Source organism: Gopherus evgoodei, chromosome 2, assembly GCF_007399415.2.
Source record: "Gopherus evgoodei ecotype Sinaloan lineage chromosome 2, rGopEvg1_v1.p, whole genome shotgun sequence".
Classification (NCBI taxonomy): Eukaryota; Metazoa; Chordata; order Testudines; family Testudinidae; genus Gopherus; species Gopherus evgoodei.
Genome location: NC_044323.1, coordinates 40,073,698 through 40,202,116, shown reverse-complemented (window position 1 = coordinate 40,202,116; position 128,419 = coordinate 40,073,698). Strand labels below are relative to the sequence as shown.

At 43.4% G+C, this 128,419-nt stretch overlaps 1 protein-coding gene across 2 annotated transcripts; it reads left to right on the top strand.

Moving 5' to 3' along the window:
• The first annotated feature begins 22,203 nt into the window (after positions 1 to 22,203).
• Positions 22,204 to 98,826, top strand: STAM (signal transducing adaptor molecule). Of its 2 annotated transcripts, none has more exons than XM_030550437.1 (14): positions 22,204 to 22,357; positions 46,509 to 46,593; positions 62,679 to 62,754; positions 62,843 to 62,938; positions 66,563 to 66,709; positions 67,056 to 67,146; positions 71,513 to 71,705; positions 75,019 to 75,113; positions 77,084 to 77,172; positions 78,946 to 79,033; positions 85,052 to 85,106; positions 85,716 to 85,869; positions 95,231 to 95,406; positions 96,786 to 98,826. In XM_030550437.1, the coding sequence occupies exons 1-14, from the start codon at positions 22,318 to 22,320 to the stop codon at positions 97,006 to 97,008; spliced, it is 1,608 nt and encodes a 535-aa protein (XP_030406297.1). In that variant the 5' UTR covers positions 22,204 to 22,317; the 3' UTR covers positions 97,009 to 98,826. The 2 variants fall into 2 exon arrangements, with proteins under 2 accessions (XP_030406297.1, XP_030406298.1); XM_030550438.1 differs by lacking the exon at positions 22,204 to 22,357 and adding an exon at positions 57,995 to 60,648 and having other exon boundaries at positions 46,528 to 46,593.
• The last annotated feature ends 29,593 nt before the right edge of the window (positions 98,827 to 128,419 follow it).

The window sequence follows — 128,419 nt, the reverse complement described above, 5'->3', positions numbered from 1 at the left end:
TAATTCATTCCAAATTGAGAAATCGTTTGGTACCTGAAAAAGCAGGAAAGTTTGTTCATAATCGGGAAAAGAAAAACAAAACAGGAAAATGAAGGCGAAGACAACCGAGTTAGCAGAAGCCAATATTTTAAGTTTCTTGTGTTGACCTGGCTGACATAAATAAAATATTTAAAAAAATAAATTGACTAACTATTTTTGTTAAAAACAATTTTAACAAATCCACCATGGCCAGAATTGAGGTGCACCAACAGCTAGGCTGCCTAGGCATCTGAGTATCCTATCACACAAGCAAAGTGAAATTTGTTTTCAAAAGTTCAATAACTGTGAATATTCAAGTGATCTCCTACCCACATTGCCCCTGAAGCTTAACTGTCTGTCCCAACTTGCATTTAGCTCAGACACTTGGATTTCTTTCCCCAGACCTGAAGAAGAGCTCTGTGTAGTTTGAAAGCTTGTACCTTCCACCAGCAGAAGTTGGTCCAATAAAAGATATTATCTTACCTACCTTGTTTCTTTAATAATATATAGGAATATTTGTCTAATTCTAGTGGTATCATAACCCCAGGGGGGCTCCAGCTACCTCATTCAGATATCTTCATTTGCATACTTAATATAAGACAAAAGGAACACACTTGGAGGAAAAGGCAGCATATTTTAAATTGATAAAAGAAAATTGTCTTAACACAATGAATAATTAACCCAGGGGTTGGCAACCTTTCAGAAGTGGTGGGCCAGGTATTCATTTATTCACTCTAATTTAAGGTTTCACATGCCAGTAATACATTTTAATGTTTTTAGAAGGTCTCTTTCTATAAGTCTATAATATATAACTAAACTATTAGTAACCCTTCTGCCCCTCTGAGTTGGCAGCAACAAGGGCTGGGTTCAGTATCCAAGGGTTCTGTTTCAATAACACAATGCCAAACCAGCTCGAGCCCCCACCCAGTGACCTGGGACAATTACATACCACCCCCCACCCGGGCGCCTCTAGGAGGCAATACTTCCCCTCTTGCAAGCACAGAGTCTGAGTGTAGCAAAATCCTTTTAATAAAGGAGGGAAACAATGTCGCCTCACATTGGGGAAACACCACAAACAGGATTCATAACATAAACCATGAGCAAAAGACCCACCAAATATGTTTTGGCAATGTCATTTTCCCCTTAGGGTCTTAAGTCCAATCACCCCAAAGTCCAACAACCCAAAAGTCTCTGTCCCTGATCAGTGCTGCCCCAGAGTTCAAAAGTTGATCTGCAGAGTTTAACCCCCACCAGCCTGGGTAGAAATAGGGGGGCACACGCAGGGTGTTAAGGGGCACCTTACATGGGCTGGAGCCGACTGCTCTGCCGCTCCATGGAGTTCTGCTGCAGCCTTCACCACGACTGGCTTCGCTCCACCAGCTGTGGCGCTCCGCCCGTCCCCGCAAACCGCTCCACTCTGCTTGCTGTTCTGTGGGCCGCTCCAACTATGCTGCAAACTGCTCCGCTCTGCCAGCCACTTAGCGATAGATCTTCAGGCTCCCCCACTAGTTAATATAGCACTCAGTGATCTCAGCTCAACAAGTTTAGCTCTTTTAGTGATTTCAGCTTGTAGTAGGGGAGCCCCAGTGCTAGTGCACCATTGGCCCAAAAGAATTCAGCTCAGCAGCCTCTACATGAGCTCCTAATGGAATCAGAATTAGCTCTGCTCTGCAACAGTGGAGAGAGGAGATAGTGCAATTGGTGTTCCAGGCCCTCAAAAGGGGCCCATACCATCAGATATACACACTAATCCCCACCCTCTCTCCATTCACTGGGTTTTGGCACCCATGTCCCTTGTCTAGTGAGTGCTACTTAATTGATGCTGAGACTTTCTGTCATAAAGCAGTCACATAGTTCCTCATTCACATAATCAGAGTGACAACACTTTATTCCTCCTGCCCCAATAACAAAGAAATTGAGAATCCCAGAGCTGTCAAAATAACCATCCCAGGCTGCCATGGGCTATGCTAGGCGGGGTGGATGTGCAAATGCAAACACCTGAAATTCCTTTCCACAGTCCCCATAATTCACCACCAGATGTCAGGTTAGAGCTCATCATGACCCTGCTTACATCTGCAAAGTAAATAAGATTTTTTAAATGTTTAAGAAAATTCATTTAAAATTAAATTAAAATGCAGAGCCCCCTGGACCACTGGCAGGACCTGGGCAGTGTGAGTGCTACTGAAAATCAGCTCACGTGCCGCCTTTGGCATGCATGCCATAGGTTGCCTGCCCCTGAATTAACCATATAACTCAGTACTGAGGGAAATAGTTTAACAGAAATAAAAAAGGGAGTAGATGTACTGGGATAAGAGAAAATATCCAGAGTTACTCATTAGATAAAATTTTACATGGTAAATCAATCTTTATACTGCAGGGCAGGATTTACAACACATTGTCACAGGCTGGGACTAAGAAGAAATTTCCTTTTACCCATATTACTGTATAAATATCCATTATGAAGATCTTACATCCTCCTCTAAAGATCTGTTACTGACCACTGTTGAAGACAGGGTATGGGATTAGATATGCTATTGACATTTCCTTTGTTCTGAGAATTTGTTTTCTGCTTCCACTTTCTCTGTCCCCAGTTCCAAGTAAAAAGCAATTTATAACAAAGGATATCCCTGGAAAACTAAAATTAAAAGTACTGAGGGGGTGAGTCCTGTATCTGGCTGATACGTTGGCTGGAAGTTTGGTCTCGGTATCTGTTCCGTTCCTGAGTCTATCTGTATGACTTCTTTTCTGGCTCACACCACTCAAGGACAGCTGCTAAAAACCTCATGCTGCTATGCTGGACGTGTGCTACATTACATATGGATGCCAGGTATGAGTATTCCTCACTGAACATGCTCCCCGGAAGTCCAGTTGACCTTCCTTTGATGGTCATAGTATTTTTGTCTTTACTCTAAAAAAATATGCTTACTGCAATTTGGGCTGACCACCAGACTGACAGTTAGTATAGTCTGTCTGGAAATAGACTATATCCTTACAACTGCCTAACCAGTTCTAATTTAGAAATAACTGTTCAAAAGTGCACCCCTAGAACAAAAGGGGGATGGGGTACACTGTGTCATAACTTAACTTGATACCTAGAGTCAAATGTACATGACAGACACATGTGAACAAAACATGTCTTAAATAGCTAACAAAAAATCCGTACAGATTTGTAGTAAAAAAAAATTTGAAAAGTGTGTGTGTGTGTGTGTGTGTGTGTGTGTATAAAAAAAAAATAGGGGCATCACAGAAACTTGGTGGAATGAGGATAATCAATGGGATACAATAATACCAGGGTAGAAAATATATCTGAAGGACTGAACAGGGTTGTGCTGGTGGGGAAGTGGCACCATATCATATTTATCAAATGAAATAAAAATCTTAAATGAACCAGATTGTAGCATAGAATCTCTATAGTAATTCCATGCTCTAATAATATAGCAGTCGGGATATACTACTGACCACCTGACCCGGCTGATGATAGTGATTGTGAAATGCTCAGGGAGATTAGAGAGGCTATAAAAATAAAAAAACTCAATGATAATTGGGGATTTCAACTATCCCCATATTGACTGGGTACATGTCACCTCAGGACAGGATGCAGAGATAAATTTTCTTGAGACTTTAAATGACTGCTTCTTGGAGCATCTAGTTCTGGAACCCACAAGAGGAGAGACAACTCTTGATTTAGTCCTAAGCGGAGCACAGGATCTGGCCCAAGAAGTGATTATAGCTGGACTGCTTGGTAATAGTGACCATAATATAATTAAATGAAACATCCCTGTGGTGGGGAAAATACCACAGCAGCCCAACACCATAACATCTAATTTTCATAAAGGGAGACGACACAAAAATGAGGAAGTTAGTTAAACAGACATTAAAAGGTACAGTGCGAAAAGTGAAATCCCTGCAAACTGCATGGAAACTTTTAAAAGACACCATAATAGAGGCTCAACTTAAATTAAAAAGCCTAGTAAGAGAACAAAAAAAGTGCCACCATGGCAAAACCACAAGGTAAAAGAAGCAGTGAGAGACAAAAAGGCATCCTTTAAAAAGTGGAAGTTAAATTCTATTGAGGAAAATGGAAAATGGACACTTCTGGCAAGTGAAGTGTAAAAATGTAATTAGAAAGGCCAAAAAAGAATTTGAAGAACAACTAGCCAAAGACTCCAAAAGTAATAGCAATTTTTTTAAAGTACATCAGAAGCAGGAAGCCTGCTAAACAACCAGTGGAGCCACTGGACAATCGAGATGCTAAAGGAGCACGATAAGGCTATTGCGGAGAAACTAAATGAATTCTTTACATCTGTCTTCACTGCTGAGGATAAAAGGGAGATTCCCAAACCCAAACCAGTCTTTTTAGGTGACAAATCTGCAGGACTGTCCCAGATGGAGGTATCATTAGAGGAGGTTTAGGAATAAATTGATAAACTAAAGAGTAATAAGTCACCAGGACCAGATGGTATTCACCCAACAGTTTTGAAGGAAATCAAACGTGAAATTGCAGAACTACTAACTGTAGGTTGTAATCTATCGTTTAAATCGGCTTCTGTAACACATGACTGGAGGATAGCTAATGTGACACCAATTTTTTAAAAGGGCTCCATAGGTGATCCTAACAATTACAGGCTGGTAAACCTGACTTTAGTACCAGCCAAACTGGTTGAAACTATAGTAAAGAATAAAATTGTCAAACACATAGATGAACATAATTTGTTGGGGAAAAGTCAACATGTTTTTTGTAAAAGGAAATCATGCCTCACCAATTTGCTAGAATTCTTTGAGGAGGTCAACAAGCATGTGGACGAGGGGGATCAGCTTTTCTGAAAACGTCCACTCAATGTGCAGCGGCAGTCAAAAAAGCAAACAGAATGTTGGGAATTTATTAAGAAAGGGATAGATAATAAGACAGAAAATATCATGTTGCCTCTATATAAATCCATGGTATGCCCACATCTTGAATACTGCGTGCAGATGTGGTCTCCCCATCTCAGAAAAGATATATTGGAATTGGAAAAGATTCAGAAAAGGGCAACAAAAATTATTAGGGGCATATATTATGAGAGATTAATAAGACTGGGACTTTTCAGCTTTGAAAAGAGGCAACTAAGGGGGGATGTGATAGAGGTCTATTTAACTATGACTGGTGTGGTGAAAGTAGATAAGGAAGTGCTATTTACTCCTTCTCATAACACATGAACTAGGGATCACCAAATGAAATGAATAGATAGCAGGTTTAAAACAAACAAAAGGAAGTATTTTTTCACACAGCACATAGTCAACCTGTGGAACTCCTTACCAGAGGATGTTGTGACGGCCAAGACTATAACAGGGTTAAAAAAAGAACTAGATACATTCATGGAGGATAGATTCATCAATGGCTATTAGCCAGGATGGGTTGGGATGGTGTCCCTAGCCTCTGTTTGCCAGAAGCTGGGAATGGGAGACAAGGAATGGATCACTTGATGATTACCTGTTCTGTTCATTCCCTCTGAGGCATCTGGCATTGGCCACTGTTGGAAGACAGGATACCAGGCTAGATGGACCTTTGATCTGACTCAATATGGCCGCTCTTACGTTATTTTCCTGCACGCCAATGGGTAGTGAACGTTTTGTTTCAATGTAAGGCTTTAACCTACAGGAGTGGAATGTTGATGTACTTAAAATTCCATTCCATTTTAAATGACTCAGAAGTAAGCAGCTAGAGGATACAGTGCAGATATTATGAAAATATAACAGTGCAGAGAAAATTATTATCCCTTAAGCTGTATCTATTTTTCTGTTTATTCCAGAGGCAAATCATATTTCAACATGTGCACATTTCATTGCTGTCAAATCAAATTTGGTCTGGATTGTAAAATTCAGTAAGGGTGGGGAACATGGCTTTAATAACTATTAATTTCAGTCATGAGTAACTTGAGAATGTAATTAAAATGTGATACAACACAGTCTTCTTTTTCTATTCATTCTGTAAAATCACTAAGATGGAGGATTTCATTTGGCTGTATTTTTCTATTCTCAGGTAAGTTTTGTCTGACTAAGGTAATATAAAACAGACTAGTGTGTGTATCTGTACCACAGTGGATTCAGAACTGTTTAGCTGGATGTCATAGCCTTGACAGTGCTACCAGTTAATGGAAATTTTTCTTTCACTATAGGACCTGAATGCTCAAAAGGAGTTAAGTATTGTGACATTGAGCATCATAGCATCTAAATTTTAGGTGCCTAGAAAATCACTGATTCACAAAGTCTGAGTTCAGTGTCTAAACTCCTATATAATTGTTACCGAAATGTCAGGTCCGCCTAGCTGAGAGCCAATGACAGCCAGACAGGGATAAGAAAAAGTTGCTTTATTCTGCAGAAGAAAGGAGAGTTTTGTACCTTGGTACAAAGACTCTACTCCATACAAAATCCAGAGATCTTTTATACACCTCTACACACAGGCTCCGGTCGTGTTAACATTTCATTGGTGGTTAACAAACTCTGCACTTCTGCTATATGGTCAGCAAAAACTGGCTTGGGACCAGCTTCAGCTGTCTCAAGGCTGAAAAGGGAAGACAGTTCAAAAGTTCAGGCAACTGTGTACATGAGGTGTCTGATTTCCCCTAATGGCTACTAACTGCTATCTATCATAAAGGCTACCAGCAGTTAAGGGGGTTGCTGCTAACTGTCACAGTCCCCCCTTCGGGCCTGACAATCCCAAATTGTCAGGCCCGTTATGCAATTTGCGATCAAGCTGGAGGGAGAGATATTGTGTTCTCCTATGGACAGCAGAACCTTTTGTAACAGCATTACGTTTCTGGCAATCCCAGATAGGACCCTCCTAACTTGGACATTGGACTCCAGACGGCTGCGGCGAACAAGGAGTGGCACCACCGGGGTGCTTAGCCCCTCATCCTCACTTCACCGAGGCCCCTAGGGTTCATGCTCCGATAAGGTGAGCCCTAATAGGATAAGGAAACACTATTTGGCTCTGGTTCTGGTTCTGGTACTATTCTGGTTAACTGATTTAATGCACTTCTGTCTCATACACTTGGGTGTTGGGAGTGGGCAAAACAGAGCTTCTCGTTTGTAATTTCTCGGGGTGGAAACCATAGTGCGCGAGGAAGCCCTGAGGTCGAATTGAGATCCCTCTGTCCCGTCCCCTGCAGCAGTCAGTTGTGAACAGAGATCGCTGGGTTGGACTTTCTGGATTAGACCATTATTCCCTCCGTCTTTCTGTTTAATTCTCTATTTGAGTGTCAGAAGGGGGATGGGTGGGTCTCAGCGGAAACCCTCTAGGGATAGCCCTTTGGATTACATGTTAAATAAATGGCCTTTATCTGGTGTTCAGAAAGGAATGTTGAAGAGACATCTGTTGCGGCTTTGTACCCGGGATTGGCCAGCCCTGGATACCGACTGGCCCAAGTTCGGATCTTTTGACATTCCGATCCACTTAACTCCCCTGCGCCCGGTGCTGGAACACCAGGCACCGGGACAAATGGATTATTGGTTCTTGTGGGACGATGAAGCTCATCATCGTTTAAAGAAAATACAGATTCAAGCCCCTCTATACCCAAAACCTTTTGCCCCTAAAGAGGCCCATTTTGGGGAGGATAATCCCCCCATATATTGTCCTCAACCTCAGCCACTGGTAGCAACAGCACTACCAAGTGAGACGGGCCCAGTACCTTCCTCAGCAGCCGTAGGTTCAGAGACAGCAGCCCTACCACAGAAACCCCCGCCCGAGAAAATTGAGGACGCTACAGTTCAAGTAGACGATTCGGCTACTGGTGGGATGACGAATAGTGGGTTAGATGCTCCCCTGTCTTTTAGCCCCTTGGGTAGTCCATCCCACACTAGACCGGGGTCAATTTATGGGAAGAAAACCATGGGCAACATAATTCAAGTACCCATCAGGGTCATCCCAGTTCCAACAACAGAAGGGAATGTTGTGGACCATCACGTTCATGTTCCGTTTACCACAGCGGATCTTATGAATTGGCAAACCACTACGCCTCGCTTCAGGGACGACCTGGATGTCATCCCTAGGCAATTCCATACCATTTTTCAGTCTCATAATCCTGATTAGCAAGATGTGGGCCAATTTTTGGATTGTTTGTTATGCACAGAGGAGAAGGAACGGGTCCTCCGGGGTGCCCGGGCTGCTGCAGAAGCCAGCAGCCATTGCCGTAACCTTATAACCCTTGCTAACCCAGCCCAATGGAACCCGAATGACTCGGCCCACCAGACAAATTTAAAGGCATTTCGAGACTGCATTTTAACGGGTATCAAACAGGCAGGCGAGAGAATTCTGGATTGGTCAAAGGTTCACAATACTTTTCAAGGAAAGGAGAAGCACCCTTCCGACTTTTATGAGACTTTGTAAAGCATTCTGTACCTATACTAACCTAGACCCCAAGACCGTGGAGGCACAGTCCACAGTCCGGCTTATCTTTATTTCCCAGTCAGCCCCAGACATCAAAAAATGGTTGCAGCAACTCGAGGGCTCTGAAGGGAAATCCCTGGAAGAACTAGTAAGCGTGGCTGCCTGTGTATATAACACAAGAGAGAAGGTCCAAGAGACAAAGCAGGTGAGAATGCTGGCGGCTCTTGTAAATGCTGGGAATGAAAAACAAGAAGGGTGGAGGGGACCCCCCAAGAGACAACCTAAAATGGACAAAGGGGGGGTCCCGGGACATGCCAAAGATATGTGTAATTATTGTAAGCAGCTTGGTCATTGGAAGAGGGAGTGCCCATACCGACCTACTGGGTGGCAGCCCCGCTGCCCAGACCCACTTCGACACTTGATGGCTGTGGAGAAAACGGACATTAACGATAGTGAGGAATGATGACGACCAGGGGGTCCTTCTGTCACCTAGTCAAATGAGTTTACCACTTATGTTTGTTCCTCCAACGACCCACAGGTCCGTATAACTTTGGGATGAACCATCTATTCTTGTCTTCTGGACTCTGGAGCAGCCCTTTCTACTGTCACTGCCAAGCCACAGAAGGGGAGCCTCACAGATAAAAGTATTCTGGTAATGGGTATAGGTGGAAAGCCATTTGACTGTTCTGTGTTGCAGGAAGCTACCGTGGAAATTTCTGGTGTCTCCGCTTCTCATGTCTTTTTTGCTAGCTTTGGATTCCCCAGTTAACCTCTTGGGCAGAGACCTGTTGTGTAAGTTGCATGCTCAGATTTTCTTTTAATATAATAATATAAAATGTGATACAACACAGTCTTTTTTTCCTGTTCATTCTGTAAAATCACTAAGATGGAGGATTTAATTTGGCTGTATTTTTCTATTCTCAGGTAAGTTTTATCTGACTAAGGTAATATAAAACAGACTAGTGTGTGTATCTGTACCACAGTGGATTCAGAACTGTTTAGCTGGATGTCATAGCCTTGACAGTGCTACTAGTTAATGGAAATTTTTCTTTCGCTATAGGACCTGAATGCTCAAAAGGAGTTAGGTATTGTGACATTGAGCATCATAACATCTAAATTTTAGGTGCCTAGAGAATCACTGATTCACAAAGCCTGAGTTCAGTGTCTAAACTCCTATATAATGAATGGGAAGAGACTGGCACCATAGGGTATGTCTACATTTTCAGACTCGTACTGCAGCCTGGGTTTCAAGGCCCTCCCACCTTGCTGCGTTTCAGAGCTTGGACTCCAGCCTGAACCTGAATGTCTGCACTACTATTTTTAGTGCGAGCCCTGCAAGCCTGAGTCATTTCACTAGGGGGGCTCTGAGCAGTACCGGCTTTATAATACCATCATCGTGGCCTACACTCAGAATTTGCTGTGTACCTGTACGGTTAGTCTGCAATTCACAAAAGCCAGCATTCTAGAAAGGGAGCTGCCTAAGCTATCCAATGGAAGATGGTGACAAGAGGGCTATGTGCTAAGCCCTGCCCCTGTCTCAGCTGCAGGGAGGCATCGATATGTGCTTGGGATTCTGAGCTATAAACCCTCTATTGGCATTAAGTGCTTATGCTGTTTGAACAAGAAGCGGAGATGAGGAGGAAGAGAAGTTATCTGAGAGAGACCTAGGATCTGGTCCCCCTGCACCAAACCTCTTTAATTATTTATCCAGAGTGCAACAGCTTCAACAGGAGATTGAGGAAACCCCACAGCAGAATATCCCATAGCTCAAGTTAAAGCAGGCATGTAAGTGGTGATATACATCTTAGGTGGAGGGGGTGACTTGACCTAGGTGTCTCCCACATCCCAGGTGAGAAACCTACCTAGTGTGCTAAAAGTTATGAGGGAGATCCACCTCTGGCTGTTTTGTGAACTCACCTGAAGGGCCTGATCAGCTAGATGGCCTCTAAGCACACCTCTTGAATTTGGCCATGCATTCTGCTTAGGTGACAGAACACCTATCTTCCTCTGGTTTGTGAATCACTCTGAGGCTTAGATGGGAGATAGGAACCTAGAGGGAGGCAGAAGTATGTGTGCTCAGGAGCCAAAACAAAGGCACCTAGGGAATTTTTACTGCAAAAACCTAGGTGTGTACAAGTTCAGAGGGAGTTTGTGCATGAGTGGTTCCAAAACTGGGACTTGGGGACTTAGGTGCCTAACCCCTTTTGTGTATATGGGCCTAAGTGCTTATGATTCTGAAGCTAGATAATTTGAGTTCTGTCCCTGGTGCTCCTATGATGCTCCAGACTGCTGTGATCTGCAACACAGATATAATCAAGAAGTCACTTGTGGCTATGGATTTGCCTGCCTCTGAGCCATGAGGAAAAGCACATTTTATAAGTTAATAAATAAACAAATTATAAATACTTATTTGTACTGTCTGTGTAATGTTTTTATATTAATTATGCTTTATAAGACTAACTTGTTTGATAGCACCGACTGAAAGTCGTAACTATTGGAAGACTACTCCTTGGCCTTTGTGAAGTGAGTTGGGTATCTCAGTCAATTTCATAATGGACAGGTGGCCACATTTAAAAAAAATCTTTCATAACTGACATTTGTTGTCAATCTTGTCAAGAAAGCCAAGCAGACTGAACTTCTCTCATGCCCACCGATAGTCCTTCAAAACAGGGTTGAGATATATTGCCCAATGTTTTAATGATCCCAGTAGAAATTTTACAATGGAGAACTTTGAAACTTAATATATTTCACAATATATTACACCCTCTTTTATCCCAAACCTCTTCACAAACCATATATATAAAATGTCACTGAGTGCAGCCATCTCTGAAGTGGAGAATAGCAACCAGCCAACACACAGAATGCTGTAATATTAAGAGGAAGGGACAATTTTGGCCTAGAACAGACAAACAAACCTTTATCCATAAACTGCCATGTTGGTTTATATTTATGCAGATCAGCCACAGCTTTGTTTTTTAAAGTCTTATCTGAAAGATCATCACACAGTAAACTGCAAATTATCCACCTTGGAAAAATGATCTACATCATACAAGTTGGACTGCACCCTGTGGTTCCATGGAGTCTAGGTATATAAAAAATGATGCTTAGAGCAACAACATGTCCCCTCTGGTTTTAAAGCATTTCAATGAGGTGAAACAGGATTTCAGTCCCCTAGTATATTAACCTATATTAAATTTCATGAAGCCTACATTTATAGTGGTCACCTTTAAAAACTTTCTGATTTTGCTCTATTTAATAGTATTTGAAATATTCTCTAAATACACTCTACAGTAAGTGCAGGGAATACTGTAAATATTGAGGTCTAATCTAAGAAAAACTGGAAAGTTTTTTAGGGAGATCACTTAATTATTTTAAAAAGTTTAATTCTTACAAAAAATTACATATATTTACGTTTCCTCTAGAAATGCCTTTACAAATTGCAAAACAGAAAAATCTGTTTTTAAAATATTTTATAACGGTGCTAGTACTGTAAATAAAGCTGGGACTGAAACTAGCTTGTAATGTGAAATCAACAACTATAGAGGGACATAGTCTCTGATGGCTAACTCTACTGAAGTTCAAAGAGTTGCACCAGCAGAGAATTTGATACAGGGTATTTTCTGTCTGTTACTAAAGCTACCCTTCATTTTTTGCTGTATATAATATGCAAAAGACATTAAAAGTAGACAGCTCTAGTTGATGCTAAAGAATCCTTTAAGAGGTCAAAACACAGTAGTATGTGCATTTGAGACAAGTTTCTGTAAACCTTCTTGTTTTCTAAACCAGTGAGACTACATCAACCTTCATCCAAGTTATTTAAAAAGAAATATCCAGATATGTGCATGACTTAATAACAGTGACACTAGATGAGGGAAAAAACGGGAAATTTAAGTATTGCCTTGAAATATATTGCAAAATCAATTTTTCAGAGACATAATTGCCCTTTCTCCCTTAAATGTGGAATTTCCTCTAGTTCTAGAACAGGAGCTTTATTAGGGGAGATTCCCTGCATCAATGGGATCCAATAGTCTGTTCTAAACCTGTACAGGCCTGAGATAATATGACTTTAAAAGCAGAGCATTTTTATAAGCATGAACTATTTTTGCTTATTTTTTAAAACTTTTTTTTAAATTACTTTCTCTTAGTCCTGTACAATTGAACTCATGACCTAGCTTTACAAGCAGAGATACAAAAATGGTTCCTATAATAATTTGAAAAACTAGATTTTTTTCCTGTAACACATGTAGGCAATCTTTCTCTGGTAGGTTGTTTTTATAAAAAATAGTGTCTACATGAAGCTGCTCAAGAGTTTGGAATATCAAAGTAAGTCCTAGGGAGATGGATTAAGGGGTGGAAAGCAGATGAGGCAGTCAGAAACATGAAAAATACATGTAGCACATGGTTCTGCAATTTGTCACATGGATATCACTGTCCAGTAGGAGGCATGCGTAAACACAGAGCAATTAAGAAACAGGAACTGATTAAGCTGCATTGATAATTAACTGAGCATTATTACTAATATAATAGTGGCATATTTATGAATAGTTCTATATAAAAGGTGAAGTATGTCAAATATATAATAGGTACCTGTTTCAAGGGCTTGTAGACCTTCCTACGCAGAGGAAAGGTGATTTTTTTTTTAGCAGTTTTTCTGAAGGATTTTGTGAAAGCCTGTTGCATAGTAGACAACATCTGTTAAGTCATGAATATACTGACCAAATGGGGAGGGATTTTCCCCATTTGGTCAGTATATTTAACCATTTTATTTCTGTATTGCATAAGTTAATATAAATCTTACTTCCATCCTTCCTGAGCAGATACTTCTGACTGTCATCACTATTTACTCTCTTTCGAGCTCACTAATTATGCCACCCTAATAATCTATAAAGAAAATGACTGAGCTTTGAATGGCAGGGATAGGCAGGAAATGTGTCATATGCTGTGACCCAAATCCTGCTCATGGAATAAATTCCATTGATGTGATGGGGTCACTCCTATGAAGTTAAGAAAACAAGATTTAGCCTTAGGGTTACACATCTGTTAAGATAAGTTCCTGTCTGCATCCTAAAAACTTGCCCATACCGGTATTGCCTTGGCTTCTTCCTTTGTCATTCAGTGTTAAACGCATTCTGAACTATATGCATTTCCTTACCTTTTGGGGGCAAAGCCAGACTTTCAGGCACCTGCTCCCCTACTTGGTGTAAACTTTGCTTGTACCAATCAGAAACGAACACACACAGTTTTTGGGCCCCGTCCCCTATGACACTTCTATGATGTCATAGTGGGTATTTTAGGCTGGTCTGCCATGTGCAGGCAGAAGAGGAGAAAGAAAAACGAATCCTGTGTACCTTGTGCACACCCATAACCGAGCCTGATCACCTCAAAGTCTCTCTCAGCTCACGTGTTTTAAGCAGAGTTTCTACGTTTGCCGGTCGTTATGAGTTGGTATTCGTAAGTATTGGTTATTACTAAATGCTGCATCTTTGTTTATAAATATTGTTTAATAGTAAATACTTTAGCCATTGTGTTTTAAGTTCCATTAACCCTATTAGCTAATCATACGCTGCTCCCTTGCCCCTTGTAACTATCCCCAATAAAACTTTAAATTAATTAATTTTAGCTGTGTGCGTGCCTGCAGTTTGCATCGTGACCCATATCCTCCTTGCATCCCTTACCTATACAGTCTATTGCCACGTGCAGCCTGGTAAATAACAGGTCTGCATTTTTCTTTCGTCGCTAAAGTACATGGCAATCTACATGGCGTCACGAACAGGATGCACGGAGGTTGGGCCATGCCCGTAGCACACTGCAGATCGCGCAGATAATGAAACTGAACAGTTCCAACATTTGCAGTTTCACTTTCTTACTAGCCAAAATTCGACTAATCCAAAAATAGAATGGATCTGTTCTCTTGGCTCGGGCAAAACTCTAAAAGGCTATACTGTACCATTGACCCTGGCAGATATGGGATGCCTCTTTCGGTACCACCCGAGCTTTAGGTGTCAGCCAGCCGATTGTTCCCTGCAGCCTCAGTGCATGGAGACTGTGGAAAACCTCGGTGCTGCAGATCCCTCTCAACTTTGGAGAGAATGTAGCCGCATTGTTAGAAAATCTGGAGGCACCGTTTCCAAATTAATTCCCCCACCTCGGGTAATACCTGCTGATCCAGCACATAAATTATTATGCCAAATGATAAAAGAATTAAATTTGATTAAGAAAACCAAAAAATTGCGACCCGATGAATATAAATCTGAGGATGTTTCCACCGTCCTGTTTAGCATGATATGCAAGCCCTCGATCTGTGTTCTGTCCTCCATGGAGGCACAATGTTTGCAGCTAAACAGGCAGCCCCAGGCTCTCCTAAAGGTAATAATGAGAAGAAGACAGAAAAGGTAGAGCCCATCACTACCCCCGCCCCAAGTCTCTCTCGGAAAATTTTGCCACCCCCATATGAAGCTCCTAAAACTCCTCTGTATCCAGTTCTGCCAACAGCCCCAGAATTTGCAGAATCTGAAACCGTAGCAGAAGCTTTGCCTATTGCAATAACTAAAACTAAAATAGACGCACAAACATGCAACACCACGCAGGTTACTGAACTGCGAACACGTACTAAGGCCGAACTTAAAGAGTTTTTAAAGGAAACGCAACGAAAAGCCAACGAGGCACCTATGGTTTGGGTCGGGCGGCTAGCCTTAGAACATGGAGCAGAATTAGTGGACTGCGAGGAGGCCGGCACCTTAGCCAAAACGGCCAATTGGGCACAAGGCTTCCTGGGTCACGCTTTATTAAATAATCGCATTTGGCCACTTACCACCCCGGCAGCTGCCATTTTAGCAATGAAAGGCAGTTTTAAAGGATTATATATCCCTCCGGGATCCTTAGTTACTCCACATGATCTAATATGGGCAATCGCAGGAGCTTCCATAGCCCTGTGGGATCCACTACAAAATCCACTTAATTTAACTGTTCAACAGCTATTGGTGGCCACACCCTTTATACACGTTACTGATCCCACCCAAATTCCTGTCTCAGCAGAGGCGGTTAATTTGGCATTAGAAGCTGCCCCTGGAGCGGATACCAGTGCCATGCTGCACTTGCATGCGGCTGTTCGCGGACCCATCTTAACGTTATTTGAAGTGGTTAGTAAAATTAAGTTGTTACTGCCACCCCCGCCTGTTGTTCTCCCAGTTGATTCGCCACCAAAAAACCCTCCAAAATGTCAGTTTAATCCCCAAAAATATCCTGAGCGAACTAAAGCTGAACGGGCACTATTCGACTTCCTTCTTAACAAAGGGATCCCCAAAGAAGCCCTGCGTAAAATGTCAAACCAAGAGCAGCAAAATGTAGCTGAACAGCTCGGCTGGAAAAATTGGGAGGACTATGTTAGGACAAAAAACGAATAGGGGCCGGATGCTGCGCAGCCCAAATTAAAGATCCCACCGATGAACGCCCATACGCCATGCTGTTAGTTAACGGTGACACTCCCACTTCCTTTTTATTAGATACTGGAGCTCAAGTTAGCGTTATTGAGCCCAACGTTCCCCACTGTCCTACTGGCTCCTTTATGTTTGTTCAAGGTCTCAATGCAGTACAAGAAAAACCTGTGGTTTGGGTTAAAATTGCCCATGGAAAATACCTAAGAAAAATAAAAGCCTTGTTGGGATCAAAAAATCTGCTGGGTGTCTCAGATATTAAAAAATTTAAACGGCATGATCAAATTCTGCAAGCCCTCCCTATAACCGTAGGCGATCATTCCCCCTATACTCCCGAAGTAGTTAACTCCCAGCCATGGAAATTTTCCCCTATTCCCACAAAATCCGAAGGGCTTCCCCTTATTGAAGCTTTGCTCACTCAGCTTCTAGAAGAAAAAAAATAGAAAGGGTCACTGCATCCACCTTTCTGTCCGCAGGTTGGGGTATTCCCAAGCCCGGCGATCCCTCTAAATATCGCCTTGTCATTGATTACAGACAAGCTAACAGCCGTGTAAAGCCTATCGCATTTTCCAGCTCTGCCACCATTCCCGAAATACAGCGGCAACTAAGCGATGCAAGTAATCAGTGGGCATGTACTCTTGATTTTAAAGATATGTTTTACCAAATCCCACTCCAGGACACACAAGGAATCTTAAACTTTGCTTTTAAGGGCGTCCAATATAAATGGAAAGTTTGCCCACAGGGGGTTCTGTAATTCTCCTGCACTTGCATCGTCCCATCTCAATATCACATTACAAAAGGTAAAACCCCTACAGGATGTGTACGTGCTAACCTATGTAGATGACATTGTCATTTGTGGGCCCAATCCACAAGCAGTTCAAAGTACAACCCAAATGATAATTGATGCATTAGAAGCAGATGGGTGGCAAATTAACAAAACAAAGAGCCACCTGCAGGCCAGCCAGCAATTCTCATTCTTGGGACTCCATTTCACTCCCACCGCTCACACCCAAGCCCCAGCCAGTGTATTAGACCCTTGGACAGAAGCCGCTCCACAAAATAAACGAGAGCTTCAGCAGCTAATAGGTCTCCTTAATTATCACCGCCAATATATCCCGGCACAGCTAATTTTTAACCTAGAAATCCTACAAAGCTCTCTCTCTTCTAAATGCTCCCGAGAAGTATGGAACGCATCAGCACAACAAAGCTTAGAGAAACTAGCTTGCTGGTTCGCCTCTAACCCCCACCTCGCCCGTTTTAATTCCCAAGAACCCCTCAACATTAATTTGTTTATTACAAAACACCATGTAGGGTTCACTGTACTGCAACATGGTAATGCTATTTACAATTGGGCCCATCGCCTGTCTGGACCCCAGTACAACTATGGTCTAGTAGGAAAAATGCTACTGGCTGCGTCCAGTGTGCGTCACTGGTCCCAACTCCCTATCCCAGGCACCCTGTCTGGACCACGTGTTCATTTAATCCCGTGGCTTACAAGTACCCCTCCACCCGAGTTTCATGGCACTACTCGCACCTGGCAGCTTCTATGTTTCCAGGTTGAGGTAGCTTGGCAGGCATGGACCCTAACTCCGATAACATCTTAGCCCCCCCCCCCAACCGTTATGCACTGAAGTAAAATATGATCCCTGGGTTGTGTCTGACGGGGGCACCTCACCATCCCCTAGGGCAGGAGTTCTTTGTTCCACATGTAATCACTTTAATGTGCAGTTGCTGCCCCCCTCCTGCTCCGCACAAGAATGTGAGGTGCAGGGCATTCTTTTAGCTGCCCAACATGTTGCTAATGCCCACTCTGCCAACAAGCAAGTTGTTTTAGGTATCGATTCTCAATTTTGTTTAGACATTTTAATTGAGCAAGCCTCTCCCTCAGCTTTTGTTAAATTGTGGGACCAAATTTTTGCCCTAATTCATAAATTCTCTCACCCTTGGTTCATTACGCACTGTCCCTCCCATCAACCAGCCTCTAACCCCCTGCATTCCAGTCTTGATCAAAGAATGAGGTCTCGCAAGTTCATATGGCAAATCCCGCCGTACAGGCAGACCCACTGTTGCGCTGGCTCCACGAAGAATGGGGACACTTACCACCCACAAAATTGTACGGCCTGTTATCTAGCTTTTCTAACCAAAAGCCTGACGTTAGCCGCAGTCAGTGCGAGCTCATTGTTCAGTCCTGCTTGCAGTGTGTGCAGGTAAAAACTATGAATTGTTCCCGATATGAGCGCTCTGCATACGCTGCAGAACATTTTGCCCCAGGTAGTACATGGCAAATTGACTTAATAGGACCCTTGCCAGGTGCTCGTCGTTTTCCAAAAGCCTTAGTTACTGTCGATCTGGGGTCTCGACAAACCTTTTGTGTTCCTCTTAATAAAACCAATGCTGCTTCTGTCGCTGTGGCTCTTAAGCAAACAGCAGCTGCCTGGGGCACTCCCACTGAAGTCCAAGCAGATGGTGGACCACCCTTTACCAGCAAAAGCACTGAACCGCTCATTTTCGGATGGGGGGCTTCCCTTCACATCCATACTAAATATCATCCTCAAAGCAATGGTGTGGTAGAGCGAAAAATCGCAGTCCTTAAAACTATGTTGCGAACAGCAAACCTCAACCCTGATTTTAAAAACTGGAGCTCATTTTTGCCCCAGGTACTTATCGCACTCAACAAAAGTTACTCTCGCTGGCCTCACATTTCACCTACACCTAAGCCGCCTTGGACCCCCATGTTTAACACCGGCCAACTGGTTTGGCTTACAGAACCCCAAGCCTCTGGCCATCGAAAACCTATAAAAACCACCATTCTCCGGGCCGGCAAGTACCCTAACACCTACTTAGTGGCTAAAAGTACTCCCGGTAACAAGCTAGTTCATCATAACTGGCTCAGCAAATGTAGTTCTTAATAAACAAACTAATGCCCCTGAGCAGGGCTCCTATTATTGTTTTACAGGTTATACTGCCCTTCCTCACAACATCTTTGCCCACGGAACTCTTAGGAGAAGGTGGACTACAAACATGGTTCGCTGCCTACTGGGTGCACGAGGTCAGCGGAAACCAGTCCCTGTCAGCACTCAATCCAGAAGATTGTCTTGTTTGCTCTACTCAGTTCTCACCTAAATATCCATTACCCTTTCAATTTGTACCAATAGTTTATAATTTTTCTTAATTTAATTTGTCTAATGTAAATTGTTCTTCCCCCTATGTGCAGTGGGCTGCTTCTAGTGTTTGGAATAATTGTTCTTCACAATTTAATTCTTATGTGTTTCCAGTTCTTAATGCTTCAGGTCGAAGTGATCATAGCTTTCCTTTAATTGATAGTATTAGAGTTCCAGCATCTCATTGTTGGGTTTTTGTTGGTAATAGTTTAACCCCAGCCCCTACTTGGGTGGGTACTTATTCTTATTGTTCTATGTGGAGTTTCTCTTATGCTAATACCTCCCTAACTAAACCCACTCTTACTTACACCTACCCCCCCTCCCCTTAATTGTTCTTACCGTCTTAATTATAACATTCTTTTTTGGAACCTTTTATACCTCCATAACACATACGTCTCTGTTCCATGCCCAGCATATGCATCATGCTGAGGCTGCATGTATCAATCGAGCATCCAACTTTTCCCCCGTGAACAATAAGAAGTGGAGTCATACCAGAATTTCTTCCTTAAGACCTGGTCATTTTTGGATTTGCGGTAATGTCGCATTTGCTGTGCTTCCTCCCAACCCCTGGGGTATATGCACCATTGGCACCCTGTGTCTACAGGGGGGAAGTATTTATACCTTGCCATCTAGCCACCGACACCGTCGTAGTACCTGCTCGTTTTGGACTCGTTTGCAAACAGCAGCTTCCTCTCTCGCCTCCTCTGTTGTTAGTTTTAACCCTGTCGGTTATATGATGTTACGTGATCAAGTGCTGTTTCAATCCCTTGCTATTGAAATACTTACTAATACTACGGCCAAAGGCCTCTCCTTAGTTAATCAGCAGTTAAATTCCCTTGTTCAGTATAGTATTCAAAATAGATTAATGATTCAATATTTGTTACAATCTCCCTCATTTTGTACTAAATTTGCTGAAGTATATCCCGAGTTTGCTGATAAATGTTGCATTTCGTTGCCTTCTATTTCTCCTAATTTGTCCTCAATTGTTAAAGACCTGCAAATGTTGAGCTCTACTCATCTGCATATTAAGTATCATAAAAACTATAATACCTTTATCAATAATGTATCTATATATAAATACACATTGATAACAGGCCAGTCTACATTTATTTATAAATACATACTGTATTGAGGAATAATCTCAGGCCATGTCTACATCTAAAATTTTGCAGCGCTGGTTGTTACAGCTGTATTAGTACAGCTGTATAGGGCCAGCGCTGCAGAGTGGCCACACTTACAGCAACCAGCGCTGCAAGTGGTGTTAGATGTGGCCACACTGCAGCGCTGTTGGGCGGCTTCAAGGGGGGTTCGGGGAACGCGAGAGCAAACCGGGAAAGGAGACCAGCTTCGCTGCGGTTTGCTCTCGCGTTCCCCGAACCACCCTGCAAACCGCAGGGAAGGAGACCTGCTTGTTCAGGGAACGCGAGAGCAAACCGGGAAAGGAGACCAGCTTCGCCGCGGTTTGCTCTCGCGTTCCCCGAACCACCCTGCAAACCGCAGGGAAGGAGACCTGCTTGTTCGGGGAACGAGAGAGCAAACCGGGAAAGGAGACCAGCTTCGCCGCGGTTTGCTCTCGCGTTCCCCGAACCACCCTGCAAACCGCGGGAAGGAGACCTGCTTGTTCGGGGAACGAGAGAGCAAACCGGGAAAGGAGACCAGCTTCGCCGCGGTTTGCTCTCGCGTTCCCCGAACCACCCTGCAAACCGCAGGGAAGGAGACCTGCTTGCTCGGGGAACGAGAGAGCAAACCGGGAAAGGAGACCAGCTTCGCCGCGGTTTGCTCTCGCGTTCCCGGAACCACCCAGCAAACCTCAGGGAAGGAGACCAGCTTGCTCGGGGTTCGGGGAACGCGAGAGCAAGCCGGGGAAGGAGACCAGCTTGATTACCAGAGGCTTCCTCAGGTATGCTGCGAACCTGCTTATTCCACGGAGGTCAAGAAAAGCGCTGGTAAGTGTCTATACTTGATTACCAGCACTGGATCACCAGCGCTGGATCCTCTACACCCGAGACAAAACGGGAGTACAGCCAGCGCTGCAAACAGGGAGTTGCAGCGCTGGTGGTGCCCTGCAGATGTGTACACCTCCTAAGTTGCAGCGCTGTAACTCCCTCACCAGCGCCCTGATGTAGACAAGCCCTCAGTGTCATCATCCTGAAACCCATCCTTAATCTCCTAATTTATTTCAAGGGTTTGAGAAAGTTAACAGGAATAGTGTTAGATCAGCCCAATCCACAGGGAATCCTTGAACATTAGAAACAGAAATCATAGCAGTGCAGGCACGAAACTGACTCACAATTTGGGACAGCAACAAAAGGGAGGAGGGAACAAAGAGGTCCCTTTTAATGACATTTTACTTGCTCCTTGCCCCTACAACACTGAATTGCTTGCCCCGGGGCAGCTAGAATTGGACAAAGCTAGGGCCTGGGGGCGTGTGGAGGGAATTAGTCACAACTACTAAGTTTGGGGAAGGGACGGTAGAGCAGCGGGGATCCGAAGCCAGGCAGTGGGGGACCGGAGCTCGGAGGTCCCTCATCTGCCAGGCCCTGGACTCTGGAGCTGCTGCTCCCTCCACCCACAGCATGCGGCTGTAACCACGCAGCAGTGTGGTACAAAGGACAGAGCCCGGTCCAGCCTCGGGACCCCATCCCTCGTGCAAATCACGTCAACATCAGCAGTCACTGGGCCACCGCCGTTGTGGCTAAGATGCGCGAGCTGCCCCCTGAAACGCGGGGCCTGGGAGCAGGTGCCGCGGGGGGGAGGGGCGTAAGGCCCAGGAGCCGCCAGTGGGTGGGGGACAAGTCCTCCTCCCTCACGACTCCTTAAAGGGACAGCACCCGCCGCGTGGGACTGTCCCGCTGCAAGGCGCCCTTGCCTGGGCCACTTGCCAGCAGGTGTAACATCCCGGCTGCCACTCGCTTCAGTCTGACGGGAGGAGGGTGTGTACGTCAGTCACCGACTGTCAGGGGCATAGCTGGCCTGAGAACGCCTGAGGGGCCTCCTCTGCTGGCTGACCCAGTGCCCTATCCAACAACCCATCCTGGGGCGGCAAGGGCAATGAAAGCACCGGGATGAACATACAGCCAGGGGGAAGAGCCCCTCCCAGCCCTTTGTGCCTGTGCTGAGAGGAGTCTTCGGGTCAGGCACTGGAGTGGGGAACCCTATTTTTCCCAGGATGCTCTGCGAGCACGGAGAGGAGGCTCCTAAGCTGTTCCCTGACAGGGAGGCGGAGCTAAGGCCGCCGCCGAGCCCCCGCCCCCCCACCGCGTTCAGACGCTGTACACCGTACCCCGCGACCGGGAGGGGAGGGTGAGGCTGTTCCGTACCCGCAGCGCGCGGATCCGAGATGCCGCTCTTCGCCACCAACCCCTTTGACCAGGATGTGGGTAAGTGGCACCGACACAAGCGGGCCCGGCCCCTGCTGTCTGGCACCAAACGCTCTGCCCGCCAGCCCCCTGGTGTCTGCCCCCCCGCCACCCGGGTCTGTCACTATCAGCTCTGGTCCGCCCCTTCCCCACGCTCTGAGTTGGCCCCAGCTCCTCACCTCAAACTTGTTTTGCCTGCCCTCCCCTCCCCCGCGAGCCCCCGTTGTTCATGGCTTTGTTGTCTGGGGGAGGGGCAGAGACAGCTGAGACCCGGGGTAGGCATGCGGGTGGGCTGTGCTGAGCCTTGCGTACAGTGCCACTGCGCTCTCAGGGGCCGCACTCCGTCACGAGGGACAGGGACACCGTCACGCACACAAAGGGGATGGAAATGCTCGCTGGTGAGAGCGCCGTGGACAACGAGGAGTTGGTGTCTGCCTGACGTGATTCAGACAGCTCCTTCGGTTGGTTATTATGGGTGCCATCCGTGCATATGCTGCTGTACAGAGGCACCAAGGCCTCTGGCCTGACTAATAAAACACTTGTCACAGGGTCTGCATCAGAAAGAAACTGCAAAAAAACCTGTGGTTCTGAATGTCTTATTGAAACATACACAAAATAAAATTCCCACCTAGAGACATAAGCACATACAGCACAATTACGTCTCCCCAGAAAGAGAGCGTAAGCAATGCTTTTAGAGTTAATCACTAAAGAGAAACTTTACTCTTCGGAGATGATCTATTTTCCTCCTTTTTCCATGCCTGACCAGTACTAAACTGAAAGGAGAGGAAATGTGTGCCTTTTATACTTGATCTAATTTATTCTTAGTGTCTTGATTCTGCCAAAATGTAAAGCTACCTGTTAATAAGCTGAAGTTATTTTCTGCCTGCCCATTTGATTTTTGTGTGTAGTTGGTTTCTTATCAGTGATTAGCTTCAAATTTTTCAGTGCTGTGTTACATAGAGAAGTTAACATGAAGGCAATTACACTTTTAAAGACAATTACGCTGTCAGTGACCTAACTGCTTTAAAGGTAGAGATCTCTGGTTCATCTTATTTTGATAAGCAACTAAAGCCACTCATGATCTAAAAACTCTGCTATTAAAATATGAAATATGTTTCTGGGATCAGGTTTCTTCAGTGCTCATCACTTTTTGTGTTTAGGACTTATAAACTACACATTGATGATTCATTTTGCATATATTAGTATGACTTTAAAATTCAGTGTTCCTATTAACTGTCCCACTTACCCAGACGCCTGCACCATATAATTGGTCAGCTTTCTGGGAATCACAAGCAAATGTTTCACAGGCTATGGTTTAAGAATCTCTGCACTGGAGAACTGAATTGTTGATAACTGAATCTGTGTAATAGTACCAATATAGGTCCCAACGGTGCATTGTGACCACAGTAGTCACATTATTTCAGGTGTGATTTTTGCCCCACATCCACAGAGGCACTATTCTCCACCATTATAGTTCACTTCCTTTCTACCTGCTGGCACAGCATTGTCTTGTGAGAAGGTTTGAAAGGCCTTCTGCAATCAAGCGGGGAATTATAGGAGAAGTGGTCAAAGTCACGTAATTTTTTGGAAGGCAGTAGCGTGAGACCAATTACTGTGTTTAGAAAATGAGCTTGACGGGGCACTACATACTCTCTGCAGATTTATATAGCCAATAGCCTGAGAGACCTGTTAAAAGTTCTCCCCAAGAAACCCTGGATTTTTCTGTCATGGCACATCCAAATTACCAATTTGATACTGTCCTGACAAAGGGTTCTTGTCCATAACTTCATTAAGATTTGCTCTTTAAAGGCCCAAATTGGCTGAAAATGATTGAAATATATATGAAAGTGGTATTAAAGGCAGAACTGAATGGACTGAAAAACTTAGAAGTCATGCACAAGAAAAAAATATTGCAAATAGCCAATTTGAGTGAAAATTATTTATTTGTGGGCAATAAAATATATGAAAGAACTAAAAATTCTTGCCCTCCTGGGATGTTTTATGCATCAATATTTTCTGCAATCATCAGTCTAACAGATAATGTGCAGTAAATTACCATGTCTGTCTTTTGATAGCAAGTATTACCCAACTTCCATAATTTGTTTTTCATGGCAATACTAACTTTTTACTGTAGGCTGGACTGTTTTGCTATTTTCACTTAAGAGGAGTGTATGTACACCAGCCTCACTGTTACATTTAATGATGATAAATTTTAATAAATTTGATGCATTTTTCTATGCAAATTCCTAAAATATTACTATTTTATTTGTCAGCTAGTATATTTTTCTCAGCAACAGCATTGAGAAAAGAAAAACACAAACCTTTTTACTGGGATCCTCTTGTAATAGTCTTAAAAATATTTAAGAAATAAATGTCATATACAACTTATCTATGAATCGATATGATTATCTATATAAATCAACGTATTTTCTTATTCAAATCTAGTGTTCATTTTGAACTACGTATTCTTGTTGGCACTGTAGGCTTATTCCCTGAGTAAAATACATTTTTATTTCCCACTCTGACAGTCTGCTTTCAAAATCTCTCTTGTTGGACACATTGTCTTTGTGAATGACAGGTTCAGAAGCTTTTTTTGTCAATGTTCTCACACTTCTGACACTTACACAAGCCTGTGCGGGAAAACCCAACAGCAAAACAGGAATACCTCTCTGTTTGACTTTTCACATGCCTGCAGCATATTATCTGGTGCTGGATTTTTGTCATCCAGGTGCTTGCTGGCAAGCCCCTTGATTTCTAAATGCCATCCATGATCAACGGGAAGGGGCATACATCCTGTTAACAAGAGAGTGCCTCATTATAGCAGCCTTATTATTTGCCCACTTGCTCTGTTGGTGTAGAGCAAGGGTTCTCAAACTTCATTTCATTGCGATCCCTTTCTGGCAACAAAAATTACTACATGACCCGAGGAAAGGGGACCAAAGCCTGACTCCACCCGAGTCCCACTGCTCCAGGTTGGGGTTCCAAAGCCTGAGCTCCACAGGCTGGGGTGATGGGGCTGGGCTTCAGCCCTGGGGCCGTAGGTCTCGGGCTTTGGCCCTGGGCAGTGGGGTTTGGGCTTTGGCTTCAGCCCCAAGCCCCAGCAAGTCTAAGGCCAGCCCTGGTGACCCCATTAAAATGGGTTAACGACCCACTTTGGGGTCCTGACCCACAGTTTGAGAACTGCTGGTGCAGAGCATCACATGTTTGTGGAATGCTCTATTCAGGCAGTGAAGATGATGATAGGGAGCACATATCCTGTGATGAAGTTTGGCCTTATACAGGTGACTCTCAAATTTACCTAAGCACAGGGAATCTCCAAAGCACAGGTCTTGGTGATGATGGGGGACTTCAACTACCAAGACTACTTATAAACTTTAAGGCCAGAAGAGACCATCATAATCATCTAGCCGGGCCTCCTATGCATTGCAGGCCATAGAACCGCATCCACCCACTCCTGTAATAGACCCATAACCTATGGCTGAGTTACTGAAGTGTTCAAATCATGATTTAAACACTTTAAGTTACAGAGAATCCACTTTTTACGCTAGTTTAACCTGTAAGTGACCTGTACCCCATGCTACAGAGAAGGGCAAAGGCCCCCCTCCCCACGTTTCTGTCAATCTGACCTGGGAGGAAATTCCTTTCCAACCCCAAATACGTCGATCAGTTAGACCCTGAGTACGTGGGCAAGACCCAGCAGCCAGGCACCTGGGAAAGAATTCTCAGAGCCCTCCCCAGCTAGTGTCCCATCATCGACCATTGGAGATATTGCTACTAGCAGATGCAGATTGCCTGCATGCTGTTTATAAGCAGTCTCATCATACCTTTCTCTCCATAAACGTATCAAGCTCAGTCTTGAAGCCAGTTAGGTTTTTTGCCTCTACTACTCCCCTTGGAAGGCTGTTCCGGAATTTCACTCCTCTGATGGTCAGAAACCATCTAATTTCAAGCCTAATGTTATTGATGGTCAGGTTTTAGCCATTTGTTTTTGTGTCAACATTGGTGATTAACTTAAATGACTACTTTCCCCTCCTGACATTTATCCCTCTCATGTATGTATACAGAGCAATCCTATCTCTCCTCAGTGTTCTTTTGGTCAGGCTAAACAAGCCAAGGTCTTTGAGTTTCCTCTCAAAGGTAGGTTTTCCATTCCTCTGATCATTGTAGTAGCTCATTCTCTGCACCTCTTCCTAATTTAGATTAATCTTTCTTAAACACGGGAGACCAGAATTGCACATAGTATTCCGGATGAGGTCTCACCAATGCCTTGAACAATGGAACTAACACTTCCTTGTCTTTTTACTGGAAATACCTCCCATAATGTATCCTAGGATTGCATTAGCTTTTTTTCACAGTTGCATCAAATTGGCAGCTCATAGTCATCCTGTCATCATCCAGTCCACCCTAGTCTTTCTCCTTCTTTGTCACTTCCAATTGATAAATCCCCATTTTATAGCAAACATTCTTGATGTTAATCCCAAAGTGCGTGACCTTGCATTTTGCACTATTAAATTTCATCCCATCTCTATTACTCTAGTTTTCAAAGTCATCCAGATCTTCTTGTATGATATTCCAGTCCTCCTTCATGTTTGTAATACCTCTCAGCTTTGTGTAATCCACAAATTTTATCCACCTTTCAGTTTTCATGTTATCTTCTCCAACTTAACTAATTAATTTCCCATGTGGAAATGTATCAAATGCCTTGCTGAAATCCCAGCAGATGTCTGTTGGGAAATAATACAGCAGGGCACAAGCTATTCAGTAAGTTCTTGGAATGCACTAGAGACAGGTTTTTATTACAGAAGATGAGAATGCAATGGGGAGAGACTGTTCTAGTTTTGATTCTGACAAAGAGGGAGGAACTGGTTGAAAATTTGAAGGTGGAAGGCAGCTTGGATGAAAATGATCATGAAATGATAGAGTTCATGATTATAAGAAATGGTAGGAGGGAAGACAGCAGAATAAGAACAAAAGACTTCACAAAGGCTGACATTAGCAAATTCAGGGAACTGGGAGGTAAGATCCCATGGGAAGCAAGTCTAAGGGAAAAAAGTGAGCAGGAGAGCTGGCAGTTTTTTTTTTTAAAGATATATTAAGGGCACAAGAATCAACTATCCCAATGCGAAGAAAAGATAGAAAGTATGGTAAGAGACCGCCCTGATTAATGAATAAATCTTCAGTGTCTGGAAACTCAAAGAAGAGTCATACAAAAAGGGAAACTAGGTCAAATTACAAAGGATTAATATAAAAACTGTAACACGTGCGTATAGGAAAGAAATTAGAAAGGCTAAGGACAAAAACAGAACCCCTCCCACTCCCAGAAGCAACCCCCCCAAATTAAATTAGCTAGGGACTTAAAGGGTAGCAAGAAAATGTTTTACAAATATATTAGAAGCAAGAGGAAGACCAAGGGCAGAGTAGGCCCATTACTTAATGAGGAGAGAGAGGCTATAAGAGAAAACACGGCAGTGGCCAGTGTATTAAATGCCCTTTTTTGTTTCAGTGTTCACCCAAAAAGATTAGTAGTGATCGAATGATTAACATAGCGAACAAATGAGATTTGGTCTGAACCTAATTAGGGAAAGAACAGGTTAAGAATTTTTTAGATAAGTTAGATGTCTGCAAATCAGCAGGGCCTGATGAAATACATTCTAGAATACTTAAGGAGCTGGCTGAAGAGATCTTTGAGCCATTAGCAGTTATCTTTGAGAATTCATGGAGGATGGGAGACATACATGAGGCCTGGAAAGGGTCAAATATAGTACCTCGCTATAAATAGCAGAATAAGGACAACTCAGGGAATTAGAGCCCAGTCAGCTTAATTTTGGTATCTGGAAAGATAATGGAGCAAATAATAGGTCAATTTGTAAACACCTAGAAGAAAATAAGGTGATAAGTAACAGTCAACATGGATTTCTCAAGAACTAGTCGTCATGTCATATCCTTCTTTGACAGGGTAATGGGCCTTGTGGATATAAGGGGAAGCAGCAGATATTAGATATCTTGATTTTAGTAAAACTTCTGATGCTTTCTCACATGACCTTCTCACAAGCAAACGAGGGAAATATAGCTTAGGCATACCTACTGGAAGTGGGGCAGGGGAGGCGGGGAGACCAGACCCCTGGTTGTAAAGCTGTACTCCAAGAGTATCAATGGTTCACAGTCAAGTTGAAAGGGCATATCGAGGGGGGTCCCTCAGGGAGCTGTCCTGGGTCTGATTCTGTTCAGTATCTTTGTAAATGATTTGAGTAATGGCATAGAGCAGTGTTTCCCAAACTTGTTCCACCGCTTGTGCAGGGAAAGCCCCTGGCGGGCCGGGCCAGTTTGTTTACCTGCTGCATCTGCAGGTTCGGCCTATCATGGCTCCCAGTGGCTGCGGTTCACTGCTCCAGGCCAATATGGGCTGCAAGAAGCGGCGCGGGCTGAGGGACGTACTGGCTGCCGCTTCCAGCAGCTCCCATTGACCTGGAGCAGCGAACTGCGGCCAGTGGGAGCTGCAATCGACCAAACCTGCGGACGCGGCAGGTAAACAAACCGGCCCGGGCCGGCCTGCCAGGGGCTTTCCCTGCGCACGCGACAGAACAAATTTGGGAATCGCTGGCATAGAGGGTACACTGATAAAGTCTGCAGACAATACCAAGCCAAGAGAGATTGCAAGCACTTAAGAAGACAGCATTAGAATTCAAAATGATCTTGACAAACTGGAGAAATGGTGTGAAATAAATAGGATAAAATTCAATAAAGTTAAAAGCAAAAGACTATGCTTAGGAAGAAATAATCAATTGCATAAATACCAAATGGGAAATGGCTACTGAGGAAGGAGTACTGCAGAAAAAGGATCTAGAGGTTATAGTGAATCATAAACTAAATGTGAATCAACAGTGTACTGCTGTTGCAAAAATAGCAAACATCATTCTGGTTATATTAGCAGGAGTGTTGTAAGCAAGACCTGAGAAGTAATTCTTCCACTCTACTCAGCACTGATAAGGTTTCAGCTGGAATACTACATTCAGTTCTGAGTATCACGTTTTGGGAAGGATCTGGACAAACTGGAGAAAGTTCAGAGGAGAGAAAAAAATTAAAGGTCTAGAAAACATGGTTTATGAGGAAAGATTGAAACACCTGGGTTTGTTTAGTCTGTAAAAGGGACAGCTGAGAGGGGACATAAGACTTCAAGTACATAAAAGGTTGTTATAAAGAGAGGATGATATACTGTTCTCCTTACCCACCGAGGACAGGACAAGTAAGTAATGAGCTTAAATTCCAGCAAGGGAGATTTAGGTTAGACATTAGGAAAAACCTCCTAACTGTGAGGCTAGTTAACCATCACTGGAGGTTTTTAAGAACAAGTTAGATAAACACTGGTGAGGGATGGTCTAGAGATAATCCTTAGCCCTGCTTCAGTGTAGAGGACTGGACAAGATGACCTAATGAGGTCCCTTACAGTCCTACATTTTTATAATTCTATGATTTAAACTGTTCTGATTCCCAAAGTGTGCCATATCTCTTGATAGAATCTAAATGCTCATTTTTGGATCTGCCTAAACCTCAACCACCAACAAATTCAGGAATACTTTAACAGAAAAGAGTACTACTCAGTCCAGACGCAAGCCTCAGTAAATCGCTGTGGGAAATTCCTGTATGCGTACACAGGGTGGCCAGGCAAAGTGCATGATGCCAGAATTAAAGGAAACAAAATTCTGGACTTGTACAGCAGGGAACTCTATTCCAATGTAAAACATTGACATTTATGTCTTTATCCTTATTAATTTTCTGAAGGATCTTGTTGGTGTCACTAAGCATAACCCTACGTAACTCGGGAGGGTGGAAGGCCACAAGAGTATGGAGCCTTCCTGGTTTTAGGCATCAGCAGACAAGAGTCCCTCCATGTTTGAACTTTAATCGACCTAAAAGGCCAGGTGTAACAGCCGTTATCAGTTGCAACAGTTCTAACTGGTCTAAAGCAGAAATAATGAGGCCTGTGCACCTTTAGCAGAAGGACAAGATAACTTGCAGAAGGAAAACTTACTAACGAACTGCCGCGGCCAAGATTACTTAATGCACCTGCACTTACGTAATTGCTACAGGGGGAGGAAGGAGGAGGAGGGAGGGAAAACGAGGGATTGCTAGTCAGTAAGAAAAGTTCTCATGGATATAAAGGAACAGACTGCTTGTTTTAGGTGTGCTTGATCTGAGTCAATCTCCCTGCACTGCTTTGAGATCTCAAATAAACTTGGTTTGCTTCTCCACCCTGGTGTGTTTATTGGCGCGGCACATCAGGCGACGGACCCCCCCCGCTGTTGCTTGGCCTCAGGCAGTTATCTGCTGGCAACAATCTTAATATCAAATTTTGCTCCATTCCTGAGATATGCAGATTCAACTCTACATTTGGTAGCTGCAAGACGGTAGTGGACTGTGGTTTTTGGGAGATTGAAAGCAAGATGGTGATATCTGACTTACCATGACAGTTTGGTTACTAGTGCAGCAACTATATTGATGTGCTGCATTTTGCATAATAGATGGATGCAAAAGCGAGGTCCTTAGTGAACAATAGAGTGAGGAGCCAGGAGTTTCGACACGGTTGCACTTGAGGCTGATAACTTAGATTAGCATAGCCTACTAATGTGCTTCCTGCCCAAAGTACAACTGCTCTTTGCTCTAATGTATATTGCTAGAGAAATTTCATGTTGTTTTGGTGGTTTTATGGCAAGGAGTTCTTAGAGGCTTTTTTGTACTTGTCATGGCGGATTTTACTATTGATGATCTCAGGCATTTATTTTTATCATGATTAAGTAATGACTTGTATTACTTATGGGGAGTAAGTTTATGGATGAGTGAATTGATGATTTATTGACATTAAACAGCATGCTTGAAGTGTTAATTGTCCTTTTTCCAGAGTCTGATTTATAAACAAACATTCAGACCAGCTGCAGTTGCAGAGATCTAGGTAAAATATTCTCAGTAAAATGGCCAACAGAGTGTTGTACTCTTTTTACAAAGTACATTTATTGGGAAGTCATCCAGAAGTGGGTGTCTGTCTAGTTTTAGCTGGTAACTTTTTGAATCTCCATTCAGGAATTGTTGCATTTCAACCTCCCCAGCTGCTTTCCCTTACTTTCATTGTGGGAACAAGAAAGAGCACTATAAAGATTCATCTTCATTCCTCTACCAAAGATTAATAATGGTAGGGAATGTGAACAGCGTCAGACTGTAAGCTTGATCACACTGAAAGATTTGTTGAAAATCATTGGCACATGGATGCATCAACAACTTGAGACAAGAATTAGCAGAAGTTGGTTTGGTTTCCACGCAAGAATAGGCAGAAGGAAGGCAGTTTTTGCCCTGAGGATCATATATGAGCGTGTGATAGAAGTGTAAAGGGAAATGTATATGTGTGATATAGATTTTGAGTAGGCATTTGATAAAATGCTGCTTGACAAGATGATACATATTCTTGAAGAATGTAATATTGATTTCCAAGATCTACAGTTACTAAAAAGCACGACAGAAAGCAGCAGTCTGAACAAACTGAAATATCCAAGTATTGCAGCATCAATAAATCTGTACACCAGCATTGCATTCAGTCTTTGTAACTATTCAACGTATGTGTGTATGGTAGGTATAATCAGGGAAAGTTTAGAAGTTGCCAAGGGGCAAACAGGTCAGTGGCATATACACCAACAACATGAGATACACCAATGACCTAGTTTGCAAAACTTTGAGTAGGGAAGAACTTCAGAAAATGCTTATTGCTGTGAATAATGCCAGCAAGAAATGTGAAAAGACGATCGATGTTAGGAAGATAAGAAGTATGACAATAAGTAAACACAGCAGTGTACAAGGTAGGTAGCACCTAGATTTCATGGTCAGGTGGTGAAACAACAGTATAGTTCTTCCTATTTAGGGAGTTTAAATAACTGACAAAAGATACGTGAAGAAATCAAGAGAAGGATATAGCTTGTAGAAAATACATTCAGCACTTTCAAAGGCTTCTGTGAAGTTGAAAGAAGGTGTTCAAATTAGCTGGATAACCAAAAGTATGAATGATGAGGTGATGAGAAGGATGAATTTAAAAAAGAGCACAATTACTTGAGACCCTAAGAAAGAGAATAACATCCTTCTGTGGACACATTGCTCACCAATCACAGAGTGTCTCGATTCTACCACTCATACTATCAGGCATGTTCACAGGCAAAGCAGGAAGAGGAAGAAGTAGAGCCGCTACATCGGACACATCACCAGATGGATTGGTATCCACAGGAGACTGGAAATTTTACACCTCTGTTGCAACTGCAAAAGATGATGTGGTTGACAACCTCCATATCTGAGATGTCATTTGAAGGTATATTGGGAGGGATGGAATGCATGGGACATGGATGAGGGAGCTGGAGAGTAGAGTCCAGTAAGTAGTAGTGTATTATGAATACCGGTATATGCAGGCATAGGAACGTGCTCTCAACTTGAGTCTTCTGTCTGTTGAAATTTTAAAATTATAACGTTTTTTCGTTTCCTTCTTGTTCAAAAGTAGTGCTGCATTGGCTCTCTGTTTTTCTGCCTGAACCAGTCCAGTGTTTGAATCTTGCCCCTTAATTTGTGCTTCTTATACTCAGTGTTCCCTCTAATTTTCCCCACCCATATGTGGAATACATTTTATGTGCACCAAGCTGCGGATGTGTGCCACCAGTAGAAACAAAAAACCTAGATATAATATATATTTTTAAAAAGTTACGAATAGGGATAATTACTCCAGCGAGGGCAAGTTAGGCATTTTAGAATTCACTACTCAAATAATTAAATTTTAAAGGTAAGAGAGAGTAAAAATTATGAAATGCATAGACCAGTAAAAAGCTAACATAAAACACTTTGAAAGAATAAAATTGCATAGAATATGTGTGCATTGCAGGAAGTGCCAAGAAATAACAACAGCAGCATGTGCATGTGTGAAACCTTGACAGTGTGTGTGCTGGCTGCTGGGGAAGTTTCTGAGAGATGCCTGTCCGCTGTCTCTTTAAGGCACTCATTGAAAGCTCTCCTCCTCCTGCACCATGTCCCCGTTCCTCCGCTCTGTGGAGATGGGGTACATGGGCAGGAGGGAGGGAAAGAGACTGTGTGTGTATGTGTGTGCGCGCGAGAGAGACAGAGAATGTATGTGCTGGCTGCTGGGGAAGTTTCAGAGAGATTGTGTGCTATCTCTTTAAGGCACTCACTCACCGGAAGGCTCGTTCAGACCTCAGAGCTGCTGTGAGTCCTGAGCTCTGTTCCCTCTACCCTGCTCTGTGGAGATGAGGTACAGGGGCTGGGGAAGAGGGACACCCTGACATCAGCACCCTCCCCCCAGCCACGCTCTGCAGTGCTTTCTTGGACTAGAGTTGGTAAAGACGTCTCATTAGAACTAGCACACAATATGGTGAATGGGTGTGCTAGATTATTGTGAAAATGGAGTAAAAAAGGGTAAAGGATCTGTTGGTGGTCAGTGTAATTAGGTTAAATAAGGTTGTTTATTGAGACAAACAGGACCCTTGAAATCATTTAGTTATGGAGGGAAGGAGAAACTTTATTCAAAAGGTAGGAGAGAGGCTCATACTAGAGTATTTCATGTAGATACCACCAAAGGTAAACTGCATGAGTCTGTGGAGATTGTTGGAAATATGTAGTGACCTATACTTTGATACCACAGCTCCCACTTGGTTTACTGAAAGGTTTTTGGACATTATTATGATAGTGCCCAGTGGCCATCTGAGAATGGGACTCCATTGTGGTAGGCACTGTACAAATACAGTGTAATACAGTCCTTGTCCCAAAATGCTTATACTTAATAAACAAGATAAAGGGAAGGGAGTGTACCATATAAGTATGGTGATGGTTTTCAAACACTTGGTTCCAAAATGTTGTCCGATCTTGTCTTGGTAGCCAATAGCTTGATGATGATTTCATAATAATGGCAGTATAGGGGATATGAGTAGCAGTGAAGAGGTGACATTGCTGTGAAGATAATGATTTGTAATCACAGAAGAAGACAAACAGCTTGAATTTAAAAATGACTTTGGATACTTTCTCTTTACTCCCCTACTTTCCACCCAAGACTTAAAAATTGAGATTTATATTTACAATATCAGAGGCCTTTTTTGTGTCAAGATATCACAGTGGTTTATAGCAATGAGATATTCCCGAGTTGTCTGAGTGTCAGCTGCTGTTAAACTGAGACTAATTTAGATTAATCTAATGACAGAACTTGAGTTGTCTTGGCAGTAAATGTTATAACTTTTTTGAAACATGGTAGAATAAGTGAAGACATTGTTTTAAGTGAGTTTAGTACAAATCATGTCTTCTGCACACAGAACTGATGCAGCATTAGCAGCTGCCCTCCAAGCTTCTTTATGTTGCCAGTGTCTCTAAATTGCATTGGAGATACCACCCCCAGAGTTATGGAGGTAATTCAGTCATTGGTGCTGTGTTGACTGAGATACCATCCTAATTTTAAAATGACCTGTATCAGAGAGTCTACTCTGAACAGCCCCAGTGTGGTGTTGGCCTGTAGTTTCTACTCATCAGAACAATTTAACTAACGATGATTTTGTATTCCATTGCCAATCCCTTGCTGTAAATATTTTTCAGGTTGATTAGTGCTAGGAAAAAGAACTAGTGTGACTTTTATTCTTAATAACGGGTCATCTAGAAATATTGGAGTCAAATCTGCAAGTAAGTTTGTTCTGTGCTATATTTTGTTTAGCACTTGGCCAATCTGAAATTGTTTGTGCTTCATAAATTAAAATTAATTATGGCCTCACAACTTTGTAGTTACCCCTTTGACTTACTAATAAATGGCATTGCTGGATTCTGGAATGAGCTGGTGAGAAAAATAAGTACTAATTATGTAACATGCTGAAGAATTTTTAGTGGTCTCAGACTATTGGGTGTAAGGGCTGGTATATTGTTTCACTTACTAAAACAACTGGCAGAGCAAATATGTTGCCATAAACTTTATAAGCCCAAACACCCAGTTTATATTTTAGTATTATCAAATATGTTAATCTTGTGTTATTCCAAAGTGTATATATTTCAAAAGTGTGTGTGTGTATGTGTATATATATATTTATAATACATATATAATGAAAGCTATATATATATAATGAAAGCTCTCTCTCTCTCTCTCTAAAATAGCTTTCATTTTATATATAAGCTTTCATAAGATCTAATTTTTCTCTTATGTATACAGAGAGAGTGAGGTAGCACTATCTGTTCAGAAAAATAATAGCATCGGGAAATGATGGACATCATCTTCTTTGCATTAATCACATCAAATGCGATCTGCTCTGAGTCCTCTCCCTCCGAAGTGCTCTGTTCAGTGCCATATCCTCTGTACCGCCACGTGCTAACACATATTCCTGTATAATATCCCACTGCTGCTTCTGGGTTGGACTCCGCCTTTTTCCTTCCATCTTGAGGTGTTGTACTTTTACCCACATGGTTGTCAACTCTGCACTTTGTCTGTCCAAACTGTCTGAGCCTACATACCCCAATTTTTTTCATTTATAGGTATTACTTGGAGCATGTCTCTAACATAATATGTTCCTCATGTGGTCTTTCTTGCTTACTCATTCATCTTAGCGTTTGCATGTCTATGGAACAGATCACTTGTTCATGTTTGAATGTTGGGCAACAAGGAACAGTGCCTTACATTAAAACTGGACAGGCCACCATTACATAGACTTTCTCTTTTTTAATCTTACTGATATCTTCCTGTCACATACCTCTCACTTAATTCTCTTCATCTGAGCCAGGCATTTATAATCTAAACTCATATTTTATCCTCCAGTTTTCCAGGATTCTGGAATCCAGGTACTTAAAACTTTGCATTTTTATTATTGTCTGCCCATGTAGTTTGAAAGATCATTCTTCAGTGTTCACATTATTGATCTTACATACCAAATGCTCTGTTTTTCCTCTGCTTGTTTTGAACCTATGTCTCTCCAAGACATCTCTCCATTTATCAAGATCCTTTTCTAGACTGTCTTTCTCCTACTGCATATAATGATATCACCTGCAAACAACATGCACCAAGATGCCTTCTTCTGTATATTCCTTGTGGAGGTAACCAGGATGAGGATAAATTAGAAAGACCTCATTGCTGATCTTTGATGCACTCTTTTACTGATAGTTCATTTGTTTCACCACTAGATGTTCTGACTGTTGACATTGTACCTACGTAGTTGGCTTGAACAAGCCACACATAAAGTTCTGGTACCATTTTTTCCCTCATCGACCACCAGATGACTGCCCTTGGAACTGGATCAAAGATCTTACCCAGATGAATCAGCGCCAAGTGAATGTTTTTTCCGTTTCTCTCTAAATCTTTGCATTAGCTGCCTCAGTGCAAAATCAGCATCTATTGTTGACCTTCCTAGCATGAATCCATATTGTTTTACGGTAATATGTACTTCACATCTTAATGTCTTATCAATGACTCTGTTCCCCAGCTCCATGGTATAAATCACCAGATTTATACCTCTATAATTTGTACAGTTTCCAGCACTACCTTTTCTCTTACATATTGCCATAAAGATACTTTTCTTCCATGTGTTTGGTATCTTTTTCCCATCTCATGGGTTGAAGAGGGATTTCGGCAGATGGATGCCTTCTTTTCCAAAGTTTCTCCATGCATCAGTAGGGGTTCCCCACTGGGCCTAGGTCCTTTATTATTTTTCATTTCTTTTACAGCATTTGCCACTTCCATCTGGTGTAATAGGCTCTACTACACCAACGTTAATTTTGAAGTCATAGATTCCAAGTCCAGAAGGTGGTATTGTGATAATCATTGTACAGTCTGACCTCCTGTATAACACAGGCCACTAGAAGTTCCCTCAAATACTTTCTGGGGCATATTTTTTAGAAAAAAAAATCTATTTTGATTTAAAAATGGCCAGTGATGGTTGATCCATCACAACATTTGGTCAATTGTTCTAATGTTAAAATGTATATTTTATTTCCCATCTGAATTTCTCATTTCAGCTTCCCGCCAAAGGATTGTGTTTATACCTTTCTCTTCTAGACTGATGAGCCCATTATTAAATATTTGTTCCCCATCTAAAGATACTTATAGACTGTAATCAAGTCACCAGTTCTTTTTAAGCTGAATAGATTGAGCTCTTTGAGTTTATTGCTGTAAGACATATTTTCTAATCCTTTAATCATTCTTGTGGCTCTTCTCTGAGCCCTCTCCAGTTTATCAACAGCTTTCTTGAATTGTGAACACCAGAAGTAAACATAGTATTCCAGTGGTGGTTGCACCAGTGCCAAATAGAGAGGTAAAATAACCTCTCTACTCCTAATGAATTCCCCTGTTTATGCATCCCAGGGTTGTATTAGCTCTTTTGGCCACAGTGTCACGCTGGAGCTCATGTTCAGCTGATTATCCACCACGGCCCCCAAATCTCTTTGAGAGTTTCTGCTTTCCGGGATGGAGTCCCCCATTCTGTAAACATAACCTGTGTTCTTTGCTCCTAGATGTATACGTTGAATTTAAGCCATATTAAAACACATATTGTTCGTGTGTGTGAAGTTTACCAAGCAATCCAGATTGTTCTCAATCTGTGACCAGTCCTCTTCATTATTTACCAATCCCCAGATTTTTCTGTCATCTGCAGCCTTTATGACTGATGATATTGTTTTCTTTCAAGTCATTATCAATGTTAAATAGCATAGGACAAGAATAGATCCATGTGGGACCCCACTGGAAATATATGAGTTTGTTGACTTTTGCATTTGGAGACCTACCAGTTAGCTTGTTCTTAATCCATCTAATGTGTGTCACATTAATTTTTTTGTCTTTTAATCAAAATGTTGTGTGGTACCAAGTCAAATGCCTTACAGAAGTATAAGTATATTACTATGGTGGGATTCCCGGGGTGCAGCCTGGAACTGGGATACTGCTGTGTCCCATTAACTCTCCAGCCTGGGCTGTCTCTCACAATGCTTTGCTAGTGACAAGCAGTAAACCCCTCCAGGCTCTGTTGTCACTCAGCACAACAGCATGTGGGACCCACACTCAGCTAGATTGCATGAATGCGCCCAAAGCCACTTATGAATCACACAGAGAAAGACATTAGCCAATTCCTCTGAGCCCCCCAACCTTACACCTCAGAGCTATGAGCAGTGTAAGTGTATTACCCAGTCCGCCCCTCCCTCAATGTGGAGAGGACATGCACTAGCCTTTGTAAACTGAGCTGAGATTTTCCAAGCACTTCAAGCAAAATACACTGTTTTAGGAAAAGTATAAAACAGATTTATTAACTACAGAAAGATAGATTTTTAATTGATTGTAAGTGGTTGTCATAAAAGGACAATAATAGTTATCAAAGAAAATAAAAAATAAACACACCATCTAAATCTTAAACTTTTTCTTATATTAGACAGTATTTAGATCAAGCAATCTTTCTTAATACACAGGCCTCTCCCTTAAGCCTGGAGCAGTCTCCTCAGTTGAAGTCAATCTTCTCAGCATTCTTGTTGCTTCCAATGTAGGCGGGGGAGGAGAAAGGCAAAAGCATGATGCTATGATACCCTATTTTATGTCCTCATTCTATGTGCCTAGAAGGCACTTGCCCGGACATGTCCTGGTGGGCTTTGCTGAATCATTAGCTTGAGTAATCCCCCTGGCATGGTCTTGTGTAACTGAGTCACTGAGTTGAGCATTCTCCATTGTGTGGTACTTTTGCAACTGTCATTGAATTGTAACTCCCTTGATTACAAGTCTCCTGCTGATTAATGGTTGTTTAACATCCTCCTGGGAGTGTTTCATCACCTAGCAGTAGAGACTTTCAAACTTCTAACATATTTCAATAACAAACATATTGCAAAATCTCATAACTTTGTACACACTAATGTTGTATATATTTGGACAGAACAACAGGTTTCAACAGATTCATGACCTTTCATTAGGTATCTTAGATATCATGCTTTGTATGAAATATCACAGCCATATATGAATGATAAATATGGGGATTATAGAGTGCTATTTTGAGGTACAATATGTCACAATTACATTAACAGTATTACCTTTAGGAACCAAACTTTTAATCTCATCAAAAAAAGTATCAAATTATTTTGGCAGGATTTATTTTCCATAAATTTGTATTGAGTTGCATTGCTGTCTTGGTTTTTCTTAATTTAAAAGCTGTTCAGAATATTTTTTCCATTGATCTATCATGCAACTATGATCAGTCGACCCCATACCAGTTTAGTCTTTGGTGGACCTCCCTTCCTTTTTATCTTTGGTGAAACCTCAGGAGAGAGTACCAATCTGTACATTTTCCCTCCATCCTTTGCTCCAAGTCTTGCATAAAGTTCTTCAAAGATCTTTGTGTTTGCTTTGGCAACTAAATTCCTGGCCATTTTCTTTACATCCTTGTGTTCCTCCAGGTCTCATTTGCTCCTACTTCTTTGCCAGAGTTTAAACTTCTTTCTCTTATCTTTTATAACTTGTTTTTCTTTGCTCCACCCATCAAGTTTATTTTCTGAAGGAAAGGCTTTTCCTTTTTGATTCATCCATAACTTGTTTAGCACTCTCCAATATATATTTATGATCATAAAATCCCCAAATTTATGTACTCCTCCTGCATGTGGTGCTGACCTCAGCTTCTCTTTAGCCAACTTCCTAACATGTCCATTTAAATTGGCACCATTAATGTTTTCTGAAGATATTTCCCAGAAACTTGTCTTCTCATCTGCACCACAGCCAGACTGGGAAATATGTGCTAATTATATTTAGTCAGCCACATGCAAATGACAACTGGCTCCTCATGAGCCAGTTGTTGATTCTACTTACTGTCATCGTTCTTTCCTTTATTTTACTATCAAGAGCTCTGCCTGTTCTGTTTCTTGAGTTGGAGGCCTCATAGTACTTTTAATTAGTTTGTATCTTTCTCCAGTGTCTTTGCTCTTCTCTGCTTTCCATTTTGTTTCATGGATGCATGCTATCTGTACTTTCATCCTCTTTAGCCTCTCTGCCAGCTCCATTCTAAGGCCAGTTAGTGTGCCAGCATTTCTGAAGTCTGCTCTTTTATTTAAATGGCATGGAGATAGGTGGGATGTAAGGAATCAAATTTTGCCACACACAAAAAAGAAAAAATGCAATTGTTTTGTGAAGAGATGTTTGTTGAAGATTCTGAGTATTAAAAACAATAGCAAACAAGAGGCAACTACTCATTCCCATTTTTATTAGACATGTTTACTTCTAATTTCTCTCCCTATTTATCTGTTTTCTTCACCCTCCCCGCCCCAATGTGTTTGTATGTAGTCTTCCACCATGGTATTTGAATGCTGTACAACAATTAAACAGTGTTTTATCTCCCTGCAAACAGGCTACACTCAGTGCCCTTCCACTTGCCCCATTTTTTGGATTTCCAGCTTGGATGCTGATGTGTTTATGTGACTGTGTTAACACTAATAACAGTTCACTTCACAGTGGCCATGTGGGGAGTGAACTGCATGCTTATGATATCCAAACAGGATCAGTGGTAGGTGGGGAAAAGAGCAGCACATCTGAATTTGAATAAATGGGGCAGGTGCCTGAATGGAAAAAGAAAAATCTCATAAAAATCAAATTAAATATCTGTTACCTCAAGGGGAATAAGGCAATGCTTCAAAAGGAAATACTCGAGAAATGAGAGGGGGAAGATAGAAAAGGAAAGCCCCTTTTCTCAGAAGCGCGGACTCAGCTCCATTCCTTGTCTGTCACCAGTGGATTTAGCTTCCCAAATAAAATATCCCTCCCTCCCTGTATAATGTAATAAAAATAAAGAGAAGACAATGTAATGTGGTGCAAACAAAGGTGAGTGTGTTAAGGGTAATGGTACAGAAAGTGGGATAAGTGGGGGGGAGAGGAAAAGTGCTAATATTAATACAAACAGTGATACAGTGACTGCCGTTAGGAGCTTGAAGCTCAGGCCCGTAAAACCTCACTTGGTATTCAGAAAACAATAAAGGAAACCCCCAACACAGAAGCCTTTCCTACGGTTAAGGGCAATGGACACAGAGTACAGGTGCAAAGCCCAGGACCTTCCACTCTCTTGCTAATTGGAAGCCTTTGGGGAGGAACACTGGGGAGTCCAGAGGACAACTGAATATTGTCGCTGTCGGGGAGACCCTCTAGGATGATGGACACCAGGAAAGCAGTATTCTCTTCTCTACAGACAAGATAAGATGGGTTTGATTTGTTGTAGTGGGGATGGCGATGACAGGGCCTCTCCTTCCTCAACCTCGCTGCGGGATAGATGTTACTCTTCTCCTTGGCTCTGGAGCACTGGGAAGATCTGACTGTGTACATGCTGCCGCTGGAATGCACAGCAGTGCCCAGGCGCTGAGCAAGTCCTTATAAGCTTTTGTGGTTGGAAAAGTTCTGAGGAGATAGAATGTTGGGGCTGGCTTTGGCGGGAAAAACTGGTTTTGACCAGTCTGAGCCAAGAACTCGTAGTGTTCTTAGTGGTAAACAAGTCCGCTCTTAAAGATGGAGTCCTAGGGTCAATAGTTCATATACTCCATCTTGGATTTTATTTAAAGCCAGTACTTTACTTAACATTACCTTATAAACGTATTATTAAACAACCGACTAAACACACCAAACAGATTTATTTATACGTAACATATAACTTGATTATGGCATCACTAAATAATTTGTTACCTTACCATCTTTAATATATAGTTACTGCACTGTTGACAACTGATTGATCACTTCTTATAATTACTAGAATATAACTGTTGTTGGTCTGCATCTGTGTGTCATGTCTGTACAGATCCACTCACTGACATATCACTAGTATGTATTTTTTCTCTCATAAATGCTCTTAATCCATTTACTCATTCCAGGATATGCTATGTATCTATAAGGATTGGCTTTTTAATACTGTGGTATGAACTTAATTATCCAAAATAAAATTATTGATCTCATTATCTGGTAATTACATTGAAGATTTTCTAGATTATCAGAAACCTGTCTCCGATGACATTTGGGTAGTCAGGTTTGTACTCTGTGTTTTAGAAGTATTGTAACAGGTGTTTATTTGCCTTTATGTGCATGTTGAACTTGGAGGCATCTGGTAATTATTAAATCATACTTCTGAGTGAGGTGTTTTGGTGCTGCACATTTGAGTGGTTTTGGTTTTACATGTTTGGGATTTATTTTCCATATATGTTGGCCCTCATAAGGTTTGAAAACACTTGTCCAGTGTATAGGACATTGGTGCCTCTACTTTCTTCAGGATGTAATTGTATGCGTAAGATCCTCGATGGAGGTGTTTTTTTGATCTTGGATATGTTTAGCCATGTGTTTGGGGAAGCTGGTGGTGATGTAAAGAGTAGGTTTAAATTGTCTATCCCTTTGCTTTTCTGAAATTTTCCATGGTTTGCTTAGCCTTAATATTGAGGATTATGGAGTATATAGTGTGTGTGTGTATATATATAATTGCTTTTCAGAAGGATAAAAATACTAAACAAATATCTTGAAAAGTTGGCAGTCCAAAGACTCAATGATTTCTTTGACTGTGTGCGGATTTTTTTCATTAATAAGCTTAAGGGTGCCGAGTAGTATAGGAAAATGACTTTAAGGAGATGAGGAAGAATGTTTGGCACATGTTAATTAAGAGACTTCTAAAGAAGCAACAAAGTTGGGAATGGTAAAATCAGAACAAGAAGGAGAGAAGTTTGGGAAGACCATAGGGCTTTGGCTGGGGGTGCAGACTCTGGGGTGTGGCTGGGTATGAGGGGTTTGAGGTGCAGGAGGTTACTCTGGGGTGGGATCTAAGGGTTTGGAGGGCAGTCAGGGCTAGGGCAGGTGGTTGGTGCGTGGGGTGGGTCAGGGGTGCAGGATCTGGGTGGCCCTTACTTAAGCGGCTCCTGGAAACTGCAGCCCATCCCCTGTCTGGCTCCTACGTGGGGGCGGGGTCACACTGCTATGCATGCTGCCCCGTTTGCAGGCACTGCCCCCTCAGCTTCCATTGGCCACAGTTCCCGGCCAATGGGAGCTGCAGAGCTGGTGCTTGGGGTGGGGGCAGCGTGTGGATCACCCTGCCTGCCCCTGCTTCTGGGAGCCACGCGGAGCTGTTGCATGCGCAGAGCGGAGCAAGGCAAGCCCACGACTCTGCTCTCCGGCTGGAGTACCGGAGTGGGGAAATCTTCCAACCCCGCTCACTGACGGAAGCTTGAGGGCCAGATTGAAAGATCTGATGGGCCGGATATGGCCCGTGGGCCGTAGTTTGCCCACCCCTGTAATAACTGGTTGAATTAGTGATGGCGGCATGTTTATGGTACAGTCTTTATAATCCTTTGAATTAGTTCCTGTAGACGGGTTCCGCCGGGGCTCGACCCTCCCTGAGGGGGAGGGGAGCCACACTGGCCTCAGTGTCTTCCCTGCAATTACAGTCTGCTCTGGCCTGTTCAGCAGGTCAGAACAGTGACAAAGTCAAAGGGGCCCCAGCCCTTGGTTCGGGCGGGGCACCAAACACAGTTTAAACAGCCCTGGTCCTTTGGAGCAGGCCAGAGCAGTGGCAAAGTCAAAGGGGGCCCAGCCCTTGGTTCGGGCGAGGCACCAAACACAGTTTAAACAGTTACAGGCCTCTCCGACTGGGGAGAGGGGGAACCTGCCACCTGGTTACGGGTGGCAGGGGGAACGCAGGCCCACCCACTCCTCTGCATTCCAGCCCGGGGCCCTGGTAGCGGTTGTTACCGCTACTGGTGGTCAGTGGGGTCCTGACCGCAACACACTGACATGGGCAACGGTAGCTCTGCAGCCTGACTGGAGTCAGCTGCCCCCGGGCTACTTCCTAATTCCCCCTCTATTCCTACCTGGTCCAGGACCATCGGTTCCTCCCAATCTGGGCTGGGTGGCAGGTCCGGTAGGGTTTCGGGGAATTCGGGCCACGCCTGGTCTGGGGGCTCCTCGGGGCCGTAGTTGGGGTGAGGCAGTTCTGGCGGCCCCTCGTCGTAGTTGGGGCGAGGCAGCTCTGGCGGCTCCTCGTCATAGTAGGGGCGAGGCAGCTCTGGCGGCTCCTGGTCTTGACCTCTGGCTTTGGCAGCCTCCCAGTCACGAGCGGCGGCGGGCACGTCTGCTCCTGCCGGCGGCCAAGCCGCAACTGAAGGCTGGGGCCCGGCTTTTATTCTTCCGGGTCACCACCTGACCCTTTGAGGGGCGGGACTTCCGCCCAGCGGCTCCGCCCCCGTGGATGACTGACGGTGCTCGACCCTCCCTGAGGGGGAGGGGAGCCACACCGCCTCGCTACAGTTCCAAATTTGAGAGAGAGACTGGCAGGCCAGGATTCATTTATATCAGTTATCTTGTGTTAGAATGCCACATTTTATATTTGTAACATTGGCATCCAGATTACCGTGCATTTGTGTTTTTGATTGATCTTTGTCTTAAGTTTATAAAGGCATTTTTATAACTATGCATTAGGTATTGAAGGAGATGGTATGTTTTTCTTATTTTTGTTGTTGTTGTTGTTGGCAGGAATAATGGAAATCTGCAGGAAATGTCTGGAGTGAGTTTGACTTGTATATTCCTGACAGGAATCAAATCTTTTCTCTGAGGACATAGAATAGATTACTTTTCCTAAAAGCATATATAAAGGAAGATGGTCAACTTGAAATCTCAGTGATAAAAATTAGATACTAAACTTGTCCTTGTATGTTCCTGCCAGTTCCTTGTGTTACATTTCTCTCCCCTTTTGCTAAAATAAACAAGATTAAAAAAACTGGAGAAATATTTTCTCTTATTTTCCAACTGTAATAATTTTGGGCAATGTCTGTAATAGGAGCAGGTTTCCCCTCTCCCTGCCCCTCCCCCCCAGAAGACTGATTTTTAGGTGGCTGGTATAGTTTAATGGTCTGCCAGCATTTCTTAGTTCTGGAACTTTAAAAGATTTTGGATATCAGTATGGCACTGGCAGCCACAACTTATTAATTTTTTCCATAATTTCGTTGAATGTGTACTTCATAAGTTTGTCAGCAGGCCTGCAAGACATGTACAATAAGCTCTTTGAGTCTCCTTTCATAAGAGAGGTTTTCCATTCCTCGGATCATCCCAGTAGCCCTTCTCTGTACCTGTTCCAGTTTGAATTCATCCTTCTTAAACATGGGAGACCGGAACTGCACACAGTATTCCAGATGAGGTCTGACCAGTGCCTTGTATAAAGGTACTAACACCTCCTTATCTTTGCTGGAAATACCTCGCCTGATGCATCCTAAAACTGCATTAGCTCTTTTAACGGCCATATCATATTGGCGGTTCATAGTCATCCTGTGATCAACCAATACTCCTGGCAGACTAAGTATTATCTAGACCAGTGGTTCTCAAAGCCAGTCCATTGCTTGTTCAGGGAAACCCCTGGCAGGTTGGGCCAGTTTGTTTCCCTGTTGTGTCTGCAGGTTCCGGCCAATCGTGGGTTCCACTGGCCGTGGTTCACCGCTCCAGGCCAATGAGGGCTCGGGGAAGGGCGGCCAGCACATCCCTCGGCCTGCACCACTTCCCACAGCCCCCATTGGCCTGGAGTGGTGGAACGCGGCCAGTGGGACCCACGATTAGCCGAACCTGTGGACACAACAGGGAAACAAACTGGCTTGGCCCACCAGGGGCTTTCCCTGAACAAGCAGCGGACCGGCTTTGGGAACCACTGATCTAGACCATTCCTGACAGCTCTTTGTCTAACTTTGTCTTCCTGAATATGTTGTGGGTGGAATTGCTGAGGCACAAGAGTGTATTGATGTGGCAAGACAGTATACTAATGTCCTGGGAAGTGGTAGCCTTTGGAATTAATTTGTAGACCCATAACTAAGAGTACACAGAATTTTCTTGAAAGCTGATATATTTCTTGGAATATAAAAATAATTCTGAAATACAAACAGAAAAAGTAAAATGCTCATTTGCTTATTAATTCAAATATTAGGGCACCAAGTGAATGTTTGGATATTTTAATGTTTTATACAACAGTAAAAAACACGTGTGTAAAATGCAAATTTGTAAGAACTACTTCAATAAATTAATTAAAAGCAAGGTGACATAAAACATTGGCATTTAACAGAAATCTTACAGCATTAAATCTTGGCAGGTCTATGTTAAATTTTCATTATATATATGAACAAGTAGTTTATTCTGGTCTATTGACTCTTTTTTTTTTTAAACTAGAGAAAGCAACCAGTGAGATGAATACTGCAGAGGACTGGGGCCTCATCTTAGATATCTGTGATAAAGTTGGACAGTCGCGCACAGGGTAAGTGTTATGAACTGTGAGGTTTTGCATTTAAACTATGAATCTTTCCTTTATATCCTTTTAGATCACTGTTCATTATACCGATGGTGAGGGGGAGAGATGATGACAATTTTGAGTTCAGACATTGACTTGTCCTCAGTGGTTTAATTAACTTGGCTTAGAATGTACTTGCTATAGGAAGCAAAGGAGGGATATTTATTTTCACACACTATTTAAAAATCTGGACCCTTGATTTTAAGATTTGCATTTGTGCATACAGCTGTTACTTTAAGTGTGAGAGAACAGGAGATTTGATCTCTTGTTTTAAACACTGTCATTACAAATCCAGAGTGATAGTATATATCATTTTAAGTGTGATAAATGGTCATCTTGAATAGGAGATTAATAATTAAATTATACACTTGTTAACATAGGCTGTTCAATCTACTTTCCCAATACACAGTAGCTGAATTTCCTCTCAGATATGTTTTATTGAGGGATCTACTCTCAAGATGAAAAGCCAGATCCTAATCTGAGTTGGTTTTTGTGAAGAGAAATCATGCCTCACCAATCTACTAGAATTCATTGAGGAGGTCAACAGGCATGTGGCCAAGGATGATCCAGTGGATATAGTGTACTTAGATTTTCAGAAAGCCTTTGACAAGGTCTCTCACCAAAGGCTCTTAACCAAAGTAAGCTGTCATGGGATAAGATGGAAGATCCTCACATGGATTTGTAATTGGTTAAAATATAGGAAACAAAGGGTAGGAATAAATAGTTTTCAGAGTGGAGAGAGGTAAATAGTGGTGTCATCCAGGAGTCTATATTATGACCAGTCCTATTTAACATATTCATAAATGATCTGGAAAAGGGGGTAAACAGTGAGGTGGCAAAATTTGCAGATGATACAAAACTACTCAAGATAGTTAAGTCCCAGGCAGACTGCGAAGAGCTACAAAAGGATCTCACAAAACTGGGTGACTGGGCAACACAATGGCAGATGAAATTCAGTATTGATAAATGCACAGTAATGCACATTTGAGAACAAAATCCCAACTATACGTATAAAATGATGGGGTTTAAATTAGCTGTTACCACTCAGGAACGAGATCTTGGAGTCACTGTGGATAGTTCTCTGAAAACAACCACTCAATGTACAGCGGCAGTCAAAAAAGCAAACATAATGTTGGGAATCATTAGGAAGGGGATAGATAATAAGACAGAAAATATCATACTACCTCTATATAAATCCATGGTCTGCCCATATCTTGAATACTGCGTGCGGGTGTAGTTGCCCTATCTCAGAAAGATATATTGGAATTGGAAAAGGTTCAGAAAAGGGTAACAAAAATAATTAAGGGTATGGAACAGCTTCCGCATAAGGAGAAATTAATAAGTCTAGGACTTTTCAGCTTGGAAAAGAGATGACTAAGCTGGTGCTATCATAGAGGTCTATAAAATCATGACTGGTGTGGAAAAAGTAAATAAGGAAGTTATTTACTCTTCATAAAACACAAACTAGGGGTCACCAAATGAAATGAATAGGAAGCAGGTTTAAAACAAACAAATGGTAGTATTTATTCACACAAAGCACAGCCAACCTGTAGAACTCTTTGCCAGAAGATGTTGTGAAGGCCAAGACTCAGGGTGGATTTGATTTAAATCAGTTTGATTCAAATCACTAGTCAGGAAGACTCGATTTAATCATGGTTTTCTACATAAAAATGCATTCTTGTTGGTTGTTGTAACCTTAATACATATTCTTCACAACTCAGAGATAGATGTAGGCTTCATTTTTAGAAGGTACACACTATACATTTTTAAAGTGATTTTATTTTGAAATCTTTTCAGATTAGGTTTACAGCTATATCAGAAAATGAGTAATTGTTTGGTTATTTCATTTACCAAAGGGAATTGAAGCAGATATTTATGAAGTAATTGGGAGGTGAACTATCTCCAATTCAACAAGTTAATCATTAATATTTGGAGGATTTTTTTGCCATGCTGTATTAGGAGGAGAACATCATCAGACAGATATTTAAATTGTTTTATTTAACTAAAGCAACAACATTTAGTATTCTGGATATTTTTCTTCAACAGCAAACATATATTTTAACTAAACAAGCATATGTCCCTTGCTTCTCACATTTATCTCCAGGCTTCTTGTCCAGATCTATTCCACCCCCCATAATCTTCTATTCATTGAACTTTTTTGAAACTTTGCACTTTTAGAGAGAGGTAAGGGATTGACTCTGTACACAAATTTGCAGAGGGACAATAGAGTTGAGGTCTATTATTTCTCACCTAGTCTATACTATTCATTTATTTAAAACATAGTTGATGACAAAAAGCATGTTACCTCTGGAGACACAAATGCACAGTTTGAGAATGGAAAAACTAAGCATCTCTGATGGTATCTTCTAGACTGAGCACTGAGTCTCATTGGGTTGGTAGAAAGATTAACCTAAATAATCTATACAGAAGCCTGTGGAACCCGGAAAGATTGGGTCCCCAATCCATGAACTATTGGCACTCATTTACAAAACTTTTCTTAAACATTACATGAAGTATTGTCTCATACTATAGAATTAGAATTTATAATCCCTATTCCGTGATGAGAAATCTTTGAGCTATAACGTATCTTAATTAAAACTATCTTTAGATAGGTTTTTTCCTCAAAAAGCATGTTAACAAAAAAATCGATGTAAATAAAAAAAAATCCTTTTAAAATCAGTTAAAAAAAATCATTGATTTTTATCCACCCTGCCAAGACTATAACAAAGTTCAAAAAAGAACTAGATAAATTCATGGAGGATAGGTCTATCAATGGCTATTAGCCAGAAGGGGCAGAGATGATGTTCCTAGCCTCTGTTTGTCAGAATCTGGGAATGGGCAACAGGGCATGGATCATTTGATGGATACCTCTTCTGTTCACTCCTTTTGGGACACCTGGCATTGGCCACTATTGGAAGACAGGATACTGGGCTAGATGGACCTTTGCTCTGACCCAATATGGCCTCCTTTATGTTCTTATGATATGGGATTTCACATAACTGAATATTCTGGAGAAGTAGTAGTTAATGTGATGGAGCGTGGAGTCGTGTGCTATGAAAAATGTAATGTGGTGACATAGCAATGTTATTTGAGAAGCTGGAAATGCATGGTCTGAATGTATCTTTTTACAAGCCCACTTAGCTGACCATTCAGTTAGAATCTAGCCTCAAGCAGAGAGTATGCTCCAACTGTCTCATAACAGTGGAAGGGACAGTATGGGAAGAATAGGGACTGTCCTGTAAGCCTCTAGGAGACAAGCTATTGAATCCCAGAAAGCACAAAGCCTTCCCAGCAAGGAATTTATCCCAAGGTGCTGGCCATCACATACAACAAGCCTGCCTCACTGAACAGTTGTTGGAGTTTAGAGGTAATCTGTGTAGGAACACTTCAGAATGGAGTGACAAAATTGAGATTCCTCATGCTGTCGTGTACAGTTCTGTTATAGATTGTGGTCGGTAAGCAGGTATTAACCTTTTATATATTTTTTTCTATATGTAAAACTGTATTCCTTCTAAAATAAGTGTAGTGCTGCTGCTCTTGGTTCACAACTACTGTTAATTTGGAGAGTTAAATGGTATCTCTTCTTTTCCCATAACTTGTGACATGAATAGTGTCACTATAAGGAATTATCTGGGAAGGTTTAGCCTAACAATTCACCATCAACAGAAAATGCTATTTAGCAAAAAGGGATAAGGGAGACAACCCTTAGTCCTGAGTAATTACACAGCCAAAGTTAGTGATATGCTGGCAATATAATCTTAAATTTCTCTCAGGAGAACCTTGTATTCTTTTACAATAGGAGCCAGCTAGAACAGTGGATTTGTTCTGTCTGTAGTGTAGACATGCCCGTAAACTTAAGTCAACCTATGTTGGATGTTAGCCACCACAGTAATTTAGTGCAGTTTTTCATGGCCACACTATGCTCCTTTGTCAGTGGTGTGCATCCTCGCTAGGAATGCTTCCACTGACTCAAGAGGAGCAGTGTGGGAACTGAGAGCCCCTCCTCTGGGAGCCCAGCTGCTGCCCCCTGCTAGCAGCCTAGCTTGGACTCTCAGCTCTGTACAGAGTTCCCTGCCAGTTGCATGGCTACACTCTGGCTCCCCACTGAGAGCTTGGCTGTCCCCTGGGCTCTTGGCTCTAGTGTGGAACTCCCCACTCGGAGCCGGGCTCCCAGCCAGGAACCCCGGGGGGTAGCCAGGCTCAGAGTGGGGGGCGCCCAGCCTGCCCCGGGGCGATGGCCCAAGCTGTCAGCCGGGCATGGAGTTCACAGTTGAGAGCCTACCAGCCTTTCTTGTCAATTTCACGGTTCCAGCTGGGAGCTGTGAAATTGACAAGAATTACAGCCAGCAGCTGATGTAAGTAATGCAGCATCTACACCAGGGGTGGGAAAACTGTGGCCCCTGGGATTACCCCCCGTGGCGCCATTGGCCTGGCGCCGCTCTCAGAAGCGGCCCTGGGGCAGAGGGCACCAAGTGCGTTGCCCTTGCCTCCAGGCACTGCCCCCCGCAGCTTCCATTGACTGGGAATGGGGAACTGTGGCCAATGGTAGCTTTCTGGGAGGTACCTGGAGGCACGGCAAGGGCAGTGCACACAGAGCCCTCCGCCCCTCCTCCCCCAGGGGCTGCAGCGCTTCCTGGTCCGGTGCGGGGCTGGGGTCCTGGTGCACGCCGCTGCCACCCCAGAGCCGCTTTAGGTAAACGGCTCCGGGCCGGAGCCCAAACTCTTCCTGCCCCCCAACTCCCTGCCCTAAGCCGCCGCCTGCACCTCGCACCTCTCTTGCACCCCAACTCCCTGCCCTGAGCCCCATTGTACACCCCGCACCCTTTCTGCACCTGAACCCCCTGTCCTGAGCTCCCTGCTGCACCGTGCCCCCCTGTGCACCTCAACCCCTGCCCTGAGCCTCTTCCTGCAGTCCGCACCCCTGCCCTGAGCCCCTTCCTGCATGCTGCACCTTTCCTGCACCCCAACCCCCTTCCCTGAGCTCCCTCATACACCCCAGACCCCTCCTCTGCCTGCACACTGCACCCCCTCCCACACCCCGCACTCATTCCCATACTCCAACCCCGTGCCCCGCCCCTGCATACAATTTCCCCACCCAGATGTGGCCCTCGGCCCAGAAAGTTTGCCTACCCCTGATCTGCACAGATGCTGCTTCACCCTAACTACACTGACATAAGCCCTATGCCTCTTGTGGAGGTAGAGTTACTATGTTGGTGTAGTAGGGCATTTTCGTCGATGGGCATAAGGCTATAGTGTAGAGTAGACACAGACACAAGGTCAGCGTAAGCTGCCTTATATCGACCTAACTCTGTAGTGTAAACCAGGCCTATGACTTCAACCTTTGTAACATTGAAGTGAGCTTATATCTGGCTTTCAGGCTTGTTTAAAATAGGGGTTTGCTTAGGCTTACTAGTAGTCTTACTTTTTTATTTGAGAGAATATAAAGTATAATATAGGAGTGATAATATAAACCGAAGTTCTCTATAAGAATTGCAGTCTAACGTACTGTACTATGGTACTACCCTTTGATCCTTGCTCAAAGCTCAGTGTCCTGTCAACTCCACTAGACACAAGTCCTGTGGCAAGGATTCCAGAATTTGTCAGGGCCTCCTTGAGCCTTTTTACTGCTTTCCAAGTCCAGTGCAATGAGTAAATGTTGCACATTCCTCCTATTACATTATAAGGTCTCTGGAGTAGAGATTTTCTCATCTTGTGTATGTCTGTACAAAACTATACACGTAGTGCCATATATAGATATTCATACTATTTCCAAACCTACAGTAGACTTAGAGGGGCTATCTTCTTTGTCCTGGGAGAAAATTTGCATTAGAATGGCACATAGCTCTTTTTGGGAACATTAGTCCTCTAGATCTACAACACGCTATTCTTATTTGTTGTCTTTCTGTCTAGGAGACCAGTCATTCAAGTGTCAATATGTTCACCTCTGTTGGGAAGATAGGCAGAGCTGAGTTTGGGGTATTGTGCTGGAAGATAGTAACAGGTGCCATCAACTGTTTTTTGAATCTATAGACAATTTCAGAAATGCTTGAAGCTGTGACTCTGCTAAACAAAAGAAATGGGCACTGTGTCCCTCATTTTTCCCCCTTTTGGTTTTCTGATTTTCCTGAAAATCAATAGGGTTTTGCTCACTGGTGCCTAGAACATTCCCTGACATTTTGGAAATGATTTGGTGTGGCATACAAAAATTATCACATTACATACTGATTGAGAAATACCATAAAGTTGCATGTGTAGCCGAGCTTACCAGAGGAGCTTTACTAAATATTTGAACCAGTTAATGCTTAAACAATGAAGTGGGGAATATGACTGTCAATTTACACTTTCATGTGTATTTAGAAGATTGTATGAAGAACTGGATTATTTATTTCTTTTCTTATCTGTCTTACAAAATTTTACTTGACTGTTTGCCCAGGGCAAGAGCTTTTTGTTGCTTTGACTTTTTACAAGAGAATAAAAAAATCTTGTTTTTATCATCCATCATAATTAGGGACCAGTTTAATTCATGATTTTATTTATTTATTTGAAAATTTGCAACAATATAAATGTTAAAGTATTGAATTTAATGGAATTTGATTGCATGGATTGAATTTAACCAGTAAAGTTAGTCAATTTCAAGGAGGATGCACAGAATATATTTTACAACTAAATGTAATCAGTTTCAAGGACAGAATTAATTTAACCAGTAAAGTTAATCAATTTTATAATTAAAATAAGCAGCAAGTACAAACATATGCAGTCTTTTAAATGTTCACTTATTTCTATTTTGTATTTTTGAATTATAGTTAAGTATCACTAGTCAATTCACTTGTTCCTCTTTCATAAATTATCTGCACAAGAACCCGCCAATATGCTGCTTCACTCAGCATCCATAGTGTTAGGGATAACAGAAAAATATAACTTGGCCAGTTTTGCAATGTTGGGGAAGTATGGTTCTGCAGCCCTCTACAAAGCAGTCAGTGAAAGGGTACTGCTGCATTTCTTTGCATAAAACCAGTAGCCTTGTAATTCATTTTTGCAAGCTCCTATTAAAGCCAGGTATTGAATCCAGTGGAAGAGCATCCAGCCTTAATGTACATACTTGCATCAGATCAAACACCCTTACACTTTTAAGGAACTGGTATGCCCTCTGGGTGAAACAGTTTTTTCTTTCATTGATATTGTGGTAATTTGAAAGCTTATCTGAAAGTTTCAATATATGGGTTTTGAATCCATGTGTCACTGCTTTGTTGCTCACATTTAAGTGCTCAATATGTGTTAATTAAGTCAACTTTTATTGTTCATTTGATGAACACGGATTTCACAGGATTACAGTCAGTCTAACCCCTGATGTAGACATCACCGAGTCGATGGAAGAATTCTTCTGTTGACTTAGCTACCTCCTCTTGGGGAGGTGGATTAACTACAGTCACAGGAGAACCTCTTCCATCGCTGTATTGAGTGTCTATACTAACATGCTACAGCAGTGCAGCTGCAGCATTTCAGGTGTAGGCAAGCGCTCAGTTAATCTTATCTGCAATGCTCACATAATATACCTTGCTAATAACATTGGGATGACCAATTTCCCACACGCTGATACGCTAGCAGCAATAGTCAGAAAGGTTTTTAAACATTGAGGGTAAAAATTGCATTTTAAATCAACAAGCTCTTTGCCATGTCTTGTGATGAAGTCAAGTTTTATCTGTAAAATTTCTGATTTTTCTAGCATATGTTTCAGCTCTTCAGCACTTCCATATCTGGTGTAATTTTCTTTCCTCCTCCACAAAACTGGAGTAGACTGCATGATATTCATAGCAACATACCAGTTTCCCCATTTCATCTTAACTGATTCAGGGGGCAGTTTTACAGGAAAACTGGGACCCAAAGCTTGGACTACATTTTGCAGATACTGTTTAAAATGCAGTTTTCTGCTCAGACAATGTTGACTATTATTGTTAGCTTGTCAGCATGTAGGAAATTGGTCATTCTAATGTCTTGAGAAAGGTCTGTTGTGTGAGCATTGCAGGTAAGATGAACTGTGCACTTGTCTACACTTGAAATTCTGCAGTGCACTGCTGTGTATACACTCAATACAGTGATGAAAGAAGTTCTCCCGTCAGTTAATCCACCTTCCCAAGGTAGGTAGCTAAGTCGACAGAAGAATTCTTCCATCAACCCTGTGCTGTCTACTCCAGGAGTTAGGACAGCTTAACTATGTTGCTCAGGTGTGTCTTAAATTTTGAGTGTAGACCTGGCCTGAGTTAGGCTGTAAGCTCTGAAGCACTTGCTTGTAAGATTTTGACATGCAGGATACGTTTTCAGATACAAATGTACTGATATAATCAAAATCCATTCCAAAGGTATTCAAATACTTAACTACAATACCACTGCACAAGCTATTGCAGATAAATTGTATCAGCAAGGACAGCGTACTGATCCGAGTCAGGTGTGTCTTCAAAGCAAATATTATGTGACACATACTCATCTTGGCCACCAGTTGATTCATCTGTGACCACAGACAACCAGACTTCTTCATGAGTTCCATAATCCTGCTTGTGACACTCATCAGCTTCAAGTAAATATTCATCAATCCAGCTAAGATGTGAAGAAATCTCTCCACCTTTATCTGTATTCCATCCAAAGAATTCCCTTGGCCTCGGGTTGTCCAGGTTTTCAAGAGGGATATTTGCGTAAACGTATACCTCTAGTGGATCAGTATTTATAGTTAGATTCACGTTTTTTGGTGCAATTTTGAAACAAGGAAGTCACAAGTTTTGTTTCTTAGCAAGTAAAGCAGCTGCCCATATTGCTTTGTATTCCTGACTTTCTCTTTTGGTAACTACGTGATTCAAGATGCGTATTAGACTCTTTTTTTTTTTTTTTGAATGAGAAGAATAATATTGCAGGAGGTACATCGCTATGTAAACACCCTGATAAATACTGCTTTTGTGTGATCATCTGCAGACCCATTTTAGCTTTTTTAGATGCATCATTCTGCTGTTGTCAGTGAGCAATGTTTCCCACCTAGATTGCATTTTTAGATTTCTGTCTTGCATCTCTGCTGTGCATGTGCATAACACTTTTCTTCCGCACATGGTGCAGCACTGTAAGCTAAAGGTCATTTTTTATATTAAATACTTTATTACAGACATTTTACCTTTCTTAAAAAAAATTGAAAATAGTCATGGTTTTGGGGTATCTTCATGATTTCTGTGCCCTGCATGAAATCATGATTTACACAGGGACCTAATTGTAATAAATTTCGGATAAATAGATTTTGTACCTGGGCTGGCAAACTTATGACAATTTTTCAGTGCTGGCCAAACTCTTAATTGCGATCCCTCTAAATGTTTGTCCTTGTAATGTTACTTTCTTAGGTCTACATACATCTTAACTTTAGTGTTAATAACAGTTGTTCCTAAAAGGTACCTATACCTTTTCTCAGCTATATTGAAGCTTATCAAATTAATGTGTAATGATTGTATGGACAACAGCTATTCCAAAGTGTGTGTATGTTTGTATTGCAATAACTGTGGAGAGAAAAGTTTTACTTTATCTTATCCTGATATATTCTCAATCTGTTTTATGAAGACATGTACTGAGTAATAGCCATAGCATGTAGGAGCCTTTTCTATAATTAGTAGTACTGCATATGAGAGGGAAGTTTATGTAAAACGTAGACACAGCCAAATATAGTTTAGCCAAGCAGTAGTGTAACTTATACCAGAGTTTCATTTTAGTTGTCAGATATCAATGCACACTTTTAGGTGTTAGAGGAAAAAAAGCCTACTGTAAATTCATTTGAGAAGAAAGAAAAGAACAATTTGTTAAGGGAACACAGCTCAGATTTGTTCAATGGAATATTCAAAAAAATTGTTGCTTGTGTGGGGGTGATACTTTTTCCAACCCCCATTCTTTCAGATAAAACCCCATATAGTTATATAACAGGCCCATAGCATATGTTTGAAAATTCCAATGGAGCTGCAGCATTTTTTCTTCATTTTACTTTATATGTTATTGATACCTGTTATGATACAAGTAAAACCTTTACAATGGGTAGCTGGAGAGTGGTGGCTGCTGAAGAAGACAGAGCTGCCACCAGTAGCAGCGCAAAAGTAAGAGTTGCAGTACTGTGACCACCTAAAATAACCGTGCAACTTCCTTTTGGATCAGGACCTCCAATTTGAGAAAAGCTGGTCTCCCTCATAAAATCTGTGTAGTATAGGGTAAAAGCACACACAAGACCAGATTTCATGGTGGGAGACCAGAATTCACAGTCTGTGATACATTTTTCATGGCCGGGAATTTGGTGGGGCCCTATTTATGATACAGGCACGGTGCTTAAAGTGGTCTGAAAAGTGTGTGTGTGAGTGTGTGTGCGCCTGGCATTACCCGCATATCAGCCCAACAATTCTGGCCAAGTCAATGCTGTCCACAATCCCCCATCCAAGCCCTGGGGTGGTGCAGTGGAGTCCACTTCTCTTCCGTGCTGCCCTGATGCCTTACTAAGGCTATTTAAAATCAAGCAAATAAACAGCCAATATTCATAACTTCGAATACAAAAATGATACATGCATACAAATAGGATGAATAGATTATAACCTTTACAGAGAGATGTTACATGGCATATGTAGAGTAAATGTCATATATACATTCCTAAGCATATTTCCATAAAGCCTTATGGGGTGCACCATCACAGCATTATAAACCTCAACTGGCCTCTCGATTCTTCCTGCTGCCTGCCAGGCAGGAGGACTCTCACAGAAAGAGGAGCAAGGGCTTTAGGAGAAGACCTCCAGAATCCTCTTCCACATCTGTCTATTCCCCCAAGACACTGATGGGGTGGGGTGGGGGTCCAAGCAAGCCTTTTGATGGGATGCTTGGGGATGATGTAGTAGAACAGGACTCTGATCCAACCTACTCTGTATTTGCGAACCTTTTATCCCATTTCGGTCAGGCTTGGGCCCATATTATGACAAACGGCTGGGTGTTAAGCTCAATAGCAGTAGGACATACCCTTCAATTCAGTTCTCCCCCCTTATCCCCCCACTCCCGCTCTGTCCCTCTTCAGGAACCCTTCTCACGAGAAAATTCTAGCCCAAGAGATGTAGTAGCTCCTAAGGTTGGGAGCTGTGGAAGAGTTCCACCAGAGTCAAGGGGCCAGGGATTCTACTCCTGAAATTTCCTAATCCCGAAAGCCAGCAGTGGTCTCACACTGATTCTGAATCTCCCAAAGCTCAACAGATACATGAAGAAGCTAAAGTTCTGCGTGATCTCCTTGGCTTCCATCATCCCTTCCCTCCAGGGGACTGTTACAGTGACCTCAGTTTGAAGGATGCTTGCTTCCATTTTTCATTTTTTTTTTTCACAGATGATGCCTCAGATTTGTGGTGATCAACATGCACTACCGATTTGCAGTTCTCCCATTTGGCCTGTCAGCGGCCCCTCGGGTATTTATGAAGTACCTGGTGGTCGTTGCAGTGTTCATGAGGAGGCAGGGGATTCAGCTTTACCCTTACCTTGATAACTGGCCAGAGCCTTCCTCCAAGCAGGGCATTCCAGGCAGTAGTGATGCTTATAGAGAGCCTCAGATATCATCCCATCGCAACTGCAAGAAACTGCTTGAAACTCCTAGGCCACATAGCCTCATCCACTTGTGTGGTGCTGCATGCAAGACTTGAACTCCAGCCTCTCCAGTCATAGCTGGCAATGGTATACTTGCTAAGCCAACACGATTTGGACATAGTGATTACAGTTCCCCTGTCAGTGCTTGCCTCTCTCAAGTGGTGGCTAGACCCCCTGATGGTGTATGCAGGAGTCCTGTTCTCAAGGGTCCAACCATCAGTATCTCTCATTACAGAAGCTTCAGTGAGGAGCTGGTGTGCTTACTTGGGTTCCCTCAGAACTCCGGGCCTCTGGTCTCAGGAAGAGTGTTCCCTGCATCATCAACGTCAGGGAGCTCAGTGCAGTGGGCCTGGCTTTCCAGGCATCCCAGCCTCAGGTAGCAGGCAAGAATGTGTCAATTCTCACAGACAACACAACGGTGATGTTTTTTATCAACAGGCAGGGAGAAGTGCGTTCCTTTCCCTGTGTCAAGAAGTGCTTCGCTTGTGAGAATTTTGCATAGCCGACTCGATCCACCTCGAGGCCTCCTCGCTGCCGGAACGCAGAACAGTCTAGCGGATCACCTCAGCAGATCCTTCTCCAGCCATCATGAGTGATCCATTCACCCAGATGTCATGAAAACCATTTTCCGGAGGTGGGGAATGCACCAGATATACCTGTTCGCGACAAAGCATGACAAGAAGTGTCTGCATTTCTTCTCCCTCCTGGGCCACAGCCCCAGATCTCTCATAGACGCCTTCCTCCTCCCTTGGATGGGTCATCTCTTCTATGTGTTTCCTCCTATTCCTCTCATACCCAGGGTCTTGCTGAGAATCAGAAGAGACAGAGTGTGAGTCATCCTGATAGCCCCTGCATTGCCCCACCAATGTTGGTTTACCACACTTCTGGCCTCTCGGTGGACACCAATCCTTCTGCCTCTGTATCCAGACCTGATCTCGCAGGACCACAGCTACCTGCATCACCTGATCCTCGAGTCCCTCCATCTGACAGCCTGGAAGCTCTGTGGCTGAACCCCGCAGAGATAGCATGCTTGGAGCAGGTCCATGAGGTCCTACTAGGGAGCAGGAAGCCCTCCACCAGACCTATTTACCTGGCAAAGTGGAAGAGGTTCTCTGTCTGGTCCATGGAGAAGAGAGTATTGCCTACAGAATCATCGATACTATTCATTTTGGTCTACTTACCACACCTGAAGCAACAAGGTCTAACTGTGGCATCTATTAGAGTCCATCTGGCCACAATCTCAGCTTTTCACTCATGGGTGAATGGCTTATGTGTGTTCTTGAACAACATTTCTAATTGGTTTCTTAAGGTTTGAGAGAGTGTACGACAACCAATCTCTCCCTTGAACCTCAAGCTGGTATTATCAAACCTGACAGAATCCCCATTTGAGCCGCTGGCGACACACTCTCTCTTCTGTGTCCTAGAGGTGACCACCAGGCCATTACTTTTGCCAGAAATGTCTCAGAGATCCATGCCCTAACATCAGAACCACCATACACAGTAGTCTTCAAGGACAAGGTCCAATTGCGTCCTCATCCAACCTTCCTTCCGAAAGTGGTTTTGCAGTTCCATAGTAAACAGGCTATCTTCCTGCCGGTCTTTTATCTGAAACCACATATGCATAGGAAAGAACAAAGCCTCCATTTGCTAGATATTAGACATGCACTGGCCTTCTACATAAAAAGGACTAAACCATTTTGGAAAACTACTCAACTATTCGTAGCCATTGCAGCCAGGATGAAATGTGTCTTCCTGTTTCAGCCCAGAGAATTTCATCATGGATGACATCCTGCATCCACACATGCTATGACCTGGCAAAGGTTCCTGCTTCACCTGCCCTGACAGTACATTCCACAAAGGCCCAAGCATCTTAGGTAGCATTCATAGCACAAGTTCCTATCCAGGAAGTTTGTAGATTGGTGATGTGGTCGTTAGTGCACACTTTTGTTTCTCATTACACCATCGCCAACCAGGCTAGGGACAATGCTGGATTTGGCCAAGTGGTGTTGCAAGTCAGTGTGTCAATAGACTCCAAACTCTTCTCCTGGACAGCTGCTTGGGAATCACCTACACTGGAGTGAACACGTGCAAGCACTCAAAGGAAAAATGGTTACTAACCTTTCCATAACTGTTGGTCTTCAAAGTGTGTTGAACATGTCCTTCCAAGACCCGCCCTCCAACCCCACTTCACAGTGGGCCTGAAAGAAGGAACTGAGGGGCCATGGGTCAGCAGGACCCTTTTATACTGGTGCTATGAGCGTGCAACTCCTGGGGGGACTAGAGCTGACACAACAGATACCACTGAGGGGAAAACTTCCGGCATCTGTGCTCAGACCGAGCACACACCTACATAGGAATGGACACGTGCAACACATCTTGAACAACAGCCGTTACGGAAAGGTTAGTAATAGTTTTTTCCTTCTCCCTCTTTGGTGAAAATAGTATCAGCTCTTCAGGGGAGAGGGAGAGAACTCTACCTGTCTCTTGCAGCAGCCTGGATTGCTGTTGCCCCAGGAGGTGGTAAAAGCAGCCAGTTTGCCCCAGGTGCTTCTAAAAATGTGCACCCCTCAGCAACCCAGTTCCCTTCTTGGAAATTTGATTTTACTGGTCTGTGACCTGTATCTTTTATATACTTTTTAGAGTTCCCCAGAAAAAAGATGATTTAAAGTGACTATAGATTTACTGAAAGGCTTATTCGTGTCAGTAGTTAATGAATTCACTATTGCTTAAAAAGTATAGAGAGCTGTCTTCTTTGCTTTGTTGTAGGTACTAGTGATAGGTGTAAAAAAAGCTAAAGATTCAAATCTTGTTTTCACTTTTTTGGGGAATACGGAGGTGTGTTTATTATGGAGTACTATTACCTTTACCGCAACCAGTTTCGTATACCAATTATAAAATACAGTATATATTCCAAACCACTGCTCCTCTTTCCCCAGTTCCAGAAAAATCAAGGCAATCCATCTCAAAATTCATATCAGATGTCATGCCAGGGTAGAATTTTTCTAGGAAGTATAGGGCAAATGGAAGGGATATGGGTGTTACATATTATATTCTTTACTTTTAAATAACATTTTCTAAATCTCTTTTGGCTTGGAAATCTCCCACAGAGATGTGAATTGAAATTTCATCTTCATTTCTCCAAAATCCCTAACAAGTAGACTATCCTTTCATATGTTTTGAATGGTTGCATATAAGAATTACAAAGACATTGTGTGAGAATCCAAAACCAGACATATATATTCACTTATAAATCATGTATTGCACATTATTTTTCTTTAGAAGTATATACAAGGTGTTTCTTTTAAGATGTTTACAACACAACACAAAACACAGCATTATGCACACGAAGCCCCTGGGTACTGTGCAAATGTTACATTGTCCAGATATGGATCGCTGTGGTAGGAAGAGTGGCCAGATTGGGACCTCTGGGGTGCAGATGACTCTAGTCTGCCAAGAGTGGGAGGAAGAGTATTTGCCTTTTGGTAAGAGGTGGTAGAGAGTCTAGTACATGAAATGGGTGGAGAGGAGGCAAGCACAAATGAATGTATGATCTTGTATGGGAAAGAATTAGGGTCCGTTCCTGCAATGTGTAACTCTGCAGGACTCCTGTCTGCAGGAAACTCTATCACTGAGCAATTCTCTTAATTTTTAAAAAAAAACAGACAAAACACTCGTAAGGGTTTTTACGTTGGCTAATAAGATTTTTTTCTTCTGAAATATAGCTGTTAGCCTATAGTTCTAATTGTAGTTTCTATCTGAGACAAAAACCATAAATGAACCAAATGAAAGATTTCATTTGACCTACAATATTCCATTCATATTACAACATGGAATACCGAGGTATAGAATATGTAGCCAGCTATATATTACCGTCAGATTATAACAACAGTTTTTGTTCACCTTTCTATTTTGTGTAGATGTACACAAAGGAAGCTATTCCAAACTAAAATTGGATATTGATGTGTTTCCTGCTCATACAGAAAATCTGAATATGCAGAGACAAACTAGATCTAGCTAGAAATTGGTCTTCACAGAAATTATACTGTATTTTACACAGTATATGTAACATACAATGTTTGCTACTTTATGAATGTTTTTTTAAAAAAACAAGTTTTTTTCATAAAGGTAGATGGACTATACAGAACTATAATTCAAAAGATAAAATAAATTTAGCCTAATGGGGACCTCCTCCTAATTCAGAAATCTAGCGATCTTGCACATAGAAATGTTTGGGAAAGTAGAACTGATAAAGGTATAGTTCTTAAAATTGCAACGTGGACAAAAATGTTTTTTGTCCTTGAAGCTAACAAAGAATTATTTTCCTGATATTTATGTAAAGCTTGCTTTTCTTCGGCCTTTTCCCTCATAATTAGATGTGGTTCATGGACTGTAATATTTCAAAGTTGTAATTTTTCCTCCTTAATTGTTAGGCCTAAGGATTGCCTTCGGTCTGTTATGAAGAGAATGAACCATAAAGATCCTCATGTTGCTATGCAAGCACTGACAGTAGGTGGCCTTTTCCTACTTCCTTTTTCCTCCTGCAAAACTATGTTGTACAATGCATGGCTGGTTTTTAATTTCTTTTTCTCTTCAGCTTCTAGGAGCATGCGTATCAAACTGTGGTAAAATCTTTCATTTAGAAGTATGTTCGAGAGATTTTGCTAGTGAAGTAAGCAACGTATTGAATAAGGTAATGTATTGTGTTCCTTTACAGTATTTCATGATAGAATCTGAATTAGATGGGGGAAATACCATTCTGAGAGGTGGGATGGAATCTGTGCTATTGAGGATTGGAAATTGTGTGGGGTTGTGAATTTTAACAGAGATGTGAGGGATGGATGAGACTGTAGTGAGTGAAGGTTGGGGAGGAAATGATTGCTTGTCAGGTTGTGGTGGGAACAGAGTGTATGCATTAGAACACCTTTTTAAAAAAAAAAGATTAAATGGACTTTTTGCATTTAGACTTCTGTAGTAGCTACGAGCATGATTCACTCTTTCTCTAGATACTTTAGATGACGCATCTCATAGTAATACATGTTTTTCTTGTATATGTGAAACAGCAAATAGTAGGTTTCAGAGTAGCAGCCGTGTTAGTCTGTATCCGCAAAAAGAACAGAAGTACTTATGGCACCTTAGAGACTAACAAATTTATTTCAGCATGAGCTTTCGTGACCTACAGCTCACTTCTTTGGATGCATAGAATGGAACACACAGACAGGAGAAATTTATACATACAGAGAACATGAAAAGGTGGAAGTATGCATACCAACAGGAAGAGTCTAATCAATTGAGATGAGCTATCAGCAGCAGGAGGAAAAAAAACCTTTTGAAGTGCTAATTAAGATGACCCATAGAAGGTGTGAGGAGAACTTAACATGGGGAAATAGATTCAATTAGTGTAATGACCCAACCATTCCCCGTCTCTGTTTAAGCCTGAGTTAATTGTATCTAATTTGCATATTAATTCAAGTTCAGCAGTCTCTCTTTGAGTCTATTTCTGAAGTTTTTTTGTAGCAAAATTGCCACCTTCAAGTCTGTCACTGAGTGGTTAGAGGGGTTGAAGTGTTCTCCCACTGATTTTTGAATGTTATGATTCCTGATGTCAGATTTGTGTTCATTTATTCTTTTGCGCAGAGACTGTCCTGTTTGGCCAATGTACATGGCAGAGGGGCATTGCTGGCACATGATGGCATGTATCACGTTGGTAGATGTGCAGGTGAACGAGCCCCTGATGGCATGGCTTATGTGATTAGGTCCTATGATGGTGTCACTTGAATAGATATGTGGACAGAGCTGGCATCAGGCTTTGTTGCAAGGATAGGTTCCTGGGTTAGTGTTTATGTTGTATGGTGTGCAGTTGCTGGTGAGTATTTGCTTCAAGTTGGGAGGCTGTCTATAAGCGAGGACTGGCCTGTCTCCCAAGATCTGTGAGAGTGAGGGATCATCTTTAAGGATAGGTTGTAGATCTTTGATGATGCGCTGGAGAGGTTTTAGTTGGGGGCTGTAGGTGATGGCTAGTGGCATTCTGTTATTTTCTTTGTTGGGCCTGTCCTGTAGTAGGTGGCTTCTGGGTACTCTCCTGGCTCTGGCAATCTGTTTTTTCACTTCAGCAGTTGGGTATTGTAGTTTTAAGAATGCTTGATAGAGCTCTTGTAGGTGTTTATCTCTGTCTGAGGAATTGGAGCAAATACGGTTGTATCTTAGAGCTTGGTTGTAGACAGTGGATCGTATGGTGTGTCCTGGATGGAAGCTGGAAGCATGTAGGTCAGTATGGCGGTCAGTGGTTTTCCGGTATAGGGTGGTGTTTATGTGACCATCGCTTATTAGCACAGTAGTGTCTAGGAAATGAACCGCTTGTGTGGATTGGTCTAGGCTGAGGTTGATGGTGGGATGGAAATGGTTGAAATCACGGTGGAATTCCTCCAGGGCTTCTTGTCGAGTCCAGATGATGATGTCATCAATGTAGCACAAGTAGAGTAGGGACATTAGGGAACAAGAGCTAAGGAAGCTTTGTTCTAAGTCAGCCATAAAGATGTTGGAATACTGTGGGGCCATGCGGTTACCCATAGCTGTGCTGCTGACTTGAAGGTATATATTGTCCCCAAATGTGAAATAGTTGTGGGTGAGGACAAAGTCACAAAGTTCAGCCACCAGGTTAGCCGTGATATTATCGGGGATACTATTCCTGATGGCTTGTAGTCCATGTTTGTATGGAATGTTGGTGTAGAGGGCTTCCACATCCATAGTGGCCGGGATGGTGTTTTCTGGAAGACCACCTATGGATTGTAATTTCCTCAGGAAGTCAGTGGTGTCTCGAAGATAGTTGGGAGTGCTTGTAGCATAGGGGCTGAGGAGAGAGTCCACATAGCCAGACAATCCTGCTGTTTAGGTACCAATGCTTGAGATGATGGGACATCCAAGATTTCCAGGTTTATGGATCTTGGGTAGCAAATAGAATACACCTGGTCAGGGTTATAGGCATGTGTCTGTACAGATCTGTTCCTGTGCTTTCTCAGGGAGTTTTTAGAGCAGATGGTGTAGTTTCTTTTGGTAATCATTAGTGGGATCAGAGAATAATGGCCTGTAGAATGTGGAGTTAGAGAGCTGCTTAGCAGCCTCTTGTTCATATTCCAACTTATTAATGATGACAGCACCTCCTTTGTCAGCCTTTTTATTATGATGTCAGAGTTGTTCTTGAAGCTGTTGATGGCATTGTGTTCCGCATGGCTTAGGTTTTGGGGCCAGTGATGCTGCTTTTCCACAATTTCAGCTCGTGTACGTTGATGGAAGCAATCTATGTAGAAGTCCAGTCTGTTGTTTCAACTCTCAGGAGGAGTCCATGCAGAATCCTTTTTATTACAGCGTTGGTAGGAAGGATTCTGTGGGTTAGTATGTTGTTCAGAGGTGTGTTGGAAGTATTCTTTGAGTCAGAGACGGCGAATGTAGGATTCTAGGTCACTGCAGAACTGTATCATGTTCGTGGGTCTGGAAGGACAAAAGGAGAGGCCCCAAGATAGGACAGATTCTTCTGCTGGGCTAAGAGAATAGCTGGAAAGATTAACAATATTGTTGGGTGGGTTAAGGGAGCTACTGTTGTGGCTCCTTCTGGCATGTAGCAGTTTAGACAGTTTAGTGTCCTTTTTCTTTTGTAGAGAAGCAAAGTTTGTGTTGTAAATGGCTTGTCTAGTTTTTGTAAAGTCTATCCTTGTGCAAATAGTAGGACTCCATTGCCTAGATCTCCTAAAATTTTGACAGAGAACTGAAAAATTGGTGAAAGATCAGTTAGATTTGAATAAGTTCCTAAGGCTATGGCAGTCGTCGTCGTCGTCTTCTTCAATACTTAGCCAAATGGTCAGCCATAGCAATCGTTTACCATTTGGTCCGTTCTTGTGCAGCCGCAGAGGGCTTGATGGGCTGAAAGTCTAACACTGAAACAGGCTTGATGCATCCATGTACTAGCGGGTCTGCCTCTGGGCTGTCTCCACCCCTCAGTTGGTGGAATTTTATCTTGGATGTGGGATATGGCAGTAAAAAAATTTAAATGTTCTTAAAATACAATATTAATGCCGATAGTCCTTACCAATTGTGATTATGTCACGGTTCTTCAGTCTGTTCTTGTTATCAGACAACTTGTTATCAGACAATACTAATGGTTAAACATTTGAAGAAACTCTCCACCACAGGAAATGAAGAGAATTAAGAGTGCATCAGTTTGATTATTTTGTGATCTTCTTGAGATACTAAATTTAATTTAATAAGAAATTATTAGGAACAGATTCCTAAATTTATATAACTTAACTTCTGCCATTTCCAGGGTCATCCAAAAGTCTGTGAAAAGCTAAAAGCCCTCATGGTGGAATGGACAGATGAATTCAAGAACGACCCACAGCTTAGTCTAATATCTGCCATGATAAAAAATCTTAAGGAACAAGGAGTTACATTTCCAGCTGTTGGTTCACAGGTATAATAATATGCAAAAGCTTGTGAATTGAAGTGATGAGTGAATTCTTGGAATTTCTTACAAATTCTGTTTATCTTCAAGGTCTGCAGTTTTGTAGGTTTACTTTTAAAAGTTATATAATGCATTTTAGAAACAAAATGCCAACTTATAGAAACATTAAGAATTCCTCTGTTTTAGACAAAAATTGAATGCTCCTTTAAGGAGTGCATGCTGTGATTTACATTGGATTTTAAAATAAATGGCCTCAAGAAATTTGGTTGAGACAATGACAGAACAAGATAGTGTGTTTAATGCACTGCCATCAAGTCCATTGTAATTAACTTTCACTCGTTTGGCGTTTGGCTAGGCTGCAGAACAAGCAAAAGCAAGCCCAGCTCTAGTAGCCAAAGATCCTGGTACGGCAGCTGACAAAAAGGAAGAGGAAGATTTAGCAAAAGGTGAGTGTATTTATTTTCTGATCTATATACTTTATGATATAGTTGTTAATATCTACTAAATACATATTGCGTAAGGGACTGTTTTGTTTTACCTCCTTTCTTGTGTGTAATAGTATATTTATGGACTGATTATGATTATGTAAACATAGTTATGATTATTTCCATTTTAAATGTTTAAAAAATATGGAAAAGATTTAAAAAACGCTGTATTTTACTTATAGGTATTAAAAATCATTTTCTCCTTTTAACTTATAGGTGTTAAAAAAAATCATTCTCTGCTTTTTGAATTAGTGAAATGAAAAAGTGAAGTGACATTGTAATAGCCTGCCAGTTAAATGTGATCTCAAGGAGAGCTTCACTTTGAAAGACTTAGTGGAAATCCTTTACTTGTTTTTTTCCCTCATTTGAGGGTAGATGGGGCACCTTAGTTGTCTGGAGTATCAAAACTTGATAGGATCAGCAGTCCACACAGTGCAAGTGGTGTGCAAAGCTGGCTTAAATTTTTTGCTTGCACTACCCCAATCATAGTGCTATTTTGTGCACTTCTTCCACCATGCATTTAGAGTAGTCTAGAAGCTGCTCTAAGTTACACTGGATGATAATTGCCATGATGGGCCCAAAAAACTAGTCCAGAATTGTGATAGTGTAGTGGAGTCCTGACCAGCACCTCCTTTTCAGTAGCCTTGCATCTTTCCTCTCTCCTTACTCAGGCAGCAAGGAGCTTGTGTTATTCATGAGCTCCTATGCCAGTTGTACACCTCAGCAGGATCATTCTTGTGCTGGGTTGATCCTACCTGGGCCAATTATCAGTTTTTTAAACCAAAACATGCTTGCAGTGACAAGACTCTCAAAGGTCTGGCCCTATATATTTTTAGCAAGAAGAACGACATTTTGATTTAAGTCTGTAGCACGGGGATGGGCAAACATTTTGGCCCGAGGTCCACATCTGGGTATGGAAATTGCATGGTAGACCATGAATGCTCACAAAATTGGGAGTTGGGGTGCGGGAGGTGGTGAGGGCTCTGGCCGCGAGTGTGGATTCTTGGGATGGGGTTAGAAATGAGGAGTTTGGGATGCAGGAGGGGGCTCCAGGCTGGGGTGGGGGTGAGAGGCTCCGGCTGGGGGTGTGCGCTCTGGGTTGGGGCTGGGTATGAGAAGTTGGGCGTGGAGGAGGGTGTTCTGGGCTGGGAAGAAGGGGTTTGGAGGGTGGGGGGGGGTCAGGCCTGGTGCAGGGAATTGGGGCACAGGAGCTGTGCAGGCTCCGGGTGGTGCTTACCTCAAACAGCTCCTGAAAGCAGCGGCATGTTCCCCCTCTGGTTTCTACGCAGAGGCATTGCCAGTTGGCTCTTTGCGCTGCCCCATCTGCAAGCACGACCCCCTCACCTCCCATTGGCCTCAGTTCCTAGCTAATGGGAGCTGTGGGGGCAGCACTTGGGGCAGGGGAAGCGTGCGGAGCCCCCTGGCTGTCCCTGTGTGTAGGAGTTGGTGGGGGGACATGCCGTTGTTTCCGGTAGCCACGTGGAGACATGGAACACGCAGAGCGGAACAAGCTCCGGACCCTGCTACCAGGCGGGAGCTCGAAGACCGGATTAAAACAACTGAAGGGCCGGATGCAAGGTAGCAGGGTCTAATTCTTGTGAAATCTCCATGAGATAAAATGTTATTTAAAAACCGAACCAATATATTTCATGATCGGGATGCTTCAGTCTACATTCTCTGGATACAGCCTGGTTAATCGCAGTTACAAAGTGCAGAGACAATGGCAAGTGTAAAATTACAATCTTTTTCTGTTTTATTAGAATTGCATAACTGCTTGGCTAGAGAGGGGGTGGAGTGGTGGCAGATAGTGCCCTTGGATGCAAAAGACTTTAAAAACGATTTCAGGCCTTTCACATTTTGAAGGACATAACATTTCTTATGGTGGTGCCCTATTGCTAAAGGAAGATATTATTCCAAGGAGTTAGTGGGAAACCTGCAGTGTATTAAAACATATAGTGACTGAACAGCACATCTGTGAGTGGAGTGGGCTAGTCAGCTACTGAGGTGGCCCTTGGAAATATGCCCTTTCCTGCAATGTGACTGCATATCGAGAGTTTCTGCTTCAGGAAAAGTTTGCAACTATCAATAATCAGGATTGAGTCAGAGTCCATGAGAGAATTAACAGGATGCAGCATTAGTTCACACAGAGCTTACCCTGATGTTGCTGCATGCAGACTTCTACAGCCTTCCTCTTCCCCATCCCTGGCACAGTTCTGGACAAAAAATATCATCCTACTTGTACTTGGGAGAAATAATTTTGTGACTCACAGACAGCATGGACGATCTCTAACTGAAATGGACTAGATTTGGAAATAGAAGACAGTTTCCGAAAAACACACACAAGCAGTTCACTTTTTCCAGGTGGCTCCACAGATGGTTCAGCGATTACAGTGTGGCAAATTTCAAGCTCTTACTACTGAAAGGAAAACATGACTGACCCTGGCAAACATCTGTGACTTTACAGTTTAAAAAAAAGTTTAAAGCAGGTTTTTTACTGTTTTCAATTCCCGATTTCCATCTTGAACTCCGTGTGGTGGTGGGTGGGGGAGTGGAGGGAGGGAAGGAGATTTCAAAGTGCTCTGAAACAATCTGCCATTAGTAGGTACATGGTGCCAGCCAGGGCTTCTCATAACTTGTGCATTGGTTCACAGAGCAGAAATCCCTTCCATTATTGTAGTAATAAACTTCTACTTGGAGTCAGAAACTTAAGACGTTCTGGGGAGGCTTTGGTCTCCACCACCTTTTCTGCAGGCTCGCAGTGGGATGTTCCTCGGGGTGGGGGAGGATGAAAAAGCTGTTTGGAGTAGGAACCTAGAATTCGCTGTTAATTCTGTTCCACAGCCTTCTTTGTGATTGGTTTCATAAACAGAGTCACCTGCTGCTGGCTCCCATCAGTCCCCATGCTGGATTCAGGGACAAGCAGGGCACCATTCTGGCTGACCAGATCGTCATGCACCATGGTTGACTCTTTGCTGGATGCAGTGCCCAGCACTCAGTCAAACTCCTGATAAAACAGCCATGACATTGGTGAATTGCCCAAGATGTGGTTCTTGTCTCTCGTCTTCTGGTACTCACTCTTCAATCTCTTAATACGCTCCCTGCACTGATCACATCTGGAAAATCTGCAAAGCTAGCCAGCCTTTTAGCTCTTTGCTGGGACACATGGTCATTACTGGTACTTTTGCTGAAGTCCACAGTTTTAGTGGCCTTGCACTAGAGTCTCACCAAAATCAGGCTGTGCTCCCATGGTCGTGAAGCAGCACAATTTACAAAGGGCTTGTTCTGTTTGGTATCCACTGCAAACTCAGAAGTCTGTCCGATAGTGTGCTTGCAGCTCAGTGATCAGAAGAGAATAGGTAATGTTGACTCACAAAGCTGGTGCTGTATGCTAAAAGAGAGGGGGTGGGGTGGCTTCTGTTTTCATTTGAGTTGATTGGAGATTGTTGAGATAGAGAGACAGAGGAAGTCGGCCCTTGGAATTGTGGGATACTTCTGGAGGACTCCCAGGACACTAGTCAAGCAAGGCTGCGTCTACACTGCAAAGCAATAGGGTTCAAACTCTGAGTGTCCTGTCTTGACTTGGGCTGGGACCCTGAGTCCGAGCCCTGGGTTGTCATAATTTCAGTGAAGATAGAAGGGGGGTTAGGCTTGAACTTTGATTTAAGCCTTGGCTTATGTTGCAGTGTAGACATGCTATATGACTAAGCAGGTTAGCAAAGGATATATAGATTATTTGTATTTATTGTATGTATAAAGTTTTTGCACTAGTAGTTGGTGGACATTTCTGACCTTTAACAGATGACAGCTTCAAGGATTTTTGTATTACCAAATGTAACTTGTAATCATAAACTGTTAAAAGTGGATTTTTTAAAATAGCAATATATTTATTTTCTTTTTTAACACTCCAAGCAGCTTGTATTAAGAATTTTAAATTAAATTTACATGTGTCCAAAGAAAAATATTCATTGAGTTGCAAATGTTTGGATCAAACCCACAGGTACATAAACCTATGGGAAAAACTCCCCCTGACTCCTTTGGACTGGGGCCTTTATGTTTAGTATTAAGTACTGATCCTGTTCCCATTGAATGCTATAGTAAAGCTCTCATTGACTTCACCTCGAGCAAGATTTTGCCCACTAGCTTTAAGATGATGAAAGTTAGTATCTTTGCTCAGTGTAGTTAATTCTGAACAAAGGGAAAAAATTGTGTATTGTGCGACAAATGCAGAGTTACACTACAAAACTAGCATAGAGTAAAATATACAAATTGTTACACCTGCCCCTTTTTGTATCTGTGACTTTTAAAGGAAATTATTTACTTTTTGTAGCCATTGAATTGTCTTTAAAAGAACAAAGACCACAGCAAACAACACTTTCCAGTTTGTATCCAAGCACGTCAAGCCTCTTAACGAACCACAAACATGAGGGCCGAAAGGTTCGCGCAATCTATGATTTTGAAGCTGCTGAAGATAATGAATTAACATTTAAGGCTGGAGAACTTATAACTGTACTTGATGACAGGTAACTTACATAAAAGTTCACAAGTAATGCATGCTAGAAGTACATTTCTCAGACAAATGTTGAATATTAAAATAAATTCTAAATCCTCAAACTCTATAGTTACTATATTTTTGACAACGCTAGTTAGTATAATCTACATTACAATCATGTATAATGTTGTGATCATATATTGCACTACTCCAATGCTGGTATGCTTTTATTCCTCTATTGGAGGTTTATTGTTTCTCAGGATTGGATTTTATTTTCCTCAATCAGTTTGCTTTAATTATAATGTTTGTAGACCTGCTTCTGAGGAAGAAATAGATCCAGGATGTAGCTATTTCGAAGTTCTTGGATATCTTCCAGTTTGTTTAGCGAAAAAGTTTTTATTCTACCCAAATTTAAATTTTCCAAGAGCAATGTCAGTGCTAATGAATAGTAATTATTAGAATTGTTTGACTATTTCATATTTATACTATGGTAGCATCTAGAGGCCCCAAGCAGGTTCAGTGCTCCATTGTGCTGTGTGCAGTATAAACATAACAAGTCCCTGTTCTAAACACCTTATTCTCTTGTTGTTAAAATTTAAATGTCCAAAATTAAGTAGTACTATCAATGAGCAGCATTTATCTTTAATTCTTATTTTAATTCATAGGGCAACAAGTAACTTTTCTTCTCTAGGGAACATTTGCTTTCTAATCAGAGTGGCTGGTTTTCCTTTTTTTATCCAAACACAAACACATACACTTATCCTCAAAACTCTTTGGGTTACTGTCTTTCTGCTTCCCTGCTGTTTGTTTGGCATTTGTACTACTGATCTAACTAGTAGGTTTTTCACTGTTTTCAGTTGTACTACTATTTCTTGCTTTCTAGGTTCACAAATTGTGCAGTTTGCATAATTCGCAAATTATGGTCACATTCCATTCTCTCTTAGACATCCTATCTGTTTTATATGGTCTGTTGTATACCATCACTGAAAAGTGCAGGAGCATACAGGATTCCTAGGGAGAAGTAAATCTGTTTTTGTTAAATATTGAGCTGTGTTCTAAGATTTTTCATTTATTCTTGACATAGTTAGGCCTTACCTACACTTAAAAGTTTTGTTGCTGTTGCTACACCTGCAAAGCCCTTTTAGTGTTGAGTAGCAAAAAAGTGCGTTTGCAGGTAGAGCTTATTTTGCTCGCCAATCCAGAATAAGATATACCAGCAAAAGTACTTTTTTGCTGATATAACTGCCTGTATAGTCGGGCTTTTGCTGGTCTAGATATGTTGTGTGTGTTTAGGATTGTTTGGGGTTTTTTTGGTTCATTTATTTATTTATTTTATGAACAACACTAATTCACATAGCTATGCTGCTAAATCTTTTAAGTATAGACTTGGCCTAAATTGAATGGGATGATGAGATTTTAAAATCTTACTAGTATATAGGGCACTGATTTTCTAAAAATGCCATATATATATCACTGAAATGGTAATTTAAAAAAAAAACCATACACTTCACTCTCTAGACATTTGTTATAACAATAAATGAGACACTAATCACTGGTTGTCTAATTCGTATTTTAAAAAATTGTCTCATCTACATTCTCTAAGCACGTGTACAGGTTTTAAACTAGTAACTAAACAAAAACATTTTACAGATTGGTTTAGTGCCAACAGAGAACTCTGCCTCAAACTATCAAGTTTTTCTAATCGGTTATTAATCACAGGAAATCCCCTGTGCCTCTGGTATTATGTAAGTAGTAAAACTTAACTAACAGCTCAATATTGAATAAAAACAGACACAACTTTCTTTCTCCAGTGACTGTGCTGGAATCTCTCAGCAATGCAGGAAGTCTGTCGTGAGGATGCAATATGGAGAGTAGAAAAAACCTAAACAGGAGGTTGGGATTCCCTCTGACACCTTTTACACTCGGTTTATCCAGAACACCTTGTCCAGTTCAGAGAGAACACTCCATCCAGTTCTCTGGGACCCAAAACCCCCAGTTTGACTTTGGATTTCATCATTCAGGTTCCTTTATTTGTCATACAGCAAAGCTATGTTGAGTTGATCATACTCAAGCCTAGGGCTAGGTATAGGGCATACCATACATCCAAAGTTACACAGGCAACTTCTTCCTATACATACATTTACACATTACATTGTATTTGCTATACATTAAATCACACTTTTTTTTGGATTGGCTTTGTTACTTTGCAGGAACCAACCCCTGTACAGCATGCTCTGTCCATGTGCTGTTCACATGGAACCTGATCTTTACATTCCAGGTTTATCTTGGCTAACGTCAGGATGTTGCTGCTTATTCTAGCTATTACAGACATCCTGATTCCAGCATACTTTGTGTCAAGTCCCTATTTACAACTTAATCTTCCATTCACCTTCCCTATTATGCCCACTAAGAAATGAGGCAAATTACTTATGTCAAGCCAAGCCTATCCAGTAATACCATCTGAAAACTCCCTGTATTTATTTTACAATTTGGCTATTTATATGAAGGTTGGAAAGTTCTGTTTTCTTTAAAATGTTGTTGATCAACTATATAAACATAGCCTTTCGAGAAAGAAGAAATAGTGGAATACACAAAGATTTAGTTAATTAACTAATATGAATATACAATGCGGACCAAAGACTACCTTTCTGGCTTCTGCAGTACTCAGCAAAATATCTGGCTTCCTGCCCCTATATATAGGGTTTGATCCTTCAAGATGCCAATTACTTTCCACTCCCATTGGTATTGTCTAGCACTTTGCAGGATCGAAGCCCTTAATGCAGAAGCTTAAAATCAGTACAGAAACAAAAATGTTAGAATTGTCATACCAAGTTAGATCAGTGGCCCTTTCAGTCTAATATCCTGTCTCTGGCATTGTCCATTACCAGCTGATTCAGAAGGTGCAAGAAATCCTGCATCAAGTAGTTAAGGAATAACCTGCCCATCAGAAAAAGTTTCTTACTAATCCATGTCAGTTGGGGGTTGACTTCCATCTTTTAGAGGAAGAGAAACTTTCATGTTCTTAAACTCTTCTAACCCTTTAATCCTTACTATAATTATGGATGTATCTATATAAATATTCAGTCCTTTGGGGATTCTTGCTAAGTTCTTATCTTAACGTTTCTGACAGGATATTGTGAAAAAAGAGAGGCATGTGACATCCATAAAAAGCTTTTGGAACTATCAGGTTGCTCATACTCAATATTTGGACACATACGTTAGAACCCCATGTTTAAATTAACTTATTTTCATGTTGAATGTTTTTGTTTAAATATCTTACATTTTTTCTTGAATTATGCTGTAATGTAGAGCATTTTATATAAAAACTATTTTTTAATCTTCAGCGATCCAAACTGGTGGAAAGGTGAAACTCACCAAGGAATAGGATTATTTCCCTCTAATTTTGTAACAGCTGACCTTACTGCTGAACCAGAAATGAGTGAGTAACACTATGTTCATGCTGAAGAATATTTATACAACACAATGCACCCAATATTTGTTTTGGTATTTTTAGTCTGCGCATACAGTGGTATTAGCACCATTAAAAATGAGAAATAAACCATTCTGAATCTATTCCAAGCAAAATAATAATAATCTCAATAAAGTTCAGCATAGAGCCTCCAAACCTAATGTTCTTGTCTACATCTAGGTCAATGTAGATATGACTTTTTATAATCTGTCACTTCAGTAAGAGACTTGTAAGTTCTTGTCCACCGAGGACCCTGCCACCAGAGCGTTCTGCTCTGAGACACAAGTAGGCAATTCTCACTATTAGCGTGGAATGCCCAGCTGTTAAAGAGGGACTACTAAGCTATAAGATGCAGATACTAGCATCGAGGACCCTACAGATAGATGAAGATAGGACTCAGAATCCTACAGCCAATAATGTGGGCAACCCTTCCTTCCTAGATACTCTGCAGAGACAGGTACAGCTATACCCGGGCTTGAGGTTTATTCTTGTAAAAGGGATCTCCCATTCAAAGGACTTTGTCTGCCCGATCTGCTTATGAGCATGTGTGTCCACGCTTTGGACTTCAGAGTCACTCATGCTTTCATAGAGGGCATGAAAACATCATAGTCGAACCAACGGACTATGTGAAGAAGAAGAGTTCTCCCAGGAAGTCTGTTTCCCTTCAGACATTTTCATTAACGTATACCCACATTATTCTACTTTGTAGTTCATTTATAAGGTTAGAGATACAGCAATGGTTTATGCGGAACCAAGGATCCTCTGCTGCATCCTTACAAACAGTAGTGGTATCTACCTGTCTTAGAGAACTATTCTGTAAATGATCCTTGATCCTACGAAAAAAATAAAAATTACAATTAAAGCTTACTGGGGCAGTGACTGGGATGAAAGTAGAAAAGGCTAGAGCTCCAGCAGAAGAAATCTGCGAATTGACCATTGCTTCTACCTTTCATAATTTCAAACACTTTCCCTCCAAGAATTCTAAGGTGCAACTTTCAGTTGGAAACCATTCAATGCTGTGGCTGAAGTTAAAGTAAAAACAAATCAGCTGTAACACTCTTGTTTGTGAAGGTCCTTTTTTCATTTTTTTGCCCTATTGGGTCTGCTCTGACACCTTCACAAAAGTATAGGATTGGTGGACATGTACTGGATGAAAGGAACAATTTGCTGTTTTAGTTCTTTTAGCAGAAATAACATCCTTCAGTCTGACCCTCTTTGAGCACTTAAGTAAAAAGAATAAATGTTTAATATTTAATAAGACTTTCAGGGTGACAAACTATAAATTTAAATCTGATTTAATTTTTCATTAGACTTATCGGTGGGTTTGTTAGGTTGGGTACTTTTGTTACCTTTGACAAATTCATGTTGAGATGGGAGTGGATGCAACCAAGCAATGTTTTTTTTGTTTTTTTTTAAGTATGCATGTTGGTGCACTTGTTCATGCTCAGACACACACATCAGCAACCTTAATAGATGGTGCCACCATCCTATTTTATATATCTGTAGATCAATCTATATATAAAATTATAAAATATGGCTTACTTCTAAGGAGTTATTGATAAAGCAAGAATTTTCCTCTGCACTTTCACATCAGGGTATCTGTTTACTTACATTCACTTGGAGGACATTCCAGCTCTTAAAAAAGGCCTTGGGTAGAATTTTCAGAAGCGCCGAAGTCCTATCTTCAAAAGTGATCGACCCTTGTCTGTAAATGCTTAGTAATAAGATTACAAATATAAATATGTGCCGGGAGGTTCAGTTTTGTTTTTCAGAAAACAAATCTTTCAATTGCTTAAACTTTGTTTCTTTTTTCAGTTTCAAGTTTACAATGTGTTTCAACCGCCAAATAATTTAAATGGCAGACAAAATGTTTTCAGCGTAACATTTTATTTTTGCAGTTGGGATTTACTTTTTTTTTAAAAAGTCCATGTGTTTTACAGTGAAAACGGAGAAGAAAACAGTACAGTTCAGTGATGAAGTTCAAGTAGAGACAATAGAACCTGAGCCTGAACCAGTTTATATTGATGAAGTACGTACAGTAAAAATATTGATTTCAGCATTTAATACATCTAAACCAATGGTGTCCAAGCTCCTCAGTCCAAGGGCCAAAAATATTCTGAAATATCAAGGGGACCACAATCTAGAAGGGGAGAGGCACTTCAGACTTGCCATTTTTATTTAATATTATTATTTTTTTTTACACTTCTGCAGGCCTTTTTCCCCCACTCACTTCTCTCATATGTTCTTATTAAATTGAATTAGGAGCAGCTTCCAACTTGGGTTCCTAGCACCAAACTGTAGGTTCAGACTGCAGATTTCACTTTCAAATTGGGCTTCCTTTTCTCAATTCTACTTTTATTGTCCCATCTCTCAGAAATACCATATCCTGGCCCCCTTCTCCAGCATGTCCCCTGTGTAAACACTGTCTTCTGCCCCAGTCTCTGAAGGAACTTTTTCTTTCATTACCCAGGAATCTTAGCCTTGCCTCATCATAAACAGCCTCAAGGATTCAGGCCATCTTTCCTTCAGCACCAAGAACACACACTGGCCCCAGATCTTTCCTTCCTTCTCTCTGTTCTTCAGGAATACCCTTGCTCTCCAAAATCCCTCCAAAATCTCTCTCATCCTTCTGACCCTTCCCCAAATTTAAGTTACTGAGGCCCTACAACTCTCCTAATATCAATTGCACCTCTCCCTAATTCTGGGAGCCCCCGCTGCTATTGCATTTGTGCTGTGCTGCTGTTGAGCTGCTTGCTTGTTCCCTTTCCATTCTGCTCTTGGGAAGACTGTGTGGTTCCAGCCTTCTGCTTTCTCACTATATGTTGCTTTCCTCTTAGAACGTGCCTTATGGGCAAAAGAGGTGTGTGTTTAAATTGAGTTAGCTTAACACAGTTAACATGGCTTCTGGCATGTTAAACTACATCTTAGTGTGGCTTTTCAACTGTACTGAGCTAACATGATTGAAAAGCACACCTTTTTGCCCATCAAGATGAGACTGTAAAGGCCAGGCAGCTCAGCACCTGCTTTGCTCTTAGCTTTCTCCTTCCCTTCCTTTATTTAGGTACTTATGGACTACTAGTTATACTTTCAAAATATGGCGTATAGCTCCAGCTATATATGTATTAAATATTTATGCATTTCTTTTAGCGTTCTTACTATGTGCACTTTGTAGATACTTATGTATCCCACTAGGTGGTAGCATTGCTTATGTAATTGAAGTAGAATGAAAAGTAGAAGCTGCTTATAAAATAAAATTCTGAGGAATGACTTTTATATATGATGGACATTCTACATTTCATATTATTAAACCATTTTTGTCATATTCTTTGCTTCTCCTTTTTAATTCTCTATGACTTTCTTTAAAGTTACATTTACTTTGTGTGCAGTTGAAACTTTCAGATGGATAACCATCTCCTGGGAAATAAGAAACTCAATGGAAACTTCTTAAAATAACACTCTTTCAGGAGAGTAAATGGAGCATTCTTGCTCCTTTTGTGCTGTTAGGGGCTTTTTTTTTATTATTATTTTTATTTTTTTTGGAGGGGATGTGTTTGGCCCTTTGGTAATTACCATTATTAGCAATGAAAATCTTACATAAAGGCTCATACTGTTGTTCATATCTGCTGAAACGAAGGGTGTTGTTAATGCTGGTAGAGTCCTTATCTTAGAGGATCAGAAAGAACATTGTGGGGGGGGGGGGCAGGGGTCGAGACATAAAGGAATATTGCATTACAGTAATCTTATACCATCCAGTGTAAAACCCAGCTATTTTCCCATACTAATTCTCTCATTTTCATTATAGGATAAAATGGACCAACTGTTACAGATGTTACAAAGTGCAGATCCAACTGATGATCAGCCGGACCTCCCAGAGCTGCTTCATCTTGAAGGTAAGGTAACTTTGTTCTCTTTTTTTGAATGATTGTCCACATGAATTTCACTGTGATGAACTTTAGACTCAGCCTCTTAAGGGCCAGAAGCCTGAAAAGGCCAGGCCACCGGAGGTTCCCTGATTGCTACTAATTGCCAAGACCGCTCCTCTATATTCTCAGATTGCATTTCTGTTGGTACCTGCACTGCTGGGTGCCCCAACACCCAAAGCAAACACTGCACTAAGTGACTTAACTGTGGGCCCGGTTCTGGAGTCACCTCTTCTTTGCAGGATTCAATGTGGTGATATCCATTCAACCAGCTTCTGAGATATCGGTACATCAAGTTAAGGAGGTATCCCCAGTACTACCATCTCCTCTCCAAATACAGGGCACTCCCAATAGAATGGCTTTTCTGATACACTTCCTCCTTTTCTTTCTCATCTCCCACTCATCCATTTTCCCCTTCTTGGGTAGCACAATTGGAGTCAGAAAGGGATTCTAGAGAAGATTTCATGAGGTAGCAGGAAGAGGCTTGGGACCCATAGGCTTACAGCCCTGTTGGTAGTCCCCCCTCCTCCATCCCTCACTGTTCCCAACTAGCGCAGCCTTAGGTCCTAGCAGGAGGAAAACGAGGAGAAGAACACCTACTCCCCTATGTGACTTTCCTTCCCAGGTAAGGCAATAAACTCCTACATCTGCCTCAGTGGATGACTTCACAGTGTTCCAGGACCTTGTTAGGCACATAACAGAGACCCAGGATATTTTCTAGATAGATAGATATGTAGGTCAGGCAAAACCACAAACTTTTGTACGTCTTACACCCTTCCACACACTGCAGGGTCCCCATGCCAAAAAACTTGTGCCATGCAACAGCATCTATCCCAACCACAAAGCAAGGTGACGGGGCTATTGGGTCCCTCGTAAGGGATCAGAATATTTTTACTCCCATCCAGTTCTGAGTTCTCTTGTAGTGGTTGCTGTTCAAGGAGGGTAAAAAGAGGGACCTTCCAAATCCGTGTTGAGGGAGAAGAACCTAAATAAATTAGACTTATGTGGGCATAAGGTATTTTTTGTAAGCCAGTTTCCAGATGCAGATGTCTAACTGTCAGGCCGTTCTTTCTGAGTATTGCTTCTTAAACTGGGATACTTCATCTCAGTTAGTACACTATCTTCCAAAGAAATATCAAAAGAAGATGAAAACCATCAGACAGAGGGACAGTTGATTGCCTGCATTTCCTTACAATCTTATGAATCTGACATCACAGCTTGTAATATGGCCATGGTGGGTGGGGAGGCAGGGGGCTTCCTGATTCCAGTACTCAGGTATCCCCAGGGAGGTCCAAACAGCGATTAAGGATCTTCCCTTTGAAGGCAATGAACTTTTTATTCTAGGTCTGATGTGGCCCTCCAAGAGTGGCTTTTTTTTGTTTGGGCCTTTATGTGAAAGGAACAAGCACATCAATAATCCTCCTTCACACAGTCTTCTTTTTCTGCCTGATACTATCGTCAGTCCCCAGAGGACCTTGTAGCTGCCAAGGAGAAGACACAGAGACTCAACCAGACATGATCCTCTGCCTCATCCTCTTCTGCCCCATAATCTGTGGCTTCCGCCAGACAGCAGGTTTGATGCCAATGTCAAGAGCCTGACAACCATTCAAGGATCTTTTTCTTCCTTCTCCTCTTGGTAGCTGTCTCTTATTTCAATCAGCCTGGACTGGGATCACCTCAAACCAGTGGGCCCTGGAGATTGTAAAGGAGTATTCTGTCCAGTTCCAGTCCTTTTCTACCTTTTTCTCACTACTTTCCTGTCTCTTTTCAGGACCTCTTCTCAAAAGATAGTATTAAAGCTAGCAGTAGATTCCCTTCTACAACCAGGAGCAGTGGAGGAGGTCACCTTAAAATTTTCTCATCCCAGAGAAGAAAGGGAGATGACATTCCTTCACAGACCTTTAATGTCTCAGATTCATCCACTGTTTTAAGTTTAGGATGTTGACTAGCCTCCATAATTCCATTTTAAGGTTCTCAAGACTGTTCGTGGCTCTTGACCTGCAAGATGCTTATCTCCACATTCATTCATCCAGCCTGCAGAAAATACCTCCGATTACACGTAAGAACATCTTCCCTACAGTGGGTCCTGCCCAAAGATCTTCCACTGCACCAAGATTATACACCAAGTGTTTGGCCATTGTGGCAGCTAATTTAAGGAGACCAGAGATCCAGGTCTAATAATACTTCAACTGGCTGATGTCATGAGGAAGATCACACCAACATGTGACCAACTTGATTTGAAAACCTTAAAGCTCTTCCCTCAGTACCCTACATACTTACTCCAACTAGAAGCATAGAGTTCATAGGAGCAGTGTTAGATTCTAGGTCAGGAAGAGTTTGGCTTTCACAGGAAAGATTCCAAACTATAGTGAACCTCATCAACTAACTTGAAGCTCATCCAAGAACATCAGTGAAATCAGGCCTTAAACTGCTGAGACTCATGGCCTCATGCACTTACATGATGCACTTCACCTACATTGCATGCAAGGGTGGTTGAAACTGATATATATATACACACACACACCAAGCAGGTGACACATGGATCTGATCACAGTTCCACAAGAAGTCCTCTCTTTGTTCTGCTGGTGGCAAAAAAGTTTCTCTACACCTCTACCTACTAAGAGTGGTGATGGGGTTCATGTAGATCACCTTCATATTCAGCATCTCTTCAATATACTTGACTCCGCATAAATGCCCTAGAGTTCAGAGCCATCTGCCTGAGCAAAGCTTTCCTCTCTCTTTTCCAGGGATCCACAATCCAATTACTGACAGACAACACCACAACTATGCTTTATCATTAGAAAAGGTGGAGTGAGATCATCCCCACTCTGTCAGGAACTTATGCAACTCTGGAGTTGGTGCATTCCAAATCAGATCACACCAGTGGCTCTACACCTTCCTAGCCTTCCCAACACCTTTCAAAATCAACTCAGTGACAGTTTTCAGACAGCCACAAGGGGTCTCAGAAAGGCTCAGTCCTGTAGAAAATTTTCACATGTGGGGATACAAAGAAATAGGTTTGTTTTCCTCCACACCAGTAAAACAAGTAAGGCATGACCCAGCACTGATGATTGATAGTCCCAGCATGGACTAAGCGGTTCTGGCACTTGAATCTGATGACTCTTTCAGGCCAGTCACCTTGCCTGCTCACAGAACAATGGCTGTATCCAGATGCAAAATCTGACTCTCTTAGCTTAGATGCTGGCTAGATGACATTCATTGAAGGAAGCTGTTCAGCTGAAATTCAGAACGTTGTGCTCCAAAGCAAGAAAGCATCACTCCAACCGATTTATAAAGCTAAATAGAAGAGATTTCCTATTTGTACATCTCCGCACCAGCTGTCTCCCTTGACAGCACCCATTTCAGTAATATTGGAATGCTTATTGGCCCTGAAACTATACAGGTCCATCTAGCAGAAATGTCTGCACATCACCCTTCCATCCAAGGGTTATACTGTGTTTTTTCCCTCCCTTCACTGGTAAGGACCCCATTCATGTTTTTTCTCCCTGTTTGGGAGATCCCTCACTCTAGGGACTTCCGCTTTACTCTGCGCTGGTTAGGCCTCAACTGGAGTATTGTGTCCAGTTCTGGGCACCGCATTTCAAGAAAGATGTGGAGAAATTGGAGAGGGTCCAGAGAAGAGCAACAAGAATGATTAAAGGTCTTGAGAACATGACCTATGAAGGAAGGTTGAAGGAATTGGGTTTGTTTAGTTTGGAAAAGAGAAGACTGAGAGGGGACCTGATATCAGTTTTCAGGTATCTAAAAGGGTGTCATCAGGAGGAGGGAGAAAACTTGTTCACCTTAGCCTCCAATGATAGAACAAGAAGCAATGGGCTTAAACTGCAGCAAGGGAGATTTAGGTTGGACATTAGGAAAAAGTTCCTAACTGTCAGGGTAGTCAAACACTGGAATAAATTGCCTAGGGAAGTTGTGGAATCTCCATCGCTGGAGATATTTAAGAGTAGGTTAGATAAATGTCTATTAGGGATGGTCTAGACAGTATTTGGTCCTGCCATGAGGGCAGGGGACTGGACTCGATGACCTCTCGAGGTCCCTTCCAGTCCTAGAGTCTATGAGTCTATGAGTCTATAATATAGTTGATGGAAGTGTCCTGTCCCCCCTGCGCACGCGCGCACACACACACACTTCGAACTCTTAGTACTATGTGTCTGTTTCACTTCTCTATGAGGACAGACTTTTAGTAACCATTACATCAGGTTAGAGGGTAGGTGAAATTCAGGCCCTCGTTGTAGGTATGCCTTACAATATTTCATAAGAACAAGGTTTCTCTCCATCCTCATCCCAAGTTCCTGCCCAAGAGTATTTCAGATTTCTATGTGAACCCACATACTTGTCTCCCAGCTTTCTTCTCCAAGTCTCATTCACTGTTAGGGAAAACTACACTTCAGGCACTTGGTATACTAAGGTCACTGTCTTTTTACAGTGACAGGAAAAAATTATTCAGGAATGCACCTAGACTGTTTATGGCCTTTGTAGAGAGACTTGTGAGTCAAACCAGCGGTGAGCAATCTGCGGGAAGTGGCAGCCAGCACGTCCCTGCAGCTTGTGACGCTTCCCGCAGCTCCCGTTGGCAGGGAACGGAGAACCGCAGCCACTGGAAGCTGCAGGCAGCTGTGCCTATGGATGGTCAATGTAAACAAGCTGTCTTGCAGCCCGCGAGCAGATTACCCTGATAGGCCGCAGGTTGCCCACCGCTGAGTCAGACAGTATCCTCTGAGATTATTAGCCAGGTTAGATCCATCTAGCCAAGCAGTCTCTGCTGCCTTTTTGAAGAATGTCCCTGTTTCTGAAATCTTTAGCCCAGCAACATGGAGCATAGTCCACACTTTTACAAGACATTGTTCTTTAATAGAGGTTTCCAGATCAAATGCCCACTTTGGTTGGACTGTCCTGCAGTCACGGTTGAAGCAGGACTCCTATTACCTACCTCCAAGCAAACAGATACCTGGTTGTTAGTCACCAAGAATGGACAATCACTTGAAGAAAGAACAATTACTTTCCTGACAGTGACTGTGATTCTTTGAGACATGTTGTCCACTTAAATTCCATGACTCACCCTCCTTCCCCACTACTTATGGATTTGTACTCCTCTGGGATTCTGTATGGGTGGAGAACCTCAGGGACTGGGCCTGCTCTGCTTTATGTCCTCAGTTGTGGGGGAGGCATACAGGATGCAGGCCTGGCCCCAGTGGATGCTGCTAGCCATGATCCCAATCTTGTGCATATAGGGCTCATTTGCACCAAGAGTGAAATCCGTGTGTACAACACACCTTGAAGAAGCACAGTTACTGTAGGTAACCATTCTTTTTTAAACTTGCAAAAATAACTTGGTATATTTATAGAAAGTCAGAGGCTAGAGGCTAACGACTAATTTTTTTCTTTCACTGGTCTGCTGGGTTACCCTGGGCAAGTGACTTCACCTCTGTTCTCAATTTTCTTCATCTGTAAAATGGTGATAATATTTACCTCCTGTGTAAAGTGCTTTTGAGATCTAGTGAAAAACAAGAGCTAGGTGGTATTATATATATGCATAATATTTTTGCAACAGTCTATTAATATCTATTGATCATCATCAGAATTGCCTTCTTTATACAAATTCCAGGGTTGTAGTGCTATGAAGAAACAGTGAGAACTGCAAAACCTTCTTGAGTTATTCCACTTCCTTAAAAATGTAAGGGGGAGAGGGGGATTTATGCTGCGTTTTGTTGCTTCCCAGTTTCCAAAATCTAACTTGGAGAAGCTAAGCCTCAACCTTTAATAAAAAAAGGTACATAACCAACTTTTACTCTAGCTTTTATGAATCACAAGTTAAATTGTATTTATGATCTTAGAAATTTATTTTGACATCTAAATATTTCAAGTAGCAATTTTTTTAAAAAAGCACTTAATGTTTACTTTCTGATTTTCAGTATAAACAACTGAAATCTTTGTGATTCTGATTATATATATGTAATTCTCTCCTAGCAATATGCCACCAAATGGGACCTCTCATTGATGAAAAGCTGGAAGATATTGATAGGTAAGAAAGTACATATATATGCTGATACTGATTATTAAGGCTCAGACACTCTCTTTTGAAATAATAGCAAAAGTACCAGTTGTTCACATTATGGCTTGCTATAAGTACTTTCAGTATAATATGTGCCAGAGAAAGTATATATAGTTAATACGGTCCTGCTCCATGATTATGGCGCCTTGGCAGTATGGTAATATAAATCATAACTGTCCCCCATGGGAAGATGACTTAGGGGATTTTCTCTCAAAGGAGTGCTAGTACTTTTAGTGTGAATGATTTCTTTTGCTAACTTTAGAATGCTGAAATATTGTATCTCCTGCCTGTACTCAGGAGTAACTAATTAAAATTTCTTGCTTGTCTACTTGATGAAGAATTAATATTTCTGACTACTAGTCGGAGTTATAACACTTGATCAGTGTGTCTAGGCATCATTTCCCATGCAGTAAAAATAGTTTGCTCTGGTACCTCATCATGTACAGATCCACCGTATTACTCAGTTCAATATAAATAGCTAAAATGTACAGTAAGCCATATGATATAATAGATGATATATGCAGGTATTTCTATAAAAGGGAACTTCAATTTACATTAAAATATTATTAATTATTCCAGGAAACATTCAGAACTTTCAGAGCTCAATGTTAAGGTCATGGAGGCTCTTTCATTATATACCAAGTTGATGAATGAAGATCCAGTGTATTCCATGTATGCAAAACTACCAAACCAACATTATTATATGCAGTCTTCTGGTGTTTCTGGCTCTCAGGTACATATTTGATTTTAAAGACCTGGAATATCTCAGTGGTTTGAGCATTGGCCTGCTAAACCGAGAGTTGTCAGTTCAATCCTTGAGGGTGCCATTTGAGGATTGATCGTGTTTTGAGAAGGGGGGTTGGACTAGATGATCTGTTGAAGTCCCTTCCAACCCTAATGATCTATCTAATATATTGAATATTTATTGAGCTGATTATGGCCAAGTTGCCTTGTAAGTTATCAGTGATGCACTACGACTAATCATTGTACAAAGTTAGCCACTATAAGAAAAAATTGTCTTACAGCAGTAAAATGAATATACAGTAAGTTTTTAAAGCAGCAGATCACAGAAACTTGGAAGCCCTATTGTCTGAGTGTATACTCTATGCAAGCAAGTGACCCTTATCTATTTTCTTTGGTACCCACTATGAACAGAATCTACAGCCTCTCCCTTATTTCCCTAGTTACCTTTAGACCAGTTAATCTTTTTTCCTGAGGTAAGGATGTTTTATTGTCTCCAGAACTAAACTACTACGTTCCCATCATTAGCAGTCAAATACAAATTATAGTTGTATTTAAACAGAACACTGTTTATGTAAGAGACAACACAAAAATAAAGAAAACCTTTAAACTTGTTCATGTTCAGTTGCAGGCTTTGAAAAGATTTTCTATGACAGATTCTGACTTAATTTAGCTCTGTTTTGTTTATTTCAGTTTATAAAATTTACCACAAAAGTGCTTATCCTGTGCCCTTGGTACCAGTGTGAAAATAAAATGAACAAAAGGAAAGCCAGCAGTTCCTTCACACCAAGCCAAAAAATAACCAGCCACAGTAAAGTTTAAGTTAAACCATATGTTCTTTCCATCACAGACAACCTCTTCTATTGTCTTCCTTGCCCAAAACCCTGTGTAGGATTTGCTCCTAAATTACAGAATTACATGGGTAGCACTACACTTAAGGTACATCTGCATGCTTTTTGGCAGTAGCATGCAGAGGCCGTAGCCCCCCAGCATGGCGATAAATAGCAGTGTAGATGGTGAGGTACGGCTTAGGTGAGTAGAGTAAAGACACACCTGAAGGGCATCTGTATGTGTGCAAGGACATACCCCATGTGCTCTTGACATGCTTCAGCTGTGCTTCCTTCTCTACACCACTAAAAATAGCGGTTTATAGTGTTCTGCTACTGTAGTAGGAAAAGTCTTTGGCAGCAAGGGAAGTCTCAGGTGAGGGGAGCCAGCGGGGAAGCAGAGGGGAATGCTCTGCCAGCACCGTAGTGCTGGAGCCCTTCCTCGCCTCAAGGGAAAGATTCTGGCAGCGCAAAAAGACTGTGGCAGCTCCCAACTGCTGAAGCCTTTCCTCATTGCAGTGAAAGGATCTGATAGCAGGAAGCTAGTGAAGCTTTTCCCCGCTGTCTCCCTCCGACCAGAGCTTTTCACCCACACATAAAACTACACGCTGCAGTTTGGACACAGCCCACTTTTTGCTGTAGCCTGTAGCTATGTGTACGCTACTTGCCATTTTCTATGTAAACAGCAGTTCATCACTCAGTTTTTTGGTTCTCAGATGTAGAAGGCTCTATTCAGTCTCCTAACTCAACAGTCTTGTAGCTCTTTTAGTTCATACTTCCATTCAGTTGATGCACTATGGAGATTTCTAAAGTCCTTATAAACATGTTAGCCATGTGTCCCGTGAAGTGGGTATTCACCCATGAAAGCTTATGCTCCAATACATTTGTTAGTCTATAAGGTGGCACAGAACTCTTGCTTTTTACAGGTCCAGACTAACACAGCCACCTCTCTGATACACGTTAGCCATTGTAATTCTTCTAATACACAATTACCATTTTATTTTCCAGTTTATGAAAATATTAGAGGTGTCAAGTATTTCAAGCTGTGCAATGTCTTAATTGCCTTTTATGTATTTGGTCACTTCTAAAGACTTTCCTAAACATCAGAGAGAAGGGTTGGTTCATTTTTTTAATGAAGTCTAAAAATATGAGCCAGCTAATGAACTTCTGTGTTTCCCACCACTGTGGTTCTGGGAAAACGTTACCAGCAGAATTGGTTCTTTTACTTTCATAATGAAACCCATCCATTTATCTGTGGTGTCTTCCGACAACTGCCTTTTCTTTACATAGTGACATTAGAACAAATCATTAGAAATCCTGAGTCTCTGCACCTGCACGTAATCAAGTTCAGCAGACACCCATAGCAAATGATTTAGCTGCCTTACAAACAGGCATATATCTAACCTCAGAAGAAATACAAGACTTTTGGGATGGAGAGGAGTCACTATAAAGGCCTAAAGAAGCTAGGAAAACACCTTCATTCCTGGAATGGAGAGTTCTTACACTCTTTCATTGTGTCGTCTGTGTCAATAGAGTGAGTGCCTCAGATTCATAGATCTTAAGACCATTATAGTCAACTACCCTGATCTTGTACATAACACAGACTATAGAGTTCTTCTTCGAGTGATTGCTCACATCCATTCCAGTTAGGTGTGCGCGCCGCGCGTGCACGTTCGTCGGAAACTTTTTACCCTAGCAACTCCAGTGGGCCGGCAGGTCGCCCCCTGGAGTGGCGCCGCCATGGCGCCCAATATATATCCCTGCCGGCCCGCCCGCTCCTCAGTTCCTTCTTACCGCCGTGTCGGTCGTTGGAACTGTGGAGCGCGGCATAGCTGTCCTCCACGTCCCTAGCTCTCCTAGTTCTCTATCGTTTATCTATCGTTCATCTCTAGTCCATTATAGTTGTTAATTAGTTGGTTAAGTAGATAGTTAAGTTAGATAGTTGTTAAGTAGTTCTTCGCCGGGGGCTTAGCCCTTCCCGGCGCCAGGCTCATGCCTGTTTCGCCGGGCTTTAAGCAGTGTGCGGCCTGCAAGAAGCCCATGCCTACCAGCGATCCCCACGAAGCGTGCCTGAAGTGCCTCGGGGAATCGCACAGATCTGACAAGTGCCGCATCTGTAAGGCTTTTAAGCCGAGGACAAAGAAGGAGAGGGATCAAAGGCTCCGGACTCTCCTCATGGAGGCGGCACTTGACCCGACGGCTTCGCAGGCCGTGATCTCGGCGCCGGCACCGGATCGCACCGGCACTGAGAAGACTCCCCGGCACCGGCCCTCTCCGGCACCGGAGTCAGAACCAAGGCCGTCGAAGTCCAATACTCCGGCCAGGCAGACCCGGCTAGAGCGCCCGGCCTCGACATCGGCCGCGGCGCCGCCGGCACCGTCGACTCCGGGCCCAGCGGGTCCGTCGAGTCCGGTACCGCCGAGCTCCCCCATGAGATCTGGGGTTGAGATACTGGTCCCATCCACACCGGAGACCTTCGCCTCGGCTCGGGACCTCATAGCCCTGACTGAGCCCACTCGGCTGCCACCCCCGGTACCTCTGGTGCGGGTTGTGTCCAGAGGCAAGCCCATGATGTCGGCACCGCCCAGAAGATCTCGTTCACGATCCAGGTCCCGACGTCTTGGGCGCTCCAGATCCCGCCGCCGCTCACAGTCCCGGCACCGCTCCCCTCAGCGGTACCGGTCGCACTCGCGGCACCGGTCGACATCGAGACGATCGCGGTCAGGTTCCAGTCGCCGAGACCGGCACCGCGATTCTAGGAGCAGGTCCCGACGCTACTCGCCGCACCGGTCGACCTCCCGGCACCGAGCCGGTGGCAGGTCCCAGTCCCGATCGACCTCCCGGCACCGAGCCGGTGTCAGGTCTCGGTTGACCTCCCGGCACCGAGCCGGTGGCAGGTCCCGGCACCGAAGCGGCGCCCGGTACCGATCAGGATCCCGGCACCGCGACAGAACTCGGTCCCGATCCCGATCCCGGCACCGTTATGACTCCCGGCACCGGTCCCCGGCACCGAGACGATCCTCCGTGCCGGCCCGCGCAGACCCTTACCATCCAGGGTCGGCCCCTCCATGGCCCTCTAGACAGCCGTCCGTATCCTCCCAGACGGACAGCGGGTATGCGCTGGGCACCGACCGGCAGACGGCGCTGTTCGGTGATCCGCCGCTGCAGGACCAAGGCCCACAACAGTGGGGATTCTGGACACCCTGGGCATACCATCAGGCCCAGGGCCCCCAGCAGCTCCCTGCTAGGCCGGCGACTGCGGAGCGTAGGGCTCCTGAAGCCTCGTTGTCTCGCCCCCCTCCCTCCCCGGAAGGGAAGGAAGGGTCCAAGCAGCAAGACTCCGCTGTGGCTCCTGAGGCAGAGGCGAGGGCTGAGGAAGACCCTCAGTTAGACACTCTCGTGCCTGGGGTCTCCTCATCCTCCTCCCCGGATGAGGCGGTGGCGGGTACCTCCTCCAACAGTCCCCCCCCGCTGGATCTCAGGGCGCACCAAGACCTCCTCAGGCGATTGGCTCAAAATCTGAGTCTGCAGGCAGAGGAGGTCTCGGAGATAGAGGATCCAATTGTAACCATCCTCTCTTCTGATGCTCCCACCAGGGTCGCCCTGCCCTTCATACGGACCATCCAGGCCAACGCCAACACCATCTGGCAGTCCCCGGCCTCCATCCCTCCGACAGCGAAAGGCGTCGAGAGGAAGTATATGGCCTCTTCTAGGGGATACGAATATCTCCATGTACACCCGACTCCGGGTTCACTGGTGGTGCAATCAGTGAACGATAGGGAGCGTCACGGCCAGGAGGCTCCAGCCCCCAAATCCAGAGAAGCCAGGCGGATGGACCTCCTTGGCCGTAAGGTGTATTCGGCTGGGGCGCTGCAGCTCAGGGTCTCCAACCAGCAGGCCCTGCTGAGCAGATATGCCTTTAATTCCTGGGTGGCAGTGGACAAATTTAAGGAGCTGCTGCCACAGGATGCTCGCCAAGAGTTTACGGCCATCTTGGACGAAGGCAAGAAGGTCGCACGCACGGCCTTACAAGCCTCCTTGGACGCTGCGGACTCGGCTGCCCGTACCCTCGCGTCAGGAGTTACGATGCGTCGCATCTCCTGGCTGCAGGTTTCCGGCCTTCCGCCGGAGCTCCAACATACTATACAGGACCTTCCTTTCGAAGGCCAGGGCCTGTTTTCTGACAAGACAGACCCCAGACTCAAGAGTCTGAAAGACAACCGGGTCATTATGCGGTCCCTCGGGATGCACACCCCCGTGACGCAGCGTAGACCCTTTAGGTCGCAGCAACAACAACAACGCAGGCCGTTTTCCCAGTTCCGCCAGCGGCAGGACCTTTACAGGCGCCGCGGCAGGAACGGAAGGCGCAGGCAGTCGGGGAACCAAGGGGGGCAGAACCAAGGCTCCTCAAAACCCCCGCCTGGACCTAAGCCTTCATTTTGAAGGTGCGCCCGAGGGCGCAGTAACAGTTTCCCCTATGGATCCTTCCCCCCCCGTTTTCCAACCGCCTTTCGTTTTTCCTCCCGGCGTGGTCCCAAATAACATCGGACCGCTGGGTCTTAAGCATGGTGCAGACGGGATACCGCCTGCAGTTTGTTTCATTTCCTCCTTCCCGCCCTCCTTCCTCGTCCCTCTTCAGGGACCCCTCTCACGAGCAATTCCTTCGGCAGGAGGTGCAGACGCTCCTCAGCAAAGGAGCTATAGAGGCGGTTCCGGAAAACGAGAAAGGCAAGGGGTTTTATTCCCGCTACTTTCTGATCCCCAAGGCCAAGGGGGGCCTCAGGCCTATCCTCGACCTGCGAGAGCTCAACAAATACCTTGTGAAGTTGAAGTTCCGCATGGTATCCCTGGGGACCATTATTCCATCCCTGGATCCGGGAGACTGGTACGCCGCCCTCGACATGCAGGACGCGTATTTCCACATTGCCATTTGGCCGTGCCACAGACGCTTTCTCCGCTTCATTGTGGGGGCTCTTCATTATCAATTTGCAGTCCTCCCATTTGGCCTGTCCACGGCCCCGAGGGTGTTTACAAAATGCATGGCAGTTGTCGTGGCGCATCTTCGGCGCAACCGTGTCCACGTGTTCCCTTATCTGGACGACTGGTTGATTCGGGGCACGTCGGAACAACAAGTCAACAGCCATGTCCGCGTGATCACCGGCATGTTTGCAAGTCTGGGCCTCTTGATAAACACAGACAAGTCCACCCTGAGGCCCACTCAGAAGGTGGAATTTATCGGGGCCGTCCTGGACGCCACTGTGGGCAGGGCCTCGCTGCCTCTGCAACGGTTCCAGACCATGGTGGCGATCGTTCAACGTTTGCGGTCAGCCCCATTGACGTCAGTGAGGACATGTCTAACCCTGCTAGGCCACATGGCGGCTTGCACCTTTGTGACCGACTACGCTCGGCTCCGCATGAGGCCTCTCCAGCTGTGGCTTATCAGTCATTACAGGCCGGCAAGGCAACCGTTAGACATGTTAGTCACAATCCCCCAGAAGGTCTTAGATTCTCTCGGCTGATGGCTAGACCAGTCCGTATTATGTGCGGGTCTTCCCTTCCACCCCTCTCAGCCCTCGGTATCCCTGACAACGGATGCCTCAGATCTAGGCTGGGGGGCCCACCTAGGGACCCTGCGGACACAGGGCCTGTGGTCCCAGGAGGAGGTGGGGCTACACATCAACATGCGGGAGTTGAGAGCGGTCCGCCTTGCTTGTCAAGCGTTCTGTCATCAGCTTCAGGGTCGTTGTGTCGCCGTGTTCACGGACAACACGACGACCATGTACTATATCAACAAGCAGGGCGGCACCAGGTCCTCCTCCCTGTGCCTCGAGGCGATACGACTCTGGGACTTTTGCGTAGCCCACTCCATTCACCTCAGAGCTTCTTTCCTCCCTGGAGTACGGAACACGCTGGCGGATCGATTGAGTAGATCCTTCCTGTCACACGAGTGGTCCCTTCGCCCGGACGTCGCTCTCTCCATTTTCCGGAGGTGGGGTTATCCCCGGGTGGACCTCTTCGCGTCCAAGGGGAACAGGAAGTGCCAAGCGTTCTGCTCCTTTCAGGGCAGGGAGCCGGGGTTGATAGCGGATGCCTTCCTCATCCAGTGGTCGACCCACCTGTACTATGCGTTTCCCCCGTTCCCTCTGGTCCACAAGGTCCTCCTGAAGGTGCGCAGAGACAGGGCTCTCGTGATCATGGTGGCCCCGGCATGGCCCAGGCAACACTGGTACACGATGCTGCTGGACTTGGCCGTAGCCGGCCCAGTTCCCCTGCCCCTTCATCCGGACCTGATTACCCAGGACCACGGGACCCTCTGTCACCCAGACCTGAAGTCGCTGCACCTGGCGGCGTGGCTCCTGCGTGGCTGACTGGTTCCGAGCTGCGCTGCTCCACGCCTGTGAGAGAGGTGCTCTTGAGCAGCAGGAAACCGTCCACAAGAGCCACATATTCGGCGAAATGGAAACGCTTCTCCTCTTGGTGCGTAGAGAGAAATCTCCGCCCTATGGAAGTTTCGGTAACCGAAATCTTAGACTATGTTTGGTCCCTCAAAGGGCAAGGTCTGGCCTTATCGTCGTTGCGAGTCCACCTAGCAGCTATCTCCACCTTTCACCCGGGTGCGGACGGTCGCTCCGTTTTTTCTCACCCGACGGTGTCGAGATTCCTTAAAGGGCTGGAACGTTTATTCCCTAACGTCCGTCCCCCTGCTCCGACCTGGGATCTTAACCTGGTGTTGTCCCGGCTCATGGGGCCCCCCTTTGAGCCGTTAGCTACTTGCTCCCTGCTCTACCTCTCTTGGAAGACTGCCTTTCTAGTGGCTATCACCTCAGCTAGACGGGTGTCGGAACTCCGAGCTCTTGTGGTAGACCCCCCATATACGGTCTTCCACAAAGACAAGGTGCAGCTGAGACCACACCCTGCTTTTCTGCCCAAGGTGGTCTCAGCTTTCCACGTCAACCAAGAGATTTTCCTTCCGGTTTTTTTCCCAAAACCTCACTCCTCAGGCAGGGAGCAGCAGCTCCACTCGCTGGATGTCCGTAGGGCTCTCGCGTTCTACATAGAGAGGACTAAACCCTTCCGAAAATCCCCCCAGCTTTTCGTGGCGGTAGCAGATCGTATGAAAGGGCCTCCTATCTCCTCCCAGAGGGTATCCTCTTGGGTTACGTCCTGTATCAGGACCTGTTATGACTTGGCCCATGTCCCTACGGGCCGTGTGACTGCGCATTCTACCAGGGCGCAGGCGTCGTCGCTGGCTTTCCTCGCCCGTGTGCCCATCCAGGAAATCTGTCGGGCAGCGACCTGGTCATCGGTCCACACCTTTGCTTCCCACTACGCCCTGGTCCAGCAGTCGAGGGAGGATGCGGCCTTCGGAACTGCAGTGCTCCGTGCCGCGACTTCTCACTCCGACCCCACCGCCTAGGTATGGCTTGGGAGTCACCTAACTGGAATGGATGTGAGCAATCACTCGAAGAAGAAAAGACGGTTACTCACCTTTGTACCTGTTGTTCTTCGAGATGTGTTGCTCACATCCATTCCACACCCGCCCTCCTTCCCCACTGTCGGAGTAGCCGGCAAGAAGGAACTGAGGAGCGGGCGGGCTGGCAGGGATATATATTGGGCGCCATGGCGGCGCCACTCCAGGGGGCGACCTGCCGGCCCACTGGAGTTGCTAGGGTAAAAAGTTTCCGACGAACGTGCATGCGCGGCGCGCACACCTAACTGGAATGGATGTGAGCAACACATCTCGAAGAACAACAGTTACAAAGGTGAGTAACCGTCTTTTTCACCTAGTTATCCCTCCAGTAGGCCCAATAATTTGTTTGAACTAAAACATGTTTTTTTAGAAACTCATCTAGTCTTGATATAAGAACATCAAGAGATGGAGAACCTAATATTTGGTAAACTGGTCTGTTGGCTAATTATACTAAGTAAAGCTATGCCTTATTTCCAGATAGAATTTTGTCTAGCAGACCACCTCCCCTCCCATTCACATAACATCCCAATGACAGCCTCAGCAATTACTTACATGAAAATGTTAGCTAAAAATAAGAAAATATTACCTTTGAATTTTCAGTTAGCAGCTGCATACAAAGGAAAGCCAGCGCCAAATTGCTAGACCACAGTTGCCCTACACTGACAGTTCTTTGATAAACAGTTGAAATTTTTAACTTTTATTCAGAAGGAAAAAACTACAGTAATATTTTTAATTATCACCATTACAAAATATATTTTTCAAATTTAATGACTGACTCCTATTGATAGATAGTGTCTCAAATAATTTCCTAGAGTACTGGAGTCTTATTTTCCTTTTGAGAAAGAGCAGATTTATGGTGCAATCATAATATTCTCCACCGTTTGTTAGAACATTATCGCACAGTGCAAATTAGTCAAGTTGCTTTTAAATACACAGCTTTTTGTGGGCAGAGGCTTGAGAGCCTTTTCTTTAGATTCTGAACTTAGCAATTAACTAAGTAGCAATAATATGTTCTTGTATTTTATCTATGACCATCTTTTGTTTATTTTTTTAAGGTTTACCCAGGGCAGCCTCAAAGTAGTACATATCTGGTGGCAGGAAGTGCGCAAATGGGCCATATTCAAGGCTATAATCTTCCCCAAGAACAACTTCCTTCTCTCAACCAAGGCACAGTTCCTCAATCGGGAAGCTCAGGACTGCCTAGTCAGCCAGCTCAGACATCTTATGCTAAGTAATTCTAATATTTGCCTATTCTAAATAAACTTAAATTTCATTCTAAATAACTAGGACTGACTTTTAAGGGGAAATTTTGTTTTTGGACAACCATTATTTTAGTCATAATTGACTGAACTCCACAGTGCAGTCACTTCCAGTGTGTACTTACTGATGTTTAGATAACAAAAGTATTTTTAGCAATTGTATGAACTTTGTACACAAAACAACGTTACTGATTGTGAAACACTTGTTGTGTCTTGTGCTCTTTACACAAGAACAATGTGAAGAAACCATGGGCATGGCTGAGTTCCAAATAACCATGTTCACTGAATATATACAACATGCAAGGCAGCTTCATGCAAATATACTGCTGCTCTGACTGGTTTCTAGTACGTTCTAAAACACAAAGTATGATGAGTGCCATTAGGGATGATTGCCCTTCCTTTGCTTCAGACACCTCGGCGTGTTGGCAGGTACTGATCATATTGGAAAAGGGTTAAGTAGATTTTGCAGACTCAGGGCTGGTCTACACTACAGGGGAAAATCGATCTCAGATACGCAACTTCAGCTACGTGAATAACGTAGCTGAAGTCGAAGTATCTAAGATCGAATTACCATCCTCACGGCGCGGGATCGATGTCCACGGCTCCCCATGTTGACTCCGCAACTCCGTTCGGGTTGGTGGAGTTCCAGAATCGATATAAGTGCTTTCGGGGATCGATATATCGCGTCTAGATGAGACATGATATATGGACCCCCGAGCAATCGATTGCTACCCGCCGATACGGCTGGTAGTGAAGACGTAGCCTCAGCGAGGCGTGTACATTTACCCAGATACAAGGGGATTGGAAGTGGGTCTCTGTAGAGGAAGTATCTAGGGAGCAGCCTATACAGGGTCAAAAGTTTGAGCTGAGCTTAAATTCATCCTTGAGGTTAATTTTTGGCTTTCTACAGTAATGTTGTTTTAAAGTAGGTTGGGAAAGATGTCTGCCATAAATTATTTTTAAAGTATTCATTTTTCCTTACTTAAATTACTTATTATTAGAAGATGTGATGTGACAAATATACGTGTTAAAGCTTGTGCATTCTTTGCATAATGTGTATTACCAGTTACAATATGTAACTTTTTGTTAACAGAATAGAAATAGGACTTGAGTCATGTGTTTATATACAATAGAAAATAAAAGCATAGATTTATAATCCAGAGTTAAATGTATTAATATGAAGCTTGGGAGGGAGCGGGAACATTGTCAAGATTTTCTTTGAAATGGAGCCCAGGAGAGGTGCTATTCATGCATATGTAATACACATAAAAAACTTGCATTAATTTTGCTGTCCTATTGACTTGTTTCCTACCTTTTTTCTTATACAATGTTTCATTTCCCTTTCTCTCAGTGCAATGGTCAGCTCTCTTCCTGGAAGCACATATTCCAATCAGGCTTCAATGTACAGTCCACCTCCTGCTGCTGTTGATGTTACTGCTTACCAGAATGCTGGAACTAATGTGTCCCAGGTGCCAAACTATAACTTAGCATCTTCGTCTCTGCCTCCACCAGCAGGCAGTCAACAACCGCCGCCACCACAACCACATACTTACTCCCAGAAGGCACTACTATAAGACCCAGGACTTCTGATTCCTAATCTTCTCTAACCTCTGCTAAATGCAGTTGACAATGTTATAAGCTCCTTCCTTTAATCTCTTAAACATTGTTTATCCTCAGTTTAATAGGAATCTACCCTGGTGAACAGGTTCAATGATTCAATTTGCACTGACTTTTTAGGATTTTTTTTAATTTTGCAGCGGAACAAAAATATTTAGGACACTTAATTCCGTTTAAAAGGCCTAAGATTGGTACAATATTTATGTCTGGTAAAATTGGCTAATCTGTGAAAACTCAACTTGCAAACTTTTGTGGCATAAATGTTATGTATATAATAGTGTGTGTTTGCAATAGTGGCCATTTGAAATAGCTATGGTGATCATGTGAATATATTTAACACACTGTTAAAATATTTTACATTACTGTTTTATTTTAATCATGAACAGATGACCGTGTTTCACAGTTGTACCCAGTTTTGTGAAGGATGTGATATCCTTTTGCAATGCAGGAAAATGCTTAAATCTGCATATCATGGTTAATATTTACATGCTAAGGTCTATATTAATTTCCAAACTTAACTACATGTAGGTTTCATTCATTGTGAATTGAATTTAAGTATATCATGACTTCCTGTAGTCTGCAGTACTATTAGCTGGCATTATCTACCAAAGTAAACTAGTTAACATTTTAAATGGTCTGGTGAGGTCACAGCAAATGATGATTCTGTTTTAGAATAATAATTATTTAAAACACCTATTTACAGGCTGCTAAACATATCATGGGACCATGAAACTGACTAGAATCTTACAACTTATTGTTTAAAGCATATAATGATGTACTTTTCCATACTAGCCTTGTATAACTAGCGTTCTGGATTGTATTGTGTGTATTGGTGAAGATTACACCAAAGACAGAGAAACTGAGTTTGAATGGGAATGAATGGAATTTTTAAACTGGAACAAAAACGTGAATACACTACATTATTCATGACTCTTATAATTATTTAGATCACACACAAAGAATTGTGGACAGATATAGTCACTTGGCTGAGCAAACCTTTACATTTTTATTTTAACTCTTGTGGCCCTGCTTAGCAAAATTGTTCTGTGTAGTGTTATTACACAAAACACTTCAGCCTTAATCCAACATCTCTTCTTAATTTCCTAATTTTTAGTTGTCTGAAGCCTTGTTGTTTGTTTAATTCCTTCTCTAGTATGAATAGTTTCTCATTTCACTTTCTCAAAACTCTTCATAATTTGGTTAAAATTTTAGATCATTTTACATTCTGTTCTGCAGTGATGTAAATTTACACAGGTTGTCCTGTCTCTCACTCTTTGGGGCATGAAACTCTCTGTATGCCACTTATAAACTCAGTGAAAGGGTAACAGTAACTGAATAAATCATTTTAGAGGGGTCTAATCAATGTATCTTCTACAAAAGAATGTTTGTTTTGATTTGTATTCTATTTCTGTTGATGCATCTTAGCATCCTGTTTGCTTTTTTTTTAATGCAGCCCATTTTGAGTAGGCAACTTTATAGATCTCTCAATATAAAACGCACATTCTGGTTTTGGTTAGCATACATGCCATAACTGGTTAATTTAATATTTATTTTCCATTTTAATGTATTCCTTCTTAAGTTTAATTCTTGTACACATGTTATTGCTCAGTTATTTTGACTATCCAGTATTTTCTGAATCTGTTTGCAGTGTTCATACTTATTTGCCATGTCTTTAGGTTTGCTATCATTAGCAAACATTGGTCTATATCTTGCCTGTGAATTCTGTCAGCCAAATAGATTGCATAAATACTAAACAAGATGGTTGCAAACCTCAACCTACTTCATTGCAGCTTAACGGTATTCTTTTCAGCTAGTGAAACTACTGCAGTTAGCTATTTTTTATATTTTCTCTCCAACAGTCTAATTATCCCCATAAGTCATGCCTACTTAGTATAGCCAGGTATGTTTGTGGGATTTAAGGTGGAACATAAAACAATATCTTGGAATCTTTTCTACCTTACAGATGAAGGCATACAACTAGGATTATGGGCTATCCTCTGTGTGTACTGGACAATTTATTCCAAAAGGAGAGAAATGACTTGGATGGAGAGGAGAAGAATTTCTACACAAAAAAACCCTTCTAATTCATGTTTCCTTAGGTCCTGATTCAAGAACATATTTAAGTAAGCCTATGCCTAATTTTAACCATGAAGATAGTTCCACTGACTTTAGCGGAACTGCTCAAATGCTTAAAGTTACGCAAATGCTTAAGTAGATTCCTAAATAAAGGCCTAAGGCTTTTGTAACTACTAAGCACCAGTGGAATTCTGTACAGCCCAGCAAAACTAGATTTTTATTGTGGCTCTTGCTGATAACTGATACTATTCTTTTTTCATAAAATCTGTAGCACATCTGGCATCTTTTCTTTTTTTTCTCTTCTCAATTTAAATTTGTCCATTTTTCTCTAAGATTATCTATTTTGCATTATAATTTTCATACACTGGAAAATCTAGACAGATCTATTCTGAAAACTTTTAATGCAAGTCTGTGTTTGTGTGTGTTCTTAGTATTTACTGAGCATTTAAAATCTATTATATGCATCTTAGGTGCTCCCATCTTCCACTTTATGTATCATGCATATTTATTCACTTTTAAGGTTTAAATCTAAAATAGCTTCTGGCCAAGTATGCACTTTGTCCCCTGTATAGTTTTGCAAAACTGTTTTCCAAAATGGGATCTGTCACTCTAAACTCTACCAGTGTCTCCTCCTTGCCTCCTAAGTTCTTATCTTTCTCCATTTCTTTTACTGTTAACATCATTGTCCTTATCTAAGTTTTGTAATAACAAGTTTTGTGAACAACTCAGAATCATATATTTTGTCCTAAATTGCTGCACAGATTGTAGTGTAAAACTGCAGCACATTAGATCGGTGGTTCTCAAACTTGGGCTGCCGCTTGCTCAGGGAAAGCCTCTGGTGGGCCGGGCCGGTTTCTTTACCTGCCGTGTCCACAAGTGACATGAAAGGGGAGATGAGGCAATAGGAATGTTGGTAAAGAATGAAATGATCCTGCTGAATCAATCATCTAATGCAGTGGTTCTGCTGATTGCGGCTCCCACTGGCCGCGGTTTGCCACTCCAGGGCAATGAGGGCTGCAGGAAGGGCGGCCAGCACGTCTCTTGTCCCGCACCGCTTCCTGCATCCCCCATTGGCCTGGAGCAGCGAACCTCAGCCAGTGGGAGCCGTGATCGGCCGAACTGCAGATGCGGCAGGTAAACAAACTAGCCCAGCCCACCAGAGTCTTTCCCTGAACAAGCGGCTGCCCAAGTTTGAGAACCACTGCATTAGATGACTGATTCAGCAGAATCATGTCATTCTTGATCGACGTTCCTATTGCCTCATCTCCCTTTTCATGTCACTTGCAATATTCTTAAGTAGAATTCTAAGCTTTTCACTTTGCCTGTCAAACTTAGTAATAGCTTTAAACATTTCCTATAAGAATAACTGGTACGCTTCCAGCTCAAACCTCTTTGCAAACATGATTGTCTGTTAAGCTCACATCACACTTCTTATGTTTACCATTACTTCTTGCTTCTCTCCACAGTGTCCTAAATTGGTTATATTTTCTCTTCCTCAGGATAGACTTTTCAGTGATAGGTAATATCTGTAACATGCTGGACACCTTTATTACAATAACTCTCTTATTCAACCTCCTTTCCTTTCCTACAAATTACTTGGCCACTGCCCTTCAGTTCAAACTAGTTCCCGCTAGTTATTTTTAATATATTCCACCTGTGAATCCCACTGTGGATACTTTGTTGCTGTCACCCCTTCAGAGTCCTAAATCTGCCATGTAGTATATGCAGAGCAGTTTCACATTTCTTGGTTTGTCTTCCTGTGTGAAATGTGAATGAAAAGAATGTGTCTCTACAGTTTCTCTAGTGAAAAGTTAAAGCTGAGATTTTAAATGTCAACAAGTCAGGCTGTTCAAAAGTTTATTTTCCTCAAAAATATTATCTACCGTATTACACATTACACTATAGAAAACTGATTTCTTTGAACATCTTGATTTCTTTGCATATAAATTCTGGATGTAATACTAAAGTGTTTTTAAAAAATCCGTGTCCATGAAGGACTAGAAAAACTGTTCTCTGACTTGAGATAGCGTGTTGTAGTGCTTTGCTTTCTGTGACCAACAGGAGCAAGTTCTCTTAAATGATTCTATTCACTTCATTTTATAGACATTTTGTTCGTGTCTATCAGTTCAGTGCACATAGGCACAACAAAAATACATCCCAAGGAAATTGGTTTTTCCAGAGAAGAAAACTGTAAGGCGTAGTCTAAACTGAAAAGATTGCTACATTGATGTTATGGGGGAGACTACTACCAGAGTTTGCCACCGTCTAGCTTCAGGACTGGATCAATGTATACCCCGGCCATACTAGCTATTGGTGCCTCTGTATATAAGTGTTTAGTGTTACCAGTTGGAATACACCTACTGTAGTAATATACAGTATTAGTATAGTGTAATTAAGCCCAAGTAAAGTAGAAAGGAGGCTTAAAAGACAATAATATAAGGATCATTGAATCCTTTTTGAAAGTCTTACAGCAGTGCACTGTCCTCCACAATATAGTGTCTTTGTGGATGTTACCTTTGATTTCTGAAACGAAAATGAGCTTGGGTCACCAGAACTTCAGAGAATTCTACCTGTAATTACAAATATTTCAAGTTATGTGCAAAATAGAGAACTCTGCTTATAATGAGAGCTATCTTTGATTATTTGACTGAGATTGACCTATGGTTCTCAAGTGGTAGGAATGTTGATTTTAGGCTGGAGAGCTAATATCTTATAAGAAATCAGCTCTCCAGCCTAAAATCAACGTCCCTACCACAACATTTAAAGAAAAACTGTGTTTCTTGAAGTTCATTCACTTGACTCTCTTAACTATTTTCACTTGGCTTTCAAAAATTTCTGTCTAATCTTCACTTGTATCAGTTTTAACCTCCTTCCCCAGTCTGCTGGGTTTTACAGGCAGATGGGCAATAACCATACATGTTACAGCAGCTACCTGGCTTCAGTGTGGTACTTACTTCCAGAGAAAGCAGCATGTATCCATTTTTAGGAGCAGAGAAGGAAAATGTCTCCTTTAAGTTTTTCTTGAGTTTTATTTCACTCTTAGTTTCTTTTTTCCATCTCATGCTAATTTTGCAATGAATAGCAGTAGGCAGACTCATTTTTACTGTTGTTCAGTCTTAATGCAACTGACCAGCTTCACAACAGAGTTGTCCCTATTGCCCCTGTTGCAACTATTAAAAATACTGATCACTTCAATGTGTATATTATAAAGTACAATGTCCAAGACATGAAAAAAGGCCTTGATATTTGAGCTTTTCACTTTAATATATGAAAAACACAAGGAAGTTGTTTTAAAAAGTTCATTGATAATATATTAGGCTCTCTTTGTGTCTGAGAAACGTTCAACTGGCTGGATTAGGAATATATATATAGCTGCAGGCCCAAAGCTCATTTTCTTCCTGCTGTCTCAGCCTGAAAATGGCAGGAGATTTCTTTTCTATTCCTCTCTCCTGCATGTACTTCTGGAAAGCTGAATAACTTGTCTCTCATAGAAAAGAGTATGTTAAAGTCTGTCTTGGTTTTATTAGAGTATATGCAGTAGTCAAGTACTCTTTTATTTTTTTCAATTCCATTTAATGTTGGCATATGTACATGGATTGCACTCTTGTAGAAGAGTGTAATTTAATAAATAACACTATTTGTAAAAACTGTTAATTGTTTTTGGTATGAATGTAGAATATTAAATTCAAAGCATTTAGTACATTATGTTGCAAAGTTATTTTATGCATTTCATAGTTTAAAATGATCAAGAAAGGAAATACTTTGAAATGAACTAGAGAGATCTCATGGACACACACACTAACTAAAATGTCCAAACTCAGTTTTTTGCATATTGCATATAGGGAAAAATAGTATTGTTATACTACGTTTTTCAGCTGTGATCAAATTCCCTAAGTTAAAATCCAGGTAACTCATTGTATGTTACCATATTTCAAGTATGTTGCATACCTTTTGTTTTCTGTAAGGCGTACAATATAAATATTTAATGGTGATAAAGTGCAAATGAAAGCGACAGTATTTCTGGACATTCTGTTCATACACTGCACATCAGTTTACAAGTCAATAACCAATACTACTTGCAGCTTAACAACCATAAATGTTTTCTTGCCTTTATTCATGTGAAACTATTTTTTAAAAGGAAGAAAATGTCTGGGAATACAGGAGTGATTGTTTGGTAACAATGTTCATAGCAAACAAAATGTGATAGGAGTATGATTTTCTGCTTTTTGCCTCTAGGTCACTGGAGGGTGTGTGTCCTATGCTTCCTTGTCAAACGTATCTCACCATTAGTATTTTCAAGTCAGCTTCACCTGTGGTAGCAGTGGTCAGAGCTTGTATAGATATGGTTTCAGGCACTACTGGTGTTTTCTAAGCATAATCTAATGCTGCTCAAAGCAGGTCCACATAATGCAATACTTAAAATGCTTCAGGAGGGCAGTGCATTATCTATACTAGCACTCCCATCGCTGTTGCCAAAGTAGTAAATTATTATTAGAGAAATGCCTATTGTAGAAAAGGCTATTTTGAATCCAGCCTAGGATGGCAGTGACCCACAGTAATTCCCAATTTAGAGGCTGTGTGTTCTATGTTAAATGAGTTTGTCAGTCTAATACCTAGTGGATAAGTGTCTACATTGTCACATAAAACACAGTTACAGTTTATGTTAATTGGGACCCCTCTTGGAAGTCTCAGCAGAGAGACTAAATTTTGGAAGGGATACTAAACTTCATGCTTTCAGGACGTAAGCCAATCTAACTGTTGGAGATCAGGGTGAGACCTAATGTGGGCAACATCCTGCATTTGCCTACTCCAAGTCTCCTACACCTTTCCTCTGAAACATCTGTACGTAGTCGTTCTTGGAGACGGGATGGGCTAGATGGACCTCGGGTCTGATCCAGTCTAGTGATTCCTTTGTTCCTATGAATTTAATTGACATGGAGAGTGAATACAAGACCACTCAATTTAGGGATGTAACATGTTGGAGAAGGAGGAGGAGGTTAATTATACAGCACAACATGTGGTAGCATGTATATTTTGTTTGTTTTTATATTCAAAATATATGAGAGAACATTTCAACTAAGTTCTATGTAGGAAGCGTGATTTGAATAGTATTACATGAAAATGTATTCCACATCTTTTAGGGTCTAGAGAAGATCTGCCAGTGAGAGTCTGCACGTTTTGGGTAACATCAACATCAATCTCTGCTTAAAGAAAAAAAGCATCAAAGTATAAAATAACAAAAATCATAGTAAAGTCAGTTGCTTTCTCATTTGAAAGGGGTAATGTATGGTCTAAAAGAATGAGTGAAGTGTGGTGTGTCAGGAACTCTAGTTCTAATTGTGATTGTGCTACTGACATACTTATTGGCCTTATGCAAGTAATTTAATCTCTCTGAGCTCTGGATGGAGGATATTGTTCCTCCAACTACTTTTATCTTCAGTGATTGATTAACTGGATTGTAGGCAACTCCTCCCTCAACTGCATCTTCACTGATCACTTTTGTATCTTCTTCAAGTGATATACCTCTGGGAGCTCTACTTGTAGGTGCAGCAGCGCCCTCTGCACGTGGGATCACAGATCTTCATCTGCGGTGCCCGTTGGACTGCACATGTACACTTCCCCCATCCCATGCTGTGAGCAGGACATATATATATGTATATAGTGCTGTGCAGGCCGACTGCCCCCAGTTCCTTCTCTACCACCTTTGGTCTGGGACAGAATCTGCAGCAGAGTATGCTTCTCCTGTTCCCTCAGTAGATAGTGCCTTACCTGTTAGTTGTAGTATAGTTAGTATTTTCTTCTTCTTTCTTCTAGTTAAAAACAATTTTTTTGTTTTTAACTTTACCTTTAAAGTTATTCATAGCTTAGGTTTCGGTTCTTCTGTTTCCTGCCATTCCTAACTGCAAAACTTTTTCCCTTCACCCTTATGCAGGGATCCCCTGGGTTTAAGAGGTGCATCTCTTGCAGGGCTGCCTTCCCAATAACTGCCATCCAGCTGCAGTGTATTCACTTTCTAGGAGAGGGACACATCCCATAAATGTTCCCACTTCCACAGCCTGATGGACAGAGTCAAAAAGGATTGGGACATTTGATTAAAACTTCTCATGGAGAAATGACTGTAACCTGCATCGGACCCAGGCTCAGACTTTCCCCGTGAGGCTCTCAACTGCTGATCCTCACTCTCCATGTCCCTCAAAGAGAAACTAGTCTCTCTTTCACTCGGATGAAAAGAAATCGGCTCCCTCCTCATACTTTGAGGCACAGCCCACCAGAATGCCATCCCCTGTGAGGTCAGTTGCCTCGACATCATCTGATGGGACATAGCTCCAGGGCCCATCCAAGTACTTCCAATACCAAGATGAAGAAACAGTCTAAAGACCCTATCCAGGCAGACCCACACCCTTGGCACCATCTCTCAGCTCTGGAGTTTGATACAGGCTGACTTCAGGAGCTACAGCACCAGCAAAACTGCCAGCACCATTGTCCTTTTTGACACCAAGCAAGCCCTTGGCACCACTGAAAGTGTTGGCACTGGCCAGGTCATCGGCACCAGCCAAGTCTCTGGCTCCATCTACTGACTCTGCAGAGAAAACACATCCCTTCTTTGGCACCGAGTTGTGCGCTGGCACTGATGATGTGTTTTTCCCCCTCTGCAAGGCTTCGGATACCCTAAAGACCTGCTGGTATCTGATGCTACTGAGTCACCTCTACTTCAACGTGATCTCTTCCCCTCTCCTCCCCCCCCCCAATTCCACCACCTTCTCCAAACTCATGACACTCTTCTCTTTGTCTCCTGAAGATGGCACCTCCCTTCCCCAGCGATGAGGAGGAGGGTTTCATCACACCCTCGTGTTCCAGACAACTTTCACTTACTGATCCTCACTATGCACAATCTATATCTGGTCAAGAGTCTTGATACAGACCACCACAGATGCAACCACATGTTCTGCTCCTTCCTTACTGGCCATATTGGGACCCTTGGGTCAGGTACAGGGCACAATTTGGGAAACCTTCCATGGAGCAAAGCCAGAGACCTACACTTCTCCTTTCTCCATCGGTCTCTCATCCTCTGGGCTGAACCTCCACTGGTATCAACTGAGGATGAGGAAGCTGCACCAGCATTACATTTTTCCTCCTACTACCCTGACGAGGCTATCATGCCTCCACCCCCTGCAACTTTCGACTTCAGATGCTTTCAAGATTTATTCTGCAGGATGTCAGACTCCCTGCAGATTCCTTTGGAGGAAATCAAGGACCAGAAGCATAAGATGCTTGATATCCTCCATACATCCTCTTCTTCCAAGATGGCACTACCGATCAATGAAGCTCTTAATTCTGCAAAAATGCTCTGGCAGACTCCAGCACCCATTCCTCGGACTTGAAAATGTGCCAACAAAAAATATTTTGGTCCAGTGAAGGATGCAGAATTTCTATTCTTGCACCTCAAATTCTCTGGTGATCAGTGCAGTGCAAGAGAGAGGCTATCAATGCAATCCCATTCTAGTCATCCAGACAGATTGGAAACACCTGGATTTATATGGACACACACATTCATCAGCCATGCTCCAATTTCAAATTTCTAACTGCGATGCTTTACAACTCTGCAAGCCTCATTAGACTTGGCACATACCGCCACTTAATGCATTGCAACTCCTGTAGTCATGAGATGGACATCATGTCTCCACCTCTCGGGTTTTCCTAAGGAGGTTTGAACCATGGTGGAAGACTTACCTTTTGAGGGTCAAAAATATTCTTGTAGCACACAGATGATTCCCTGAATTCCTTTAAAGACTCCTGAACCCACCCTCTGATCTCTCTGCATCTACATAACAGCGCCAAAGAGATGTCCTGAAAAGTATCATCTCCCCCCTGCAATCCTGACCACTGCAGTATACTCCTCAATGGCACTATGACATCCAGCACTGAAAACAAAGGCTTCCCTCCAAACATAGACAACCAACTTCTCAGGGGCTACCTCTCAGGCACCCCGACCAAAACAATTTTGAAGGTGTGATCGAGGCCCTGAGAAGCCTCCCCACTCTTTTTCAGTCATCTCCACCAACTTTGACGTCCCAACAATTTGGCGGCCAGCTAGCTTCATTTTTCCCAGCATGCAGACTAATCACCTTGTACAAGTGGGTTCTAGAGTTTATCAAAGGATGCTCCATCCCCTTCCTATCCATCCCACTCCACCAGTCTCCAGCCCCATCCCTCTTTAGAGACCCCTCACACAAACCTACGGGGAGAAATAAATCATCTTCTGCAACTGGAAGCCATAGAACCAATCCCTTTCCAACACAGGCTTTTTACTCCCATTATTTCCTGATCCAGAAAAAACCCAGCGGCTGGCAACCTATCTTGGACCTTCACAGTCTAAACAAGTTTGTCAACTTATAACACTTCAAGATGGTTACCCTCTCCACTATTATCCCAGTACTGGTATAGAGGGACTAGTTCTCAGCGCTTGACGTTGGAGATGCATATCACAGTACACTCTGCCCACAGGTGATTTCTTTGACTCAACATGGGCGATGAGCACTACCAGTACAAGGTACTGCCTTTTGGACTGTCGATGGCCCATTGACTGTTCTCCAAGGTCCTTTGTGGTAGTCACTGCCTACCTAATGAAATAAGGTGTTGTCATCTTTCCATACTTGGATACCTGTCTCCTCAAGGCCCCATCTGAGATCAACACTCTCTGAGCTGTCCACATAACAATGGAATTGTTTATGAAGGTAGGCCTTCTCGTGAACCTAGAAAAGTCCCCTTTAACACTGGTACACCTGGAAATCATCAGTGTGCATTTGGATACCATACAAGCCAGAATCTTCCTACCACCTCACAGATTCTTGGCTATACTAGATCTGGTATCCAGCATAGGGATCTGCCCCCAGATTTCTGCCAGAACATGACTCCAATTTCTAGGCCACAAGGCAGCAACCACTTTCATGGCCAGACACGCTGGGCTACATACGCAACGTCTTCAGACATGGCTTCATACTGTATGTCTCCCCCACAAACTCAACCTCCACAAACTCGTATCCGTGCCAACAAGAGTCGAAGGATTCACTGCTTTGAAAGACGCAGCCCAACAATGTCAGTGTTGGAGTTCCTTTCCTCTCACCACCACCGACCATGATTAAATCTAAGATTTTGTCATGGTTATTTTTTGTAAAAGTCATGGACAGGTCATGGGCAATAAACAGGTCACGGCTTCCATTTTTATCTGTGACATTTGCTGCTATGGCTCCATGGTTTCCCCCACCACTGTGGTGGCTGGGAGCTGCAGGGTGACCATATTTCCCAAAGAGAAAACAGGACACCCCAGCTGCTCTCCTGAGGTCTCCCCCTCTTTCTGCGTTAGGCTGTTGCTGGAACCCTGAGGAGGGCCCCCTCCGGAGTCTGTCACCTGTCCCTGGAACTTTACAGGGGGCCCCATGTTGCTGCTGTCGCCTATTGCAGGAACCCTGCCAGGGGCCCACTGGCTGTCAGCTCCAGAGTCTTGCAGCTCTGGGGCTGAAGCAAAGACTGTCATAGAAGTCTCTGGAAGTCACAGATTCCATGACCTCGGTGACATAAATGTACCCTTAACCTTGATCCTAACAACTGATGCCTCCCTAATTGGTTGGGGAGTGCATCTTCATGATCACACAGTGTAGGGTAATTGTCATTAACCAAATCCACCCGACACATCAGGCTCCTAAAACAATGGGCAGTCTGCAGTGCCTGCTGATATTTCTTCCCTCTACTTGAACATCATACTATCAGAGTCATGACGGACAATCTTTTCTGCATGTTTTACATCAATAGGCAAAGCAGAGCGAGGTACCACTCTTTATGCTCTGAAGCCCTCAAACTGTGGGACTGTTGTATCTAACATATTCAGCCACATACCTCCCTGGACGTTGGAACACCACTGCAAATGCATTGAGCAGCAGACTCTCCCATAATCACAAGTGGGAACTGGATATGCGAGTTCTTCTCAATCCATCTTCAAATGATGGGGATGCCCCACCATATATCTTTTTGCCACACCACAAAATGTCTGCTGCCCTCAATTCTGCTCCAGAATGGGAGTGGGACACAGATCTCTGGGATACGCATTTCTCATCACATGTGATGCACCACTTCTATGCCTTCCCTCCCTTTCCCCTCCTATTCTGAGTACTTCACAAGACACAGGAGGACCGAGCTCATGTCATACTTATAGCTCCAACATGGCCACAACAGGTCTGGTATACTTACCTCTGTCACAGAATGGTATGCTAACCGATCTCTCTCCGTCCAACAGTGTCTTCTTTCACAAGACACATCCTCCATCTCAATCCCAGATGTTCCACCTCAAAGCCTGGCTCTTTGTGGTTCCGGGATCTGGAAATAACCTGTTCGGAATCAGTCAAACAGATATGTTAGAATAGCAGGCATGACACAACTAGATGCACTTTTATGTTCACAAATGGACTAGATTTCAGTGCTGGTGTGCCTGCCACCAAGTCAATGCAACACGTGCTCTACTACCACTTATCCTGGACTACTTGTTACACCTTAAACAACCAGCTCCATTTGGGTACATTTGGTGGCAATCGCTACTTTTCATTGTCACATAGACAGCAGTTTTGTTTTCACACACCCACTCATGAAACGTTTTCTAAAGGATCTCCAAAATCTTTATCCTCACATATGAGACATGACCCAGGCCTGAGACCTTGGCCTCATCCTATGTTCTCTGACTTAAACTCCCTTTTGAACCAATGGCAACCTGCTCTTACCTACATTTATCAAGGAAAATGGCATTTCATGTTGCTATCACTTCTGCCCGATGAGTCAGCAAAATTGTGGCCCTTATGGCATATCCTCTGTACATTCTTTTTCCCAAAGACAGAGTTACTCTATGCCCACATCCAAAGTTCCATCATCTTTCCATCTCAATCAACTGATACACCTTGTTTGCTTCTTCCCAGAGCATCACAGTTACCAATAGGAGGTGGCTTTACACACCCTAAACATGAGAAAAGTATTATCTTTTTACTTGTACAGGGCTAAAGCTTTCTGAAAATCACCACAATTATTTCTCTCAACCACCGAAAGATCCATAGTCACAACCACCTCTAAACAACGCCTTTCAAAGTGGATCGTCTAGTGTTTACATTTATCTTATGAACTCCACAATAGACAACCTCCTATTACAATTAAAGCACATTCCACACATTCGTTATCCACCTCGATAGCTTTTTTCAATAACGTCCCCATAGCTGACATTTACAAAGCTGCCATCACATCAACAGACACCTTTGCACATCACTATGCTATTACACATGATAACACAGCAGATGCTCTTCTAGGACATACTGTCCTATCGTTGGCAGTAAATGTCACTCCAGAGCCCCAGCCTTCCAATTAGGGCCGCTGCTTTGTAGTCATCTACAAGTTAAGCACCCAAACAGACATCACTGGAAGAAGAGAAGATTACTCACCTTGTGCAGTAACTGAGGTTCTTCATGATGTGTCCCCCTATGGGTGCTCCACTACCCACCATCATCCTCTCTGTTTCGGAGCCGAAAACATATGCTTTGTGACAGAGAAGGAATTGGGGGAGGGGTTTGATCTGCACAATGCTATATGTGTTCCACTCACTGCACAGTTTGGCGAAGGTGTGCATGTGTAGTCCGATGGGCGCTGCTGATGATTTCCGATCCCAAGCAGGGGGGTGCTGCTACATCTACAAGTGGAACACCTATAGGGGAACATATCTTGAAGAACCTCAGTTACTGCACAGGGTGAGTAACCTCTTACAGACTGACAACTGAAACGGAAGGGACAACTACAGCAACGGTGGCTGAAGTCTTGTCCCAAATCTGACATACAATGACTTTTAAAAAAAATCTTACACCATCGATTTGCATGAGAAAAATGTTTCTTTGCCTTCACCAGAGCATTCTTTAAATTTCAGTCAACAGAGTTATTCCGAGTCAGTGCCCATTATGGTGAATCCCAATTATCTGTGATTTGTAGTTGATGTGGATCCCCTCCTCGTGTGAGAAAAATGTATTACTTTATGGAGATTCAGGTTGAAATATCTGCTTCTGTTGATACAGAGCAATTTCTAGGTGGTACAAATGCTAAGTTTTGCATTGGCCAATGATATACTGCCTGAGATATTCGAGGTAAATGGAATAAGACTGAGACTGTTAATTTAAAATAAATAAATTGGAATAAGACTTAAAAATTTGTTAAGCAGGTTTAAATACATTGTTAGATATGGGGTCAAAAATGACACCTTTTAGAGTAAAAATACTATACTTTGAATTGCTTTAAAACCTGTAGGCAAACTTTTTGGCCTGAGGGCCACATCAGGGAATAGAAATTGTATGGCAGGCCACGAATGCTCACAAAATTGGGGTTGGGGTGTGGGAGGAGGTGCAGGCTCTGGGCTGGGGCTGGAGATGAGACGTTTGGGGTGGAGGATGCTTTGGGCTGGGACTGAGGAGGTCAGAGGGTGGGAGGGAGATCAGGGCTGGGGCAGGCGTGCAGTTTCTGGCTGGGGGTGCAGGCTGTAGGGTGTGGCTGGGGATGAGAGGTTTGGAGTGCAGGAGGGTGCTCCAGGCTGGGATCGAGGGTTTGGAGATGAGGGGGTGGGATCAGGGCTGGGGCAGGGGGAGAGGCTCAGGGGGTGCAGGCTCCAAGCTGCGCTTACCTCAAGCGGGTCCCGGAAGCAGTGGCATATCCCTCCTCCGGTTCCTATGCAGAGGTGCTTCCAGGCGGCTCTGCACACTGCCCCATCTGCAGGCACTGCCCCTGCAGCTCCCATTGGAGCGTGTAGTAGCCGGAGCAGGGTCATGTCGTGGCTTCCGGGAGCTGTAGTGTGGCCCCAACCCAGTGCCCCGGTTGGAGTACCAAAGCAGGGCCCTAAGCCATGTGGTGTGGCTCGTGGCTTGGCTTAAAACGGCTCGCAGGCCGGATCCGTCCCATGCGCTGTAGTTTTCTCACCCCTGCTTTAAAACATGAGATAAATTCCACACCGTAGCTAGTGTAGTTCTTTATGCCTTGACTTTGTAAAAAGACAATAAGCGTGAGTGACATGGACAAGTGTTTCCAGAAAACCATAGGTTACTTTTCAAATAAAATATATGCTTTATTATGTTATACAGTGTCATAAACAGATAGTTAAGAGTTAATGCCTCTTTTACCTGTAAAGGGTTAAAAAGTTCACCTAGCTTAGCTAACACCTGACCAGAGGGACCAATGGGGGAACAAGATGTTTCAAAAGGAAGGAGGGAAGTTTTTCCTTTATTTAAAGTTTCAGTTTCAGCCGGAGTGAAAAAGATGAAGGAACCAGCCTCTTATCAGAGTAGTAAGTTTTAGAAAGGAATAAATAGGTTTATGTTTATTTCTTTGTAACCTGTCTTATGCAATTAGAGGTAGAATCAAATTGGGTATTTTTTTGTGTAACTAAGTTTGTGCCCAGGGGAACATCCTCTGTGTTTTGAATCTGTTGTCTGTGAGAGTAGCTGGTATGCTAATCTCTCCCAGAGGGTTTTCTTTTACCTTTCTTTTCTTTAACTAAAAGCCTTTTTCTTAATACCTGATTGATTTTTCCTTGTTTTTAGTTCCAAGGGGATTGGATCTGGACTCACCAGGGATTGGTGGGAGAAAGGAGGGGGGATGGTTAATTTTTCTTTGTTTTAAGATCCAAGGGATTGGATCTGGACTCACCAGGGAATTGGTGGAGGAGTCTCTCAAGGCTACCCAGGGAGGGGAAGGTTTCGGGGGGAAAGGGAGTGATCCAGACACTGAAAATTCTGGATGGTGGCAGTGATACCAGATCTAAGCTAGTAATTAAGCTTAGAAGTGTCCATGCAGGTCCCCACATCTGTACCCTAAAATTCAGAGTGGGGAAGGAACCTTGACATATAGTAATGCATTAAAATGAGCACACAACTTTAAAAAGCTGAAACAGAATTAATGGTAGTAAACTACATTAAATTATTGAATAGTTACATTTTTACTTTGCAATTAGACTAGAGCTCAGATTTTTAAAGATATTTAGGTATTGTTTTGCTTTGCAACACCTAAGTCTCATCAAAAGTCAATAGAACATAGGCTAAGTCACTTTTGAAAATGAGACTTGGGCATTGCAATGCTAAAAGAAGCAATGCCTAAAAATCTTTAAAAATCTGGGCTTAAATTTCTTACTACATTTTTGCAATAGTCAGGCCTTATTTATTATCACTGCTATTTGGACTGACCTCTTACACACTTACTGGAAACCATACAACTAGAGAAATGTTCTTTTGCATTATGAAAGTTGTACAGATATAAACCACAATTTCAGTCCTCTCATGAAACCTGTCATCAGATTTGTTACTTCATATTTATGCTACACTCCATATAAGACTCTTACAGTTATTTTGATTATTTGTGTATCACAGCTATCCTGTACAATACATAAATTACACTGTGACATTTACTGGAATTAAGCATTTAAAAAGTGAATCTTTTTACAGTATTTGAAAGAGGGTATGCTAGGGTAATGGTTCTCAAACTTATTTGATCATACTCCCTTCTTTTTGTCTGTAGTAGTTTACACACGTGCACACACACACATCACTCATTACACAAATATATATACCGATTATATGCAACAGCAGTGCTTCACTTGAATCACGTTTGGCTTCTTTGTTTTTCACTTGAGGTTTTTTTTTGTTTTTTGTTTTTTCTGTTGCATGAATGAGCCAACGATCCATTGTAATAAGAGCAAAAGCAAAGCTGATATTGTGGTCTATCTTTACAATTAAATATGCACACTATGTCTTAGCAAACAGATTAACATGCAGATGGCAATGACTATGTATAATGCTATGCAAGCTTAACAGAAATCTGTCAAAATGCACAGAGTCATCTGAGGACCTGATCAGTCTGGAGGAATCAGTTTTGTTATTCATTACTGTGGGTAAAATGTATGCAGTAAGTTTGAAGGTTTTTTACCCCTGAAGCTTCTCATACGGCCACAGAATACATCCTATCTCTCCTCCCATCTCACTCCCATGGGGGCCTGTCCCCCAGTTTGAGAACCTCTGTGTTAGGATGTGGTGTGATGGTAAAGGCATTCTCAATATCAACTTGAATCTTCCTAATATGCTAACCCAGGCTTGCTGGTAGCCAAACTCTGTGGTAGGTCCCATAAAGAAACAGCTTCCATTGAATCTGATGAATGTGTTTTAATAGTTCTACTTCAATCTCTGCATTTTTTGTAAAATTGTCATAAACAGATAGCTAAGGGTTAATGTTTCTTTCACCTGGAAAGGAGTAACCTGAAACACCTGACCAGAGGACCAATCAGGAAACAAGACTTTTTCAAATCTGGGTGGAGGGAAGTTTTGGGTGTGAGTTCTTTGTTCTTTGTCTTGTGTTTGTGCCCTCTCGGCTATGAGAGTGATTTTTCTATCTCCTGGCTTTCTAATCTTCTGTTTCTAAGTTGTAAGTACAAAAATAGTAAGACCATAGGTTTATATTGTTTTCTTTTGTATTTACATGTGTGTAGTTGCTGGAATGTGTTATATTGTATTCATTTTGAATAAGGCTGTTTATTCATTTTTTTCTTTTAAGCAAATGACCCTGTATTTTTCACCTTAATACAGAGAGACCATTTTTATGTCCTTTTCTTTCTTTTTTATATAAAGCTTTCTTTTTAAGATCTGTTGGATTTTTTCTTTAGTGGGGACTCCAGGGAATTGGAGTCCCCACTCTGCAGCTCACCAGGGAATTGGTGGGAGGAAGAAGTCAGGGGGAAAATCTCTTTGTGTTAGATTTACTAAGCCTGACTTTGCATACCCTCTGGGTGAGGGGGGAGGAGGAGGAGAGATTAGCTCTCTCAGTACTTGTGTTTTCCAGGACTGGAAACAGGGAGAGTGGAGTCCCTCTGTTTAGATTCATGGAGCTTGCTTCTGTATATCTCTCCAGGAACCCAGGGAGGGAAGGAGGGGAGGAGGGGAAAGGGAGATGGTTTATTCCCCTTTGTTGTGAGACTCAAGGAATCTGAGTCTTGGGGTCCCCCAGGGAAGGTTTTGGGGAGACCACAGTGAGCTAGGCACTGTATAAATCCCTGGCTGGTGGCAGCGTTATCAGGTCCAAGCTGGTAACTAAGTTTGGAGGTTTTCATGCTAACACCCATATTTTGGACGCTAAGGTCCAGATCTGGGAAAAATGTTATGACAAAAATAAGCTCTGTTTCCATATATGTTTGCCATCTTTTTCAATATGGTACACTAGTCGGCTAAGATAGTCAGCTATGGAATAGGGATCTATCCACTTAGAATTCAGGGTGTGATCCTTTTTCCCTAGCTTTCAATACATTACCTGGTCACCGGCTTCCCATAGATCAGAATCACTCACTTTTTGCTTGTACAACTTTGTATTCATTTGTTCAATGGCTTGGTTCACCCTGTATTGTAAGGTAGTTTTGTCATCTTGCAATTGTTTAAGCCACTGAAAGTAGTCATGCTGGGTTGCTGTAGGGTGTTCTTCAGTGAGACATTCAGGATTAATCATTAACCACATTGGCTGCCCAAACAGGATTTGGTATGGCTGGATTTTTGTCCTCAGCTTATCACTGCTGCGGATGGCAGCTAGGATTAAGGTCAGCTTTCCAGGCCCATTCTTACTGGTGTGATCCACCACCTTTCGCAGTGCCTCTTTAATAGTGCGATTCATTCTTCTTCAAGTGATTGCTCATATCCATTCCAGTTAGGTTAGGTGTGCGCGAGCCATGTGCACGTTCGTCGGAAGACTTTTACCCTAGCAACACTCGGCGGGTCAGCTGGGCACCCCCTGGAGTGGCGCCACTATGGCACCGGATATATACTCCAGCCGACCCAGCCACCTCCCAGTTCCTTCTTACCGCCTATGTCGGTCTTTGGAACAGTGGAGCGCGGCTTAGCTGACCTCCACTTCCCTAGCTACTCGTAGTTTCTCGTTCGTTATTGTGTATATAGTTATAATCCTTTGTATATATAGTCATACTTACATTACTTCTTTATAGCATAGTTAGTTTAGTAATATTTAAGAGGGGTTCAGGGATTAGTCCCTTCCCCGCACCCGGTGCCAGGGCCCATGCCTGGCTCACCGGGTTTCAAACCATGCTCAGCCTGCCACAAGCCAATGCTGAGAGGAGATCCGTACGACTCCTGTTTGAAATGCCTTGGGGAATCATGCTTGATAGCTAAGTGCCCCATTTTCAAGGCTTTCAAGCCATGAACAAAAAAGGAGCGGGACATCAGACTTAAACAGCTCTTTATGGAGGCAGCTCTCACCCCTCCACCCTCGGCACCAAGCGCTGGTCAATCAGTGAGCAGAAGTGCCTCCTCGGTACCGGACCGCACCGCTATGGCCAAAACCTCTCGGCACTGGACGTCGCCGGCACCAAAGTCGGCTCCACGCTGCTCCCTCTCCCCGAGGTTGAGAAAGGCCAAGATTCCTGCTGCTTCGGCGGCACCTGCACCGCAGCCAGAGAGTGCTCCTAAGTTGGATCGCCCGACACCGACACACCGCGGCACCGACTAAATCGCACCGTCAATTCCACTCCCACAAGGGCCGTCGAGTCCGGCGCCTGTTATCTCCCTGGCGCATGCCGTGGTAGAGCTCACCATACCATCCACGCCGGTGATGTTCTCAGCGGCGAGGGATCTGATCGCCTTGATAGACTCGGCGCTGCCTTTACCCCCAGCACCGCCTTTACCCCCAGCACCGCCAGTGCGGGTAATACAATCCATAGGCAAACTGACCTTGATAAGACCACCCTCTGTCAGCACAGTGGACCGGCACCACTCACGATCGCAGTCCCGCAGATGCTCCAGGTACAGACGGCGCTCCCGCTCCTGACGCCACTCGCAGTCCCTGCACCGCTCTGCTCCCTGGTACCGGTCAGACTCGCGGCACCGGTCGGTATCCCGTTCACCGGCTCACTACTCACAGCATCACTCCAGTTCTCAGCACCGCTCTAGGCACCGTGCCTCCCGAAGCCATTCACAATGCCGAGCTTCGAGATCTCAGTCTACCTCCCGGCACCAATCTGGTCGCAGGTCCCAATCTCGCTCCCGGTACCGATATGCTTCCCGGCACCGGTATCCAATACGTAGTGGAGCGAGGTCTGCTGGAACATCTGCCCAAGGCTTCTCCTCTCCTCCATGGCCATCCAGACACACTTTGGTGTCGTCCCACGCAGACAGCTACTATGCCCAAGACCACGATTAGGATTTGCCCGCTGGAGTTTTCCAAGAAGCCCAGTCTCAGGACCCAGGTCCTCACCAGTGGTCCTTTTTGGACGCCTTCAGCGTACCACCAGGCCCAAGGTGCTCCATTAGTTCCGGCCCGCTCTGCTCCATCAGAGCACCGAGCACCAGAGGCCACAGTAAGCCATCCTCCTCCACTTGGGATGGAAGAAGCACTAGTCCACCCACCGGTCTTCCTGGTACCGCTGGAGCAGGAACCGGCACAAGAGCAAGAGGCCATACAGGACCCGCTCGTCCCCGGCATTTCTTCTTCTTCCTCTCCAGATGAGGCGGTGGCAGGAACTTCTTCCTCGGGGCCGCCTCTAATAGACCTAAGAGCCCATCAAGTCCTCCTCAGGAGAATAGCACTCAACATGAACCTCCAGGTGGAGGAGGTTCCGGAGGTCAAGGACCCTGTAGTGAGCATTCTGTCGGCGGATACCCCCACTGGAATGGCTTTGCCCTTCATCTGGACCATCCAGGCCAATGCCGACACCTTATGGCAGTCCCCAGCCTTCATCCCCCCTACGGCAAAGGGGGTCGAGCGTAAATACATGGTACCCTCTAGGGGGTACGAGTATCTGTATGTCCACCCTCCTCCCTGCTCACTAGTTGTCAATCAGTCAATGAGAGGGAGCGCCATGGCCAACAGGCGCCAGCCCTAAAGTCAAAGGAGGCTAGGCGAATGGACCTACTCAGCCGCAAGGTGTATTCGGCAGGTGCCCTACAGCTCCGGGTGGCAAATCAGCAGGCTCTACTGAGCCAATATAACTACAACACCTGGGCGGAGGTGGGTAGATTCACAGAACTACTCCCCCTGGACTCCTGCCAGGAATTCGCTGCTTTCTTGGAGGAAGGGAGAAAGGTGGCCAGAACCTCTCTCCAGGCTTTGCTAGATGCGGCCGACTTGGCAGCCAGAACTCTGGCCTCCGGTATCACCATGAGACACATCTCATGGTTACAGGTTTCCAACCTCCCACCGGAGCTACAATACACCATCTGGGACTTACTCTTTGATGGTAAGGGTCTTCTCTTGGATAAGACTGACCCCAGGCTACAAAGCTTGAAAGACAATAGAATCATCATGCGTTCTTTGGGCATGCATACACCCGTGACCCAACGCAGACCTTTCCATCCCCAGACTCACCGTCCATACTTTGTGCCCAGACACAGGCAAGACTTGACAGGCGGGGTGGGCATAGACGCCAGTCAGGACCCCAAGGGGGCCAAAACCATGGTCCCTCGAAACCACCAGTGGGACCAAAGTCCACATTTTGAAGGTACGCCCAAGGACGGCGTACCAGTTTCAGGCCAGGATCCCTTTCCTCCCTTCTCCAACCGCCTCTCCTACTTCTTCCCGGTGTGGTCCCAATTGACCTCAGACCTCTAGGTCCTATGCACGGTGAAACAAGGATACCACCTCCAATTTGCTTCAACTCCGCCTTCCCACCCTCCAACACAGTCCCTCTTCAGGGACCCCTCTCATGAGCAATTCCTCCTACAAGAAATGCAGACGCTCCTCGCCATAGGAGCGATAGAGGAGGTACCAAAAGACGAAAAGGGCAAGAGGTTTTACTCCCGCTACTTTCTGATCCCCAAGTCGAAAGGAGGCCTCAGGCCCATCCTAGACCTGCGAGGCCTCAACAAGTTCATGATAAAGTTGAAGTTCCGCATGGTCTCTCTGGGGACCATTATACCGTCCTTGGATCTGGAGACTGGTATGCTGCCCTCTATATGAAGGACGCGTACTTTCACATCGCCATTTTTCCTCCACACAGGAGGTATCTTCACTTTGTAGCCAACCGTCAGCATTTTCAGTTTACGGTCCTCCCCTTTGGCCTCTCCACGTCCCCAAGCGTGTTAAAAAGTGTACGGCCGTAGTCGCCGCACACCTCTGCTGACGTCAGATACACGTATTCCCGTATCTGGACAACTGGCTCATCAGAGGGACCTCCGAAACACAAGTCACACAACATGTAGGCTTTGTCACGGACCTATTCACACCTTAGGCTTGATGATCAATACAGAGAAATCCACACTGGTCCTCACGCAAAGGCTAGACTTCATAAGAGCTGCCCTGGACTCCAGTCTAGCCAAGGCCTTCTTACCTCAGCCGCGGTTCCAGGCAATGGCAACAATCATCTGAGGTCTACAGAACTTCCTGACGACCTCGGCTCACACCTGTCTTGGTCTCCTAGGTCACATGGCAGCCTGCACATGTGTGACCAAATATGCCAGGCTCCGCCTTCGCCCTCTCCAAACGTGGGTCAATTTGGTATACTGTCTGGGCAGGGACCCAATAGATACAATAGTCACCATTCCCCCGAGCACCCTATGCTCCCTAGACTGGTGGCTAACCCCCTCCCTGGTATGTGCAGGGCTACCTTTCCATCCGCCCCAACCCTCACTGTCCCTGACAACAGACGCGTCATCTCTCGGCTGGCGGGCTCACCTCAGACGCCTTCGTACTCAAGGCCTCTGGTTATCGCAGGAACTGGCGCTTCACATAAATGTCCGAGAGCTGAGAGCGGTCTGCCTGGCGTGCCAGACATTCCAGCAGCATCTACATGGCCGTTGTGTCTCAGTGTTTACAGACAACACAATGGCCATGTATTATATAAACAAACAGGGAGGGACTCGATCTTCCCCCCTCTGTCAGGAGACCATCCAACTCTGGGACTTCTGCACAGCCCACTCGATAGATCTGGTAGCGTCCTTTCTCCCAGGGGTTTGGAACACTCTGGCGGATCAACTGAGCAGATCCTTCCTGTGTCATGAATGGTCAATAAGGCCAGACATTATTCATTCAGTCTTCCAGAAGTGGGGCTTTCCCCACATATACCTATTTGCCTCCTGCGCAAACAGGAAATGCCAAACGTTCTGCTCCTTCCAAGGTCTTTCACCGGGATTGATCTCGGACGCATTCCTAATGTCGTGGAAGCACCGACTGCTCTATGCCTTCCCAACGTTCCCGCTGGTCCACAAGGTCCTGATAAAACTCCGCAGGGACAGAGCGCACCTAATCATGATCGCGCCAGCGTGGCCCAGACAGCACTGGTACACCACACTGCTCAACCTGTCCATAGCCAGCCCAATTACCTTGCCACTCCACCCAGACCTCATAACGCAGGACCACGGCAGTCTCCGCCATCTGGACCTGCAGGCCCTTCACCTCACGGCGTGGCTACTGCATGGCTAAACAACTCGGAGTTATGCTGCTCCGCTCCGGTTCAACATATACTCCTGAGTAGCAGAAAGCCTTCCACTCGGTCAACATATCTGGAAACATTTCTCCTGCTGGTGCGAAACGCAGAATGCTACTCCCTCTGAGGTCTCGATCCCCATCATCTTGGACTACCTCTGGTCGCTTAAGCAGCAGGGTCTGGCAGTATCTTCTTTGAGGGTGCACGTGGCGGCCATCTCCACGTTCCACCCAGGAGAGAGTGGCCACTCCGTGTTTTCTCACCCTATAGTTACTAGATTTCTCAAGGGCCTGGGGCACCTCTACCCCCAAGTATGCCACCCTGCCCCTACCTGGGACCTCAACCTAGTCCTAAGCAGACTTATGCTTCCACAATTCGAGCCGTTGGCAACTTACTCTCTGGTATACCTGTCCTGGAAGACAGTTTTCCTAGTAGCCATTACATCGGCCAGACAAGTCTCCGAGCTTCGAGCGCTTATGGTGGACCCACCATATACTGTCTTTCACAAGGATAAGGTACAGTTGCGACCACATCTGGCATTCCTCCCTAAAGTGGTATCGGCCTTCCATACCAATCAGGACATCTTCCTTCCGATCTTCTTCCCGAAGCCTCATTCATCCCGATGGGAACAGCAGTTACACTCCTTAGATGTCCATAGGGCGCTCGCTTTCTATATTGATTGGACGAAGCCCTTCCGTAAATCCCACCAACTCTTTGTTGCAGTGGCTGATCGGATGAAGGGCCTACCTGTCTTCTCCCAGAGGATCCCCTCTTGGGTGACGGCCTGCATCCACACGTGCTCATGTTCCCTCGGGCCATCTCACCACACATTCTACCAGAGCTCAGGCTTCTTCAGCCACCTTCCTGGCCCACATGGAAATCCAGGAAATATGTCGCGCAGCTACCTGGTCCTCAGTCCACACCTTTGCTTCGCACTATGCTCTGGTCCAACAATCTAGAGATGATGCAGCCTTTGGCTCAGCGGTTTTGCACTCTCCCACATCTCACTCCAACCCCACCGCCTAAGTAAGGCTTTAGAATCACCTAACTGGAATGGATATGAGCAATCACTCGAAGAAGAAAAGACGGTTACTCACTTTTGGAACTGTTGTTCTTCGAGATGTGTTGTTCATATCCATTCCAAAGCCACCCTCCTTCCCCACTGTCGGAGTAGCCGGCAAGAAGGAACTGAGAGGTGGCTGGGTTGGCTGGGGTATATATCCGGTGCCATAGCGGCGCCACTCCAGGGGGCGCCCAGCCGACCCGCCGAGTGTTGCTAGGGTAAAAGTCTTCCGACGAACGTGCACGCGGTGCGCGCACACCTAACCTAACTGGAATGGATATGAGCAACACATCTCGAAGAACTGCAGTTACAAAGGTGAGTAACTGTCTTCTCTTTCCACCTGTCCTGAGGATTGGGGTCAGTATGGGATATGAAACTTCTGTTTAATTCCCAGAGCATGAATCATCATGGTAAAGATTTCCCCCCCCTCAAATGCACCCCCATTGTCTGCATCTGTAACCTCAGGGGTTTCATACCTACATACCACTTCTGTATCCTTTCCATCAGCTGCTTTCCACGCATTTCTTTGCCAATCATACATCCGGTACTGTATCCCCTTTACACAAAAATCACTATTGGCATAGATATACACAGAGGAGCCTTCATACTGTTTTAAAACTTGGTACATCAGCATGCCATGCGGACATGTGGTCCTAATGTCCCTGAATAACCTCCTTCTCTAGGTTAATAGCAGCATATTTAACCTATCTTTCCCCTTTAATCACTACGGAACTCCCATCAGTAAACCAAACATATTCTTCCTGGCCTACAGTCAGGGCTGGCTCTAGGCACCAGCACTCCAAGCATGTGCTTGGGGTGGCACTCTGGCTCCCCTCCCCTCTCCCTTTTTTTTTTTTTTTTTTTGTGGCTTGGGGCGGCAAAAAGCTGGAAGCTGGCCCTGGTTAGCGCCCTGACACTGAAGAGCCAGATCATTGTCCCCTGGAGCCGAGCCTGGGCTGCAGCAGCAAGAGGGGCTCCTGGAGTGTGTGAGGAGCCAGGAAGGGAGGGAAGCGGGGCCCGGGATGCAGAGAGGGAGGAGGGGTTCTGCTGCTGCTGCTCTGAGTCTCCCCAGGGTGGTGCAGTGTTTCCCGGCCCTAGTGAGCTGTGCAGGGCACCGCCGGGCTGGACAGGGGGCGCAGATCCTGGCTCATGCGCTGATGGGGCGAGTGGCTGGGCAGCCCAAGCTGCAGCTGCCCCCTCCTGCCCCCAGACCCAGCCCACCGTGCACCTCCCCCACCTCAGCCCTGCGCTGCTTACCCTGGGCTCTCTCAATGCCAGGGGCGGGGAGAGGCAGAGTTCAGCTCCGAGTGGGGCAGAGGGGGATACTGCCCTGCTGGGAGACCCCCGCGGCCCGCACACCTGGGGGATCAATGTCTGTCCTCTCAGCTCTGCCTGCATGGGGCTGGGGAAGCAGCTGTCAGCGCCTGCCCCCCTTAGCCCTTGCACCCCCCATCCCACTCGCAGTGTCTTCACTTGTACCTCCCCCCCATCGTTCCTTTGCTGCACCTCTTCCCTTTGTACTCTTCCTTCATCCACACCTCTCCCCTTGTACCTTCCCCCAGCCCTCTCCTCCCGCACCTCCCCCTTCCCCTGCATCTCTTCTCCCGCAACCCTCCTGATACCCCCTCTCCTCCTCCACCCTCCTTTGCGAGTACATCACGCCCTGCTTCTCTGCCAGTGTAGAGCCCCCAAGCACCCTCACACCCGCTCCTCTGCCTGAACCCTCTTTACTAGATCCCCATCTCTTTCCGGGTACAAGGGTTGAGGGCTAGTCCCTATGCCTTCCATGTGCATTTGGAGCACTAAAGATGGGGTTGCGGGTAATGGGGGGGTGAGATTTATACTAAAGTGAAATAAAAATAGGAGAAACGGTTTGATCCCCACTGCGAGTGTAAATGGGGATTGCTGTGGTGAACGAGGAGGTCACGTTCTGGGGGGAGCCCAGGGCTGGGGCGGCAGGGGTGAGGATGGGGAAGGGCACTTGTGGGGAGAGAAGAGCCCAGGGCTTGGGTGGAGGGCAGCCAAACATTTTTTTTGTTTGGGGCGGCAAAAAACCTAGAGCTTGCCCTGCCTACAATTTCTCAAGAGGGGGTGCTTGTACTAAAGCAATTCTCTGTTCCAGAGTGATCTCTAGTGATCTCATGTTTATTTCCTTTTCCAATTAAAGCATGCATGACCATGTCTGGTTTGAACACTGTTTCAGTAATGACTCCTCTGTTAACTGAGGTGCGTCCACTGGGCCATGCAGGTGTTAGAAACCTTATCTCTCATAAGTTTGCCTGACAAAATATATTTAAGGGGAGTGTGGGTACTTTGAATAGCAATGGGAGCTGTGCCTGTGAGTAATTCAAAGGACTGTACTGCCCAGACACCTGCTAGGCATTCATGTTCACAAGGATCAAAATTTAATTCTGCACCTTGTAAATCCTTGATTCATAGGCTACTGGCACCAGCTTCCTTCTTTAATGTTTTGCAGTAAAGTAGCTGCTAGTGCTACTTCATTAGCAGCCAGACCTTGACCTGTTGGGAAAGCGTAAAGCTGCGGCTGCTTTTTGTTTTAAAGTACTTAGGGTGGAATCCTGTTCCAGCCCTCATTCCCACTGAGTCTTTTTAACAGTTTCCATAAAGGAAGTGTAATCTCAGCATACTTGCAAATATGTGGCTGCAGGAAATTGAATCCACTCAACCAGACTCATAAGGAGGGGTTGTCTTAGGGGGTTGTCTGCTTTTAGCAGTGCCTTTTCTCTGATCTACTTGCCTGTCCTTTCTCCCAATTACTATACCCAGGTACACTTAGCTGGGCTTGGAGGCTGGAAGCAGGGGCGGCTCTATGTATTTTGCCACTCCAAGCACAGCACCCAGGCGGCTTTTGGTGGCATGCCTGTGGGAGGTCCTCTGGTAACGCGGATTTGGTAGCATGCCTGGGGGAGGTCCGCTGGTCCCACGCCTTCAATGTACCTGCTGCCGAAACCGTGGGATCGGTGGACTTCCCACAGGCATGCCACCTTCATGGCGACCAGCAGGCTCCCCCCCATGGCTTGCCGCCCCAGGCATGCACTTGGTGCGCTGGTGCCTGGAGCCGCCCCTGGCTGGAAGTTGATTAAGGTTTGCCAGTCTTTTTTCCCCAAGTAACCAATGCTTTCACATACTCTTCTTTTCCTTGGTAATTTTATTTTGTGCTTAAAATTTATGTTCATCTTTTTTTTTCCTAATGCAGTATTCTCTCTCTCTCTCTCTCTCTCTCTCTCTCTCTCTCTCTCTCTCTCTCTCTCTCTTTTTTAAAACACAATACACAACAATGCTAGCAACAAGACAAACAACACAAAACATAACTTTTGTTGTAACAGTAAATCCATGGTATTCTGAGTTGCTCCTCAGCTGGTACCATTTTTTTCCTGAAGTTCTGAAAGACAAGAAACATTTTTTTCTACCCCTTTGAGGGGTGAGTGTTGTGATGTTATTGATATAAACTGGGACCATATAGAACATGGTTTGCAACCAAGGTCCTGTAATGGCACCAAATCTTATGTAAAGGGGGTCATATAAGGTGTCTAAGACCAGGTTATGGGTTGCTGGTTATGATTATGCTGTCTGTATGTCTGTATCATTATGTAGTTGAAGTTATAAGTATTGGCTGTATACTGTCTGTATTCCAAATTGGTGCTGTAGTTCTGGGTGACACCCCAGACAAGTTGGTGTTAGCTCTGCTTAGCCTGCTTGATGGCCCATTAAGGACCATCAGCTACACAACTGACCCATTGAGAGGAGGCAGATACACCTTGTGACTCAGCAAAGTATGCAGGGACTTGCCCATGTGACTCCAAACTCCATTTTGCTGTAATTTTCCACAGTAAGAACAAAGAAGTGTTCTTACACCTGGAAGTGCCTATATAAGGCTGATGCCTCATCTCCATCTGGTCTTCAATCCTGCTTCCTACCTCTGGAGGGACTTTGCCACAAACTGAAGCTCTACACAAAGGACTGATGACCCATCCCAGCGGGGGATGTTCTCCAGAGACTTAATTTGAACCTACAGTTTACTCCATCACTGCTACAAGCCTGAACTAAGAACTTTGCCATTACTGTATGTAATTGATTCCATTTAACCAATTCTAGCTCTCATCTCTATCTTTTTCCCTTTATGAATAAACCTTTAGATTTTAGATTCTAAAGGATTGGCAACAGCGTGATTTGTGGGTAAGATCTGATGTGTATATTGACCTGGGTCTGGGGCTTGGTCCTTTGGGATCGAGAGAACCTTTTTCTTTTACTGGGGTGTTGGTTTTCATAACCATTCATCTCCAGGATGGTTGGGCCTGGTGGTGATACGGGGAGACTGAAGTGTCTAAGGAAATTGCTTGTATGACTTGTGGTTAGCCAGTGGGGTGAAACTGAAGTCATTTGTGTCTGGCTGGTTTGGTTTGCCTTAGAGGTGGAAAAACCCCAGCCTAGGGCTGTAACTGCCCTGTTTGAGCAATTGGTCCTGAATTGGCACTCTCAGTTGGGTCCCACCAGAACTGCATCGTCACAAGTGTGTGGCAGATTATTGCTTAAAAACCCTTTTTTTTTTTACAAATTTCCTTGCTCATTTTCAGGCAAAACACAGGAAAGTATGAGGGTAATTCCTTTGTTTTTCTTCTATGGGTAGGCCATGTTTCAATGGATTCCATCTTTTAAGGGTTTAGGGTGAATTATCCCACTGTGCAGTTATTAAATTTGAGGTGATGTACCTCAGTTTTCCTTTTTATACAGCTGAAGACCAGGTTTGTAATAGTTTTTCTGCTGTGCTATGCTTTATGTTTACAGGTAATAGCTGAGAAGCATTATTACGACATTTTTTTTGTGCTCACAGTTTTCATGTGCTTTTATTAAAGTGACAGTGACAGTCTGATTACTAAGAGCCATTTTAAGGCTCAGCGTTTCTAACCTTGATTCTTTGTGTACCTAAAGTTACTGTTGCTCCAGAGGGCACTGTCATTTTCCTTTTATAATTTTTTTTATTTTATTTTTACTACAGTTCTTGGCTGCCCCTTATTACATCCACGACTTTGGTCTTTATTGAAAAACATATTAAACTTTATAAAGCATTGTGGTACCCTCAAATGCTAAATACCAAAGCCAAACACTAATTACCTGTCTCTGGCAAAAAGTATCTGTCAGTTTTGCAACTTTGAATGAAAGATTCAAATGGATTTTTAGTGGCACTATTTTAAAAAAAAAATCATCTGAAACCTACAAAACAGGGTTTTACAAACCAGGAGTGTTGGTTTAGGTTCTTAAAATTTTATATTTTTTTAACATCCCTTGCACTGCTTTAATTATTTTACACATTATTTACTATCCATAAATTACATTTCCTTTTATACATTTGGGGTCAATTATATTCCAATAAAAAAACACCCTTATATTCTTTAGTAAATTTGATTAAATTGTTCGTAATCAAATGATTTAAATCAGATTATTTCTCTGCCTCTCACATTTTTACAGCATTCAACTGCTTAATTCCTTCCAGCCTCTGCAGTGTTAACTTCTCACTCTTACTTAAATCACTTGCTTATCTCCCAAAATGACACCTCCATCAGCCCAAATATCACCATTTCAAGTACTGTCCCAGGGATTTGAATTCCCCATGCCTGTACTACTTCCCTCACTCCTGCCACTGTGCCCCTCAGGCTTCCAGCAAGTTTTCTAATCTTTATCTGTTGCCTACCTGCTTGTCTGGGCTCAATCCTGCCTTCCTTGCTGAACTGTCCCTTTTCATGGACACAGGCTTTGTTCCATTACCAATTTAGTAATCAACTAGCCCCCACACCTCCTGGTCCCTTTTCTTAAATATTTCTTCCCTCAAAATTGTGAAAATACAACTCTTAAAAAAAAAAAAAAATCTACACTGCCCAAACTCCTATATACTTCAGAGTTTGGTTTAACACAGAAAATACTGCCTAAAACTCTTGTATCCCTCAGGGTTTATTCCAGTTCAACAGAGAGCAAGAAACTCCAAGTTCTTCTCTGACACAAAATAGTATTTGCCCAAAACTCCTGTAGCCTTCAGAGTTGGGTTTCATATAGAAAATACTGCTTAAAACTCCTATATCCTAAAGAGTTTACTACAGTGCTCAGGTTAGAGTGAGAAACTCTAGGTTCTCTTCTTCTTTTATTTGGCTCACTATGACCTAGGGTGTGCACATCAAATTCCATAATCGATTAGTTTATTTTATGCAGACTGTTATACTCTTCCAACAAGCATGGCATCTCTCCTTGTTCTCTGCACTGCAATTCTCCACCAAAAATGTTATGCTTATAAAAAGCACACAATCTTTTTAAAGAGGATAAGGCAATATGCTGCGTTTATTAAGAGTACAGTTTAAGCATTAAAATCAGTACGCATACACACACACACATGTGTGGTTCTGCAGCTGGATCTTATAGTTACCAGTCCTTAGTTTTGTTCGGTCATTTCCAGTGGCCAGCTGAAAATGCACACAAGGGAGGGGAGCTGGGCCTCTGTCGAATGCATTCAAAGCTCCAATGTTGATGCAGAATGAACCCAAAGTCCCATGGCAATACACCCTTCTTTTATAGTAATAAATTCCCATACAAGTCTATGGCACACCAGAGCTGTTAGTCAAGGTTGCTCCCAATCAGGTTGTTACTGGGAGTATCCACAGCTGTTTCTTATCTCGTTCCTCTGGTTCCACTCTTTATCTTCTCCTTGGGGCGTAAGCCTTTGCTTTAGGGTCATCAATCTGCCATCTGGGTG

What these genes read in the sequence shown, in the direction of transcription:
- STAM (XM_030550437.1), top strand. Translation starts at nt 22,318, where the DNA reads ATGCCGCTCTTCGCCACCAACCCCTTTGACCAGGATGTGG. An exon ending in TACTGCTGAACCAGAAATGA is followed by an intron (nt 75,114 to 77,083) that starts GTGAGTAACACT and finishes TGTGTTTTACAG; the next exon opens with TGAAAACGGAGAAGAAAACA. An exon ending in GCTCAGACATCTTATGCTAA is followed by an intron (nt 95,407 to 96,785) that starts GTAATTCTAATA and finishes CCTTTCTCTCAG; the next exon opens with TGCAATGGTCAGCTCTCTTC.